Source organism: Mixophyes fleayi, chromosome 4 (assembly GCF_038048845.1).
Source record: "Mixophyes fleayi isolate aMixFle1 chromosome 4, aMixFle1.hap1, whole genome shotgun sequence".
NCBI lineage: Eukaryota > Metazoa > Chordata > Amphibia > Anura > Limnodynastidae > Mixophyes > Mixophyes fleayi.
The window spans coordinates 214,255,855-214,400,033 of NC_134405.1; the positions used below are offsets into that span (position 1 = coordinate 214,255,855).

General features: G+C 44.0%; 1 protein-coding gene and 1 long non-coding RNA gene across 2 annotated transcripts; one reads left to right on the top strand and one right to left on the bottom strand.

The window, feature by feature from the left end:
* Window positions 1-787: 787 nt before the first annotated feature.
* LTA4H (leukotriene A4 hydrolase) lies at window positions 788-40,138 on the bottom strand. The gene is made up of 19 exons (XM_075209323.1): window positions 39,904-40,138; window positions 33,831-33,961; window positions 31,504-31,624; window positions 30,033-30,101; window positions 28,334-28,438; window positions 27,720-27,772; window positions 25,742-25,814; window positions 25,080-25,220; window positions 24,412-24,435; window positions 22,172-22,242; window positions 21,459-21,570; window positions 19,880-20,024; window positions 13,386-13,489; window positions 13,145-13,215; window positions 4,446-4,500; window positions 4,254-4,349; window positions 3,033-3,115; window positions 1,752-1,856; window positions 788-1,100 (listed from the first exon to the last, which is right to left on the bottom strand). The coding sequence occupies exons 1-19, from the start codon at window positions 40,048-40,050 to the stop codon at window positions 980-982; spliced, it is 1,827 nt and encodes a 608-aa protein (XP_075065424.1). The 5' UTR covers window positions 40,051-40,138; the 3' UTR covers window positions 788-979.
* Window positions 40,139-61,345: 21,207 nt separating this feature from the next.
* On the top strand, window positions 61,346-73,333 carry LOC142150070 (uncharacterized). The gene is made up of 3 exons (XR_012690998.1): window positions 61,346-61,381; window positions 62,743-62,795; window positions 73,275-73,333. It is a non-coding gene; the product is annotated as an uncharacterized LOC142150070 (long non-coding RNA).
* Window positions 73,334-144,179: the final 70,846 nt, after the last annotated feature.

Genomic DNA, 144,179 nt, shown 5'->3' on the forward strand with positions numbered 1-144,179 from the left:
CACGTAAATCACTGCAATCATTATTTAATAATTGAAATGAATTCATCATTTCCAATTATTACCAATTATTCAACTTCAACATAAGTTGAGCCTGATTTTATCTACTCTTTGGTACCAGTCACCCCTACCTTTATACTTTCATATTATAATTACTACACTGTGTTGGGGCACCCCCTTTTTTTTGGGTGTGTGATTTCTAGTAAATATAGCTTGCTTATTTTATATCAAGGGTATATGTTCACATTAACTGAGCAAATATTTATCCACAATGCATGGTAAATAACTGACATAATAACTATAAATTTGGATACACTAACATCTTATCTCACTAGGGAATCCCATATGGAGCTGGTTGTCATTATGGCAGGTGGACCCCAAGCTGTAGGTTCCCCTGCTATAGACCCACCAGCCACAGCCTAGTGCTGGTTTTAGTAAAGTTGGAGGGACTTCATGATTTTTGTCCCCCTCCCCTGATTTTGCTAGTACCAGCCTAGGCTGTATGCACTAGGGTTAGTGTGTTTGTACCTGTCAACAGATATCAGCTCAGTCTCCATATCATACCCACCCTTCTCTACACCATATCAATAATCTTTCTTGGATTTAGTTATTCTAAATAGTAATGCTAAGCACAGGTCAAATAGCCTGAAGTACACATCCAGTCACTTCAAAAGTAAATACTATGGTAAGACATGTATGCCATACAAGCACATATTAAATCCAGATTTTTTTTTTTTTTTTTAAAAAGTACAAATTGGCAAAAAGTACAAAATAGACACATGGTCTTCAAAAGGTTTCAGCTTTGCCTTTTTATTGTGGCGTTCAGCATGGAAAGCATATCCTAAAGTTGTTTTGTTTAAGCAAACAAATCTTGGGTTTTACACAGTTAAAACTTTAGATGAAGGCAAGGTGTTCATGGAAGGTTTAACCTCCGTTTACATCCCTAAACTATATTGGATGTATTATATAAATGTATTCATCATTAGGCATCAACATGTAGGTCTTTCGCCACCAGCATTTCTGTCACTGGGTGCATGAAGGATCTGTTCTTTAGAAAAGTACTAACTGCTTGATCCCGAGCTTTGTCAAAGTTATACAGGTCCCTACAAAGTAAAACACATACATTGATAAGTAGTGCCGTGCTCAGATACAAAACACATGCTGCAATGTCATTTTTGTTTACTATAAAAAAAAAAAAAAAGCAACAATTCAGCCAACAGTTCAGTAATTACTTTTTTCATTGAAATATAAAAATGTTTAATAGACCTCACAATTCAACTGATAGCTCTACATAGCCATATATCTACAAGCAATAAGGAGAATACTTTCGTCTTTTCCAGCTACAATAGTAAAATCTGTGAGTCATATGACTAAATTGGGGATGAGTGGTGAATAGAATTACTTTACTAGCAAAACACTGTAATGTAGCAGCAGTGGGTGGTTGCCAGTAACGTAAGCAATCGGGTATTTTGTAGCACTTTCCAGCGAAATATAAATGAACAAAATCTTCACTGCAAGAACATAAAAGGGTTAGAAATAGAACATTGCATTTTTTTTTCCATATTCATCCAACCCTTAGATGTAAAAACATTGTAAAATAATGCATAAGTCTAATGGTTTTTAATGCAGAACAGTTTGACAAAATCAAGCAGTGAAACGTAATGGCTCCGAGTAGTATTTTGGCTATGAAATAAGATCTTCATGCAGAAACATCGTAAATTGTATCAAGTTAATGAACATCCAATAAGTCTTACCGATACAAAGGGCGAGTAAATTTCATCCGTCCCTGCTCTGTTGCCATTTTTAAAGCCAATGGGATCACTTTTTCCCATTTAGCACGAATACAGAGACGCAGCCACCTGCAAATTATAATACATTAAGGTAACTTTACACAACCCAATTATGTAAATAATCTAAAGTCATATTCCACAGGCTAGGGGAGCTAATACAGAAGACCAACATAGGAGATAAGTGATTAGAAGGAGCCGAAAACTACAGTAATATTTAATAAAAATTGTTTGAAGTTCAGAACAATGAATTTTATGATTCCCCTTTATTATACCCCTTTCACACTGCCTCCAAACCCCGGGTCAAGGCTTCAGTGTGAAAGGGTTCAGGTCTAATTCCCAGGTCGACTGACCCAAAAATTAGACAGGGGTCTTTTGGTGAGATTTTTCCCGAGTCCGACCCAGGTCACCTCCAGTCTGAATGGCGAGACCCACTGAAAAGTATTGACAGGGAGAAACTAAAAAACAAAAAAAACAAAACAATCAGAGCTCCTCTTGTGACCTAGGCAGAACAGTGTTCAGTGTAAACACGGTCTACCCGGGTATTTGTCAGGGACGGAGGCTCTGCCCCCCAGCAATATCCCGGGTTCATATACCCAGGATATTGCCGGAGTGGTAATCTGAGAGTGGTATAACTGGGAGATGATGCTACTGACGCTAAATGAATTCCAAAATATAGTACACTTTTCTATTGATTTAACAAAATACTTTCTAATCACCTGCAGATGACAAACCACGGTTCTAATTGGATGAAGTTTTACAAAATCTATATGTAAAATAGGTCATGTATGTAGGCTTACAGGCATACAGACATTAGTATTTCTATCTTTAAGCAGCTACTACCACCAGTTACTTAATCTCTCTCCACCGACTAGCATTGGTACGTGAAAAACTGAATCAGATGAAAGCCTCAAAAATATGAAGCAATCTTTTCAGACTGTCGTGATATTTCATAGGGACAAAAAGAAATTAGAAGAGGAAGTAATTTTAATTTTTTGGGGAGGGGGGGGGGTTAACTTGTGGAGGTCTAAAAGCAGCATTCATGGGAACGCAGCCTCATGAATATTAGGCTTTAAAGTACCTAAGGGATATTGCCAATTCCTAGTTCACTAATGATGTAATACACATTTTGCATTCATTTTCTATAGAAAGCCATTTTGGAGACTGTATCTGCAGTATAATGTTTATACTGAATGTGGACTTGTACTTCAACACAATTATCTTGTTAACTGTCCTTGTCTTACATACCTGAATAGAATTTCAGAGTTCTTTACTTCATTGAAGTTGTACGCCTCTTGCATACGGGTAACATGAGACACAGGTAATGGATCCTAAAACACAAATAAATCCATAATACCCATGTTCTGAGCAAACATTTAATACACCAATGCCAAAAGGTAAATATATAATCTCTATCTCTCTATATATCTATATTAGTTTTTCCTCCAAAACACACCTCTGGTTCCTGTATAGGAGCCTCTTCTGGAACTGCCCTAGCTAATTACTTCCTGTTTCTTTCTCTAAAGGGCTACGTTTAAAGAATGCGGACCAACTGCGGGACGTAAGGAAATCTTCCTAGCTTCCCGTTTAAAAGCTGTAGGTCTTAACTCAGATGGATAGCTAGGATAATTACTTTAGTGCCCATTACTAACCAATGCTAAGCCAATGGTGGATACACCAGTACAGCCTGCTGGGGATGGAATGTCTGGGCACCCCCACTTCCATCTCATTATTGTAGAGTATTTGGATAGCATCCATATTTAGCTTTACCTTGATGGTTAGAGTACGCCTTGTCATACAAATAGCTTCTCAGGTGTTCTTTTTTTGGGGACCTCTTTTATGAACATTTGTATAAATAAATTTATTTTAAATGTATAACATACATGTCAATGGACTTCACTATTGGTGTCACACCTGCATTTTGAAAGCAGCATTTTACACGTTAGTAAAAAGCAGATGTCTACCGTTCATTTGTAGCACTATAGTCTATGTTATCTGCTCTTTACTGGCACCCTAGCTGTTTCTGTAATGCTACATGTAGCCTAGCACCGGGTAGATTTATTAAAAAAAAAAAAAAAAAAAAAAGCATTAATTCGGTCCTATTGCAAAAAGAGAAAATTCTCCATCCTGTCACACACAGTCTGTAAAAAGGTATTGAAGTACAAAAACAGCATTTTCTCATGAAAAAGTCCCTACAATTTTAGGCTAATGGAAAGTTAAACTTTAACATACATTTGTGCACAATGTCAGTGGGCGTACCCTTCCTTTTTATTCAGCATGTATACTAGACTCCACAGAACAAGGAGGGAACACCTTTTATGGAAAGACTGGAAGACACGTTTGATCTTCAGTTAAATTCTGGATGCTTATTAATAGAAAATCAAAACCATACAACACATTTTCATAATAAAACATAACCGTTTATTGTAACCGCTAATCCTAACTTGTAGCAAACCGGGAGCATTTTACCTTGAGAAGCAAAAGTGTGAGGAACTCAATTTTCTGATGGGATGATAATTCTTTTACATCAGCTGCAGTGAAGGAGCTCAAGTCACTTTCCTTGGCCTAGAAAAACAAATATAATAGCATACTGTGAGTGATTATGCATTAGTTTCATTTCAAAATCCTTATAAAAGACAACTACATGCCAATATTACTTACCTGAAGCCATCTATTACTGAGTGCAATGCAGGCATTGGCCAGAGTCATGTCATACCTACAACATATATAAATAGGCTATTTTATACAAAACTAGTTTAAACAGTGGCGACATAGTAAAAAACAGTTTTAATAAGGTCAGTTGAAGTTTAAAATACTTGCTACTCACAAGAGAACGAAAATTACTGTGACATACTTCACATTCCGATATTAAACACTGCACTGTACCTCATTACTGACTCAAGGGAGAGATTGAAGAAAGTATTAGTTAATTTTGCTTCATTAATTGCAGTGCAACATCATCATCATCATGTGAGGGGGAAGAAAAAAAAATTAACAAATACGCTAACGGATAAAAAACGAAAATGCATATTCACAATCCAATCTAGTAGCACAAAGTTACACTTTTGATTGCTAGTGATAGTGAAAATTAAAAGGGGCCCATCTGTCGCAATTCTAGTATATGTTCCCTGGATAGCTAAATATCAATACAAAATTGATAAGGGTATTTAAAGAAGGGTACTTCATAGCATTATTAAATGCTCTATATAATAGATATTTGACTAAAACTGTTCTGCAGGTTTCTACAAGCATGTTAAAAAAAATGGTATTTTTATACTTACGTAAAATCCGTTTCTCTTAATCTGTTGGGGGACACCGGGACCCTGGGGTATAGAGTAGGACAGGCGAAACACTGGCACTTTAACTTTCAGTTAAAACAAAAGCTCTGGCTCCACCCCCTCTATACCCCACCTCCTGCTAGAGGCCAGTCTATGTTTAACCAAGCCCGCAGAAAGGGAGATAGAGAGAAACCAAAGAAAAGAGAATAAACTTAACACACAACATTCTCTTAACAATCAAACATGTCAAACAGAAGGAAAAACCAGAGCGTTTAAGGTGGGTACGTTGTGTCCCCCAACGGATTAAGAGAAACAGATTTTGCGTAAGTATAAAAATCACATTTTCTCTAACTTCCCTTGGGGAACACCGGGACTTTGAGGACATCCCAAAGCTGTCTCACGGGAGGGAACACTCAGAAGAAACGGCCCGAAGCACCTTTCTCCCAAAACTTGCATCCCTAGAGGCAAACACATTAAATCTGTAAAACTTTGTGAAAGTGTGTACAGAAGACCACGTGGCCGCTTTACACAATTGGTCACTGGAGGCACCATGACGTGCCGCCCAGGAAGCACTTACAGATCTTGTAGAATGCGCCCGTAGATTAATCAGGGACAGACTCCCCAGCCCCGTTGTAAGCCTGGCGGATAACAGCCGTAATCCACCTAGCAATGGTCACCTTAGAAGCTGGCCAGCCTCTTGTGAGCATCGTAAAGAATAAAAAGATCCTCAGTTTTACCAAACTTCTGAGATTTTTTAACGTAAATTCGCAAGGCACGATCAAGATAACGAATGGAGTCATCGTTATTGGAAGACGAGGAATCAGTTCGAGTCGGAATGACAATATCCTGATTCAAATGAAACTTAGATACAACTTTAGGAAGGAAGGAAGGCTTAGTTCGAAGAACTGCCCTATCCTCATGAAAAACCAGCAGAGGAGACTTGCAAGACAAAGCCTCAAGCTCTGAAACTCTGCGTGCCGTAGAAATGGCTAAAAGAAAAACCGTTTTCAAAGTAAGAAATTTGAAATCTACTGTATTTAAAGGCTGAAACAGCGGATGCTGTAAAGCCCTCAACACCAAATTCAAATCCTATGGCGGGAGTGGAGGAATATAAGGAGGTTGAACATGGAGAACACCCTGAATGAAAGTTTGCACATCAGGTATAACAGCAAGTTTTCTTTGAAAGAAAATTGAAAGAGCCGACACCTGACCCTTACAAGAACTGAGACGCAAACCTGCATCCAAGCCATCCTGCAAGAATTTAGGATAGATTTAGGATATCCCTTCTTTTCGCTCCAACCAATATATGTCCTCCAGACTCGATGATATATTTTGGCTGAAGCCGGCTTTCGAGCACAGAGCATGGTCTGAACCACCAGACTCGAAAAACCCTTAGCTCTTAAGATCCTGGCTTCAACAGCCACGCCGTAAAAGCCAGACGATGCAAACCTTGACGACAAAAGGGACCCTGGGTTAGTAGATCTGGGCGTATTGGCAACCGCCACGACCGACCTCCTGCCATGAAGAGTACGTCGGTGTACCAAGCCCTGCGAGGCCAATCCGGCGCTACTAGAAGCACTGGAACACCCTCTCTCTTCACCTTTTTCAGTACTCATGGAAGCATAGCTATCGGAGGAAAAAGGTACACTAAGCGGTACTTCCAAGGGACGGACATAGCGTCTACTGCGACTGCCCCCGGATCTCTTGCACGGGAACAGTAGCGGGGAACCTTGTGATTCAACCAAGATGCCATCATGTCGACATCTGGTTGACCCCATTTCACCACAAACTGTTGAAACACCACCGGATTGAGAGACCATTCCCCTGGATGCAGAGTCTGCCTGCTTAGGAAGTCTGCTTCCCAATTTTCTATTCCGGGAATGAAGACGGCAACGAGTGCCGAAACGTGAGCTTCAGCCCCCAGAAATATCCTGTGAGTCTCCCTCCTGGCCAAGGGACTCCTGATGCCGCCTTGATGGTTGAGATATGCCACTGCTGTGACATTGTCCGATTGGATCTTTACTGGCTTTCCCTGCAGCAAGTGTTGCGCACTTCTTAGAGTGTGAAACACTGCGCGCAGTTCCAAGACGTTTAATGGAAGCTTGGTGTCACGCGCCGTCCCTGTGTCGCGTCCTCCGCACAGGGACGGACCCTTATCTTTTCCCATAGACAGCCGGTTGCTAGGCAACCGGTCGTCACTTCCGGATCCCGGCAGCCGCGTGTTCCGTTGCTTTGCAACGGGACGCGATCCACAGTATCCGGCGGTGGTGTTCAGCGTCACCACCGCCGTAGGTAGTCCTGCCCCCTTTCCCTCCTTTAAAGCTCAGACTCTGGCACCTAATGAGTGCCAGAGTATTAGGTCTCACCCTAGCTCCAGCATTCCTGTGCAGTGACTCCTGTGTATTACCCGGCTTGTTTCTGACTCCCCCTATTCTGTGCTCCCTGTGAATTGACCTCTGCTTTGATTGACCATTCTCTCCTGCACTCCTGATACCTGCCCCGGCTAGCCCCTGACTACGGATTTGGATTCTCCCTGTGGCATCTCCTGATTTCTCGGTTCTGACCCGGCCTGTCTGACACCGCTTCCATCTATCGCTCACTGGTTGCTCTCTCTGAGGACTGCGTCCTGCGTGTCTCCCGCAGCTAAGACCATACTTCCTTGCGGGGGTTCCTGGCGAAGACCTGGGACACGTTAGACTCCGTGCCTCTTTGGTGAGTAGTGTCAAAACCAGTAAGCAAATACTCTGAGTTTGTGACACTTGGACTCTTTGCGAGTCCAAAGCCCCTGAAACTGAGCCTGAAGACATACAGCCCCCCAACCCCAAAGGCTGGCGTCTGTTATCAGAATCCAATTCCAAATTGAGAACAATCGGCCCCTGGTGAGATGCTGCCTGTGTAGCCACCAGATCAGCGACTGACGCGTCTGTGGAGACAGGCGAAAAACCTGACTCGCCAGATCGCGATGAGATTTGTTCCATTGCGACAGAAGTTCCAACTGAAACTGTCGTGCATGGAACTGAGCAAACTGTATCGCTTCGAATGACGATACCATCTTGCCCAGAAGCATCATTGCAAAATGAATGGAAGACAAGATGAAATCACATACAATAAAGCCCTTTCTTTGCACCTGATGATATTTTCACCACCGCTGACATGTAGTTCTATTGGGGTGCATATCTAAATATAAAACATAATGCTGACATAGTGTGATACAGTCTCAGAAATACATTAAGGGTTTCGTATGGGAAAGTTCGTGACTTTTTAGTAAGGGAACACCTTCCAGCACCATGTTGACAACGCCGTTGTCACCTCCCCCAAAGGGTTTCCGCTTACAAGATGTATGTGGAATAACTGCTCAATAGTGAATGCCCCGATGTATCTCCTCAGCATCGAATCACTTCAGCCTGTCATGTGTAACCACAATTCATCCAAATAATCCAATGAACTGTTTAGCATTTCGTACTCCCGAACCGTACATAAAATTGCATAAAAGAAAAAGGAAAGCAATCTAGTGCTTTAACTTTTATTTTGAAAACATATCCACAGTGTTTGGGTAACCGTACCAGAAACGAGGTGTAATCAAGCAGTGAATCTACAGGTAGTTAAGTCCCTCTCACGGACCGCCTCCTCCTTGCTTTCACTTCCTCCTCCGATTGGCTCCCAAGCATTAAAACGTATAAAACCAACGCGTTTCAACTTCTTCATGAAGTCTTTTTCAAGGTATAATTTCAAGTATCACATCAACGTCCTTTATAGTGTTCCTACTGATTGTTCCGCCTCCACCCCTTTTCCAAATGAATGGAAGGTCTCCTTGCCACCAACAGGGATTTCACCATCCTCTGTAAAGCTAGAATCTTGTCCTGAGGAAAGAATACCCGTCTCAGACGGGTATCGAATAGGAGACCCAGAAACACCATCCGCTGGGATGGGATCAACTTGGATTTTCTGAAATTGATAATCCAACCGTGCGACTCCAGGGTCTGGATTACTACCCGAATATGCAACAGAAGCTTCTGAGAAGAATCTGCCTTTAGAAGCAGATCGTCCAGGTAAGGGATGATTGTAATCCCCTTGGCCCTTAACAAAGCAGCCATAACTGGCATGATCTTGGTAAAGATTTCTGGAGCTGTGGCGAGACCGAACGGGAGAGCCTGAAATTGGAAGTGCTCTGACCGAACCGCAAACCTCAGCAGGGACTGATGACCCCTCCAAATAGGCACATTGAGATATGCATCCTTGATGTCTAGAGCCACCATAAATTCTCCCTGTTCCATGCCGAGAATGACCAAGCGTAAATATTCCATCTTGAAGCTGAGCACTCTGAACAGAGTGTTCAAAGCCTTTAGATTGAGAATCGGTCTGAACGAGCCATCTGGTTTTGTCACAAGAAAAAGATTGGAATAAAACCCCAAACCTTTTTGAGAATGAGGAACCGGAATAATCACTCCGGAAACAGAAGGGATTGAATCGCCTCTGTTAAAGTCAATCGCTTTCTCGGACATGACGGAAGCCCTGTGGTGAAGAACAGTCTGGGAGGAAGACCGAGCAGATCGATCTTGTAACCCTGGTTCACCACTCCCCGAATCCAGACATCGGTAGTGGACTGACACCACCGATCCCTGAACCACAGAAGACGGGCTCCCACCACTGACGACAGTGGAGGAGCAAAAACCCCATCATGCAGACTGTTGGTCTGCCGGCTTTGCAGCTGGACGTCGCGCAGACCAGGCTTGACGTCCCCGCTGCAATCCACCTCTAGGGGTGGATGGCTGACCTCTAGAGGATTGTCCTGAGGAATATTGTCCTCGAGACCTACCTGCGGAACGAAAGGCCCGAAATCTGGACATCCTCCGCTTGGGAACACTGACCGGGAGCAAAGTGCTCTTACCTCCTGTTGCTTGACTAATAAAGGAATCAAGCTGAGGTCCAAACAGAACACCTCCAGAAAAAGGAATGGACTCGAGAGCCTTTTTGGGCTCTACATCAGACTCCCAGGACTTTAGCCAAAGAGTCCGACGCGCTGCAGCTGCCAAAACAGAAATGCGCGCTCCAATCATCCCCGCTTCCATAGCAGCTTCTCCTAAATAATCCGTTGCCCTCTGAATCTGCTTCACTAAAGGAAGCAGTTCAGAGGATGGCCTGCCTGCCATTAAACCTTCTGACAATTGTTCCGACCAGCGATCAACAACATTGTTAACCCATGCTGATGCCAAAGCAGGCCTCAAAAAAAGCCCCCGCTTACACAAAAATGGACTTAAGAATGGTCTCAACCTTCCGGTTTGTACCATCTTTAAGAGTGCCCTGGTTAGGCAGAGGAATAGTAGTTACCTTTGCCAACCTCGCCACAGCTGCATCCACGTGAGGAAGCATCTCCCACTTAGAGAGAACTTCAGGGGGAAATGGATAAAACGACTGCAGTTGCTTAGTCACCTGAAACTTCCTGTCTGGGGAAGTCCAAGATTTCAACAGCAACTCCTCCAAATGGGGAGAGGCCGTAAAAACAATTTCCCTCTTTTTGCATCTTTCAAAAAGAGAGGATCCAGAAGCCTCAGGGACTTGTTCCTCAGGAATATCAAGTACCTGACGCACAGCCTGAATTGACTCCTCCACACTCTGATGATCTGGTGGAACCTCCTCCACCAGAGAAGCAGCATAGCATCTATGTCAGAGACCAGCGGTAACCCCCCCCTTTTCCTGGGAACCAAAATCAGCATCAGATTCATGTCCCAGAAGAGATGCCGCCACCTGCCTCCGCTTACGTGAGGAAGGCGGAGTGACCGACTGCATCATCCTCTCCAAGGAGGAAGAGATCGCTACCAGACCCTGTACTGAGGATGCAAGACCCTGCACCCAGGCTGGTTCTCCAGACTGCACTGGAGCAGCAACAGGCAAAGCCTGAACTAAGGAAGCAGAATCAGAAGATTGAGCAGCCTGAAACTGTACCTTCTGAGCAAGCAGTTCCACCGTATTAAATAGAGACCGAGCCCAAGCAGGCTCCTCCGTGTTTGAACAGACAGCAACTGTTTCATCCGGAGTAGTCTCCGTGGGCCTACAGGACACACACAGGGCCTGTGTTCCTGACTGCCCAGACGGTAACTTAACATGACATACAGCACAGGTGAAACTTAACATAGTAGCACCAGCCCTGCCACGTGTAGATTTTTCCCTCAGACATGTTCAAAGATGGGACAAAACAGTACAGTGAAATACACACAATACAGATAACAAGCAGCACACAAACTACAAGACAAAGTGAGCCTGCAATACAGCCAAAAGCTGTGTAAAAAATACAAAGGCTAGACACCACCCCCAACCCTTTACCTTACAGTATACAGGATAGAAAAGGGGAGAAGCAGGAGCTTTTGAAATGGCTGCCTATTCAGGTGTCTACACACGAGGAGTGAGAGACTACCATGGGGGAAGTGCAGAAGAGGAAAACACTCCCCCCCTCCCCCCTCCCCCAGCTCTGGACTGGCTATCGTCTGAGACTGACAAACACCTCAACCAATCCACAGCCTAGCAGGGCTCACTGAGACAGTGCCCATTTGCCTGACCCGGTTTCCTGATCTAAAAATAGAACCTTATCTCTACCCAATTAAAAAGACTGCTTTTAGTAAAAAACAGCCAGCTCAGGGAACACACTGAGAGAGTGTTTCACTTACCTGCTGCCAACCCTCCAGACGCAGTGTGTGCAGACAGCATGCTCTCTGTACATGGAGGACGGACCCCAGCCACCAACGACTGTGTCTGGCTCCATGGAGGGTTAATATTCGGCAGAGGGAGCAGGCAGACAAGGAGGACCTACACGGCACCTCCGCTCCCCCCTCCACCCGCAGACAGCGCACAGCCGTCCGTGCTGTACGCTCCACAGACCTCCCCCATCGCTGCCTTGCACTCTCTCCGCCGGCCGCAGCAGAGCAGAAACAAATTAACTGCAGCGGGGAAGCTGACTGACAGCCGACCACAGTCTTTGCTACACAGTAAAATAATAAAACTATAAAAAAACAAAACAAAAAAAAAAAAAAAAAAATTTAAAAACGCCGGGCACTTGAACTAGACTGGCCTCCAGCAGGAGGTGGGGTATAAAGGGGGTGGAGCCAGGTTTTTTTTTTTTTTAACTGAAAGTTAAAGTGCCAGCGTTTCGCCTGTCCTACTCTACACCCCAAGGTCCCGTTGTCCCCCAAGGGATGTTAGAGAAACACACAATGACAGTTTGTGTATTTAAAAAAAGAAAAGAAATTTCAAGGAAAAATCCATAAGCAATCTATAATAAAGTACCTGCCTACAATAAAAATTACAGAAATAGAGGAAATATTATTTCAGTACAACAGTGTATCCAAACCACCAGCAGGGGGAGTGGAGCTGGTCAACTTTGAGAAGATACGCCCTATAGCAGATATGGGGGAATGCTGCTTAATGTCAGAATACTCTTTAAAACCATGTGTGCAGTCCTCTATATTAGGGTGATGCTTTTTGCTTTTAATACCTTGCTAATGTTGTCTGAATATCACCACATGCAAGACACATTGGATATTTTTAGTTAGTTTTTAGACAAATTCTGCGTGCAGAATAGTGTCCTCTCCCAGTATGGTGCTGTACTGTTACATGTAGTTTGAACATTCGGTCTAAACAGAGCTCATTATATAGTTTCTTCTGCACACATGAAAACCTACAATGAGTTTCCAAGTGCATTATTTAGCAAAATATTTTTAATGTTTAGCATGCCCTCTTTCCCAGTCTTCTGTGATTGGGGCTCAGTGATCCCTTTCTAAAGTGGCTTTCCCTCCATCAGTGTAGATTTCTATATAGTGCATTGTCATGTTCTCACTTTTACTAAATCACATAGTCTCACTGCTTATTTACAGGCTTGATGCCTAGCTGCAACGCATCTTCCACAAATTAGGAGGAAGATGAACAGGGCAAGCAGAGCAGCCCTCTTTCTACCCAACGGGAACTCTTTCCAGGCTGATGTATTCCTTTAATATTGGTCATAGATATAGACATCCACTAGATGGCAGCAGAGTGTATTTTACCATGTCTGTTTACATGTACACAGAAGAGAACAAAACCCACACAACTTACTTTGGCTGCACTGGTGGCATACCAGGACTATGCATCCATCCGTTCCAATCAACTTGGTCAAGAATTGCCACCTACACAACAAGCATAAATACAAAAGATAAGACTAAAACATAGTACAGTGGCTACAATGTGAAACAAAACATTTTATTTATCTTTAAGTGCTAGATCACGACCTACAACTTTTAATATTCAAATGCTAAAAAAAAAATCTCAAGACAAAGAATTACATATATTTTCCGACCTTATCTTTGAAATATGAATACAAGAACTTCTTCCACTCATCTGTAGTTACACTCTTATAAGCAAACATCTGTATGTAAGTTTTCAAAAACCCCAAGAACACATCTGGAAGAAAAAATAAAAAGTATTTTGTAATTGAAATACATTTATAAAAACTGAAGCTGGCCTACATTATTTGTTTGACAGATAAATATTTTCTATCTCCCGTTATTACCAGAGATTCTGAAAATAATCAAGAAACCTAATCCAGCGCTTTTCTAACAGAATTTCCCAAGGAACTTGCTTGATAACTAAATTCTAGGTTCTACATCATAGTATTGTTTGCTCCTACAGGAAATGTTGATCTCCTCTTCATATCAGGATTAGTGGATCATCATCAAGATGTGGAAACTCATCACTGTATTGATAATGAGATTCCTGTGTTGTTGACACGTTAACAAATCTGGATTTATAATCACATAAGTGTGATGTGCGGTGTATGTGTTGTTCCACTGCAGGACAAATAAGGAGAACCTGCTGCTTACGCATAGATGAAGCAGCTATTTTGGGATTGAAACAATACCTACATGAGACTGCAGACACGTCATGACCAATATTCATGAAGCAGAGACTCTTTTAGCGCATTTGATAAATTGCATACTCATGGATAACTGCCAGCCTAAAAAATATCTATCTAGATATCTGTTGTAGAAAAGGATGAAGTGCTTCATGGTTTGCAAAAAAAAAAATAATAATTCCATCTGGGGGACAATGCTACCATGGGGTTGTAGCTGGGGAGTGTGGAGTTGGCACTCAACTAGTTAAACTGTGGCTGCTGACAGACTCCTCCCCTCTGCAAACCCCTATAGCTAGTCAGTGTAATTCTAAAGCCCTCAAGGAAAGGGAGTCGAACAACCAAGCAGCAAACAGCAGAAGAGCAGAAGAACAGAAGGGAGGGAACCCAGTGTCCCCCAGATGGAACCAGAGAAAGGAATTTATCGCAAGTATAAAAAGCCTTCTCTTTCTTCCTATCTGGGGAACACTGCTACCATGGGGACGTACCAAAGCAGCCCCCCTAAGGGAGGGACCATCCTGGATGCCCAGCTCGTAGCACGCTACGGCCGAAGCTAGCATCCGAGGACGCAAACTCTCTGAACTGAGGCCCCATTCCGCGAAGCCCAGGAAGCCCCCACAGACCTGGTGGAGTGTGCCGTAACGTGGCTAGGCACAGTCCGGTCAGCCCTAAGATACGCCTGTTTTATTGTAAACGTAAGCCTTCTAGCAATTATCTGCTTGGAAGCTGGCCAGCCTCTTTTCCAGGAATCGACTACGACAAAAGGAGTCCGTAAGCCGGATGTCCGAAGTTCTTTGGAAATAAATACGTAATGCCCTGATCGTGTCTAAATATTCTAAGGTGGAACCTGCGGAAGCATCTTGGAACACTGGCACCACTATTACCTGATTAATGTGAAATCCAGAAACTACTTTTGGTAGAAAGGATGGGACAGTCCAAAGCACCGCCCAGTGATCATGGAAGACCAGGAAAGGCTCCCTGCAGGAAAAAGCCACAAGCTCTGAGACTCATCTAGCCGACGATATGGCCAGCAGGAACACCACCTTCCATGTCAGAAACCTAAGGTCCGGTAACTGTAAGGGTTCAAAAGGAGGTTCTTGTAGTATAAAAAAGTACCAAATTCAAATCCCAGGGTGCCATGGGAGGAACAGAGGGAGGTTGAATGTGCAGGAAAAGTACGGACTTCCGGAAGGTCCGACAGACGCTTCTGGAAGAAGATGGAAAAAGTCGAGACCTGGACCTTTAAAGGATCCCAGGTGGAGCCCTACATCAAAACCATTTTGAAGAAAAACTAGCAGCCAGGGCAAATGAAATTTACTTGTATTGTGTGCCTGAACTTCACACCATTTAATGTATATGCACCAGATTCTATGTTAAATGCGGGCTGACACTGGTTTCCTAGCCCGTGACAGGGTATTCACCACCCTGGAGGAAAACCCTTTGGACCGCCAGAGGCTGGCTTCAACAGGCATGCTGTCAAAGCCAGCCGAGACAGGTCCTGATGCTGAAAAGGACCCTGTAGAAGGAGGTCGTTGTGAAGAGGCAGACGAAGACCTTGACCTACTGCCATTAAAAAGGATGTCTGCATACCATACCCTGCGGGCCAATGGGGAGCTACCAGTATAACTGGAAGTCCTCCCTGCTTTACCCGCTGGAGTACTCGGGAAAGCATTGGAATGGGAGGGAAAGATACCCCAGCCAAAAATTCCAGTGCATTGTCATCATGTCCACCGCCAGCGGGTCTTGCTCTTGCACAGAATCTGGGAACCTGCAGATTGTGTCTGGACATCATAAGATCCAGATCCGAAAGGCCCCACTTTCGGACTAATATCTGAAACACTTCTGGATGGAGCGACTATTCACCTGGCATTGCTATGTGACGGTTTAGGAAGTCGGCTTCCCAATTTAGAATTTCTGGAATGAATACGGCTGACAGATGGAACGAACTGCTCTGCCCAGGCAAATATCTGGGCTGATATGCCCATTACCCTTGGACTCCTTGTCCCCCCGTGGCATTGTATGATTGTAAAACATACTGAGAATCCCTGAATTAGGGACTGAGCCCCTTTGAGAGCCATTAACATGGCCTTCAACTCCAGGATATTTATTGGAAGGGAACTTTCTTGTTCTGACCAAAAACCCTGAAGATGCAAATGTAGTGTCACTGCACCCCAGCCCTTTAGACTGGCATCCGTTAAGATGATCCAGGAGTACGGGGCAAAGGACCTGCCCATGTTTAGTGGGTTTTTGACTCTTCCACCATCTGAGCGATAGATGAGCCTCTGAGGACAACAGTATCCTCTAGTGCTCCAAGTGGAGAGATGAATCTGACCACTTCTTTAAGAGACCCCCCTGGAAGCATCTTGAGTGAAATCTTCCATAGGGGATCATGTCGAAGGTCGAGACCATCTTGCCCAGTAACCTCATGCAAAGAAGCATGGAAGGTTTGTGACTGCCTAGGACCTTGGTCACTAGGTCTTGTAGTGAGCAAACCATGTCCTGTGGAAGGAAAATTTTCTGTCTTCTGGTGTCCATTATAAGACCTAAGAAAATCATCCTCTGGACTGGTATTAACTGCAACTTCTGGATGTTTATCAACCAACCGTGAAGCTGCAGGGTTTCAAAAAAAGTGAGGCGTAAATTCTGACGAAGATGATGATCTTGAGGGGGCTTTGATCAGCTAGTCGTTGAGATAGGGCACTAAGCTCACCCCCATAGACCAGAGGCGGGCAGCCATTACTGCCATGATTTTAGTAAATACTCTGGGCGCTGTGGCCAGGCCAAAAGGAAGCTCCCTGAATTGGTAATGGGCCACTCCTACCGTGAAGCGGAGCAATGGCTGGTGCCCTTTCTATATACGTACATGAAGATATGCGTCCCGAATATCTATGGAGGCTAAGAATTCTTCCCCCTCCAACCCATTTACCACTCAACGAAGAGACTCCATTCAAAACCTGTCTATTCTTAGGAGTAGATTTAGAGACTTTAAGTCCAAAATGGGACAGAAGGAACCGTCCAGTTTGGAGACCAAAAAGAGATTTGAATAGAATGCCTGGCATCCGATTCTCTTGGACCGGGCAGATTACTCCTGCTGAAAGCAGAAAATCAACAGAGTGCAACATCGCTTGCCTTCTGTTGTGGTCGATGGGCAAGGAAGTTGCAAATCGATTAGGGGCCTGACCTAAAAGATCTATGATATATCCCCTTGCTACGATCCCCTGAATGCAGGGATCTGGAGAGGATTTTATACACTGTTCAGTGAACAGTCGCAGACACCCCCCCAACTGCCGCGGCCGCGAGGAGAGGGGGGCAAGAGTCAGACTGACGGTATCCCCAGAAGTCTGGCCTGGCGCCTGCTACCAGCTGAGGACCTTCCTCTATGGGAGAGGCCTCTAACCCAGAAGGCCTACCTCTGCTTGTCTGACCTCTAAAGGTGGGCCCTTCTCGAAAAGGCTGGTGAAAGGAGCTAAACCTCGGAGTACGAGGCTTTATCACATTCACGGGAAGGAAAGTACTCTTCACCCGTCACCTGGGAGATAACTTTATCTTACTCTGGTCCAAAAAGCACCAAACCCGAATAAGAAAGGGCCTCCAAGGCCCTTTTGGATTCAGCGTCAGCTTCCCAGGACCAAAGCCAGAGAGTTTTTCTAGCCGCTACCGTGGTAGCTGACATAGAAGATGACAATGATGCTGCGTTCTGCGCTGTCTCATACAGATATTCTGCAGCTTCCTTCAGGTGTAAGGTCAGGGGAGAAAGGTCCGTATCCTACAATCCCTCTGCCAGACAGTGAGCCCACGTTTCCATCGCCCTATCAACCCATGCAAAAAAAGACAGCATGGGTCTCAAGGAGGCTCCCTCTATACCATAAATGGATTTTAAAAATCCTTCCACTTTACGATCAGCGACATCCTAAAGACTGGCGGTGCCCAGAACTGGCAGTGTAGTCTGGCGCACCAGTCGTGCCTCCGAACCTATTCCCAGCATGCTAGGTCATCTGGTTGCAACGGGTACAGGGACAGAAACCTACGTGGAACCACCATTTTGCGATCGGGCTGAGACGAGGCTGATTCAGCAATCTCCCTTAATTCCGAGGAAGGGGGGAAATAAATCACGTTTTGTTTTTTGTTTTTTTAACCTTTTTGAATAACCCGTGGTTAACTGGTCTAGGCTCGCCAATGTCTACATGATCTAAGGCCCACCGAACTGCCAGAACCAGATCCTCAACAGCTTGGTTTCTGTTAGCGTCATCCAGGTCTAAGACCTGTGTCTGGAAATCCAACTCATGCAGAAGTAAACCGTCCTCCTCTGATGACGCCTCAGAGTCAGAGACCGAGAAGAGAGGATGACTTACTTTGTGTCTTTTGTTTCTAGACCCCGATGGTCCTGGGTAGTCTAAAAACACGGTTTAATTTATCTATACCTCTAACCAAAAGCACTGGACCAGGCCGATTCCCCCTGGGAAAGGCCTAAAGGAGCCAATGAGGATGGAAGGCCACTTGGACCTACACCTGCATTCTCCTCTTGTTGGGACAACACTGCCGATCCTTTTGGGCGACTCAAAACCAGAGAGTCTAGACTGTTGTAAAGACATTGCCCACTTCAGTTCCTCTATGGCTATAGGAGCCAAAACCTAAGATTGCGCGGCCTGGGAACCCGCGTCACAGCCCACGCAGAGGGCCCCCGGGTCCTGTTGTCCCATAGGTAATTTTATTTTACATTTTGAACAATTATAAAACTTAGCTTTGGTAGATTTTCCTCTATTAGACAGGATTACTGAATAGGAACAGAAAGTATAGTATACAATCACACAGGTATAGATTGACCCCTAAGAATACTACTAATCCCTGACAAAGTCACCAGTAGTATCTAAAATATAAAAAAATAAAAAATAAAAAAATAACCCAAATTATATATGTATACATTTTTTGTCAGTAGAGAACAATATATTCAACATTGTAAGTACAACACTATATCTCTTGTAAGACACAGCATACCACCTCCTATATAGCAAGTATAGTGCAATATAAGGATTAAATAATACTAGCAGGTAGGAGGGAGTCCAGCAGCAGCCAAGTCTGTCCGAGTTTGATTGCAAAAGTTTCCTTTTCCAGCCGATGCTTTGGCCCTGTGGAAGAAACCAATCTGCCTATTAAGACAGGAGGAGCTCTATAATAACTCCTCCTTGTCTGCAGCCTCCTGGCTGCCTGTAAGAGTTTGTCTGCAGCGCTTCTCCTATTAAGCCCGCAAACTGCCTCTTCTTAATGCCTTAAAAGAAATGTGTACTGTAGCTCAACCCCCCCCCCCTCACTGAGGAAGGGACTAGGTAGCTTCCAAGATGGCGGCGGCCATCGCTTCTGGATTCCGGCGCTCTATGCTCCTCAAAGCAGCGCCGGTCCCCAGGAAATTATGTGGCCGTGTCTTCTACTGCTCTGTGTGCCAGCATCATGCAAAGAGGATAGGCGGTTTCTGTGAGACCCACCGCTTTCACTACCTGACAGCGCTGCAGTCCTGTAAGTAAAGCAGCCTTGCTGTCCCCTTCTATCTTCTTTCTACACTATCCTAGTGGGAAAAAAACGGCCTATAAAATAAACAAGAGCAAAATAAAAGGTCAGCCCAACTCCTTGGGCACTTAGACTACACTGATTAACTACAAGGGGTTGCAGAGGGGAGAAGTCTGTCAGCAGTCACAGTTTAACTAGCTAAGTGCCAACTCCACACTCCCCAGCTACAACCCCCATGGTAGCAGTGTCCCCCAGATAGGAAGAGAAAATAAGTTTCAGAAAACATCCATAAACTTGTTTTTTTCCTGTACAACATGGCAGTATTCAATCAGCAAAGGCTAAGACTGAAAGACTCATTTAAGCTGGAGTAATATGTACTGTAAACAATGTACAGAACAGAAACATGATAACTGCACAGTAAGACAATTAGAACTACAGACCTGGTCCTCCAAGAAGCTGTTCAAGGTAGAACAAAAAGGCGAATCCTTTCTCGTAAGGAACAGAGGAAAATGCTGCATCCACATCAACCTCATGTAGATTGGGGACCAGGTTTGTGAGTACATTGCTAGGACCAAAGGTGTTAACCTGCAACCAATCAAGCAAGAGAAAATTCACAGAATGTCACATCTACTTACAATTGCTCAGTTACCAAGTGCATAAAATGGAATGTATACACCTTTTTCTGAAGAATTTGAGGAGCCCAATCTGCTATGAAAATAGTGCAAGTATTGTGATAATTAATCCCTGTGGTGAAACAAGGTATTAACATCACCCTAACCAGCCTGTCCCTTGTGAATAAGGGGACATCGTAGCTCATTGCAAATATGCATACTGTATCGTATATTGGTGATGTGGCAGTGAGGTTATTATACATTGTCCTTAAAGTGAAGCCAGAGGGGTTATGGGTAGAGATCAGGTTGCAAGATACTGGTGAGGGGAAGGCTAATTAATATCCATTGTTCTCACAAAACAACTCCAGACGTTTGGTCTACAATCTGGGAGGGGAGTTTCTGTGAAAATTAGACCCTAGAGATAAGGAGCCACTCCCGTGGGGGGAAGGGGGGGGGGGGTTCATTCTGTGTTTTGATTCCTGGAATGTGCAAGATCTAGTTAGGAGTCGTCGTTCTCTACGAGAGTCTAGATATGCAGCTGAGAGAGATCCATGGGTCATCAAGTCTGGACAGCCAGGTAACTGTAACTCCTTAAGCTAGTGGGGTAAGGGACAGATGACGTGCCTGGCATTTATTCATTGTGTGTACATAATTATCTAGTGATTATTTTTATTATAATTAATGTATTGCTTTACTTTAACTGCATTTGCCTGAGTGACTATGAGAATCCTAGAAGGTACTGGGGTAGACTTTCCTGGCATGGTGAGGCACCCATGGGTGGCCAGCCAGTGTGAATTGAGTAGCATTAGGCCAGATAAACCGGGTATCTTCACAATCCCCAATAGCTGCATACCTGTAGGGGTTATACGGATACTCATCTGAACAGCAAACTACTAATGAATAACCGTTTAGAATGTTGCTTTGACCACTGCTGCTAGAAATGCGACATGAGTAAATTCACTGAAAGTGTTTTCCTGAACAGGCCATTAAAAGTAAAATAGAGCTTTATATAACTGGCACTTAGACACTTGGGGTCAGATTCAATTCAGCTATATTAGTGTAGGAATAACTCAGCACTAATTTTATTAGCGTTAATACAGTAATTTTAACCCAGATGTTTGCTTGCGGCCCCGAGCAAAAATCAGTGTTAAAATTACCGCACTAGCGGCAATACTGCACACTTTTACCGTAGTAACGGTAGTGTGCAGGCCGCGTTATACCTAGAATAATGCGGCCCCTTGGTATGATTATTGTCATTATGCTGGCTAGTAACTACTAGTCTCCTTATGACACCTATACCATGTCTATGTGGTGGATTTTCATAGTATAAGCTCATATCCATATCCAGCTGAAAGCTATTAAAAAAAGATTTTTTTTTTAACAAGCTAAAAATTAGTTTCCAACATACCGAATTTTGAAGTTCTTTCCACCCCCCTAAAGCCTTGAACTGCCGAAACTGTTCCCCATAGAGGAGTCCATCAATTCTCCGCTCCAGATAGACTGTGTGACCCTCATTTAACCTGAAAAACAAAAAACTTCTACTAAAATAATATTCACCACAAATCTTTACAGAAAAAAAAAGACCCCATCTAAAATATCCAAATCTAGTATATCCATGTCTTACTGTAAAAGCTCTGACTAAGAGTAATAAAGAACCTTGTATATAGAATCCCTAGACATAAAAAACTTTGGTGTATATTTCCTAAACTACGGGTTTGAAAAGTAAAGATGTTGCCTATAGCAAACAATCACATTCTAGCTGTCATTTTATAGATGTACTAAACAAATAACTAGAATCTGGTTGGTTGCTATAGGCAACATCTCTACTTTTTCAAACCCGCAGTTTAGTAAATATACCCTTTGGACTATTTCATATTTTGTTGCAGGTGTGACCAACCAAAGCACCTCTACATGGAATGCTAAGCATGCTGGTTATTTTGTTTGTTTTTCGAACACACACAGATACAGGTTATTTGTGAATGATACAAAACAGCCCAATATCTAATGTTACTACCTATAGAAAGCTCAACTGATTTATAAAGTGAAATGATTTGCTACACATTACTCTTCTGAAATATATTTGTGTATGAGACAGCCATGTATAGAGAGAAGCGAACATACCAGAAGTGTTCCCAGGTTCTGTTTGTAACCAAGTTTCCTGTCCAGCTATGTGAAATTTCATGTGCAATGACCTAAAAATTAGACGGGCAAAAGTTAAGATTTCTGAATTTACTGAGGAAAAAAAAAAAAAAAAAATCAAATAATATTCTCTGGAATATAGACTAACTAAACATTAATAGCTTACTTCTCCAATGAAATATTTATCACCTTATCTTCTGTTTTGCTATTAGATTGTAAGCTCTTCAGGACAAGAATCTTATTCCAATTATATTGTAATATTTGAACTTGCTGTTATTCTCAATATCTTTGTCACCTTTGTTTTGTGCACATCAGAAACCATACATATGCCTAAGTTTAGATATTAAACTTTGCAAAACTCATAAATGAGGGCTGCAACATTACTAAATGTAAAAGTATTACTGAACAATTCATAAGCAAGTCTCAGGTCCCTAGTTGAATATAGCTCCAGAAGAATAACAGCCAGACCTCAGAGCAGTAGTCCTCCTGCTGCGGCAGTCAAAGCTTGATCTCGGCTGTGTTTCTTTACTTTCTTAATTTAACTCTTAAAGCACCATATCACCAGACATTAAACGACAACATCTCCTGCAGCACATGTGGGGGAAGTGAGGGACCCAGACACACCTCCTTACATCCAGAGATTCAAATAGTCTTTATTGATGCCAGATCCAAGCAGGAAGCTCTGAGACTCCCCTCACTGCCAGCCAATCATAAGCAGCCACTGTGGTAGATCAATTGTGTTTGCGGGACTTCTCTTCTGTATCCATTTAGGGGGGCATCTGTCCCCCAGGATGGTCCCATATTCCCATATCTTGGGCTGGATCACCTGCAATTATTTCCCTCTGTAAAATATTCCTAATAGGCTGCTGAACAGAGTTTCGCTCCCCGGGCTAAAATTTGCCAATCAAGCCCTGCGTTTAGTGGCAGGCAGCAATATTGTTCAGACTGTTCTATATTCTGGATTTTTTTCTATTTTCACTGCCCAGTTGGGTAACAAAGGATCAAGTATGAAGAAAGATTTTTTTCTTCTATTTTTATTACCCACTGGGCAACTGCAGATCAAACATGAATATTTACTTTAGATTTAATTTAATAGTAAACAATGAAATGGGAATTGTTATGTAAATTCAACCTGTGTCAATATTATTTATTTTATTTTATTTTTTTAACTGCAGTATTTTAGTATAATGGCCAGGGGATCTTATAGACTCCTAATCATTATACTGGGACCATCGAGGTGGCAAAGTCCCATATTACGCCTCACACCTTGGTGGAGGGAAGGCCCAGTGTTTTCAGTGCAGTTCGGTACTCTGTGGGAGACTTTTCAAATCAATGTGTTTGTTACAAGAGCTTTTCAATTCTTTTCAATAGGATTTCTACATGAAGCGCTCAGTACAGGTTACGTTCCACTACATAGAAACCCCATATCTAAAAATAGACATCTCATCACCCTCATTGGACAAGTGAGAATAACCAATGGGACTACTTGCCCTGCATAATGGGCCAAATGTACAAAGGGGGAATTTTGTGTAAATTATATTTAGTTTTTTTCTCATAATATCTTGCAGCACACATTACCAAAATCAGCCAGAAGAACCATAAAATGAAATAGTCACAAAAAAAAATAAATCTTAATTTTGAAGCGCTATAAAAATAAATGAAATGGTGAAATTGACCATTGTTACATATATTAATGAAGGGGCATGAAGGTGGATAATCAAATGAACCTTTAGGTTACATGTTGAATACCATGCCTTCTGCATTACATCTTTTTCCTCAACAGAGACAAATTAAAAAAAGTTGCACTGTAAATAGAATGACAGGAATAGAATGATACAGGTTTGTAATGCACATTATAAGGGGGTTCGATATTAAATTCCGACAGTAGAAATGTCGTCAGTGAACCTGTTCACATGAAGATGTCGGCAGGGTAAATGCCGACACTTCCATTATAGAAACATCTTTAAAATGTCAACATTGACCATGTCGACAGTGGGATTGTCGACATCATGAATGTCGACTATTTCCAGATGTCTCTACAATGGAATTGTCGGCATTTAGCCTGCCGACATTTTCATGTTAACAGGTTCACGGACAACATTTTCACAGTCTGAATTCTGACCGCATTAAAGTATAAGTACATATGTAGTTGTTTTATTATACATTGGTATATTGTAGTCTTCACCAGAGCATGTTTTGTTGAGAGAAGAGTAAATACTTACACTTGCTAGAGATCGATCACCAGCCTAGAACACAGAAAAGGGAGAAACAGGATTACACAAAAACCTGTGACTGTCTTCATCAGTGTTAGGTGTAAATGTTCATCTTTTCAATGTACTTTGTAAGACTCCCCAATGATGAACAGAGCTTGCTTTAAAATGTATAATATACATATATATGCCTTAAGAATTTAGACAGTCAAAATTGTCATTATTGTTCTATACTCAAGGAATTTGAATGGAAGACCAAAAGATAAAACATAAAAGAACTGTAAAGAATGTCACCTTTTATTGCTCTGTGTTTCTACTTTCTGTTTAGAACAAAGCAATTGTGTGCCATGTACCCATTGCAGACAAGGCATAAGAATTGGGATAAAAAGTAGATGAATCAGTTTTAGATAGAGCAACCAAAAACCACATTTCAAGCAGCTATTCCCTGGTGAGGCTAAGCATGTATGGATGACAGATTTGAGACATACACTACCAAATATAACAATACTGTTTCAGGCAACTGACTCATACCACAGTTTTCAGTTGACTATCTATTTTGCTACATCATGTACCTGCACTTTATCAATTTACTACTCGAAAAAAGCATGTAGGTTTATTCAAGACTTATTTACAAAAACTGCCCTGTGCAGCAGTTGTCAGGGGACCACCATCACACTCACCAGCACAGTTGGAGTTACAAAGGTGAGGCAGGGGTTCTCCATTCCCCCATATGGGAACGACGGAGGCAAAATAAGCAGATCATATTTCTCCCAGACATAAGGACCAACCAGATCTTCTGCATATTTCAGCATTTTCTCTGTCTACAAAGTAAAAGAAAGAAAGAAAAAAAAAAAAAGTTATTTCACAACAAAACTGAAATCAGAGATATTTTAAATCTAATAATACAGGGTAACAAAAATATAAAATTTTGTGGTTACCTTTGAAAACAATTACAATAATGGAACCCAGAAAATACAAGGATATTTGCAGCTAATAAAGTTCTCTTAAAATGATGACTAAACCATTATGTAAAATGTTTAGGAAATATTTCACACCAACACCTCCACACCGTGGCTATAATCACGTGGCTGCCTAATGAAGCATACTGCTACCATACTCAGGAAACCCATAAACAGTATAATACTTGCCAATAGCCAAATTAATGTATGTAATGCTATATGTATCCTTAATGGACAGTCTTACCATCCACTAACTACATCTATTATGTACTTCACTTACTACATTTCGGTTATTCGCTCAACATTCTATAAAACTCCAAAAAAGCGTATTTGACTGACATCAGCAAAGCCCAAATATCTAATGCTAAATGTGTAGGACCAACCTCTGCAAATTCATAGACCGAAGCCTCCAGAAGCTCTTTCTCTGTCCACACTGTTGTCCTAGGGCCGATCTTCCTATGAAGAAAGAACATTGTATCAATAAAACACATCACCGTGGGAGGAAATCAATGATGGGATGTGGTAGTAAAGGAGCCACACATTACTGGTCATTTCTCATCTCCTTGTAGGACAACATAACTAGCATAAATATGGCAAATTGACAACCAAGCTGTAGTGCAGAAAAGTATAAATTTATAGAGGGCAGTTTATTTAACTAGCCCCTTGGTACACACATTAAATGAAAAAAGCCTGAAACACAGTATTTAAGACACGGAGCTAGAGTTTGCTTCCTTTTTGCTGTTATAACACAGCTATTATTCATGCAAAGTCCCAGCAGGGTCATATACAAAGATGCTGGACTGGCCTGGGTGCCTATAATTGTGACTAGCGTGGCTGCAAGAGGAAACCTCAGTCACTTTGAAGAGGGGTGATTGGCGAGACGCCTTTGGCAGAAGCATCAGTGACCAAGACAGACATTATCTGCAAGTAGCACTAAGATAATGACAGTATGGAACTGTGGGTGGAAATAACAGTAACAGTGAGTGGAAATGCATACTTCAGACAGTGATAGCTGTGCGTTAATTCAAAGAGCAAAGTAAAATAGGTAAACTGCAAATCTCAACCTGCGGCAGAAACAGCCAGTTTAATCAAAAGTCGTCCCAATAAGAACTCCCCGAGCAGGATATTCTAATCATCACAGTTACTATAGGCATTACACAGGCAATAGATTACTAAACAGTGGAGGATGCTCATATGAATAATCCTTCCTCATGTTCTTAACAAATGGACAAGTAGACATGTGGCTCCAACCTAAAGCACTTGTCTCCTAGAGTGAAGGGTTCTGGTGCTTCCATAATGTTGTATGTCACATTTACATGGTATGGAATGGGTCCAGTTTTCCCTTAGAAGGTAAGATCAATACTAATCGCATTTAAGTGATCATCTTCACCCCAGGTTGCAGCATTTCTTTCCTGACAAGACAGGTGTTTCAAAGGGGACATTGCCACCATCCACATAGCACATTTGAGGACCATGACACAGATGTAATCAATAGGTCATGGCCATCTCAACACAAAAGTGAATTTATGGGATAACAACAAGCGAGACAATTTTCCGCCACTATCAGGCATCAGTAGAGCGAGTTTGATGTGGAAGAATGGTTCTCCATCCCTCCTGCAAAGTTTCAGACATTGCTAGACTATATGCCAAGGTGCAAACAGACCTTATGGTGGTACAATGCCCATTTAACTTTAAATTGGAGTCACCATTTTAATTACTATACAGGAAATATGGTTGTAGTCCATAACCCTCCTAATTGCACTCTCAACTGATGGTTTAATGTAAATAGCAGTAAACTGGCATAAATATGTATATTCAAATTGCAGTTGTGTTCATTTTATCACCCATCTCACTATCTAACAAAAAAGATGTTTCATTAATAGATCAGTTCTAACAAATAGGCACAGTTCTATAGTGAAGCAAGGTAATAATGCACATATGTAAATCAATAGCACTGTCTCCTTACAGTGTTTTCTTAATCTTACTTTTATCTAAACACAGATTGGCTTAGAGAGTATATATGTATGTAAATCTCCTATCAATACTGTCATAGGGCAGGTATTAATATATCAAGTATATTAATATAAAGTTGGTGACTAAGTTCGTAAATTTGCAAGTGCATATTAATTATATCAGTATCTTGAAATGCTTATTCTAGAACTCTGTAAATGTGCTATAGATTGGAGGAAAATTTGGAAAGGTTTAATGTGGAAATAATGTCACTAGGTTTGCCAGCCACAAGTGAATCACCATTGTAGTGCTCCAATAGTCATTACCCAGTAACCTGCAATACACAACATACCCTGTGTTATACAGACTATTGAAATTACTGTAGCTCATCCAAATATTTGGGCTACTAACCTCCCCTCCAAAGCTCCAACAACCAGGGCAAGTAAGTAGCTTGGTATGGGCACCTAAAATAAAATTATGCATTAGATTACACAATGTTATGAAAATAGAGGTATTTATTTAGGTTGGTCATTTAGCAATGAGAGAGCGAGACAGAGAGATATTTTTACACACTACATGTTCTTCTGTTTCTGTCAAAATGTTTTGTACACAACTGTGTGGCGTTTGTGTTTTCTTCCCGTTTCCCAAAAAACATACTGGTAGATTCATTGGCTGCTAACAAGAGTAAGTGAATGTTTTTACAGTGTAAGCGCCAATAGAACAGGGACCAATGTGGACAATTAAACATTCTCTATATAAACGATAATATATACATTATGAGAGGTAACGTGCCCATGTTTTCTATACACTTCTGCCGAAGAACAGTGTCAACACCAAATTACAAGAAGCTTGATATTTTACATTCAATCAGTTTAGCATAGTATATATAAGTAAAACTAAATATAGCTCAATTTATCAAACACAAAGATAAGTAAAATAAAGCTTTATGTAGAACACATTCTTATATAGCTCTCCATTTTTATTTCTAAGGTTGAATACATAAATGATGGAAGAGAAAGACATACATTTTGCTTGAAGCGATAAATCTTCCTTTTGCAGTCCTGTGGATCAGGAAAGTCCCCATCATGAAGAGCACTCATTAGTGCCACCAATTCTTTTGGAATGGAAACCTAAATGGAGACATACAAAATACAGTCTACTGGAATGTATAACAATACATTACGAAACAGAACTAACATTCAATGCTCAGGCTCCTCTCAAATTCATGTTTAGAGCAAGTCTACAAAATATCTCTAAACAGCACTATGAATATCGATATAAATATGTCCTATACAATACAGTATACATTGATACAAAATTTAGGGATGTAAACTAGTTAGCATCTTCTAACCTTATCCTTACATTTTCTAACCTAATCTTCAAAGCAACTAGAAAAAAATACGATGGGTCTGCAGGGGTCGCCGGATCTTCCCAGGTCCCTCTATATCGGTCCTGTCCCAGCCCCAGGTCTCATACAGTTGTGTTTAAGGCACTGGTGAGAGCGATCTGACAGTCTGGCACCAAATCAGAATTAGTCAGCTGCACTCTGATTCAATGCCAGACTGACATTCATACTATGCTGTAGATCTTAGTCTCAACTGTCTAATCTCATGAGAGCAAGCTTTACTCATGCAATGTAGCCTATTCTGTTGCAGGCAGCCTTCTTTGCTGCCACAACCTAAAACTGCTGTCACTTAATTTTTGACCCTAGCACCTAACTCTGTGTGCAGCTTGCCAAACTTTGCACTAAACAATGAAATATCATTAATATATGTCTATCAGTGATACAATAGGTTCTCGCCAACATTTGCTACTGTCAAGTTGCTCCATGTAGTCCTTATATTCGTTAGTTTTATGGGCATTCTGTAGCATATCACTTGGTTAAAGGTCATCAATAGAAGTTAATGAAGTCCTCAGGAAAAATATCTTTTCTGTATAGTTTCATTGCATAAAACTTTGGGCCCAGGGACTTAAATTAATAATCCTTTGCTATGATATCACCCTATTGTATTTAGACTGTACTTTTGGGCTCTCCATTCCTCAAGAGGTTCCTCCACACACCCCTCCTTTCCACCTGCTTCTCCTCCCCTCCTCCTGACCCCCCCACCCCCTATTTACCTTGTTTACAATAAAAAAAAGTACACATCTGATACTTATTTTTGCCAGTTTCCTGTATATATAGAATTCTATATTTGGTTAGCTGTCTTATACAATACTTTGTATTTTTCTTTTCTTGTCTTCTACTCTGTTTATTATATCCTCTGTGTAGGCTGTGCCATTGTTGGCTATTCACTATGTTTAATACATGTTTGCAATAAAATGTTATTTAAAAAACAAACAAACAAGTTAAAGAAGAGAGAGTGTTAGACAGTTTGAGAGCATTATGGCTTTATAATAAATAGTGGAGATTTTACAATAAACAGAACAGTAGTTACAAGTCTGTATCATATAGCACAAGTTTTATATACTAGACACAACTTTAGCGACATGTACAGCAGCATCTTAAAGTTGTCACATACAGTCTAAAACATGTTGTGGACCTGCGCCATCACTAAAGTGCCCTTTACAGGCTCTGTCAGTAGCAGCTATGAGTGCTTATGAGAGCTCAGATATTGGGGTCTTACCAAAAATATAGCTATATAGTAATATCAGGCAGTTTCATTATTTAATGTCATTTTTAATACAGGTAAATATTCTACACCTTTACATTTTTAGGTAACAAACCTGGCAGTAGTAGGTGACTTTCACAGATGGAGTATCTTGACAGGGAATAATAGTTCTGCAATGTGTGGCCTGTAAGAAACAAAAGTAAACAATATAGATCAGTGACGAGTCATCTCTCCCAACACCATGCAGAGGTGGAACGAGCGAGCTGTGGGCCCCTGTGCAGGGAAGCGGGGAGGATGGAACCAGGCTCACAGCTCACTAGTTCCAACCCTCTGTATTTGCCGTCCGTGGGCCCTGGTGCACCGCACCTGCAGCACCAACGGTTGTCCCGCCACTGATACCATTTATGACAAAGATGACTACTAGGAATATCCACTGACAGCCACCACTTTGTTTCATGTTCTGCAATACTTGTTTGAGAGGCAGCTAGGACTGCAAAAAATGTATTATGGTATTATACAAACTACAGGAATGCATTAATTCTGGGGGCTATAAACAAAGGCCTATGACATTTCTTTTTAAATCACCATCATAGTACATTGAATATTTGAAAAGAGAAAGACAGTATAACTATAGCAAATAGTCAATTTAAATGCAACATGGAGGAACATCAAAAGGCTGCAGATAAAAATCAGGTGACAAAATTTTAAAAAAATAAATAAATTCTAAAGGTTTATGAATATTAGCGAGTGGTAAATCATTTTTCATGAGTCATCATGAACATGTTTTATTATGTTCTGTACAATAATTTGATAAAGTTAAATACACACTTATTTTAAGATACATTTAAAATGCGAGATATTCCTATTTTACAGTACAATAATGAGTCTGCAGGCAACAGTGAAGCAAAATTAATGGTGTCTTCAATGCTGAGAAATACAGGCAGGTATAAATCCATCATGCAATACCATCAGGGAGGTGTCAGACTGGTTCCAAATTGATTCTGCAGCAGGACAATGACCCCAAACATTCAGCCAATGTCATTAAGAGCTATCTTCAGCGTAAAGAAGAACAAGGAGCCCTGGAAGTGATGATATGGCCCCACAAGCCCTGATCTCAACATCATCAAGTCTGTCTGGGATTACATGAAGAGACAGAAGGATTTGAGCAAGCCTCCATCCACAGATGATCTCTGGTTAGTTCTCAAACATGTTTTGAACAACCTCTCTGCCAAGCTCCTTCAAAAAGTGTGTGCAAGTGTACCTAGAAGAATTGATGCACTGATACTGTTTGGAAGGCAAAGGGTGGTCACACCAAATCTTGATTTGATTTAGATTTCTCTTCTGTTCATTCACTTTGCATTTTTGTTAATTGATAAAAAAAAAAAATCTATTAACACTTCTATTTTTGAAAGCATTCTTACCTTGCAAAAGTTTTAGGCAGGTGTGGAAACAATGCTGCAAAGTATTGTATATGTATACATGTAGCTTCTGAAACGTATGCATTTCTACTTATCGTAATCTCCATTATTTCCTCATAGCCAAACAGTGCTATATCTTAAGAAAGAGAGAAAAAAAAAGCCAATCACCTGGCACTGACTGAAGAGATAAGGATGAGTCTTTCCTGCAGTCTGTTCTGGGTTAAGCCATTGAAGAGCTGATGATTTGGGGGAAGTTTCAGAACAGATTTCCACAATGGCCTCCTGTCCCCTGTGTAACATAATAAGAAAGAAAGAAACAAAACAAACCATGGTCATATCACATGGCACAGACAAAAATGCATGCAGCATTATATTTACATAATGCATATACACGATATGAATCGGGTGGTCAACAATAACCAGATTATGAAATCTAGGAGTCATGCAAGATCTCAGCCTTATAAGAAATAATTCCGAGAAGCTAAGCACCACATTAATTTTGTTTAGGTGCATTGGCTCCCAGGGAGTTGTCGAACCCTGAATATAATTGGCTCAAACACCCGCCACAAAGTGTGTCCGAAGTCCCCGGTCATAGCAATCAGCAAAGAACAAACACCACAGCTATTGTCAGGGGGTGGAGGAGTTCACCAAGATTAATGTAAAAATAGTAAGTGACGTTCAGACTTTCCATTGTGGATCACTTTACCTGGTGCAACTTTATCAAAATATTGCATTTTGTGCCTCTACTTTAGTTTATGTTAGATTTGGAAAGTGTGACTACAGGATAGTGCGGCAGACCATAGTCCAACAGTAAGAGGCATGGGGAGCTTATTACATAGAGGACCTTAACGCAAAGATTATCAGACAGACTTTTCTTCTTGTAGTTCTTGCACTTTACAACTGTTGTATTATCCGATGAACCTTTAAGATTTATTACCATGCTGCTCCTTACATGGGAAGACAGACAATGTTTCTGTTGCTTTGGTTTTACAATAAATACTATAGTTTTGCACAGCAGGAGTGTGAACAGCATTCATTTATAATTTTAAAAAGTACTACATGTTCATTATTTAATTACCTGCACCCATTATTCCACTACTACAATAGTGAAAGCTCCTTTTAGGAGTAAGCGTTTTGGCTACTGTTTAACACACCATTTTAAATTAGAAAAGGGGGGGGGTATTCAATTTAATAACATAATTTTATTAAATAAGCTCCAAATCTAAAAACCTAACTGACAAGCTAAAAACAAATACAATTTATTAATACATATGAAAGTGTGGAGACTAGCATGAGATTTCACCTGGGTCACTGGTTCCCATCTACAGACCTCAGCGACTCCATACAATAAATATTTTAAGTCCCTTCTTTTGCCCAAGTGGATCAGTCATAATTAAAGAGGCAGTGATTAACACAACTGAAAAAAAGCTTTGCTATGATTTGCTTATTACAAAGAAAAGAAGCAACTAGAACAGCAAAATTAAAAAAGGTAAAAACACACATTTGTTGCAGCTCAGTATTGCTGCCAACAGGACAGTCTATTCATTCAAGACAGTACCAAACATTCTCCTGTTTCAATGTACATTCCAAGTTACTAACATTGGAACACTTTTCTGAGAAAACAGCTGTTCTGAAATGTAAGGAAAATAAATACAATACAGTACACACACACAACCAAATAAATATCAGATTCCACTTTAACAAAAGTTGGAAATATTTGAAGCCAGATTAGTTGAAGTTCATGGTAGACACTAAGGGTAAACATTAGGCAGCGTAGCCAGAAACGCAAGAGGAGAAACTGCCAAGCAAGCAGCTCATGGCAGTAATCAGTGCAAGACGAAGACTTTGTACCAGATCAATAGGATGTGTTACACACAGTTATCATATGGAGGCAATTAATGCAAGCAATAAAAGGTTGAAATGTTATTAAAATGCACAGGGCTGCAAAACCTAATCGTAGTATCAGGTGTCCAAATTACAAAAGAGATTATGAAAGATCTATTACATACAGGAACAGCTTTAATTACAGCCAAGTTTGTGTCTGCAGCCACCATAGGCAAACCTAGGGGGGGGGGGTTTCCTAGTGCCTGGAAACCCCCTCCAAGCCTGGGGTGCTATGTATAATTGAGGTGGCTGGACCCTGCCCTGGCTTCACATGGCTGTGCCTGAAAAGGGAGAGCTTTGTGCACCTAGCAGGAGTGCACACAACATTGCCCAAGTATATTATGGGGATAGGTAGAGTGGAAAGCAGCCGAGCACTGTCTAAAATTATAGCCACACCCCCATGCATGCTTGTCACCCCCACTGGCGGCGTGGTGTGGAAACCCCCCTCTACAAATCCTGCGTTTGCCCCAGGCCACTAATTCTATACAACTTATTTTATCCATAAGGAAAGTAACATGTTACAATACAAACAGCACACTGTGATTTAAGCTAGAGAATGTCTTGATGTATGGAACAACTTCCTGTCCATAGTATATTAGAGAACACTGTACCTTGTCAGAGGCAAAGGAAAGGTGATCTCTAGAGGAGTGCCTTTAAAACTGTGAGTCGCACCAAGGGAAAACTTTGCTTCTTGTCCATTCACAGAAACTCTCTTTATAGTGAGGTCCTTGGTGTCCAAAATCTAAGGACAAAAAAAACAAACCACCAACAAATAAGTTAAAATCCACACAATGGTCCCAGCTGAACTACAGTGTGCTAGTGTAAATGTGAGCACGGATGTCATTACAGGATAGGTTATTTGGTTTATAGTGTGATCTTGCGGTAACAATGCGTATAATCTGAAATCTGCCACAAAGACCACAGAAGTATATATTTATCACAAACTGTCTGGGCTTCCCAATATATATTAGGGGTTAGAATATAGGACTAGCTAATAAAGCTTATGTGATGGGTACCTTAACACTATATACCAAATATACTTATGTTTTTAATGTTTGATCTACGAGCCTAAAATTTAATTTATATTAATAGAATTAGTCTTATACACGACATTTACCACTGAAAGTTCAGTTACCACATAAACTAAAAATAATTAGTCCTTAATCTCACTTCCTTGTTTCCTTTATTTATTATTTTAAATGAATGATAATTGTAATGGTGTTTAATGGAACTCCCCATCATTTTGTTGCAACTGGTATGCTTGCATACAGCTTCTAAAGTGACGTTTGGTATTTGAGCCTCTGGGACTCCCTGGTTTGATGTAGTACATTAATGAAGCAAATTTGTATGGCAGTAGTTACTGTATTATGGATGTATGACAAATAATCACTGATGAAATACAGTTAGTAGACCTGGTGACTGAGAAGGCCATGACATATGGATAACACCAGTGTCATGCACATCACACCACTGGGTAACTATACATGCTCTATGTATGGGGACATTGTCTCTATGGAAGCTAAAAATGCTTCAACTTGTAGTCAAATTATCATTCCAAACCATTAAGTAGTGATTGGTATTGAACCTTCCTTCTAAGGGAATGGCTACACACCAAACCATGCTAGGAAAACGTGCACCGCAGCAGTGCGGAAACCACCAGAGGCCTTCACAATTGGGGCTGTAGAGGTTGCAGGGTATTGGGACATGTCAGTTTGTCAAGAACTTCTGGACACATCACCTTCCTCCAATGATCAGTAGTGCATGGCCTTTGCACCAATGAATTTGCAAACATGCACTATGATAGTCTGCAGTCGACTGATCTGCAGGTGCTTCACCCATATCACAACCCTGAAGTAGGTGCTTCCGCCTAGTGTTGCCAAATGCTGATGTTTTGTCCCAGTTCCATGCGGACATCCCCAGAGACTAACTCATGAAACATTAGCAACTCAAGCTTATACATAACAACCGAGCATAATGTAATGTTATTTATTTAATTAATTAACATATGAGCCACAACTGTCGAGGGGCACTCGCTTTCCATATACTTGGTGTCCCTCATTTACCCAGGAGTTTCCTTCTTTTTTTTTGTCCAATCCCTGTAATAAAACATGTTCAGTGCATAGAGACAAACTGCAGTTAAAACCACCTATGGTACCAAGATTGGGGCTGTCCACAAAACATCACAGCAAAGCAAAAACACATTGTTCTACTGGACTTAGACACATGGAAAATTACAAAGAACTGGGCAAAGTGGAAGCAACAGTTGCATCCGCTATTTGAAGGTCCTAATGCAGATAAATGGGCTGAATGTCAACATATGCGAATATGCATAGAGCAAAAAAGGGGTGATATATACAGGTCATGATGTGCTAGTGGAGAGCTGTCCGGAACAAGAAAAGAGAAACTTGTTGCAATTCCTGCAAGTTGTTTTATGAAATACATCAGTCAGATGAGTCAATAATGGAGACATTAAGCTGGAAGGGATTGCACAATTGACTCATCTGACTGATGCAATTTCAATACACATCATAAAGTTAGAGATTGCATATTAATGAGACGAAACATGATGAGATGCAGTAAAATATATGAAACAAGCAGAGGTAAGATAAACATACAGGAACAAGGTACACAGAACACAATACATACAGCAAGACCACAGAAGTCCTGACAGACAGTACAATGCAAGCTACCCAGCACAGAAACATGTAGCAAACAAGGACGCTTTGCTAGGATGTCCAGAAGGGAGTCTAAAATACAGACAAAACAATCCCATCTAGAGGAGACCAACAGTGTGATGCAGAACAATATGAGTAATTTCACATATAGGTGCAGCTGAAAATTAGATAACAGCCAGGATTTCAGTAAACAGCGTCTTGTCCGAGCCATTTACTATTACCAGTTGCAGCAAAACAGGGTGCCCTTTGTCACTCTTTATATTCACTTTGGTTATCGAGCCCATGCCCACAAGTATTCAATTATCCCCAAACAATAGAGGACTCAATCGGGAGGGAGGAATATAAAGTGTGTATGTTTGCCAATGACATACTCATTACATTGACCTCTCCTTCTTACATATCCCTCCCAAATCTGTTTAACACTCAGCCTACAGGACTTTTCCATTTCCATTCCCTCACCCTTGAACTCCTGAAGAGCAATTACAATTTATTTTGGAAAAGCACTAAAATTAAATACTTTGGTATTTATATCACCTCTCAGTATGATACTTTATACACCGAACATTTTCCTCTGATTATTAAATCAACAAAGTTGGATATGTTTAAGTGGCAGAAATGAATAATTTCCTACTTGGGCGGATAGTAGTGCTTAAGATGCCTCTTCCACAGCCTCCCAGTCAAGATTCACACTAACACAAATACGTAGGCGGTTTATTCAATTTGTGTGGAAGGACAAACCGCCACAACACAATCCTCTCTAATCTACGCAGGACTAACACCTACGGGGACTGGGACTTCCCAGATGTTCATCTTTATTGTTTAGTGGCCCACTTGAGCCAAGCAGTGGTTTGGTTTGAAAATGATCACACCCTGAGATGGGTAGATTTGAAGACCTCTTCCTGCAAGGTCCTAACTCTGTTGTCAACTGTAGAACTTCCAATTTATCTCAGAGCATCCATGATGTGGTCACACCCAGTTATAGCTTTTACATGTTAAATTTAGGACTACTGTAAACTACATTTTGGCACTACAGCTCTAACCTCCCCTCTGGAACAACCTTAACGTCTCTCCAGGCCAATGTACAGCCTGCTCCCTGGCCTGGTTTGAGGCGCACATCAGAATGGTCTTGGATATCTTGGAAAGTGGCCAGTGTGCTCCCCTGGCTACCTACAGGTGAAGCACTTCCCTCCCTAAGCCCGCCAAAATGTGGTTACTCTCAAAAGGTATTATTTCTTATTTCTATAACTTTATTATTAACCGTTAAATAGTTCACAGCTCTGAAGCATGAGACCAATTGGGAAGCAGACTTGGGGAGGACCACACCTGGTCCACTGTGAGGCAATGAGTGTCCAAGTCCTCAATCTCCTCTTTGGTTAAGTTAAATGCCTATAATGTATATTATACGTGGTATCTGGTTCCCATCAAACTAAAAAGGATTCATGACACAGCCTCATATCAAAGAATTCAGCGAGACTGCATCCTTTCTCCACATCTGGTGGTCTTGCCCCGAGATTTCCCTGTTCTGTGATGACGTCGCCAGACTAAGTGGCAACATTACAAGTTCCAATCTCTAAATGCCCCTGGTCTTTTCTTCTTGGCCTCCATCTAGAGGTGTTTGATAAGAACTCTAATAAACTTTATTTGCAAATCCTCAATGCTGCCAGATGTCTGGTTACAACCAGAGGCACCGTCACATCAGCTCCTCAATAAAATTTGGCAGCTAGCAGCTTTGGAGAAGATCTCTGAATATTTATTTAATAAAACCCTCAAATTTGGTGTGAGTGGTTTATTTATTTATAACAGCTTTCTCGCCCAAAGAGATCCCTCATTGGGCCTTTCAGACCTACATTTGTAACAAAAACAAAACTTCAAAATCTATACCCGATTCTTAGCCTGTACTAGCATCTGGTTAATATGGGCCCTGGCTTCAGTCCCCCCCCCCCTTCCCTCCCATCCCTGTGACTTCCCATCTTCCTTTCATTTTTCTTATTAATGCCAGTTACAAACATACACCCTTGTGATTTACCAATCACAACATCTGGTTTCTACCCATTGCCTGTGTATTCTATTTAACTGCTTATGTAATGGTTATCATCTTGATTACAGTTTTATGTTTTATCACTTCCTAAAGTTCGGAAAAAAGAAAAAAAAACATGGAGATAATCATGTACTAAAAATGAGTAAAGCGCAAGCACAAAATGTGAAGATGCAAAAGTATATTGAATACCCCTGCACACTTATAAATATGTTTAAAAAAAAGAAAATGCTCTCGATACAAAAAGAACCACCTATTAAGTATTAGGATATCGCAACAAGAAACCAAGTAATATGCAGCTGTACTGTATAATGAAATGCATTAAAGTGTTACCAAGTGTCATGTAACACACTACTACAAAGAAAATGAATTCCTACCTAAGGTTACTTGCAAACTATTAGGTTAAATAACATAATATTTTTACACTACTTTGTTTTCCCCAACCTATAGTCCTACTCAAGATCATAAGTGGTGTTGTGAGCACCATACACCAATTCTCTCATCTATGCACCCAAGAAATGTTAGTGTGTAAACATTATGTAATTTTCACATGAAAGTAGACAGTGCTGGACCATATTAGGGACAAGGGAAAAGTAGAATGCACTGATCACTTCTTGTAACAAAACCAGCAAAATGTATCACTATAGAGAAATAAAGACATACTACTCATATGTCTACTCAAGTGTCACTATTTTTTGCACATCAATTTTTTCTGTTCCCCTTTTTCATTTGATTAAGTCTAGATAGAACAAAATAATTGACATAAAAAACAACTTTAATAATTTGCAAATGTAAAATATAGTAACAAAGGGAGCAGAATATTGCACCCTTAGTGAAATTGGTTTATCCAGAATAAATACTGCACTATTGTTACTCTTTTTTATTTTTAAACACAAACCCCTTTAAGTGTCTATCAGAGGCAAAATGTAAAACAGTTGTTCAATCACAACGTTCTCAATGTTTACTTTTGAAACATGTCATAAATGTGCCATTAGTGAGAATATTTTGCATGGATAACAGCTAGGGCTCCCATCATTTTAAAATGAAGAAAAAAAAAACAACAACTTAATTTTGCTCCGGTCATGCTTCCATTTATGTCTCAAATAAGGTAAGCAAATTATGGAAACCTATTCCCATTAAAGTTGGTGCATCAGGAGTCGGAACAATATTAAAATAAGCACTGTGAGCTAAACAAAACACTAAGCAAAACTGGTAAAACCAGGACAAATGACATGGGAGCCCTAACCATGGCACAGTGCGCGTGGGTGCAGAGATTGTGCCAGGTTACAAGAAACTGGTAAGATGTCTGCGTGCAGGGATGGGAAAGAGATTGTTAGGGCGCAGCAATCGGGAGCGGGCACAGGTGTGTGGGTGCAGGGACATGGACCGAGCACAGGGTCAGCGGGCGGGCACAGGTGTGTGGGTGCAGGGACAGGGAGCGGGCACAGGTGTGTGGGTGCAGGGACAGGGAGCGGGCACAGGTGTGTGGGTGCAGGGACATGGACCGAGCACAGGGTCAGCGGGCAGGCACAGGTGTGTGGGTGCAGGGACAGGGAGCGGACACAGGTGTGTGAGTGCAGGGACAGGGAGCGGGCACAGGTGTGTGGGTGCAGGGACAGGGAGCGGGCACAGGTGTGTGGGTGCAGGGACAGGGAGCGGGCACAGGTGTGTGGGTACAGGTGGGTGCAGAGACAGGGAGCAGGGACAGGGAGCGGGCACAGGTGTGTGGGTGCAGGGACAGGGAGCGGGCACAGGTGTGTGGGTGCAGGGACAGGGAGCGGGCACAGGTGTGTGGGTGCAGGGACAGGGAGCGGGCACAGGTGTGTGGGTGCAGGGACAGGGAGCGGGCACAGGTGTGTGGGTGCAGGGACTGGGTGGGTATAGTAGACTTGGGAGGGTACATGGGTCGGGGCACAATACAGGTGTAAAGGGTCACGGATCGGGCAGTGTATATGAGGGTTGGTGCAGAGGTACCAGGCTGGTGAGTGAGTCCTGCAGAGATCGAACGGTCAGAGAAGTTGAGGCGGAGATCACACGGTTGGAGAAGTCAATACTCAGGTGGAGGTTGAGGTGCCGAGTGATGAGCTGCTCCGGAGCGGAGAACGAGCTGGGGTCTGACATGTCTGCGGTGAGATACAGCTGCGATAACTAAGACTCTGGATACCAGGACTGAAGTCTGACGACACTGACACACACTTTACAAAAAAAAAAAAAAAAAATCCCTGCATGCAACGGGGCAACGTGATGCCGCTAAGCCTTATGGGAGATGTAGTTTGGCATTTAGACAGTTTCTCAATTGTAGATAGTGGCCGTCACTAACTCGGTCACGATGAGGTCTTGCAGAATTGAATAATTAAATATGGATGCAGAACTTATTCATTTATGCATTTAATTTTACTTACTAAGGGAGTCGTTTTGAACGTTGGTTTAGAAACGAAATTAAATATCGTATTTTAAAATGTGTAATGATTAACATTGGATTAGGTTCACATTTAGAAACATATTGAGGGGTTTATTTCTTAAACGTGGAAATCAGCACTAAATATACAGCAACCGAGAAGAACATTTCTTTCACTAAGGCTCATTTACAACTGTACAAAAGTGCAAGAGGTCTATTTAACAGGTGGCGAAGAGCCAAAATGCTGGGAATAGGCCCACTGCTTTTTGCTATTAAACAAAGGGCTGATGAGAGATTTATCCAGCCTTAACCTAATTACTGAAGCTTACCAATGTCCACATGGACCCTTAATCAATTTATTAAGCTGTGAAGAATAGCGTTACTTGTCTTTTACAATTGGATCCAACGGAAGCCTCTCCAGTTTCCCTAGATCCCCCATGGATGAAAGCATACCTAGCAACAATTAGATTTCCGCAAACGGGACAAAATAACCCATTTCCCCTTTCAGCCCAATCTCCACCCACAAATGAGCAATTAAAAAATGCCACCCTGCATTCCAGTACAGGTTCTCTGGACCCTCGGATTAGCGCTGATCTAGAACCCGATTTCACCTCAGAGGACTCAACTTAATAGTACCTATCTGTGATACTGTTTCTTATTTTTATTAAGATATGTTTGCTGTTCCTTGTCACTCCCAGACAGTGGTTATCTTGCTACTTAATAGTCCTACAGGGTGGTGTACTTTGTGACTGACCCATGCATTTCAGCTGGGCCCCTCCCAACTTACACTACTTTGAAAAGGTCATGACTCTGTTAGTTAACATACCCTGATGTTGCTGTTTCCAATAACTCATGTTTGATGTTTCACATAATGTTTTCTCTGTTGTAAAATGTCGGCTTACTGGCCCATCACTATGGTGTTATTTGGAGATTACGTTTACATAGTGTGTCCTTCCTAATTTACACTATTTTGACAAGGGTATCCTAGATACGTTATTGTTACTCAATATCTACCATTAGATATGTTCACTATTCTAGAGGCGTTGTTAGTCGTTTTAGACGCTGTTGATTTAACCCATGTTACTGTCGCTGTGTCCACTCGGTTCTCAGATTTCCCCCTATACAAACCCTGAACCTCTAAAGCACACACACATCATTTCTTCCTGACCTGACGAAAGAGCCTCCCCAGTTGTATATAGTCGTTAATCCTCTTTTGTGATGTTGACCGCTTCTCTGGATGTCCCCCCCCCCCCCATACTTTACTTTATTACTTTATCATATCAGATATGCTCTTATGCTAGTTCAAACGATATGCAATTGTCCGGTTGGAGCTTCGGGATTTAGGCCTTGGGCCTCCTCCTGGACATGGCACCATCCTCAAATGCTCCCTCTAATCACGATTCCTTCCCCAAGGTTCACCATGCTCTCCCTCCCTCTAACGTAACAATTTTATTAGCTTGTACTTGTCCTTGACTGTCACTTGGTCTGCCAGTCACGACCCCCACGAACCCCTTTGACACACAGGATGTGTCTTCCACATTGTTTTCAACCGGAGTCTGGCACCCACAACTCTGATCCCTTCCCTTCTCCTCCCTCCCCCCTCACACTAACATCTCTTCTGCTTCTCCCTCTTTGCCTAGCTTCCAGACTTGCCTCATTAAGCTTTCCCTTTCCACATCCACGATGACTACCAAGATAGTATCCCTAAATGTTAATAGTCTCAATGCCCCCCAGAATCGCACCATGGCGCTCCAAGAATTAAAACGCCTTAAGGCTCACATAGTCCTCCTGCAGGAAACACATTTCACAGACTCGCACCCAAGCCTTACAAATAGAACCTTCCCGCACGCATTCTATTCCACCTCTCCTCGCAAAACTAGCGGCACTGCTATCTTAGTCCATCAGTCAGTTCCATTAACTGTACATTCCACAATAACAGATGACCAAGGCAGATATACAATACTGATTGGCTCTATTTCCCAAACACCCATAACCATAGTCACTCTCTATGCTCCTAATGTGGGACAGGGATCCTTCTTTTCAGATTTCTTTGCTAAACTTTTTCAATCAGCAAAGGGACACGTCATTCTGGGTGGGAACTTTAATGTCTCGTTGGATGCCAAGCTAGACCGCTCTCCGCCATCACCCTCCTCTTTGCGGACCTCTAGAGACTGTTGTCATCTTTGCTCCCTAATCAAGCTGTATGATCTCTATGACTCTTGGCGAGTCTTGAACTCTTCTGCCCGTGCATACACACACTTTTCCGTTCCTCACAACGTCCATACACACATTGACATGATTTTCACAGATAAATCTTCCACTTCTTTCCTGCACTCTGCGGATATAATCCCAGTTACCTGGTCAGATCACGCGGCGGTTTCTCTTAATGTGCATATCCTTCCCGCAGTCCGCCCTCATCGGTTCTGGCGCATGCACGACTCCCTTGTCTCTAAACCGGAAAACTTACAGAAAGTGTCACAGGCAATTGAGGAATTCAAGAACTTCAACTCCTCCCCAGATATTTCGCATTCTGTTTTATGGGAGGCTCATAAAGCCACTATCCGAGGCCTTTTAATTAGCATGTCGCCGGCCCAGAAAAAAATCCATTTAGCTCGGATTCAAGATTTCGAATCGGAGCTAGTTTCCCTCACCAAGAAGCATCAGCGCTACCCAAACCGCAAAACCTATCTCAGAATCCTGGCTGTAAAAGCTCAGTTACAGCAACTTTTGTCTGATAAAGCGACCAGCACGCTGAAATGGCTCTGCCAAAGATTCTACGAGAAAGGAAACAAAGCTGACGCCCTCTTGGCTCGTAGTTTACGTACCAAACGGACCCACAACAGAATTATTCATGTCCAAGATTCCTCCTCCTGTAAGCAATTGGACCCACAGAAAATAGCTAACCGGTTCCAGGAATTTTACGCCAAATTGTACGATCTACAATCTGACACCCCCCCCCCCCCCAGAGACCTCAGACTTCGAATTAAAACATTCTTAAATACTTGTCATCTACCCGCGCTTAGCGAGTCGCAATCTTCCCTACTTAGTCAGGATATATCCGCTGACGAATTGAAACATACAATTAAATCTTTGAGAAATACCTCCGTCCCGGGCCCGGACGGCCTCACGGGCCATATATTACAAAAAATTGCTTCCTGTCCTCTCACCTATGCTACTAGATCTTTTCAACTCTGTCCTCAAGGGTCGAAAGTTTGACAGCGCCACCACCAGAGCTAACATAGTGATGATTCCGAAGGAGGGAAAGGATCCGAGTCTTTGTGCAAGTTATCGCCCAGTATCGTTACTAAACACAGACCTAAAACTCTTCGCTAACATTTTAGCAAATCGCTTGGCCGGTGTGATTCCCTCCTTGGTCCATCCCGACCAGGGGGTAAATGTATGAACCTCCGGATACTTCAACTCTGGCGAGTTCAGCGTCTTCAGCGCTTAAATTTAAAGCGGCGCTGCCTTGTAAAGGGAAGTCTCCCTTTACAAGGCAGCGCCGCTTTAAATTTAAGCGCTGAAGACGCTGAACTCGCCAGAGTTGAAGAATCTGGAGGTTCATACATTTACCCCCAGGTGGGGTTCATTCCCAATCGACAAGCTGCAGACAATACAAGGAAAGTCATCAACTTGATCCATGCCTCAAATAAGCTTAAAACTCCGGCTCTGGTGCTCACGCTGGACACTGAAAAAGCCTTTGACAGGGTTTCATGGCCCTTCATGCGCGAGGTTCTCAAAGCATCAAACATGCAGGGTCCCTTTCTCAATGGAATCGCCTTTCTCTATTTCAACCCCTCAGCAACGGTCTTGGCTAATGGATGTGCTTCAGTGGCTTTCTTAATTCAGAATGGCTCCAGACAGGGTTGCCCCCTCTCTCCCCTCCTCTTTGCCCTAATGATGGAACCTTTGGCCTCCAGAATTCGCCTCAACCCCAATATCTCTGGTATATCCACAGGTTTAAGATCGGCTAAACTAGCCTTAAACGCAGACAACGTCCTTCTCACCTTTACAAACCCCCATGTCTCTGTCCCATCTGTTTTTGCTGAAATTAACGAGTATGGTCTCCTTTCAAATTTTAAAATCAACTCCGATAAGACTGAGGCCCTCGCCCTTAATCTCACTTCGAACACCCAAACTCACTTGCAGGACACCTTCAAATTTCACTGGCAGCCACATCACATTAAATACTTAGGTGTCAATCTTATCAAAACATATGATCGTCTATTCTCAGCCAACTTTCCTCTATTAGTAACCGCCCTGAAACGTGATCTCAAATCCTGGTCCCCAAAGTATATTTCTTGGATTGGTAGAGTGGCCTCAGTTAAGATGAATATTCTACCAAGGATTCTTTACCTCTTCCAGACCTTTCCCGTACGAGTCCCTTCACTTTTTCTTAAAGATCTTCAGGCAAGCATCTCACAATTTATATGGTCCGGCGGACGTCCTAGAGTTCGCCTCAAAGTTCTCTTTCGTCATGCCCGTAATGGTGGATTGGGGTTACCGTGCCTCCATAAATACTACCTGGCTTCTCACCTCACCCAAGCCGTTCTCTCTCATTCTCTCCCCAAACTAGGCTTTGGGTCGACACTGAGGCGGACCTCCTCCAGATGCTATCCCCCAGTATTTTGTTCTGGCTAGATCCTAAGGACCTTCCCCTTCTGCACACCCTCCCCCCAACAGTTCGTTTTTCTATAGAAATATGGAAATATTGCACCCGCACTTTTAAACTTTTGTCTAATCCCAAGCTGATGTTCCCTCTCTGGCATAACCCCTCTTTCCCTCCAGGGGTCAATCCTAAATCTTTCCCCCAATGGACAAAATGGAATATCTTGTTTCTCTCCGATATTGTCCCAATGGGTTTCTTTCCGACCTTTGCTGATCTCCGTGAGCGTCTCCATCTCTTGTCCTCTGTGTTATATCAATATCTACAAATTCGTCACATTTTCTCCACCTTAATAGACCCTCGTGCTCTTTTACAATCGCTCCCCCTTAGAATCCTTCTGTAAAAACATAATGTCTTCTAAGGGTTTAATATCCACTTTCTATTCTCTACTAATGAGTCACAATCTGCCTGACAAGGAGGCTCATGAGCTCCGCTGGGAGGAGGAGATGGCTGAATCTTTGGATCCTGAGGAATGGACGGAAATTCGCGAGGCAGTCGCCAAATCCTCTATCTGTACACAGATAAAAGAAAACTCCTACAAACTCTTATTCCGTTGGTATTTAGTCCCATCCAGACTGAAAACAATCTATCCGGCAACCCCTGACCTCTGCTGGCGCAACTGTGGCCAACGTGGCTCCCTGTCCCACATCTGGTGGAGCTGCCCAAAAATCATCCCCTTCTGGAAGGAGGTAGCTGACCTTATTTATAAAGTAACTAATCTAAGATCTCCATTTCATCTATCTTACTTTCTCCTCCCCCGGCTACCGCCTGACACCCACAAAATTATGTGGCTACTCCCGGGCCATATCCTGACCGCAGCCAGATGCTTAATAGCCAAGAAATGGAAGCAATCAGAGAGCCCTTCTGTTTCGGAACTAATTCAAAGTGTTTGGCAAATACACAACCTAGAGCACATGACTAGTGTAGTTAATGATCGCCCTTACAAATTTCTCTCCACATGGCACAGGTGGCAAGATTACTTCTCTGCTACACATTTCTCTTCTTGAAAAATGAAAATAACGTTACTTCAGTAATTGTTTGCGCCGAGTCTCGCTAGGTCCTGTTTCCCCTTCCTTCTTCCTTGCTCTTCCCCCTACTAACACACCTTCCTCTGCCCCCCCCCCCTACAATCCTTCTCCTCTCTGTTTTCCACTTCTCTTTTTTTCTCTTCCTCTCCCCCTCTCCATTTTCCCTTCATGGTACTCCGGATATCTCATAACCGTAACTCTTGATTTTCGTTTACCTGTATGTTACCAATCTTAAGGACCACTCCGTTTGTGGTGGTTCTGAGTTCTCTACTTCACCTGTATTACAACCTCTCGATGTTAATACTGTTATGTGCTGTATGATCATAATATATACTGTACTGTTTGTTATTGACAAAAATCTGAATAAAAATATATTTAAAAAAAAAAAAATGCCACCCACTTTCCTGTTAATCCCCTTTTGTGGCACGCAAATGAGTTATGTATCTATCTGCTCACAATCTCCCATATAGTTTACTACTTGTATTAATTCAATAATCTTATAACCAGAGTCGAACTGGCCGGCCATGGTATTCCCCAGTGGGCTCCGATGTATGTCAGCTGTGCACTAGTCAAATTTTTTAAAAAAATTTTTTTTTTGGAATACCCAGTGGTGCAGGGGGGGATTAATGATAAAAAAAACATTTGTGGTCAGTGGACAGCAGGGCCGGACTGGGACTAAAAATCAGCCCTGGCATTTAAAGCTCACAGGCCCACCTGCTGCGGGCTCCATGCACTATATTGTTGCACACTGATGCTGGCGCAGTGTGCATTGCTGGTGCAGTACAATATGATGTAGTATGAGTGTGTGGGGGTGGGGGTATTAATTTCTCCTAATGACCCTCAACATTACATTGTTTGCATCCCAATTACATCAATAAATACCATGACAGTACATCATTAGTACCCAAATAACAGCAATAAATAACCCGCCACACACACTCATACTACATCAATACCCACCTACATTACAGCAACCAGCATCACCCCCACATTACAGCAACCAGCATCACCCCCACATTACAGCATCCAGCATCACCCCCACATTACAGCATCCAGCATCACCCCCACATTACAGCAACCAGCATTACCCCCCCCCCACACACACACACACATTACAGCAACCGGCATCACCCCCTCCCCACATTACAGCAATCGCGCCCCCCCCCCCCACACACACACACATTACAGCAATCGGCATCACTCCCCACATTACAGCAACACCCTCTCCTACTTATTAGCAACACTAAGCCCCTAACACACTACAACATTGCCACCACCATGCCACCCCATACTACAGCAATACCACCAATTATACAGGTGCCACTGTAGGAAACCAATGTTTTGCTTTTTTCAAATCTCCCACAAAATAGCAACAACAGAGTACTTACACACATATTGTTAACAGGTACCCTTTTCCCTCAATTAAATAGTAATGGCAGAATTTTCATGAATCATTCCACATGAAATAAAACTCTATCAAATATATTAGAAAAAACATAACTATTAAATGATTATTTGAACCCACACGCAGGGCCGCCGAGAGGGGGAGAGAGCGGGTACTAATTATCCCGGGCATGCCAGGGTTTTTTTTGTTTTGTTTTTTTTTGCGGCAGGGGGGGGGGGGGGGTTCGATCGTTGGTGGGGGGAGCAGGGTAGTAAAAAAATAAATATTCATATTCACGTGATCGCGGCGCCGCCATCCCTCCTCTCTGCTGCTCTGTGCTCCATTCAGACTGTCTGAATGCCGGGTGTGACGTCATCATGTCACGCCCAGCATTCAGTCAGTTAGCAATGGAGCGCAGAGCAGCAGAGAAGACCAAGAAAAGGAAAAGGTAAGTAAAGGGAGGAAAACATGGAGGGGTTAAAAAATGAGGGGGGGTCCTTTCATAGAGGGGTTAAAAATGAGGTGGGGGGCCTGTCATAGAGGGGTTAAACAATGAGGGGGGGGCCTGTCATAGAGGTGTTAAAAAATGAGGGGGGGCCTGTCATAGAGGAGTCAAAAAATGATGGGGGGGGCTGTCATAGAGGGGTTAAAAAACTATCGGGGGGGGGCTGTCATAGAGGGGTTAAAAAAACGAGGGGGGCCTGTCATAGAGGGGTTAAAAAACGAGGGGGGGGCCTGTCATAGAGGGGTTAAAAAGCGAGGGGGGGGCCTGGCACAGAGGGGTTAAAAAACGAAGGGGGTCTGTCATAGAGGGGTTAAAAAAGAGCCTATTGATTTTGATGTGTTAGCCACGCCCCAATGGCACATTTTCCACGCCCCCAAAATGCACATCCGAAAAGTTTTGCGACTATAAGGGGGGCCCCATTCATTTTTTGTACCGTGGCCCTGAATTCCTCTTGGCAGCACTGCCCACACGGCCGCATTAAAAGTATTTCCATCTACAACAAATGTCAGAGAAAAATATTTTTTTTACTACAGTAACTGGATATGTGTCTTGTCTATTAATTTTAAATAACACAGTATATAAATTAAGGGGGATAGAGGAGACGGGTGAGAGATAATTGGATGTGATCCATCAGTTTGATTAGATAGGAAACATTTAGATTATTTACCTGGAGACGTCTACCCCCTTGACTCACAGGCAGGGCCAATAAGAGGAATTTTGGGCGCCGGTACAGCAACTTCTTTAGGTCCCCGTCATATTCAGCAATGAGAGACTTGCCTTTGGCAGAAGTTCCTATTATGCCACACTCTTTAATTAAAAATCTCTGTACAGATAAATATGCAAGAAACATTACAGCGCAATAATGAACAATACATAGTGTTTTAAACGTCATTGGATACACAGTAGTGCCCCCAGTTCAAGAAAGGATGGTTAAAAACACATTGCACATGAGAAAATATATGAACTTACCTGATTATGGCATCCTGTGTTCTGTTCTCCTACTGGGCGAGGAGGGATCCGCAGCTGTCAGCTCACACAGGCAGTCGGGAGCAGGGACAGATGGCAGTGGCCCCCCTAGCTCTCTCACACCTCTTCCTGCTCCCCCTTCCCCCTGGCTCTCTCACCCCTCTTCCTGCACCCCTTCCCCCCGGCACTCTCACCCCTCTTCCTGCACCTCTTCCCCCCTGGCTCTCTCACCCCTCTTCCTGCACCCCCTTCCTCCCTGGCTCTCATCCCTCTTTCTGCACCCCCTTCCCCCTGGCTCTCTAACCCCTCTTCCTGCACCCCTTACCTGTGGCTCTCTCACACTTGTGACACCCCCCCTGCGCAGAACTCACGGCAACCGCCCCAACCCCCCCTTCCCCCGTGACCCCCCGTCTGAAAATCCTTTCTAGGGAGGAGCCAGCCACCAGGAAGCCAAGAAGTGTCGGGCCAGCCCATCTAGCCATCGGCCCTTCTGTCGGCCCTGAGTGGTGCCCAGAACTGTACTCCCTATTCAAAACAAGGTCTTATCAAAGATTTATACAGTGGCAAAATTACACTGTCTTCCCTTGCATCTATGCCCCTTTTTATGTATGCCAATACTTTATTGGCCCTTGCAGCTGCTGCTTGACATTGATTGCTAAGTCTACTGTCTGTGAGCACCCCCTAATCATTTTCCATTATAGATTCCCCTAAATTTATCCCATTTAATTTACAGATTTTGTGCTTCCTTGACCCCTAAATGCATAGCATTACATTTATCTATGTTAAATTTCATCTTTCGTTTGGCCGCCCAATCCTTAAATTTATTCAAGTCCATCTGCAGAGAAACTACATCTTGCTCTAATTTTATTACCTTACAAAGCTTAGTGTCATCTACAAAAATGGAGACTTTGCTTTCTAAACCATCACAAAGGTCATTAATAAATGTATTAAAAAGGGGTGGCCCCTGCACGGAATCTAGAGGTACACCACTTAAAACTTTTAACCAATTAGAAAATGTTCCATTTATCACCAATCTCTGTTCCCTATCTCAAATGGTGCTAGATCGCCGTGTAGGGTAGTATTTATTGATTCCAAAACTCCTGAGATCCGATGATGTCACAATGACATTTTGCCTCGTTTTGGAATCCGAAAAAGCGTGAAAGTACCGAGCTGATCGTCGGATCTTGCGAGTTTTGGAATCTATAAATACCGGCCTCCACGGTGATCTAGCGCCATTTGAGAGAGGGATACAGAAGGGGTAGGATAGAGTTTAGAGCAGTTGGGCAGGAAAAAGTACAGAAGTGAAAGAGGAGGGTGGTAGCAGTGTTCAACAAAGCTCCGTTGCTAATTGTCATTGGTGAAATCCAAATATACAAGTCCTTGCAGGCTTTTTTTCTGAATTTGCACCAATTAGTTTAGGGTGTTATATACACCCAAAGAGAAGTGCTCCATTGCTAAGAGTCATTGCTGAAATATAAATAGGAGGGCAAGAAGGCTTGTCTTCTGAATTTGCAGGCAAATTCTACTATGTTATATAAGTAACAGACAAAGAGGAGTGCTCCATTGCTAAGAGTCATTGCTGAAAAATAAATAGGAGGGCTAGCAGGCTTGTCTTCTGAATTTGCAGCAAATTCTACTGTGTTATATAGGTTACACACAAAGAGGAGAGCTCCATTGCAAAATTGCTAATTGTCATTGCTGAAATAGAAATTATAGGACTGGCTGTCTTTGTCTAAATCTGCAGTTACATTTTATTGTACCATAGCTCACTCAGAAACAGGAGAGGTGGCAGGGTTCAGTGCTGAAACAGAATTTGTAATAATAGGGCTGTCAGTGTTCTTAAAAGTCTCCAGTGACATTGTACTGTGTCATAGTTCATACAGAAACAGGAGGGGTGACATTGTTGTTGTCACTCTCCAGTCTCACACATGATGATATTATTCCCTCTACCTCATGTGCTAAAGTCTATGTTCAAGTGCATAGTGGTTTTAAGTCAGGGAAACAAAAATGTAAACAAAAGCTTGTACCTTTTTAAAGGAAAAAAACCTCTCTAAAAAAGGTGAATGTTTACTGTAGAAAAACATAAAATTGCCAAGATGCCATTCTATCCAAAATATTACCAGGCATACCAGCATCAGGTAGTTCCCTTCTCTTAGCTAGATTTCAGCACCTGCAATCTACACTGTCGTCATATTCACCCTCATCATTATGTACATCTTCCTCAAACAATACTAATTCATCCCCGCTGGAATCCATCATCACAGCTGTCACGATTTTTGGGCATTTTTTTAGAGCAGAGCAAATGTCAAAATGTGCTGACTTATCTGCATCACCACTGGGTGTCTAGGGAAAGCTAAGTTTTTTCTGTGAAGCAGTTGTCAGAGAAACTGAAGGAGGAGACGTCATTACAAGATGTTGATAGCTCTTTGATCCTGACGAAGCAAATTAAGTCCTAGATGTACAATTCCAATATAGTTAGCGGATTTGCTTAGTTTAATTTCATCCTTCAATTTCTCTAGCTGCTTCTCAAAAAGTATAATTAAGGCAATCACTTCACTCATGCTAACCGTGTCTGCACTCTCTTCACTGGTGACTACGTCGCTGGACTAAAGTACATTCCCCCTCAAATTCTAGTCTTCTTGCAGCTGCTGTATTCTCCTACATGCTGTTGCAGAATCCCGAAAATGACCCTAAATTTTTCAGGACACAGACAGCATCTCCTACATGTCATTGTCATTTTTAAAAAAGTTCTGTAACACCAAGTTGATTGTGTGAGCAAAACAGGAAATTTGATGGAATTCCCCCTGCTGTAATGCTCTAGCAATATTGGTGGTGTTATCAGAAATCACATATACTCAGGAGAGTCCCAGCAGGAATTAGCCATGTTTCAATGACATCCCTCAGTTTTGTAACAGATTGTCAGCTGTATGCCTCTTAGTGAAGCTGCTGATACACAGAGTAGCCTGCCTCTGAAAAATGTGACGTACTTGGGTACATGCTGCTGCTGTCCCTGCTGGTGAAGGCGAATGACCAACCCAGTGGGCTGTCACAGTCATATAATCTTTAGTTTGCCAAGTTCCGCATGTCTCCATATCTGTGCTTAAGTGTACAGTGGGTGGAATGGCATTTTGTAGCGCAATAATTACATTTTTAAGAACCTTGTCGCCTCTCTTCCCCCCTTATAACCTCCTCCCACGCGCGTATTCAAAACTTCGCCCGCGCTGCCCCCCTCCACTGGAACAAGCTCCCTCCCTCCATCAGAACTTCCCCTAATCTGTCCAGCTTCAAACGGGCCCTAAAAACCCACCTTTTTCTTAAAGCCTTTCTGTCTCCCACTTAACTTCCTACCTTATCTTCTGCCTCTGTCCCCCTACTCTCCCTCTCTCCCCTGCGTCTCTCTGTCTGTCCACCCCTCCCCTTAGATTGTACGCTCCTCTGAGCAGGGCCATCTCTCCTCCTGTTTCCACCACTTCTAACTCTGCTCTCCAGCTACTTAGCCCTCCTCCTCGAGGGTCCTCCACCCCACGTCCACTCTCGCTCCCTCCTCCCCCCTGGGGGTCTCCCTGTCTTCCGCGCCCTCCTTCTTGGGCCCCGTCGTTTGCGGATCCTCCCTCCCCCTTCCCCGCCCTCTCTAGCTGTGCATTGAGCGTACTGAGTTGCTGTGTTTACTGTACTGTGCTGTCTCCCATTGTATTGTGATTTTGTTTGTCTCTATACGGCGCTGCGGATGCCTTGTGGCGCCTTATAAATAAATATTAATAATAATAATAATAATAAAACCTTCTGGTAGATGTGAGGAATAGCTTTTCTAGTAAAATGGTGTTGTGATAGAATTTAGTAACGAGGACACAAGACCTCAAGTAATTGTCTAACACCAGCTGCATTAATAGTCGATATTGGATGCTGATCTAATACTAACATAGTCCCCATGGCGTCTTTGATCCGCTTTGCGACTGGGTGACAGATTTCTTACTTTCTTGCTCTAGCAATGGATTATTTAACAGTCAATTGTCGTAAACTACTAGTAGTCTTCTTCTGGGTTGCAGATCCACCCCCAGGAGCAGCAGCAACAGTGGGACTAATGCTCAATAATTCTTCAGAGGTATCATGGTTAGTGGAGGAGTCATCTAGCCTTAGCAACTTGGATGCAGGACTAACTCTGATCACTAGTGAGGATATTGATGATGAAGGTGTTGGGGGTGTAGATTGCAGGTGCTGGGATATTGATGAGAGAAGGGAGGTAGCTGATGCTGGACTGCTTCTTGTTATTTTTTTTAACCTATTTTTCTGATTTTCCCAACAGCTTTCCATGAACTCGCTTCAAATGCCGAAACACGGATGAAGATCCCAGATGGTTAAGGTCCCTACCTCTACTGACTGTGGCTTTAAAAACGCTACAGATGCCTAGACAACTGTTGTCAGGATTAGTGTAAAAATAATTGCACACATAAGAGGTGGATTTTTGGTCTTATGCCCAGGCATGACAATGGCCTTCTTCTTATCACTGGCAATAACTTCTGCAGTCTTAGTTTGAAAGTGTATGAAAACAATATTGGGACCTGTGAGGTGGTCAAAATTGACTGCAAATGACTTGAAATTAGTGTTATTGAGGTTAATAATAATGTAGGAACAAAAAAAGAGCAAAATTATGTGATTTTAGCATATTTTTGCAATTTCTCTAAAAAATACAGATCCAAACCAAAACCAAAACAAACAAGGGTGGTTTTGCCAAAACCAAAAGCTGCATTAGTGCATATTGGACGCAGATCTAATGCTAGCATAGTCGCCATGGCATCTGTGATCCGCTTTGCGACTGGGTGACTCCTGTCATACTTGCTTCCTCTAGCAAAAGATTGTTTCACAGTTAATTGTTGTAAAGTACTAGTGGTCTTTTTCTTGGGCTGCTTATGGGAGGAAGATTCACCCCCAGCATCAGCAACAGCAGCAGCAGTGGGACTAACGCATAAGAATTCTTCTGAGGAATCCAGGATAGTGGAGGAGTCATCTAGCCTTACCAAGTTGGATACAGGGCTAACTCCGATCGCTACTGAGGATATTAATGAGGACGGTGTTGTGGGTGTAGATTGCAGTTGTTGTGATGTAGGTGAGAGAAGGGTCCTAGCTGATGATGGACCGCTTGTTATTTTTTTACCATATCTTTCTAATTTTCCCAACACCTTGTAATGAACTCTCATCAAATGGCGTAACATGGATGAGGTTCCTAGATGGTTAAGGTCCCTCCATCGACTGACTGTGGCTTTACATACACTACAAATCGCTAGACAACTGTTGTCAGGATTTGGGTAGAAATAATTCCACATTTAAGAAGTGGCTTTTTTGGTCTTATGTCCAGGCATGACAATGGCCTTCTTCTTATCCCATGCCAGAACTGCTTCCACTGGTGCAGGACTTACACAAACAACATGTCACGGGCACTAGGAGTTTTACCCAGAATTCACCAGGTGGAATTTCACTTTACCAGAGGCGCAGAGTCTAACACAGTGGCTGGTCTTCTCCATGAACTCCCGCAAGGGAGTATGGTTTTAGCGGCTGCCACTGTGCAGGTCGCGGCCCTCTGGGTAGTGTGGTGAATATACGGAACTGTACAACTGAACAGGAAAGGGAATGTCAATGATAGAAATGCAGAGTCTCTGAACAATGGAAACAATGGTAACACGGTAGACTGATGAGCAGTAATTACAGGAAGAGAAAGTTCCAAAGTGCATTAGCACACAGGTAGCATACAGTAGACCAATATATGACAACTGGATAAAGTCTATGGAAGGACCAATCAATAATGCAGCAGGAGAGTCAGCGACTCGCAGCTATACTTCAGAGGCACCATAAGCTTTAGTCCTAATAACAGGTACCATGCAAAATAGTAGAGTAAGCTGCTCCTGACGTATGTTCCCGCTGGTAAATGTAAAGACTTGTGCAGATGCTGGTATAATACTAGATAACGTGGAGCGGTCTGTGACCGGTAAGTCTCACCACTGATGTGGAGAGAAGACTTGTCCAAGTGCAGGTATATTACCAGGTAGCGTAGAGTGGTCTGTGGCTAACAAGTTGTATCACTGATATGGAGAGAAGACTTGTCCGGGTGCAGGTATGTTACAAGGTAGCGTGAAGAGGTCTGCGGCTAGCAAGTTGTACCACTAATATGGAGAGACGACTTGTCCAGGTGCAGGTATGTTACCAGGTAGCGTAGAGTGGTCTGCGACTAGCAAGTTGTACCACTGATATGGAGAGACGACTTGTCCAGGTGCAGGTATGTTACCAGGTAGCGTAGAGTGGTCTGCGACTAGCAAGTTGTACCACTGATATGGAGAGACGACTTGTCCAGGCGCAGGTATGTTACCAGGTAGCGTGAAGTGGTCTGCGACTAGCAAGTTGTACCACTGATATGGAGAGACGACTTGTCCAGGTGCAGGTATGTTACCAGGTAGCGTAGAGTGGTCTGCGACTAGCAAGTTGTACCACTGATATGGAGAGACGACTAGTCCAGGTGCAGGTATGTTACCAGGTAGCGTAGAGTGGTCTTTAACTAGCAAGTTGTACCACTGATATGGAGAGACGACTTGTCCAGGTGCAGGTATGTTACCAGGTAGCGTAGAGTGGTCTGTGGCTAACAAGTTGTATCACTGATATGGAGAGAAGACTTGTCCGGGTGCAGGTATGTTACAAGGTAGCGTGAAGAGGTCTGCGGCTAGCAAGTTGTACCACTGATATGGAGAGACGACTTGTCCAGGTGCAGGTATGTTACCAGGTAGCGTAGAGTGGTCTGCGACTAGCAAGTTGTACCACTGATATGGAGAGACGACTAGTCCAGGTGCAGGTATGTTACCAGGTAGCGTAGAGGGGTCTGCGACTAGCAAGTTGTACCACTGATATAGAGAGACGACTTGTCCAGGTGCAGGTATGTTACCAGGTAGCGTAGAGTGGTCTGCGACTAGCAAGTTGTACCACTGATATGGAGAGACGACTTGTCCAGGTGCAGGTATGTTACCAGGTAGCGTAGAGTGGTCTGCGACTAGCAAGTTGCACTACTGATATGGAGAGACGACTTGTCCAGCTGCAGGTATGTTACCAGGTAGCGTAGAGTGGTCTTTAACTAGCAAGTTGTACCACTGATATGGAGAGACGACTTGTCCAGGTGCAGGTATGTTACCAGGTAGCGTAGAGTGGTCTGCCGCTGTCAAGTTGTACCACGATATGGAGAGAAGGCTTGTCCAGGTGCAGGTATGTAACAAGGTAGCGTGGAGTGGTCTGCGGCTGGCAAGTTGTACCACGATATGGAGAGAAGGCTTGTCCAGGCGCAGGTATGTTCCACAGCAAACAGAGAGCACGAGTAGAAACCGGAAACACCTCGCAGTCACAAGGGAATGAGAACCGAGAACAGGCAACGGTAATAGAGTAACAGCTGCCTTAAGTAGTGAGAGGTGATTGATTGACCAATGAGACTATGCGCAAGGTTTTAACAGTCCGTGGTTTCTGCACATGCGCAATCCTTGGTCAAGATGGCGGACGGCCGCGGCGCAGAACAGGTGCCGGCAAGAGAGAGAGACCCATGTCCCAAACCAGAGGCACTAACCGTCCGGTGAGTGACACAACATCATCCTCATCAACATCCTCATTAGCGCCCTCGTCGGCTACACAAATATCCCCCTCATCCTGTTCCAATTCCAAAGTGGCATCCTCAATTGGTGTATCACCGGCTACACTCGGGCTGTTCAGGCACACATCAGCAGAACTGCTGAAAGGGCCCTTCTTTATCGGTACACAAACAGAATGCTCACGATTAGACATACCACTGGTGGATGGACTCTCCTCAGGGATTGGTGTCATTTCTGAATCTGAGCATACATTATCCTCTAATGCCTTACTGTTTTCTTGCAGCTCGGCTTTCACACGTAACAGTAGTTGTGCACCACTTTAGGACTCCAAATTACTTGGTCTTGCCTGGTCACGAGTGACCTTACAAGAAGAAGGCTCAGTAACAATTTTAGATCTCGCACTCATAGAGAAAGACCAAGGCCTCATTCTTTCTTTGCCACTGTGTGTGTAAAATGGCATGCTGGCAAATTATTTTTTTTCGGCAGATAACTTTTCATGGATTACAGCTCTTTTTTTCTTCACCACGGTAAAAGGTGTTTTTTTGGATGTTTTTTTTCCTGACTTACAAAGACTATGTACTTTTACATAGGCTTTACTAAATGACGTACAGAGATTACTATTATTAGGACTGGTGGCAGCAGCTTTGAAAAAGTTGGCTCATATGCTAACAAAACACATTAGATAAATGTAGTTTTTCAGGTACCTGGAAAAATTTCTGGAGATAATAAGGACATTGGACTGTCTACCTATTACCGTATTTCCCCATGTATAAGACGCACCTTTTTCCCCAAAATGTTGGGTCTAAAAACTGGGTGTGTCTTATACAGTGGTAGTAGCGCTTACCCTGTCAGATGCTTCCTCTGTCTGGTAAAGTCTTCTTTCTTCTGTCCGTTCTGATCCTGATGTGGAAAGTCGCTTACCGTCCTCTTCACGTTGATCGGATGTGGTGCGTGAACCACAGTTGGAACGCACACTTCCGTTTTCTGCATTTTGCGTTTTGTCCAATCAGGACTTTGTCAAAGTCCTGATTGGGCAGAATTAGCAATAGGGTTAGAACTCCATCTCTCCTCTCTGTACCCGCTGCACAATTACTCTGTGAAAAAATTGAGGATAATGTTTTTTGGAGTCACCAATTATTCTGCAAAAGACTATAAACATTATCCTCAATTTTTTCACATGATTTATACAGGTGCGTCTTATACAGTAGAGCATCATATACATGGGGAAATACGGTACATCGTTCTCAATAAGCTATCATTATCTGGAAATTTGACATCCAGAAGATAAAATAAAACACTTTCTCATAGTGCTGATGAGTGTGTATACACTGGATAATTAAATATTCCTTTCTGCAGTGGTACCCGGACTTCTAATGTTCCACTTTTATATCTGGCAAGTGGACGTTTTCATCACAATATATATCTGATGCTATCTAAGAGTGTTTCCTCTGCAAGCTCAGTGAATTAATTGATGGATGATATTTAATCCCTTGGATCCCTTTTGACAATAGGAATTTATTTCATATACACATTTTGGTAAATATCTCCTTTTTTGGCTATCGTGGATCATGGAACATATAGTGCCCTAAGTACACATAGAGAAATCCTAGAAGAGGTTGTTTTTGAAATATCCCATATTGTGAATATTGCGAAGAAAGTGATATATAGCGTCTTCATCCTAACAATAGAACACTGGAAAAAATCTTTCATGAGAGAATACATCTTCACTGTTCAGAAGACTACATCTAGTGGGCGAGATTGCTCCTTTATACAATACTCCAGTTTGTTCAACAGCGGATAATAGTTTTTTATTTACAACACATGTGTTTTATTAGGTTTTTAAATTGTTATTTTTTAAGTGTACTGGCCAGGCACTTTATACAATCTATAAAGAGAAATATCATAAAGAACATTTATAAATTTATGATATGTCATGTTTTGATGAAGTTGTTGTGTAACATATACAATTTGATTTTAATGTTTTAATAAATATATGATACTAACAAGATCTGCCATCCTATCAACTTTTTATTTTTTTGCCTCGTTTTGGAATCCGAAAAAGCGTGAAAGTACTGAGCCAACTCGGCTCGGTACTCGAATCCCCTAAGTTCGGGTGGGTTTGGTTTTCTGGAAACAGAGCCCGCCCATCTCTAGTTGAAACTGAATTTATGCAAATTAAGAATAGCGGTCTAGCTAATTCTGACTTTAGCTCCCTAAGAACCCTTGGGTGTATGCCATCTGGACCTGGAGCTTTATTTATCTTAATATTTTTCAGTCGTCTTTGGACTTCTTTCTTTATCAGCCAAGTATTAATTAATGGTACAGCTGCATTTCCATTTTTATGTATTATTCCTACCATTTGTTTCTTTCTAATAAATACTGAAGAAAAGAAAGTTTTTAATACCTCTGCTTTTTACATATTATCATTAATCAATCCACTCATCTCACTTCTTAGGGGTCCTATATTGTCTCTTTTAATCCATTTGCCATTTATATACTTAAAAACGTTTTAGGGTTTGTCTTACGTTCTTTTGCAACTTGTTTTCAATTTTCTAGTGTAGCCAATCTCATTTCCTTTTTTGCATGTTTTATTACATTCCTTGTAGATACAGGACTCCTCAGTCCCAATTCCACCTCTTCCTTTCCATTTCTTCCCTTACCTTTTTATTTAGCTACATTGGTATAGACTTGATTCTTTTACATTTGTTTCTCATAGGAATTAACTATTATCCTGTTGACTGCAGCAGGTTTCCCTTCAAAATTTCTCAATATCCCTCGATATTAACAAGTTTTCCCGTCCTTGATGCAGAGGAAGAATAACATTATACCACCACCATGATTCAATGTAGGGATCGTGCTTTTGGAATCACGTGCTGTGTTAGATTTGTACCTAGCATTGAGGCCAAACGTTCAATCTTGGTCTCATCAGGACAGATAATCTTTCTCCACTTGGTATAAAGATCTTCCTCATGCTTTCAGACACATTTTAGGCAAGATTTCATGTCACCAGGCTACTCTTGTCCTATGGATAGTTTCTATCAACTCTGCAATGGAAGGCTAAACTGCCAGAGCTGCCAGGCTCCTCTTGATGGGTACAAGTGCCTTTCTCGGAGGGATATACAGTTTTCGTTCTAGACAAATTCACAGTTGTGCCACATTCTCTCAATTTCCTTATGATGGATGTGATAGTGCTCTGGGGGATGGTAAACAGTTTTGAAATCTCTTTATAACCTTCTTCTGGCCAGTGCTTCTCATTAACATGTTCTACTTGAATTGTCTTTGATCTTCACAATGAAGCTTTAACCAACTGTAGGACCTCTCACAGACAGGTGTGTTTATTTTCAGATTACTTGAAACACTAATTGTACACAGGTGGGATCCACTTACTTATGTGACCTATGAAGACAACTGATTACAGCAGGATTTACTTGGGCAAAATGTTCAAGCAATCGTCAGTTTTATATTTGTAATTACTTAAGAAACAGGTTTAGTTATTTTGTTTCGGCATTGTGGACTACTATGTTTTGATCAGTGGGAGGGATTCTGGGATAAATACATTATGATTTTATGATGTAAGAAAGTAAAATGTGTAAAATTCCCAAAGTGGTAAATACTTTTCATAGCCAAAAAGAGATGGCCAAATAGGGAACCATTTACATTTCAAATCCGCCCTCCAAATGCTGCACTTGCCCCTCCACTTCATGCATACTGCAGATACCCCAGACTGTTTGTGACAATTACACTGTTTCAATGTGAGCATATGTCTGCGACTCTCTAAAGTTAGTCTAGTCTGTTGATTACGGCAGATTTCAGGGGACTTGGGTTGTGGAAGTGAAGCTTGGGAAGGAAGACTGTTTTCAGTACAGAGGAATGCAGTTGTCCAGGGTATTCCATCTCCTATGGTCAGTAATGTGGATAAAAATTAAGCACCTAAATTGATAGCTGTGATTCAGGTCTAGTCAGGTGCCTCATTCAATGTACACCTTGGGTCATTAAGGAATGTATCCCGTGAATGGGTGCCTATCGTCAGCACAAAATACACTGCATTTGCCCAGACCCAGGTGGTACGCAATAGAACGCAGCCATATCCAAGTCACCTCTGAGTGCAAAGACACTTACTACAGCCACTGATTTAGGGGAGTGAACAGGGTGGGGAATGGGCGAACTCACGTAGGCAATATACAGTAAAGGTGTTCTCGTACAGTCATGTCCAAGACAAACTCAGAAGTGCGCTGGTTTTCTGCTATATCTCTTGCTCCAACTAGGGGGCTAGTTTAAGTTCCGAATGCTTGTGCGGACGGCTGAGTACTCCCAGTTCTGAGCTGGTGTAAAATTAAAATTATTTTGCAGAGTGGGAAAGGCCGCACATGTCAAGGGACACACCTCATTACAATCAGAACTCCAGTTATAATAATAGTTGTACAGTAAAATTCTACAGTAAAACAGTGTTACAGTAAAATTGGTCAAATTCTGTCATTTGTTTAATAAAATAGCGGACATCCAGGTGGCTTTACGTTTACTCGGTCCAAAAAATCCCCTACGTAGTCTTCTGTTTGCCAAATAATGTAATACAGTGACAGGGAACGATCCGCACTTATGATGTTCATTTATAGTCTGATTTATGGTAAGATAAGATCTACAAATTAAAGCCTCCTAGAAACTTGGACACAGCGGCGCAGCAACATAACCGTACCCTGCAAATAAGCCCCTTTGTGTGAGGAGATGGCACTACACAATGTGTTACACAAATATACAATATGGTGAGGGCTACATATTCATATACTCAGATCTAAATGTAATTCTCTCTATTGCAGCTCAGCAGCTATATGCAGGTGAACTGCCTCCTCAAGGATAGGGTCACCAGGCTGCGGCTGCTGGCCACAGAGCAGGAGGTACAGTATAACAGTTACTATAAAGAAGTGGCGCTCAGGTGGTGGCTTTGCTTACATTGGCATTACCGTGGCAGGGGCAAACGCAGGATTTGTAGAGGGGGGTTTCTGCACCACGCCGCCAGTGGGCGTGAAAAGCATGCATGTGGGCGTGGCTATAATTGTAGACAGTGATTGGCTGCTCTCCAACTCTTCCTATCCCCATAATATACATGGGCAATATTGCGTGCACTACTGTTAGGTGCATGCAGCTCTCCCTTTTCAAGCAGAGCCGTGTGAAGCAGGGGCAGGGTCCAGCCACCTCAATTATACAGTGCCCCAGGTTTGGAGGGGGTTTCCAGGCACTAGGAAACCCCCACCCCCCTCTGTTTGCCTATGCGTGGTGACGTCACTTCAGAGCTGAGGGTACATTTTACACGGCACTCAGTTCATAGGTGCAGAGAGAATATGGAACAGCTTCATGTGTGACCAGTAAATAACATGGACTCATGTATGTAGTAATAGCCGGGCGGGATGGAAGAGCAGGTGCTTTGCCGGAAATATTTTATTGTGTTTATTACATGTGTGCCCAGTGTAAAGTGTACAGACATGTAAATGTGTAATGTATTTATGTATAAACAGTAGAAGTGGCGATATGGCATACCACCATATACACCCCCACATCCACCACTGTGTTTAAAAGTTATGGATTCCACTCACCCAGTGGTCTAGTAGAGATCTGGGGGGGCCCAGTGCAGATGGTGCTAGACATCAGGGACAAAATAATGTCAGTCTGGTTGAGAGATATCCTGCTCCATCTATAAGATCCAACTGTGTCCTGGGATCAACAACTTACCATTTATTACATCTCCTGTCTACCTGCATTCATTTACCCGGCAGTACCAATCCAAAGTAAATGGTCAGAAGATTTTAGCAACCAGCAAAGAGGTGCTGCAGCAGCTACACCCCACAGAGAAGTGTAAGCGGCTCCTGGTAGGCTGGTGATGGCGCTTGATGGTGACAGTGATTACCCACCTAAAACAGGGGATACGTTTAGTTTAGTTTGGCCAATGGGGAAACTAGGATTAGTCAGTGACAAGTTGCTGAAAACCAGCATAAATTATAAAGCGTAAAGGAGGATATAAGTTGTTGCTAAATGAACTCTTCAAGACAAATTTCTAGACCAAATCAAAATATTTTTTTTATATTAAGACCAATTTGTTAATTTTTCCATTAAATTATTTTCTCTCATTCTGCTGTAAAATGTATAGTAACCTGGTAATAACCTGTGGAGACAGACTGTGGCCGGCTTATCCGAGTCCCATGGAACTTGTCCTAAAGATTTGTTGTGTATAATTTATTTCACTCTGTGTCTCTTTCCCTAGATTATCAACAGAAACCTGCGGGAGTGGCAGCCGCAGCCAGAAGCACCTTCTCTGTTAGTATCTATATGGTTTATTCCATGTACACATACATTCTATATGGTTCTAAAGAGGAACATTTGTGTATATAATCAGTGCTGTCCATACTGCAATAGAAATATCAGGAAGACTTTAAGTCCTGTACTGGTGACTCCAGAAAGGTTCTGTCTATACAGTTCTAGTATCTCTAGAAAGGTTCTATCTATACTGTTCTAGCAGCTCCAGAAAGGCTCTGTCTATACTGTTCTAGTAGATCCAGAAAGGCTCTATCTATAATGTTCTAGTAGTTCCAGAAAGGCTCTGTCTATACTGTTCTAGTAGCTCCAGACAGGCTCTGTCTATACTGTTCTAGTAGCTCCAGAAAGGCTCTGTCTATACTGTTCTAGTAGCTCCAGAAAGGCTCCATCTATACTGTTCTAGTAGATCCAGAAAGGCTCTATCTATACTGTTCTAGTAGCTCCAGAAAGGCTCTGTCTATACTGTTCTAGTAGCTCCAGACAGGCTCTGTCTATACTGTTCTAGTAGCTCTAGAAAGGCTCTGTCTATACTGTTCTAGTAGCTCTAGAAAGGCTCTGTCTATACTGTTCTAGTAGCTCCAGAAATGTTCTGTCTATACTGTTCTAGTAGCTCCAGAAAGGCTCTGTCTATACTGTTCTGGTAGCTCCAGAAAGGCTCTGTCTATACTGTTCTGGTAGCTCCAGAAAGGCTCTGTCTATACTGTTCTAGTAGCTCCAAAAAGGCTCTGTCTATACTGTTCTAGTAGCTCCAGAAAGGCTCTATCTATACTGTTCTAGTAGCTCCAGAAAGGCTCTGTCTATACTGTTCTAGTAGCTCCAGAAAGGCTCTGTCTATACTGTTCTAGTAGCTCCAGAAAGGCTCTGTCTATACTGTTCTAGTAGCTCCAGAAAGGCTCTGTCTATACTAAGGATGAGTTAATCCGAGCCCACCCGAACAGTGCGGAACCGACGGGATCCGAGCACTGTTTGGGTACTTCCAGCCGCCAAAGGAATCCGAAACTAGGCTATGACATCCAAGTCTCGCGTCGGATCTCGCGATACTCGGATGTCATAACTACTCACCTTGCGGCCGCCATCTTCATTTCGCCTGACATCAGGGAAGAGGGATGGTGTGTAGGGTAGTGGTGCTCCTGCGTGATCAGTGCTCTGTCCTTGCTGAGTCCAGTGGTGCTTTATGCCTGTGTCCAGTGCCCTGTCCTTGCTGAGTCCAGTGGTGCTTTATGCTTGTGTCCAGTGCTCTGTCCTTGCTGAGTCCAGTGGTGCTTTTATCCTGTGCTCTGTCCTGCTGAGTCCAGTGGTGCTTTGGCCAGTGTCTGTCCTGCTGAGTCCAGTGTTGCTTTAGTCCTGTGCTTTGTTGTGCTAAGTCCATACAAATTTTATAATTATTAAAATCTCTTAAAAACTACTGAAAAAAAATTATTTTAAAAATTATACAAAATTAATAAAAAAAATTATATTTAAGCAGTTCTAAAGAATAGGTACTGCAATCTATATTACATTTACTACGTTCATTGTTTAAGCAGTTCCAGAGAATAGGTACTGCAATCTATATTACATTTACTACGTTCATTGTTTAAGCAGTTCAGAGAATAGGTACTGCAATCTATATTACATTTAATACGTTCAATTTTTAAACAGTTTCAGATAATAGGTACTGCAATCTATATTACATTTAATACGTTCAATTTTTAAGCAGTTCCAGAGAATAGGTACTGCAATCTATATTACATTTACTACGTTCATTGTTTAAGCAGTTCAGAGAATAGGTACTGCAATCTATATTACATTTAATACGTTCAATTTTTAAACAGTTTCAGATAATAGGTACTGCAATCTATATTACATTTAATACGTTCAATTTTTAAGCAGTTCCAGAGAATAGGTACTGCAATCTATATTACATTTACTACGTTGATTTTTTAAGCAGTTCCAGAGAATAGGTACTGCAATCTATATTACATTTACTACGTTCAATTTTTAAGCAGTTCCAGAGAATAGGTACTGCAATCTATATTACATTTAATACGTTAAATTTTTAAGCAGTGCAAGAGAATAGGTACTGCAATCTATATTACAAGAGAAAGTGAGGGAGGAGCTGGTGAACCATTGCGATTCCACCAAGCATGTAGCTCTTTTGGATGAAGCCATTTGTGTGCTTTGCCAGGATCTGAGGGTGGTCACTCTTTTAAAGTCAGAGGAATACATTCTGGCCACCGTGCTCGATCCTCTGTTTAAAGCGTATGTTGTGTCTCTGTTTCCGGCGGACACAAGTCTACAGAGGTGCAAAGAGCTGCTGGTCAGGAAATTGTCCTCTGAAGAGGACCGTGACATGCAAACAGCTCCACCTTCATTTTCTTCCAGATCTAAGGCTGCGAGGAAAAAGCTCAGTTTTCCTAAAAGACCCACTAGCGGGGATGCAGACAACATCTGTTCCGGACTGAAGCACCTGCCAACCATTGCAGACATGTCTACTCTCGCTGCATAGGATGCTGTCACAATAGAAAAAATGGTGGAGGATTATTTTTCTGACACCATCCAAATAGACATGTCAGACAGTCCATATTGTTACTGGCAGGAAAAAAAGGCAGTTTGGAAGCCCCTGTACAAACTGGCTCTATTTTACCTGAGTTGTCCCCCCCTCCAGTGTGTACTCAGAAAGACTTTTTAGTGCAGCGGGGAACCTGGTCAGTGAGCGGCGAAGGAGGTTGCTTCCACAGAACGTTGAAAAAATGATGTTCATAAAAATGAATTATCAATTCCTCAATCAAATACAGAACTGGCCTCCAGATCCTACAGAGGGATGTGTTTGTGGAGTCCAGCGGGGACTAATTGATAATATGTGAGGATGAGGAAGTACTCACTGAAGGGGGAGAGGAATCAGAGGATGAGGATGAGGACGACATCTTGCATCAGTAGAGCCTGTTTAGTTTGTACAGGGAGAGATGAATAGCTTTTTTAGTGTTGGGGCCCAAACAAACCAATAATTTCATCCACAGTTGTTTGGTAGGCCCTGTCACTGAAATGATTGGTTTGTTAAAGTGCGCATGTCCTATTTCAACAACATAAGGATGGGTTCGAGGGCCCAAGGACAATTCCATCTTGCAAATCTTTTTGGCATTATGTGACCGTCCAACAGTTGTTTGCCATGAGTGTGGAGATGGTGCCCGAGAAGTGGGCGAAGGTGCCCGCCATCGCTATGCCCCTGGAGGGGCTGAAGATATACCTGGTGCCCGGGAAGGGGATGAAGAGTCCCCCGGCAGCTGAGCCCTGCAAGTGGGTGAAGAAAGAAGAGGAGAAGTACTCACCCGTCCAGCGATCCAGCGGCGGTGAGTATAACTTTCTTTCTGCAGGTCCCGTCCGCGGAGGAAGGATGAGCCAATCAGGGCTCATCTTTCCCCGCTGGCCAATCAGCGGCCGGATACGCGAGCCAATCGCGGCTCGCGCCCGGCCATTCAAAAGATTGGCGCCGACGCGAGCCAATCAGCGCTCGCGCCGGCTGATGACGTCACGCCGGCGACTATATAAGTCGCCGGGTGGCGCCATTTTGCCAGAAGTCCGTCGGCGGGGAAGAGAGAGGACGTCTCTCCACGACGTCGAGCCAGAAGACCAGCGGCAGCGGCGGCAGGGGGCCCTTGTAAGGGCCGTGAGCTACCCTGCCGCCAGAAGACTTCTATCAAGGCACCGGAGCGGAGATCGTCGGCGGGGAGCCCTTGTCAGGGCTGAGAGCGCCCCCGCCCCAGCTGCAAGTGGAGACCCAGCGCCGAAGCGGAGAAGAGGCGCCGCCGGCTGGAGGGTCTGGAAGACCCGCAGAAGGAAACAGAAGACGGCGTGTCAAGTTGAGTATCCTGCGCAGAGCAGGTAAGTATACTCAACGTAAATTCGGGCACTAGGCCCGTGGGCACAGTCGGGCACAAGGCCCGTGGCACTGTATAGTAGGGGCACAAGGCCCAGGGACCTGGGCACTAGGCCCCAACGTGGTAGTGGGCCAGTAGGCCATTAGTATCTATATAAAGGGGACAAGCCCCTGTTAGTTAGAGAGGGGGACTCTGAGCCCCAGGTACAAGGGCACAAGGCCCTAGGTAGTTAGTGGCCTAGAGGCCATAGGAAGGCCATAGGGCCTGGTTAGGGGCTGGTAGCCCATCTGCTATTAAGGGCACAAGGCCCCCAGTCAGTTAGGAAGGCCACAGGCCTCAGGTAGGGGCTAGGACCCCCTAGGTAGTAGGGCATAAGGCCCTAGTGAGTGGGCTCAGAGCCCTGGGTTAGAGAGGGGGCTGAGGCCCATTAGTCAGAGCAGAAGGCTCTGTGTGTAGCTGGGCAGAGACCCATGGTGTGTAGGGCCTAAGGCCCTGGTGGTGTGAGGTAGAGGCGTGGGAGCCTCGTGAGAGTAGACGCGGTCCTGTGTGAGGTGAGCACACGTGGTTAGGAGGTACGGTCGAGCGTAGGCTCCCGTGGTGCTGTAGCAACCTGCTGGTTGGCTAGCAGCGGTGTGTTCGGGTAAGTAGCGGCAAAGTACTGTAGACTGTATCTATTTATTCTGTCTGTGTGGCGAGTGTAGTTTACATTACAGTATTTTGGTGTGCTTTCTAACTGTGTCCAGGGGCAAGACGTCAGGCCCCCATTAAAGGTAGGCTCTTGTTTCCTGTGGTTTTCCTGTGCTAACCCGTGCTGTGTGGGGACAAGTGTAAGTAACAGCATACACATAGTCAGGGGAGAACACACGTAGTGTCCCTGTCCCTTAGGTCCCCGGGGTCACACTGGTACCCAAGGGGGGTGGCTGAGTGAGTTGGTGGCAGTGCAGCACACCTTGAGGCAGTTCCAGGGGCGGCCGTGGTTCTGATCAAGGGTCCTCAAGGCCGGTTCCGTGCAGGTGGACCTGTGGTTCCGGACGAAGGGACACGTGTGAGATACCCGAGTACAGGCAGTCGGGCGGTTCAGTTCGATCGGCTGTTCCGTGCGGCAGTCGGCCCGCGGGTTAGTGTGCTGTTTTACTGAGCCTCAGCCGGGCTTAAAGAACCCGTACTTAGGGCCTGTGTGTGACTCCATAGCAAGAAGGCAGCTTCTTGGTAAGACCTGGGTGAGGGGGTTAGGAACCGCCCTCCGGTTTAGGCTGTGAACACCGGCTGGTGTTCCCCGTAGCGTGTAACTAGTAGTTCCGTTAGAGCACCACATTCAGTTAGTCCTAGTGTTTGACGTAGTTGCGTTGCCGACCATTAGAACGTTGTTAGGGTCGGGTCGCCGTTGTAGTTAGTCCAGTTTGTGGGTGCCATCTTAGTTCACGGAGAGCGTAGAGGGAGGCTGTGTGTCTTGTCATCCGCAGGAGTCGGGAAGGTGCAGGAGAACCGGATCAGAAGTGGGAGTGTCCCGGTGAGTATCACGCTCGATTCCTCCTTTCGGTTAGGCCCTCACCGGCAGGTGTGTGAGGCACTTGAGGCGGGATTAGTCCTCGGATTAGTCTTGGCCTTCAGTGCCTGTAGTCCCCCGCGTCTTGGCAAGAATAAACTGAGGAGGCGGCAAGGAGTTTGGACTGACCGTGTCCTTGTGCTTTGCCGTAGTCTCGGACAGCCCTTACCTGGTAGGCACGGCCGTAATCTCTGTCTCTATCTCAGAGGGACGTGATTGGAGGTGACTGCGGCTGCGGATCTGCTGGGATAGGATCGCAGCTGGGAAAGTGGAAGCGGACTGGAGGTGACCATCGTTTACAAGGTAAATTCTTTTGTGTGCGTCTGTCCCTGTCTTTTCCCCGCAGGGGGCGTTACATTTTGGCGTAGTCGGCAGGATCAACGATGGCTCATCGGGGGATCATTCCGCTGTACGAGGGATACAGCTGTGTCATCTCTCGTGACGAAGTGGCAGCGTTCACGAAGCAAATCCTGGAACGTTGTGAGACAAGGAAGAAGAAGAGCAAAGGTACTAAACGGCAACCGGTGGAAGAAATGCTGTGCTGGAAGTGTGGGTTGCCTGGACACTTCGCATACCAGTGCCCAGTTGCCGAGGAGCTCTTTGATGAATGGGAGGACGAAGAAGTCTCCGATGAATGGGAAGACGTAGAAGTCTTCGAGTGGAAGGACGAGGAAGCCTTCCATCCATGGTCTCAAGAGAAGTCGGAATCTGGAGGGAAGGATCGGCAGAGCCTGCTGACTGTCGGATCGCAGGTGATCGTCCCGTCCAAGCAAGATTCGCGACAGGAATACCCGCGTCAGCCGGATGCTGGAGCCGGGGTATTGGAGACGTCGGATACGTCAGACGACTTGTCCGTGGCTGTGGAAGAGTTGGTCCCTGAAGACGAAGGGAGAACTGAGCAGACCCTCCACGGGGCAACGTTGTGTCCGGAGACATGTGAAGATGTCTGCCCGGTGGTACCTGAGAGGATGGAAGCCATCAGTACCCCGGAAGAGAGAGCTGCTGAAGAAGTACTGCCTGACGAAGACTGTACTTTAGAGAGCGCAGCTGGAGAGTGGTGGATGTTGCCACCTTCTGAAGAAGCTTCCCGCACAACCGAGGAGGTATCGGACGGATGGGAGGTTCCGGCAGGTGCTGAGGAAGAGACTCCCTGGATACCGACTTCGGGCGAGGAAGTTGCCAGGATGGTGTGGATCCTGCGTGAGAAGGCCTTACCGCGAAGGATCCGGTGGACGCAAGTCAGGGATGCCGGTAAGCGACCCTTGGAGGTGGACGTAGAGGAGAAGACGTCGATTGTGGGGACCACAATGGAAAAAGGCGGCGGAAATGTGGAGATGGTGCCCGAGAAGTGGGCGAAGGTGCCCGCCATCGCTATGCCCCTGGAGGGGCTGAAGATATACCTGGTGCCCGGGAAGGGGATGAAGAGTCCCCCGGCAGCTGAGCCCTGCAAGTGGGTGAAGAAAGAAGAGGAGAAGTACTCACCCGTCCAGCGATCCAGCGGCGGTGAGTATAACTTTCTTTCTGCAGGTCCCGTCCGCGGAGGAAGGATGAGCCAATCAGGGCTCATCTTTCCCCGCTGGCCAATCAGCGGCCGGATACGCGAGCCAATCGCGGCTCGCGCCCGGCCATTCAAAAGATTGGCGCCGACGCGAGCCAATCAGCGCTCGCGCCGGCTGATGACGTCACGCCGGCGACTATATAAGTCGCCGGGTGGCGCCATTTTGCCAGAAGTCCGTCGGCGGGGAAGAGAGAGGACGTCTCTCCACGACGTCGAGCCAGAAGACCAGCGGCAGCGGCGGCAGGGGGCCCTTGTAAGGGCCGTGAGCTACCCTGCCGCCAGAAGACTTCTATCAAGGCACCGGAGCGGAGATCGTCGGCGGGGAGCCCTTGTCAGGGCTGAGAGCGCCCCCGCCCCAGCTGCAAGTGGAGACCCAGCGCCGAAGCGGAGAAGAGGCGCCGCCGGCTGGAGGGTCTGGAAGACCCGCAGAAGGAAACAGAAGACGGCGTGTCAAGTTGAGTATCCTGCGCAGAGCAGGTAAGTATACTCAACGTAAATTCGGGCACTAGGCCCGTGGGCACAGTCGGGCACAAGGCCCGTGGCACTGTATAGTAGGGGCACAAGGCCCAGGGACCTGGGCACTAGGCCCCAACGTGGTAGTGGGCCAGTAGGCCATTAGTATCTATATAAAGGGGACAAGCCCCTGTTAGTTAGAGAGGGGGACTCTGAGCCCCAGGTACAAGGGCACAAGGCCCTAGGTAGTTAGTGGCCTAGAGGCCATAGGAAGGCCATAGGGCCTGGTTAGGGGCTGGTAGCCCATCTGCTATTAAGGGCACAAGGCCCCCAGTCAGTTAGGAAGGCCACAGGCCTCAGGTAGGGGCTAGGACCCCCTAGGTAGTAGGGCATAAGGCCCTAGTGAGTGGGCTCAGAGCCCTGGGTTAGAGAGGGGGCTGAGGCCCATTAGTCAGAGCAGAAGGCTCTGTGTGTAGCTGGGCAGAGACCCATGGTGTGTAGGGCCTAAGGCCCTGGTGGTGTGAGGTAGAGGCGTGGGAGCCTCGTGAGAGTAGACGCGGTCCTGTGTGAGGTGAGCACACGTGGTTAGGAGGTACGGTCGAGCGTAGGCTCCCGTGGTGCTGTAGCAACCTGCTGGTTGGCTAGCAGCGGTGTGTTCGGGTAAGTAGCGGCAAAGTACTGTAGACTGTATCTATTTATTCTGTCTGTGTGGCGAGTGTAGTTTACATTACAGTATTTTGGTGTGCTTTCTAACTGTGTCCAGGGGCAAGACGTCAGGCCCCCATTAAAGGTAGGCTCTTGTTTCCTGTGGTTTTCCTGTGCTAACCCGTGCTGTGTGGGGACAAGTGTAAGTAACAGCATACACATAGTCAGGGGAGAACACACGTAGTGTCCCTGTCCCTTAGGTCCCCGGGGTCACACTGGTACCCAAGGGGGGTGGCTGAGTGAGTTGGTGGCAGTGCAGCACACCTTGAGGCAGTTCCAGGGGCGGCCGTGGTTCTGATCAAGGGTCCTCAAGGCCGGTTCCGTGCAGGTGGACCTGTGGTTCCGGACGAAGGGACACGTGTGAGATACCCGAGTACAGGCAGTCGGGCGGTTCAGTTCGATCGGCTGTTCCGTGCGGCAGTCGGCCCGCGGGTTAGTGTGCTGTTTTACTGAGCCTCAGCCGGGCTTAAAGAACCCGTACTTAGGGCCTGTGTGTGACTCCATAGCAAGAAGGCAGCTTCTTGGTAAGACCTGGGTGAGGGGGTTAGGAACCGCCCTCCGGTTTAGGCTGTGAACACCGGCTGGTGTTCCCCGTAGCGTGTAACTAGTAGTTCCGTTAGAGCACCACATTCAGTTAGTCCTAGTGTTTGACGTAGTTGCGTTGCCGACCATTAGAACGTTGTTAGGGTCGGGTCGCCGTTGTAGTTAGTCCAGTTTGTGGGTGCCATCTTAGTTCACGGAGAGCGTAGAGGGAGGCTGTGTGTCTTGTCATCCGCAGGAGTCGGGAAGGTGCAGGAGAACCGGATCGGAAGTGGGAGTGTCCCGGTGAGTATCACGCTCGATTCCTCCTTTCGGTTAGGCCCTCACCGGCAGGTGTGTGAGGCACTTGAGGCGGGATTAGTCCTCGGATTAGTCTTGGCCTTCAGTGCCTGTAGTCCCCCGCGTCTTGGCAAGAATAAACTGAGGAGGCGGCAAGGAGTTTGGACTGACCGTGTCCTTGTGCTTTGCCGTAGTCTCGGACAGCCCTTACCTGGTAGGCACGGCCGTAATCTCTGTCTCTATCTCAGAGGGACGTGATTGGAGGTGACTGCGGCTGCGGATCTGCTGGGATAGGATCGCAGCTGGGAAAGTGGAAGCGGACTGGAGGTGACCATCGTTTACAAGGTAAATTCTTTTGTGTGCGTCTGTCCCTGTCTTTTCCCCGCAGGGGGCGTTACATGAGCACAAAGTACGACAGTAGTCATCCTATGGCAAAGCGGATAACTGCGGCCTTAACAGCTATGTTGGTGTTAGACGTGCGTCCGGTGTCCGCCATCAGTGGAGTGGGATTTAGACGGTTGATGGCTTACCCCACTTAGACTCTCCTGGGGATTTGTGGTGTCAGACAACGCCAGTAACATTGTGCGGGCATTACATATGGGCAATTTCCTTTGTGGCTGCATTATCCCAATTAAAAGGATTTTTACCTGTTGGTGTAATGATGTTATAAACACTACACTTGAAAGCTTGAGCCTTTAAATGAAAAAGTCACTCTTCATTGCACGAAGATTTGCAACAGGGACAGTTTTTTTGTTCTCAAAGTCAACAAATAACACTTCGACGCTGTCTGTCTTTGACATACTTGATGGGATCTCAATGATGAATGCTCTGTACCATGGTCGTCGAAAACAAGAGGTAGTGACGCGCTCGAACTACACCCTCAGTCTATATGCTGCAGAGGATGTAGGAGCAGCCATATGTGCAGTGGAATTTAGACCAGTTGGAGGATGTATTGTGGCCCCGATATCAAATTGGGTACCGGGGCCACTCCACTACGCAGTCCAGAAAGCTACCTCGGTGCAACGTTTTGGACTAAAAACAATATTGTGAGGTGTGAGGTGTTCAGAATAGACTGGAAATTAGTGGACATTATTGTTATTGAATGTTATTGAGGTTAATAATAGCGTTGGAGGGGAAAAAAAACAAAAACTGTATTTTAGTGCTTTTTATGCTTTTTTAAATATAAATCAGAACCCAAAACCCGAAATCAGAACCAAAACCTTTCGTCAGGTGTTTTGGCAAAACAAATCAGAACCCAAAACCTCAAGCTAATCAGAACCCAAAACCCAAAACCCAAAACACTAAAAGTGCCCGGTGCACACCCTTAGTCTATACTGTTCTATTAATTGCATTCAGGCTCTGTCTGTAATTTTCTAAAAACTCCAGAAATATCTTTTATATACTGTTAAATTGTTGCTCATCCAACCTTAAAAAAAAATTGTATAAGAGAAACCTCCAGATAGGAACTATGACCATGGTCTGTGTCAGTAACTCTTGTGAATAGATGACATAAGTTTAAATAATAATATTTTCTGGTCCTTCAGGATGAAACCTGTGGAGGAGTCTGCCGCATATCCTGCAGAGATGGTGAAGGCTGAAGTGGTGAGTCCATGTCATCAGCCCCTTCCTCTATGTTATATAAAGTGAGACCTCTGTCACAGGTCATCTTTTGTTACTACTAAACATCTTCTATCAGAAAGAAAGGTTCCCATCCCAGGAGAGGGACAGATAGCTCAGATGCTCAGTGTGCTAACAACACAGGTGCTCTGACCCTACCTCACCAGGTCTCCTGCACCCCACCAGAGCTCTCACTAGTATAGTGCATTGACGTAGACCAGGAGGCCAGCAATGGCAGTGATTAGCATGATACCTGGGGTCGGTTACAGTCATTACCATGAGGAAGAACTTCTCTTTTTTTTCCCTACAGGCTGTAAGCTTTCTAAGCTGGGCGTACATTGCAGCAAGACCACCATCGACAAGATTGTGGCCAAGATCCAGGCACTCTGGCCAAGCAGCCAGTTTACCTCTGGCTTACACTAGGGTCTGTTAGTACAGTTGGGTGATGACCAGACACAACTAACCATGCAGGATAATGAACTAGTTGATTTCAATTGGATTATTAGCAGATAATGTGCTGTTCATTTTGGGGCAACTTGCTGCAATATGGGACCAAATGGTCAATATTGTAGCATGGACGGGAAACCCTATAGCAGTGTTTTATTAATGTGTCCTTGATGGTCTGTATACCTTCTCTGCTCTCACATCTCAAATCATCTCCATGAAACCTACAGAACATATTTATTACTCATGTTACACAAACCTTCCATCCCAAACATCTAATGACTTCCCTAACTTCAGTGGCTGATCTTGTGTCGTACATGTCATAATCCCACCACTTCTTTGATTTTCCTTCAGGAGCGGCAGCTGCAGCTGACAAATGCAGCAAAACTTAAAGTGCAGAAAAGGGGCAGCATTGCAGGACTAAGGTAAATTATGCTCCTATTATTATTTCAAAATGATTGCAACTGTTCATCGCTATAACATAGTTTCTCTTTCAAATTGCTCTTTAACATCATTTGCAATCTGATGCGCTGGTCCTGCAAACTGCTGCTCCTGTCTGGGATTCTGCTCCTGCTGTTCTATGTGCTCCTGCAAACATACGCGGCCTTTACCACCAACTGCAGAAGCTGCACAAGAGGGATAATGGGAATTATTGAGCTAATCCTGAGGCCCTACCTTGTTCTCAAGGTTGAGGGCCTAATTCCTATATAATAGCTGTCCCATCAGCAGAAAAGGTGCAGGCTCCTCTACCTGGTTGGTCTACTCCTTGTCCCCCAGTCCATACGGTGTAGATGTCCTGCTGCAAGGAGGGAGTGACTAATAGGAGATGTTGTCACTCTCTGTAGAGACCCATTTGTTTTAGCTCGAGCTGGGATGTATGGATCTCTACAGAGAGTGATGACCTCTTCTGTTGGTCACTGCCTCCTTGCAGCAGGACATCTACACCGTATCAGATGACTACAGTAAGAACTGGACCTGTGAGTCAGACCAACCAGGTAAAAGACCCAGCACCCTATTCCTTCTGCACCTGCCCTCTAAAGCATCTGCACCAGTCCAGGAATTCCATACTATCTGCAGGAGTTCTTATTAAACCTATTGAACCAGAGTCTAGTACTGTTTCTTTCATACAGTCATTTATTGTTACAATGTCTAATTAAATATATAGATATACATTTCTTTAAAAAAGTTCCTCTCCCCAATCATTAACCAGCACCAGCACTACAGCTAGAAGCAGGCTCCCACTAGAGCAGGGGGGAGCAATGAGCATGGAGACCTCCTCTCATAATGTGAACCAATGCCCTACTCTTTTTTTCATTATTATTATTATTTATTATTTCCGAGGTACATGACTCGGAATCACCCGGTGCAGTGCAAACTGTGCTGGGGAGTTGGGACTTTGGACCCTTCCCAAAAGGGAAAGGGACCGGTGCCTCCCCATCCCGTAGAAGCCAGAGAGGGGAAAAAAGGAAGATCTTCAGTCCCTCCTTTGCTGAAGCTAGGGAGGGCCCCTTTATATCACCGACATAAAAGGCTCCCTCCCTCCCTCCAAAAGGAGGGAGCCTCAGATGACTTGGGGAGAGAGGGTCACCCATAAGATTCTATACCCAAATATACCAAATGTGACAAACACAAAGACACATAATCAAAAAAGTGCTTGGTACCAAGTGTAATAAATAAATAAATAAATAAATAAATAAATAAGTGCCATAAGGCCCCAGCCTTTCGGATGGAAATATAAAAATTATCCTTGCACTCGGCCAACAGGCTAGGGCAAAAGAAATGGTGCTGCCTGAAAATTAAAGGTGCAGAGGGCCTTACTCTGTGCACAGGTGCCTGTCTCCCCACAATGCATTTTCGGGCATGTAGCAACTCAGGCTCCAGGCAACCGGCCTCTTGGCCAGAGGACCATGTGACGGCCCATCGCCTACAGAAGGGTGCCTTTAAGCCCCACTGCATCCATGGGCATGTACACCTAATCTTAGCCAAAAGGCCAAGAAGCACCTGTGCACCTGCTCGTTAATGCAAATATTTAATCAGCCAATCACGTGGCAGCAACACAATCATAAAAGCATGCAGACAGGCTGAAAAGGTTAAGTTGTTGTTCAGACCAAACACCAAAATAGGGAAGAAAAGTGATCCAAGTGAATTTGACCGTGGAATGATTGTTGATGCCAGACCGGGTGGTTTGATCATCTCAGAAAGTGCTGATCCCCTCTGGAGTTTACAGAGAACGGTGCGCAATGGTTCAAGCTGACAGGGAGGCGTCAGTAACTCAAATAACCAATGTGTTATAGCGGTGGTAGGCAGAGGGGCATGTCTGACTGCACAGCGCGTAGATGGAGAAAGAAAAGGGGAGTAGTCCGCACAGAGTTATGGATATGCCTCATATATCTATCTAGATCATTATCATGATGAGGGGGTGCTCTTCCCATTAGATGAAACATAAAACAAAAAAAGGGAGAAGGAACAGAAATGGGGTTTTAGAGCACTCCTAATCCAAAATTAATACAATTGAAAATATCTCATATTACAGCCGCTAGCATGTGCTGATGATAGTTGGGAAACACTCAGATGAAAACCAATAGTTATAATACTAGGGTAATAATTTTGTTGTACAGGGCAAATGCCTTTATTCGATTTGGTAATAATATCTAAAAAACATATCTCAGTTGAGATTTAACAAGACCTCTTAATGAACAAGTGAAATAAAAGAGAAAAACATTGTGAAAATAGTGCAAAAAATGTTAAAAACACTACCACAGAAGGAGGAGCCAGAAAATTAGCTAGGGTATGTGTTCATCTATTATTAATTATCATGGTTCAAAAGATCGTCAACCCCTAATATGAATATGAAAGGGGGATATTGACGGACCAAAAGACTTTCAAAAATGATATAGATATGAGACCAGTTAATCCCTCAGTGGATATGATAAATAACTGGTAATGGAACAAATACCCTGCTAAAATAGTTCTCCAAATACTTTTTTGCTGAGTGTCTATTTTCGGTTTCTAGTATCCAGCACAAGTTTCATTAGTTAATGGTATTATACCTTGGAATACACCAAATGAAATACCAAGAGTATTTGTACACATCTAAATAACTTTACAATAGGGGACAACCACAATCATATTCTCTTTTGTAGTATTGTTCTTTGAACATCATGGCTAATTTCAGGCTGATTTAAGTAGCAGATGTGAGAAATGGAATGAAAACATCAATATGATTTTCCCAGATAAAAATAAAGATTTTGGGGAATCAGTAGATGGCTCTTGGAAAAATGATTTGGATAATTTAAAAGTTTTATTATTCAAACAAAGTAGAGTGTGGTGGAACCTCACCACCACACAAAATTATCTTAAACAATTTCTGACCCCACGGGGTCTTAGACCAAGGGTATATCCTGCATATCAGCTGGCTACCGCTGACCTTAAAGCTGAGTGGGAAAATATTTTACTTAAGTGTTCCAAGGAACTAATGCAAGTTACTTTGAAACATGACACACTCATACCCCATTCATACTGCACCAAAATCCCGGGTTTTTGCCGGGGCGAGCTCAAACGACCCGGGTCTTGGTGCAGTATGAATGGTACAAGTCCAAAATCTTGGGTCTAAAAACCCGGGTCTTCAACCCGGGATTTATCGAGGGGTAATTCCCGGGTCGGACCCGGGTCGCCTGCACTATGAATGGTGCAACCCGGGTTTTTCAACCCGGGTTGCACAGAAAACATGCTGATTGGCTGTCTGCCTGTCTCTGGAGGATGATGTCATCGTTGGAAGCCCGTGGAACATTGTAGAAGCTTTTTAGGAGAGATGGTGGATGGTGGTCTCAAGCTTAAGCTGAAGCAGAAGCGTTTTTTTAGTGAGAAAATTGCTTTTAATAGTTTACAAAAACAGTGTTTATTTACAGCAATTATGACACACTGGATGGAGGAAGAGGTGCGTGAGCTGCTGAATGTCAGAGGGGAGGAAGAAATTAGAAGGCAAGTGACTGGGACTGTGAACAACAGTAAGTTTCTTTAATAATCTCACATAATAACCACCCATATATACATACATTTATATCTACATAATTGGTAAAAAAAAGAACTGTATAAACAAAAGTCCCAAAAACAGAGAACTATATCAACCGAAATGCAAGCCAAATACCAAAAAATATATCTACATAACTTTAAAAAAATAAAAAAATGTTTGAACATAACTGTAAAAAAAATAGAAGTATATCAACATAAATGAAAACCAAACACCAATGTTTCTACATAACTTTAAAAAGAGAACTATATCAACAAAAAGCCCAAAAGACAAATATAATACACTCCAAAGTATTAAAACATTAACACGCATATGTTGCAGTGCAAAACTACTGGGCAAGAGGGAGGAGGCCTCAAGCACATATCAGCTTACAACACTGCTTTTTTGTTCTGCCACATTATATATTCTAATGTATGTTTTACTGTGTTTTTTTCTAGTACAGTTTACAACGTTCTTAAAAAACGCAAAAGGCCCAACAAAATGGACCAAGCAACTAAAACAATGACAACTGTCATGATGGATCAACTGCGGGAGATGGACAGCACCATGAGGGAACACGAGAATACACAACTGCAGCGTTTCATGGACAATGAGCGGGAACTGCAGGACTCTTTCCTCATGCAAATCATGAACATGCAGGAACGCGTGTCACGCGAAAATCGTGAGTGTATTATGGGATTCATGGACAGACTCCTCTCACGGGTGCAGGCACCTCCTCCAAGTCCTTACTATTATGACGGACATTATCATATGTACCAGCGGGGGCAACCCATGTTAGGCAACAATAACCCTCCAAACCCGGTACAGAATACACAACATGCTCAACCTATGGGTAACCCCAACATAGAATACCCACCGGGTTTTCCACTCCAAACCACTCCACCACCAGAAATGCCACAATATAGGCAATTGTAATAATCATGTTTTATGGTCAAATGTTTCACAGTTAATTGTTATCATGTATGTTACGTGTGATCTGGAATCACACCGTTAGCTTCTCATATATATATATAAAGTGAAAATCAAATTTGCACTTACTGTTTGGGCACATTTGTGTCTTCGGTTTACTACTTATGTATATATTTTATTTTTTTCTACATGCAAGTAAGCACTTTTATATTGTGTCATTTTATATTTTTTTGTGAAGAGACATATGAGGAAATATGTACAAAACAAAATACAATATGTGAAATAAACATATATTTTTAATTTTTAAATTTGTGTGGTACATTCAAACAAGTGAGGTCAAATTGGCAGTGAGGGTGGTCCTAATAAGTTCAGCAGAGGTATTGGTGCGCTCTCCTTCAAAATTACTGGAGTCCACTGACAGCACTGGCATTTCAGATTCCTGCACATTCCACTCAGGTAGAAATTGCTTTTTTTGAATTTCACCATTGTTATGTAAAATACAGCAAGCAGCAACCACGTGGGGCACAAGCTTGGTGTCAATGTCAATGCGCTTCAATAGACAGCGTTTCTTTAAATAAAAACATGCACGTCATGTTAAAAATATTGGTCAAATAACGCAGTACACTTGGTACTATATGGCGAAAATGCATTTTGCAAGTGTTACATCTGTATATAAAAAGGGGCAGTAAATACATACAATATTGATAGCAAACAATAGTTTTTATGCTTCAATTACAAAAACATCATACAACATTAAACCTATATTTACCTCTCTAGGGAACAGCCAGCCATCTTGTCTTTCCTCAGCAATTTGGTAAAGGTCCGAATTTGCTAGAACTCTGGCGTCATGGGAACGTCCAGGCCACCCGATGAAAACATCTGTGAAACTAACATAAAAAAAACCATATAAAAATGTTTTACAATACGTATTACACATGGCACAGTCACATAAAAAAAACCTTAAAAAATGCTTACCAATAGTTGTGGTCAACCACAGCCTGCAGAATGATGGAATGCCAGCCTTTGCGGTTGTAGTAATCCGCATGGTTGTCTGTGGGGGCAATGATGGGGATGTGTGTCCCGTCTATGGCTCCAGCACACTGTGGAAACCCACGCTTCAGGAATCCTGCAATTGTATCATCCAGGCGCTGACCTTGCGGTAAGGAGATGAAGCGATGATACAGGGCTTCCAGCAATGCCGTGGTGACTTCATGCACTAGAGTGCACACCGTGGATATCCCCACTCCAAACAAGCAGGAGATTGTCCGGTATTCTCCAGGGGTAGCATACCACCACAACACAATAGAAAGGCGCCTACATGGTGGAATAGGTTTCCCAAAGTTAGTGGCCTTCCTGGAAAGTGCTGGGGTAATAAGGTCCAGCACATAGTTAAATGTCCCACGTGACATTCTGAAGTGTTGCATCCACTGCTGTTCCTCAAACGCTTCCACAGTAGACCAGAAAGCTTCTCCGTGGCTACGCTCTCTGGCACGCATGGTTCGGTTACTGGCAGCACTGAATCTCAAAATTGAGGCAATGCTGGCCCTGAGAAACGCTCTCCTCCTGCGCATATACAGACACCGAGTTTTCTTCTGTTGTGCCATAAACTTCGCCTTCCTCCTCCTGAACTGGGACTGTGCAAGAGTGCACAGTGTCAGCAGCTGCAGCAAACTCTCATTTGCTGCATAAAACAGCAAAAAAACACTAGTAAACATGAACTCTGGGCTACACAAAAGTGAGTCGTTGGCCATGATGAAAAGTAATGTGGTAAACAATCCCCACCCACTTTTGCATCATCTTTATGCGTCAACAAACCAGTCACCTTTCAATGACATCACCATTTTTCAGCCAATGAAAACTGCTCTGGTGATGACTCCCACAAATTGCCAGGGCACAGACTTGTGCAGTATGAATGGGGTCAACCCGGGAAATTCCCGGGTCCGAGGTGCAGTATGAATGGTGTTTCTGAGCTGGGACGCTCCGAGACCCTGCAAAAACCCGGCTTCAAAAACCCGGGATATTGCAGGGGCGGCAGTATGAAAGTGGTATTATCCTAGATATGTATTCTAAGGAGATAGAACAAATTAGTTCCAAACTCAAAGAATTTAAGAATGATACCAACTTTCAAACAACCTATGCTAGATACAAAGGAGATCTAGAACAATCAGAGAAACAAATTATGGAAAAGAAAAAACAAACATTTGCTTGTGATTGTAGAGACTATTCAGAGGGAACAATCTTTAGATGGAATAAAAAGACATTTCATAGGAGCAATAAAAATCCCACTGATAGCTATAATTCATCTGAATTTGAGACTTCTGATAGAGAAATGAATATCGGTGGATCAGACAAACGGGGGAGAGAGTTTTTTCCCAATAGGGGTCATTTTTTAGAGAACCGTCATCGAATGGGAGACGAGGGAGGATCTCCTCCAAAGCCACCAGGAGAGGTAGCAAGAAACCTAAGGGACAGAAGTCGTTGGGGTTGGAAAGACAACCGCAAATACAACCAACGACAATGGAGGGGGAAGTAAATGAACATTTTTACCTCCAGACCCAAGGAACAGCTATGGGGTCAGCGTGTGCACCAACTTTCGCAAACCTCTATTTGGGTCAGTGGGAAAAAGAGATTGTTTTCAGTGATGATTTAAGAGAATTTACTGACCACATAATTATGTGGATTCGTTACATTGACGATATTCTCATTTTATGGAAGGGTAGTCCATCTGTCTTTGAGCAATTCATCACAGTCTTGAATACCAATGAAAACAATCTAAGACTGACCCATGAGATGAGTCTGGAGAAAATTTATTTCTTAGATATTACGATCAAAAGAGGTATAGGAGGTGTGATCGAAACGGATCTTTACCGTAAGGATACTGCCACAAACAGTATTTTACATAATACAAGCTTCCACTATCCCTCAGTTATACAAAATATTCCCAAAGGTGAATTTTTACGCATTAGACGTAATTGCACAAATATGAAAGATTTTATAACAAGATCTGAAGACTACTTTCTGTCATGAGTGGAAGAACATACGACAAATACTACAGAAACATTGGCCAATTTTATTGAACAATGAAACGTTAAAAACAGTCTTGGATGATAATGTAAGTCTGTCATGGCGACGAACTACAAACTTGAAGGACAGACTTGTCCGGAGTCTTTTCTGTAAAACCAAGAGAAACACTCTTAGTATCACTGGATCTTTTAAGTGTGGAGGGTGTAAGGCATGTGAATATATGATCAAAATGAATCAATTCAGGGATAAATTTGGAGATAAACATAATATCAAACAATTCCTCAACTGCAACTCTAGTGGCGTAATTTACGCCCTTAGGTGCCAATGTAATAAATACTACGTGGGCATGACTAGCAGAGCCATGAAAATACGTATCCTTGAGCACATTGGTACTATCAGGAACGCAAAGACAGATAAGGAAAGATTCAAACAATTAACCACAGTAGCCAAGCATTTTTTAAATGAACATGAAGGTTCAGCTCGTGGCTTAGAAGTTTTTGCCATAGAACAGATACTTTTGGGCATAAGAGGGGGCAACATGAATAAGCAACTCCTTCAAAGGGAGAGCAGATGGATATTTCTGCTTGACTCCCTCATGCCCAATGGTTTAAATGAAAATACCAACTATGCTTGTTTTCTTGGCTGACTGCATATATACCTTTATTGTAAACTAGCAGAATACCCGGCGTTGCCCGGGATTTAAAGAATGTTTCTTTACAAAAATCAATCTAAATATTGAACATACATGAAAATATCATGTTAAAATTGGACCAGTAGAAGGTGAAAAGTGAAAATGTCAAACTGTATTTGAACTGTATATGATGGAACGAACCGATAAACAATTACTTCAAAACAGCTTGATAAACTATATTTCTCGTTTCTTCATTTGGGGCAAATACATACAAATTTCTTGGTGATCCAACTCTTGAGCACACAACGTAAAATTGTCCATGAGAAAAGTTGACTCCAAGTTGACATGTAAAGATTGTCCTTGGGCCTTATTGATAGACATGGCAAAAGCTAAACGAACTGGAAATTGTAGACGCTTAAATTGAAATGGCATACCAGATGGAATGAGGTGTGCGTGGAATGAAAGCATTGTCACCTTTTGCACAGCCTGTCAAAATAGTTGCTTCAATGACATGAGAATGGAGCTTTTGGACTACTAATCTTGTACCGTTACAAAGTCTTGGAGGATTTAAATTTCTGAGAAGCATAATGGGTAATCCAAACTTCAGTACCAGGTTATGCGGTGGCATTCCGGGAGGTTCTAAAGAGTTTAAAAATTCAGTAGGATAGTGCACAGCCTCATTTTCTTCAACAAAGGTATCTATTGATTTGTATAATATGGCTTCTCCAGGCAACTCTTCTTGAATCTTTAAGTTGATGTTGTTTACACAATTATTTTTTGGTGCAAGAATCGCACGTTCGCAAAGCCACTTATGCTCTGTAAAATGTTGTTGAATATTTGGAAATACTTTTGCCTTGAGTTCTTCAACAGACACAACTGTGTTACAAAGTGTTTCTCTGAGTTTGAAGAGACCAGTTACTGGATGAAGCGGCATTAAACCATTTCCAATATTTAACAAATGATCAGCAAACTGACCGTCCATTGTGTTGCCATGCAGAGAAACTCTCATATTTGTGGCTAGTCGCAAAGTGCGAACATGCCTCCAAAGATGTGATGATTTAAGGCATGCATTAATTTCATCCGCCATTGTTCCTTTTGGAATGACCGGCAATGTTTGTCGAAAATCTCCAGCCAATACAACAGTGACTTCACCCATTAGTAAATCATTGCCTCTTAAAAATTGAAGTGTTTGATTGAGGGCCTGTAAAGCATTTTTGTGTGACATGGTGCATTCATCCCATACAATGACCTGACATTCCTGCAGAATCTGAGCTTTTTCTGTTCGTTTAGTGATATTGCAGACGGGAGTTTCACTTCGGGCCAGATTAAGCGGTAACTTGAAAGCTGAATGTGCTGTTCTTCCACAGGGAGCAAAGTTGCAGCAATTCCAGAAGAGGCCACAGCAATAGCTATCTTCGAATGTACTTGAATTTTAGCAAGTAACAACTTGATGAGAAACGTCTTACCTGTTCCTCCGGGTGCATCCAGAAAAAATATATTTCCCCTTTTTTTTGGAACTTCTTCCAAGACATTGTTCCAGACATTCCAGAGTTATGGTCGTTTTCGATGATTTTTAGGTGTTACCTCCCTCGCCACCCCCACCCTTAGGAGTGCTAGGGGTGTCTTGCCCCCACAATATTTGTTGTCAGACTGTAAGTCATATGTGTACCAGGTTTGGTGTAAATTGTTCCAGACATTCTAGAGTTATGGTCGTTTTCGATGATTTTTAGGTGTTACCCCCCTCGCCACCCCCACCCTTAGGAGTGCTAGGGGTGTCTTGCCCCCACAATATTTGTTGTCAGACTGTAAGTCATATGTGTACCAGGTTTGGTGTAAATTGTTCCAGACATTCCAGAGTTATGGTCGTTTTCGATGATTTTTAGGTGTTACCCCCCTCCCCACCCCCACCCTTAGGAGTGCTAGGGGTGTCTTGCCCCCACAATATTTGTTGTCAGACTGTAATTCATATGTGTACCAGGTTTGGTGTAAATTGTTCCAGACATTCCAGAGTTATGGTCGTTTTCGATGATTTTTAGGTGTTACCCCCCTCGCCACCCCCACCCTTAGGAGTGCTAGGGGTGTCTTGCCCCCACAATATTTGTTGTCAGACTGTAAGTCATATGTGTACCAGGTTTGGTGTAAATTGTTCCAGACATTCCAGAGTTATGGTCGTTTTCGATGATTTTTAGGTGTTACCACCCTCGCCACCCCCACCCTTAGGAGTGCTAGGGGTGTCTTGCCCCCACAATATTTGTTGTCAGACTGTAAGTCATATGTGTACCAGGTTTGGTGTAAATTGTTCCAGACATTCCAGAGTTATGGTCGTTTTCGATGATTTTTAGGTGTTACCCCCCTCGCCACCCCCACCCCGTAATGAATTTCAATTTCAAATTTTTTTAGTTGCCTCCGTCATGTTTTAATACACTCGTATGCAAAATTTCATGATCTTCGCTTGAAAAATGTGGATTTGTAAAGAAAGACAGACAGAAGGACAGAAGGACAAATTTTCTCTTTTATATATTAGATATAGATCATTCTCTTCAAAATCCACTATATCTCACTTGCTATCTGATCATATCTAGGGTTTTCACCATGTTTTGATATATGTATCTCTTTAATACATCCCTTCTTATTATCTATGGATAAGAATTACTCAACAATCAACATATTGCTGCATATTTCTCATATATCTCTGGTGTTATTTAATGTTTCCATCTATACTACATAAACCAATCTGATGTTTTAATATCATATCATCTGATTGTTAGCCATGTTCATTATACTATAAATATATTCCTTCTATATGTAACTAATATCTTAAATGATAGTATATGCACTTACCTTTTTTATAACACATTCATATTTTAATTTTTATAATTTTTTATTTTTCATTTCATTCTATTTTCATTTTATTTTCCGCTTATATCTACATACATATAGTATGGAATATCAGTAACCATTGTATTTGGCAAAAATCTCCTATTGGTTGCTTTTCCCTGTCCATCACCATTCTTACATTCGATTGGTTGTTTTCCCTATAAAGACACTGATTGTGTCTACAATCTGTTCCTCTTGATAAAGCTCTATGTAGTGAAACATACGTTGGGGGGTTATGGGTAGCTGACATCACGCTTGACTTCATACCCGGAAGTAGGAGTCAGTGAGCTGCGATTTCTCCGGAGCTCTCTGGTTGCCAGTTTCATTATGGTCAGTAATCATCCAAACTAAATCATCTTTAGCAGTGTGGCAGTATCATTACAATCAGGATGCTACTATTAACTACCATTAGCGCTTCTGTGAGACTATTATAGAAGCGGCATCATTTGCTCTCAATATGTTGCACTAACGCCTGTGACATTACTAAGTGCAATATGGCATTGAATATGTGGCCAGATATATTTTTTTCAAACTAACTGAAGGGCACAATACCCTTTATATTTTTGAGTCTCCATATGTACAAGTCCTAATGGGCAGTTGCTACACTATTAGTTTGCAAGTGACTACCCATTACCATTAGTATTCTTATGAACTAACATAAGAATAACTGAAGGGCATAATTCTCATATATAGAGGTCCTAAAGGGGCAGCTGCTACACTTTTAGTTTGCAAGTAATTACTCACTACTATTAGTATTCTTATGAACCAACATAGGAATAACTGAAGGGCACAATACCCTTTATATTTTTGAGTCTCTATATATACAAGTCCTAATGGGCAGTTGCTACACTATTAGTTTACAAGTGATTACCCACTACTATCAGTATTCTTATGAACCAACAATAAATATACAATAATAAAGGGATAGTATAAATATGGGGCAAATTATCAAAGGGCCTAATATTCTTTATACCTCAGAATTTTTATAAACAGGTCACTTTTTGATATTTGCTGTTTGCAAGCAACCATTTGTCATCATTAGCGCTCTAGTGAACTAATGATATATTACAGATATGTAAACCACCATTTGTTATCATTAGCGCTCTGGTGAATTAAAGATACAATTATTAATATCTAATGGTAGCAATAGTCCATTTGTCAAGGCTATATTGGATAACTGCTATACTGATGTTTGAGGGAGATATTTATAGCAAGTAATATTACTTGCATATACATATTGCACTAGTATATCTAACCATAATTTATTTAGCAGGGTATTTGTTCCATGACCAGTTATTTATCATATCCACTGAGGGATTAACTGGTCTCATATCTATATCATTTTTGAAAGTCTTTTGGTCCATCAATATCCCCCTTTCATATTCATATTAGGGGTTGACGATCTTTTGAACCATGATAATTAATAATAGATGAACACATACCCTAGCTAATTTTCTGGCTCCTCCTTCTGTGGTAGTGTTTTTAACATTTTTTGCACTATTTTCACAATGTTTTTCTCTTTTATTTCACTTGTTCATTAAGAGGTCTTGCTAAATCTCAACTGAGATATGTTTTTTAGATATTATTACCAAATCGAACAAAGGCATTTGCCCTGTACAACAAAATTATTACCCTAGTATTATAACTATTGGTTTTCATCTGAGTGTTTCCCAACTATCATCAGCACATGCTAGCGGCTGTAATATGAGATATTTTCAATTTTATTAATTTTGGATTAGGAGTGCTCTAAAACCCCATTTCTGTTCCTTCTCCCTTTTTTTGTTTTATGCACAGCGCGTAGAACCTGGAAATGCATGGGCTGCAGCAGCAGAAAACCGTTCAACTCCTGCCAGCTAAAAACCCTTTGATGAACAAGCCTGGTTATAATTATAATAACAAAATAACATATTGCATAATGGCTAACAGTACAGAGAGAACAGTTTTATATGTAAATTATATGCACAAAAGGGCAATCATGTGAAATCAAACTTCATCAAGACCTCATAGTGTATGTTTAGCCAGTGCTTTCATTGTAATGTAGATCGCTGTATAACGATGGACTGTACTTAATAACATGGTTGACCAGACAAAAGGTGTTTTCTTTCATCCATGCTGTGACACATGAAAGTTGAACTGCTGGCTGTGTCCGGTCAATAACTGCAGAAAAGAATAGTAATTTTTGCGATAGATCACAGCAGGGCCGGACTGGGACTAAAAATCAGCCCTGGCATTTAAAGTACACAGGGCCACCTCAGTTCCAGCAGGAAAGAAACCATGTGCCGCCGCGCAGCAGCGCCGACAAGTGAGTGGCCACACTGTGTTGTGCGTGTGGCCAACATGGGTCATTATTATATACATTATAATAAAACATTACATTTATCACACCCTCCCAGCCACATCACGCCATCCCCCCAGACACATTATGACATCCATCAGGGTGGAAACATCCTGTAGAGTGAGCAGGGAAGCTCTTTGTCTCACGAGATTACCAAATCTTATGAGACTTAGAGCTCCTCTTCTTGCTCTGCAGGCTGTGTCCTATCCAGGGACTGGGAGCAGCTATCCGCTCCCTCTTGCTAACTAGAGCTGGATTAATGCTTGGGGGGCCCAGGGTATTTAAGACAGGGAGCCCCTATTATGTAATATGGTTATCATTTTAGACAAACACACAGGCAATACTGTGTGCAATACTGTTAGTTACACGCAGCTCTGTCTTCACAAGTAGTACAGTGTGAACCAGGACATACCTCCCAACTGTCCTTGTAGTCAGACCAAATCTCACTAAACGAGACAGTCACCAGAATTCGGGACTTCCCCACCAGATTCAGGACAGTTGGCAGACTGTCCTGCTCTCTCCCACCTGTTCTTGTCACTATCACCACCTGTGGCTGTTGGTGTCTTTAGTTGCTGCTTGTCTGGATCCTGGAATGTTGGAGGCCGTATTTTGAAAAAAATGGGTACATGTAATTTAGAACACCCCAACCAGCCCTGGGGGTAAATGTATGAAGCTCCGGGTTCTTCAACACCCGCGAGTTCGGCGTCTTCAGCGCTTAAACTTCCCTTGACAAGGCAGCGCCGCTTTAAATTTAAGCGCTGAAGGTGCCGAACTTGCGGGTGTTGAAGAACCCAGAGCTTCATACATTTACCCCCTGGTCTTTAATCAATACAATGCATGTTTTATAATTAGGCCTTCCTGCAGCCTCAACATTAAAATACTAGTATTCACATTTAATAAATAAACCTATTTCCCTCCCTCCAAACAACCCCAGCAATAAATTAAATAGTATTTACATTTAAGAAATATACCTATTTCCGCAACCATCACTGCCATTAAATAATTCATATTCACATTTAATAAATAGACATTATTTTTTTCCCCAAAGAACCCCACTTTCAATTAATAGCCCCTAAACCACCACAACATTAAATTAAAGGTCCAATCACCCCTTCTTTAATTGCTAGGCCCCAATATTAAATTAAAGTGACCCACATCACCCCACAAATAAAATAGCACCAATTAAATAATTAGCCCCCACCTAAACTCCACCATTAATTTAATAGCCTACCTCCCACATTATATGAACACTCTCCTTCTTCCCTCATGCTTGAGTATGTGCCCCCAATTGATATTATGTGCCCCCAAATCATATTATACCATACAGTAGTGCCCCAAATCATATTATGCCACAGAGTGAACATATTAACACCACTAAAATATATTTGTATACACTGTGAGTTTATATATTCATTAGCAATAATTATGAACTATACAGCATCCTTCCTCTCTCCCCTCCCATCCATTTTCCCCCCTCTGAGTGGCAGCCTGTCTCTTATTCCCCCCACCCCCGAGTGGCATCTTGTCTCTTCTCCCCCCCTCCCCCCCTGAGTGGCATCCTGTCTCTTATCTCCCCCCTCCCCCCTAGTGGCATCCTGTCTCTTATCTCTTCCCCTCCCCCCTAGTTGCATCCTGTCTCTTATCTCCCCCCTCCCCCCCTGAGTGGCATCCTGTCTCTTATCTTTCCCCTCCCTCCTGTGTGGCATCCTTTCACCTCTTTCCCCCCTGTGTGGCATCCGTTCACTTCTTCCCCCCTGTGTGGCATCCTTTCACTTCTTCCCCCCCTGTGTGGCATCCTTTCACTTCTTCCCCCCCTGTGTGGCATCCTTTCACTTATTCTACCCCCGTGTGGCATCCTTTCACTTCTCAACCTCCTGTGTGGCATCCTTTCACTTCTCCTCCCCCATTGTGTGGCATCCTTCCACTTCTTCCCCCTCCTGTATGGCATCCTTTCACTTCTTCCCCCCGTCCTGTGTGGCATCCTTTCATTTCCCTCTTCCTGTGTGGCATCCCTTCACTACTTCCCCCCCCTCCCTGTGTGGCATCCTTTCATTTATTCCCCCCCCCTGTGTGGCATCCTTTCACTTCCCCCCTCTGAGTGGCATCCTGTCTCTTATCCCCCCCCCCGAGTGGCATCCTGTCTGTTCTCACCCCTCCCTCCTCCTGTGTGGAATCCTGTCTCTTCTCCCCCCTCCCCCCCTGAGTGGCATCCTGTCTCTTATCTCCCCCCCTCCCCCCCTGAGTGGCATCCTGTCTCTTATCTCCCCCCTCCCCCCTAGTGGCATTCTGTCTCTTATCTTTCCCCTCCCTCCTGTGTGGCATCCTTTCACCTCTTCCCCCCCTGTGTGGCATCCGTTCACTTCTTCCCCCCTGTGTGGCATCCTTTCACTTCTTCCCCCCCTGTGTGGCATCCTTTCACTTATTCTTCCCCCCCTGTGTGGCATCCTTTCAATTCTCAACCTCCTGTGTGGCATCCTTCCACTTCTCCCCCCCATTGTGTGGCATCCTTTCACTTCTTCCCCCTCCTGTGTGGCATCCTTTCACGTCTTCCCCCCCCCCTCTGTGTGGCATCCTTTCACTTCCCTCTCCCTGTGTGGCATCCCTTCACTTCTTCCCCCTCCCCCTGTGTGGCGTCCTTTCATTTATTCCCCCCCCTGTGTGGCATCCTTTCACTTCCCCCTCTGAGTGGCATCCTGTCTCTTATTCCCTCCCCCCCCCGAGTGGCATCCTGTCTGTTCTCACCCCTCCCCCCTCCTATGTGGCATTCTTTCACTTCTTCCCCCCCCCCCCTGTGTGGCATCCTTTCACTTCCCTCTCCCTGTGTGCCATCCCTTCACTCCCCCCCCTGTGTGGCATCCCTTTACTCCCCCCCTGTGTGGCATCCTTCCACTCCCCATTCCCCTGTGTGGCATCCTTTCACTTCTACCCAGAAGTGCCAGATGGCCAGTCCGGCCCTGGTGGACAGCAACAGACAGCTAATCACTAGGCTGCCTGTTACTGTATGGGGTCCCTTGCTGCAGACAGGAAGCTTCCTATCTGCTGAGCTGAGGAGCAAGGAGCCACGCCAGCCAACACTAATAAAGGTGAGGAAGGATACTTATTAAATAGGAATATTAATTATTTAATGCCAGGGTGGTTGTGGGAAATGGTTATATTAAATGCAAATGCTATTAATTTATTGCTGGGTCAGTTTGGAGGATGGAAAATAGGATTATTTATAAAATAGGAATACTATTACTTTAATGTTGGGGTTGGTTGAAGGGAAAAAAGTCTATTTATTAAATATCAGTACTATTACTTTAATGTTGGGACTGGAGGGAGGCCTAATTATTAAATGTGGGTGCTATTGATTTAATGCCAGGGCTGGTTGGACTTCTCTAAAGTTAATGTACCCATTTTTTTTCCAAATAGGGCCTCCAACATTCCAGGATCCAGACAAGCAGCAACTGATCTAAAGACACCAGCAGCCAATAGTGGTGAAAGTGACAAGAACAGGTAGGAAAGAGCAGCACAGTCTGCCAACTGTCCTGAATCTGGTTGTGCAGTCCTGAATTTGGGTGACTGTCTCGCTTAGTCAGGATTTGGTCCGACTGCAAGGACAGTTGGTAGGTATGTCCTGCTTCACACTGTACTACTCATGAAAGGCAGAGCTGCGTGCACCTAACAGTAGTACACACAGTTTTGCCTGTGTATTTGTCTAAAATGTATCTAAAATGATAACCCCCTGTCTTAAGTGCCCTGGGTCCCCCCAGAGCCTTATTACAGCTCTGGTGATACTTTAGTGGTACTTGCATTGATTCTATTGTCTGCCTTATACCTTGCACTGGTACAATTCTCAGACCACATTGTGAATATATGGCCAACCCTCACTACATTGATAATATCATGAATCCTTCCTCCTTTGCACTTATTATATCACCAGCAAACCCTTGGTCTCCCCTTCTCTTATGCCATTGTCTGCCAACCCACCCTGAACTGTTATTAATTCAAACACCACCAATCACAGGGCACGTTTAGAGCTCATACACAATTGTTACTAAAGTGTTTTCTTGCAGATGCTTGCAGCATTTTACCATTGTGGTCAGTGTCAGACTGGGGCATGAAGGGCCCACCAGGGGAATGCAGTGATAGGGGCCCACTACATTGGGGTGTGGCCAACTGTAATAGTGGGTGTGGCCAGTCAAGGGGGTGTGGTCAACCCATGGAGGACAACTTATAGCACTATAGTGTGGTCCTCAAAGATGAAAGTGGACATTGCAAATTAGACGAGTTTCACATATATCATGTACACAAAACTATAGACAAAATATGTATCAATCAATAAATAACCTTTATTTATAGTAATAAACACATGTATGAATAAAAAAATATAAATTAGAACTAGAAAAACAAACAACTATTTAGTGTAAAACTGAGAACATCTGACAACAATGCAAAAAAATATAAATAACATTCCTTAATATTCCAATACCACACAGTAGTGATTTTCAAATCACTTTACATAAACATGTTTATAATCTGCTTATCACAGACAGTGCAAAATACCCCCATATATTAGCTCCATCATTTTTTGGATTGGTATTGATGAAGCATTATCGGTAACAGCAATTAAGCTGGTACAGAAGCAATCTTTGTAGAAGAGAAGATGAATGTGCAAATGTATCAATTATGTCATCAAATATGAAATTTCCAACAATATCCCTTTCTATATTAAGAAGCATAAGTGATTCTAACAATTCTTGGCCAATCATTGATCTCAATCTATTTTTTATAATTTTAAGCTTTGAAAAAACTCTTTCGCAAGATACCTGAGAACAAGCTAATGTAAGAAGAGTTTTGTACACAGCAAACAGATTGGTATATGCAGCAGAGTGTAAATTGTGATCATATAGGAGCCGGTAGCAACAGGTCAGGCAGTTTTCACAGGCTTTCATTTTTATATGACTGGACATTGTTTCTTCAACGTTTGTTTCTTCTACACTAACACTTGTGCTGGGAAGAGAATATGGCTTTTTAAGCACAGAATAATTCTGCACAAAATTTAAAAGCTCTGCTTTAAGCTGGACAATGTCTACCTCTGCCAAATCTGCAACAGTTCTCAGAGCCTCTGTTGGTATCTCACACTGATCCTTCATCATTTGGTTAAACTGCCTTCGGTCAAAGTAGGTTAAATTCTGAATGAGGCTTTCATTTTTTGAAAACCTATCAATACTCTCTACTGCTTGATCAAGTACAACATAGTATGTCTGTATTTTGAAAGCTTTTAGAGAGTCTTCAATTGGCTCATCCTGAGATAACTCATCAGGCATCTTTTTTTTCCTTGTTGTGCCTTTTTTCTGGTAGACTTTTTTGGACTTCAGCAGTTACAGGATGCTCTTCAAGCGAACTCTCAACTTTGTCAATAAATAAATTCACTAATTCAATTACTTTTGAAAATGAAGGTCTAAGCTTCTGAAGCAGACCCTTGGCAATGTCAACCATTCGCCATGTCTGTAATATGTCCAAGCCAGCAGTCTGCAGATAATCAGAAACTGGAGTTGCAATTTCAAAGATCTGCATGAACATAAATGATACAAGTAGTGTTTCGTATCTTGTCCAGCCATGGAGTAAGTACTTTGCCTCACTAATGATTTTACTGTCAAACTGTGGTGACACTGAAATATACTCCAGGCAAGAAAGCAAGGTGCTGTACAATTCATTGGATTGTTCAGAAGATGATCCAAAAATTGTACTTAATGCCCTTGGTTTGCTCCATCAGCGTGTGTCACCAATTTTCTTTAGTCGTGACAGTTTTTCCTGCCCTTGACGCTGTTTGGAGACATGTTCTGCCCACACAGATGATCTCTTGTAAGACTCAGAAAAAAACCATGCTGTTTTTCTCTAAAACCCCAAATAAAGACTTTACTGGAGTAACACACTGTGTTGTAAGGTCCGAAGAGGAGATTTGCCTCACAGGGCGACCAGCTCCTAGTACCTAAGAAAACCTACCACGATTCGCGTGGATGACTGGATCCTACCTCGGTTCCGAATCGGGGAGCTCTCCGTACATCCACTGGTATCGCCTAAGAAGAGAAACGGAGAGTTAACCCGAGCCTACCAAGAAAGAGCTGTCCGAGAACACGGCAAAGAACGAGGACACTCTCAGTCCAAGCTCATTTGCCGCCTCCTCGCTTTGCTCTTGCCAAGGCGCGGGGGACTACAGGCACTTGAGACCAGGAACAGCCCCGCCTCAAGTACCTGGCACACCTCCCGGTGAGGGCCTAACCGAAAGGGGAATCGAGCGTGATACTCACTGGGACACTCCCGCTTCCGATCCTGCTCTCCTGCACCTTCCCGACACCTGCATATAACAAGGAACACACAGCCTCCCTCTACGCTAACGATGAGACTAAAGGTGTGCACCCACAAACGCTAAACTGACTACAACAGCGACCCGACCCGAAAAACACTCTAATGGTCGGCAACGCAACTAAGTCAAACAACTATGACTAACTAGGTATGGTGCACTAACGGAGCTGCTCGCTACACAATACGGGGAACACCAGTCGGTGTTCACGGACTAAACCGGAGGGCGGTTCCTAACCCCCTCACCCAGGTCGTACCAAGAAGCTGCCTTCTTGCTATGGGGTCACCCACGGATCCTAAGGACCGGCTGCACGAGGCCTGACTGAGGCTCACTGGAACAGCCCACTAACCTGCGTACAGACTGCCACCTGGAACAGCCGTTTGAAACTGAACCGCCCGACTGCCTGCACCTGGGTATCGAACACGTGTCCCACTCCGGAACCGCCAGGTAACCTGCACGGAACTGAGGACTGGGACTCTCAACCTGATCCACGGGACGCCCCCTGGAACTGCGTTGAGCTGTGCTGCACTGCCACTGACTCACTCAGTCACCCCCTCTGGAAACCAGTGCGACCCCTAAGGAACGGGAAAACTATGTGTGTTCTTCCCTAACTATTGTAATGTGCGTAATGTCGCTAACCAATAACGATTGTCGAACCTCGATTTGTGTTTCCAACGCACAAAGATTTATTCGTAATAAGTGGAAAAAATATGCTCAAGCGATGTAATAGTAAATACAGCCGTTACTTAACGCAGGCGCTCTGGATCCAGTGCAGTCATTCAATCCTGAAGTCTGGGGACAAGAAGTCTGCACTCTGGATCACAAGCTGCTGCTTATATACACAATCAAGTACAGTAATACAATGAAGATGGTATGGCTTGCATCTATTGGTCCGGGTCTCAGGAATGTCCAAGGGGTCGTCAATCATTGGCTGGTTCATCCTAAGGAATCCAAAGGAGGGGGTCATCTCTGCAGGGGGTATGCTCTGCTCTTCCCGCCAGAATTCCTTGGTCTTAAGTAGTTCATAATTCCCTATCATTCATAACTTGCGTATGCACTCTGCGATTCCCTCGCAGAGCGCACCAAACAGTAGGATATGTAACAAGGTTCATTATGATACCACTCATGATGTTATTCCTTTAACCCGTTCTGTGTATTTCACTAATATGCATGTAACTCTGATATAACATATAAATACTACTATATTTTGACATAACTGACTATGTGTTGCAACTACCAATAATGTGTACTATTTTATAAGTATGCGTGTTTGTGCGAATGTATGGTAAAAGACCAATTACTGTTGCTGCCACGTGTAGTGGATGAGTACGCCCTTTCACGCCGTAGCGTGCCCTTGTACGTCATAGCGTACCGTACGCATCTTTTCAGACAAAGACAACCAAGTTTGCTAGACTTTAATTGAAATGACTTTATCCAATTTGCTGACTTCGACAGTTCCACCCTTTGATAGTGTAATAAACTATCACCCAATCACCGTTTCAAGTTCAGGATTATACAATACTTCTTCACAGACCATGATCTCGGTATCTGGTACCACCCTTTCAGTCTCTTTCTCAGTGTTACTCTTATGAGACCGTTTTCCACACTTCAACACAGTAGGAACACATTTGACAACTAAACCAATTGCTAAGATGACACCCAGTATAAGGAGAAGGAGCTTACCTACACTCGCAATCATTTCCTGTACCCACTTCCCCAGACCGGAGAACCATTTTGCTGGGTTCAACCATGAGAACCAACCCGCCACCTTTTCCCCGACCTCATATAACGAAGAATTATGGCTCTTTCGAAATTCCCATTTCAGCTGCAAAATTTCATCCATCTTCCGGTCTATAACCTCTTTAGGGTCTTCCGTATTATTAGTAATGTACGTGCAACATTTGACACCGAACTGGGTGGCCAGTGTCACACAGTACCCACCAGTAATAGAGGTGAGATAATTTAGTACCAGTCTATGTTGCACCAACTCCTTCTTGTACGCTTGTAGCTCCCTTCCAGTATACCTGAAAGTGTCATCATACATCTCGGTGATATTATCTATTAATTTAGCTAGGTCTTGGATATATTTAAAGTTTAATGTTCCCCGAGCGGTCCTGGTGAGATCTAGAGCAACCATAACTTGGAAACCAGCAGTTTCACTAATCAATTTTGTAGCTATGGGTTCCTCACCAGGAATCATATTTCTCTTGCCACGGTGTTCATACTGTGTGTGTATGTATGGTGGTGATGTAGTCTTGTGAATATCTACCATTTCTTCATGAGTAATAGTCATGATTTCAGGAACCAGTTTAGCTAAGAAACACAAGCCCTTGGAACTCGGAGTCACCCAGGAATAAGCTTTCCTCCCACAAACAAAATACACATCATCAGGGAGAACATAAGGAACAGTATGCCCATGAATTATATCACACAGAGTTTTGATAAAACTACCCATGCCTAGTGTCTCCATCTGCTCTAGACACGTGTCGGCATTAATGATATTTTCACATTTATCTGTAGAGACTTTTCCAATAGATACCTTCTTATGTTTGGTTATGCGCCCTAACTTGTGACTTCCATCAGCATTCCTGCCTAGTAGTGACCTTGTGAGTCTCTCTCTAAAATGAGTGTGGCGAGCCATTGTCTGATCTGATAGGTCAGCCTCCCAATTCTCCAGGCGCTTTGCATGAGATATGTTTAGGCACAGCAAAGATCTGCCTATGGAGTATTGTCGAAGCGTCAGACTAGGGGACCTAGTGTTATTGTACCTCCCTTCTATGGGCCTCCCACCCCTTAATTCGAGTACTTCGGATATGTTTAGAGGGAATGGCACTAGTCCTATGTTATGCTGCCCTTGAGGCACGTGAGAGCACACCCAACACTCAGTTTGGTTTAGCACCTTACCCACCAGGGAGTGATAATCCTCCAAAGGATGCCCGCCTATATTCAGAGTACTGGGGGACTGGCATCGTTGGATGCATCTCTCGTCAACTAGGGAGTTGCAGAACTTGCAGATACAATACTCATCAGACAATAGCCCCTCACACTGCCTCCGAGTTCCTGAGCTAGCAGACCTTTTCATAACCCCTGGACCAAGTTTGATAATGGGCTGCTCAGGATATCCTATTAACTTTTCTTCGGCCTCCATTTCATCCGTATCACTCCCAGAACTCTCCTCCATCCTCCATTCTCCTTCACAAAAATAGAATGTCCTAGAAAAAGTAAAAACAAGGAAAATCCTGGAACAAAAGAAAAACAAAAACCGCCACTCCATCGCTGGAAAGATAGTTCTGAGGCAACGTCTCTGGTTCAGGTGTCTTAACTGCAGGCTTTAGGTCTCCCGGAACAGGCTCACAAGTGACAGCTCTATGTCGTCGGTCTGAGTCTTGTCTTGCACTTTCTCCGGATTATGGACTCTCCTGCAGTGGGTGGAATGGACCCAAGTGTCTCTCTCTGCAACCTTCAGTGATGTAGTACTGGTCAGCAGCACTTGGTACGGGCCTTCCCAACGGTCTGTTAAACAACCTGAATGTAAGAAATTGCGGATCATAACATAGTCTCCAGGTTCAACATCATGACAGTTCGTTTCTGGCATACCAGGTGACAGCATTTTTAGTTTTTGTTGTTGTTGTTTCAGCTGTCTACTCATTCTTATAAGATATTGTACAGTCACTTCATTATTACACTTTAAGTCGTCTTGTGGACTCACGATCAAATGAGGTTGTCGTCCGAACAGTATCTCAAAGGGGGACAGATTAAGAGGAGGTCTAGGAGTGGTTCGAATGCTGTGGAGGACCAACGGCAAAGCCTCAGGCCATGCCAACCCAGTTTCAGCCATTATCTTACCTAGTTTGTTCTTGATAGTACCGTTTACTCTCTCCACCTTACCACTGGCTTGTGGTCGGTAAGGGGTGTGAAGTCTGCTACTGATTCCCATGAGTTTACACATATTTTGGAAGACATCACCAGTAAAATGGGTACCCCTATCACTTTCAATGATTCTAGGGATACCGAACCTACACACAAAGTCTTGTACAATTTTCTTTGCAGTGAACACAGCAGTATTAGTGGCTGCCGGATATGCTTCTACCCAACCAGAAAACACATCAATACACACTAACACATACTTTAGATTCCTGCACGGTGGTAGTTGGATATAGTCAATTTGTATTACCTGAAAAGGTCCGTCTGTAGGAGGGATGTGGGATGGCTCAGTTGGAATAGTTTTCCCAACATTTTTCCTCAAACAAGTAAGACATGACATTGCTTTCTTACCAGCTTGAGAGGAAAATCCGGGAGCACACCAGTATGCTCTCACCAGTTTGCACATACCTTCTTTACCCAGGTGAGTCAGGCCGTGTGCTGCTTCAGCCAGGCTTGGATAGTATGTTCGGGGAGCTACAGGCTTACCTTGTCCATCCCTCCAGAGTCCTGAGGACTCTTGGCCACATCCCTTCGCCTTCCAGACCGCCTTCTCCTGCAGGGAACACAAATCTTGCATTTCAATTAATTTCTGCGTGTCTAATGTCTGAAAAACCATCATAGTCTCGGTCGATACAGTCATAGGTTGCCCAGCTGCCCATTTAGCAGCTTCGTCTGCCCTGTTGTTGCCCAATGACACTGGGTCTTCTTCAAAGGTATGGGCTTTGCACTTTATGACGGCTACTGTTCTGGGTAACTGTATCGCTGTCAGAAGTCCTTTTATGTGTTGTGAGTGTGCCACTGGTGTACCTGCTGCTGTCGTAAAGTTTCTAAGACGCCAAAGGGCCCCAAAATCATGCACTACCCCGAAGGCGTACCTAGAGTCAGTATATATGTTGGCTGATTTACCCTCTGCCAATTCACACGCTCTCCTTAGTGCTACTAGTTCCGCCACCTGGGCTGAGTGAGGTGGACCAAGGGGTTCAGCTTCTACCACATCCTGATCGTCTACAACAGCGTAACCAGTACATAGCTCTCCTGTCTCTGTCTGTCTATGGCAACTTCCGTCTGTATAAAACGTAAAATCTACATTTTCTAAGGGGGTGTCACGTATGTCGGGCCTTGCAGTAAAGGTCTGATTCAGGTGTTCCATACAGTCATGCGTGTCAGTATTCTTGCCTAACTCATCATCAACCAGGGTCTCCTCACCTCCCACCCTTTGTGTCTCTTGAGACACATACGGAAGGTATGTAGCTGGATTTAGGGTGCTACATCGTTTGATGGTGATGTTTGAGGGGGCCATCAGGGCTAGTTCCCACTTTGTGAATCTAGCTGAAGAAACATGTCTGGTTTGGGCTGAATTTAACAGAGCTGATACAGCATGGGGTGTATAGATGGTTGAATTATGTCCTAATACTACATCCTCACTCTTACTTACTAGAAGGGCCGTTGCTGCTACACTTCTAAGACATGTTGGGAGTGACCTTGCCACATTGTCTAATTGTGCACTGTAGTATGCTACCGGTCTGCTAGCGTCACCATGTTTCTGTGTGAGGACACCTGCTGCACAGCCATCAGCTTCTGTACAAAATAGCTCAAAAGGCTTTTCATAATCAGGTATTCCCAATGCAGGTGCTCTTGTCAGACTATCTTTAAGATTAAAGAACGCTTGCTCTGACTCTTCTGTGTGTACGACACGTTCTGGTTTTGAGGAAGAGACTAGCTCCTGCAATGGTAATGCTAGAATAGAAAAACCTGGGATCCAGGACCTACAGTATCCACACATCCCCAAGAAAGTACGAATCTGCTTCTGGCTCTGCGGCAGGGTCATGTGTTGTATGGCCTCAATTCTGTCGGTTGTCAGGTGTCTTAGCCCCTTAGTGAGGCAGTGTCCTAAGTATTTGACCTTAGTCTGACATGGCTGTAATTTATCCTTTGCCACCTTGTGCCCTGTTTGTGAAAGATGAAGCAACAACAATTTAGTATCATGTAAACATGACATAAAAGAATCAGAGCACAACAACAAATCGTCCACATATTGAATTAGAACAGACCCATTGTGGGGTTGAAAGGATTGCAAACAGTCATGTAAGGCTTGGGAGAAAATACTGGGGCTGTCAATGAACCCCTGGGGTAGTCTGGTCCATGTGTATTGCACTCCCCTGTAGGAGAATGCAAAAAGGTATTGGCAGTCAGGGTGAAGAGGGACTGAAAAGAAAGCAGAACATAGATCAATGACAGTAAAATGACTGGCAGATGGCGGAATCTGCATGAGGATGACAGCTGGATTCGGCACTACGGGGAATTGGCTCTCAACAACTTTGTTAATTCCCCTTAAGTCCTGGACTAATCTATAGCCCCTCCCCCCACTCTTCTTCACAGGGAAAATGGGACTATTTGCTGTACTGGCTGTACGAATTAAAATCCCTTGTTGTAACAGCCTCTCAATAACAGGATATACCCCTAGTTCCACCTCTGGTCTTAATGGATACTGTGGGATTTTTGGAGCTATCCTACCACTTTTTAGATTGACCATGACAGGGGCTACGTTTGCCATCAGTCCAGTGTCCTGTCCATCTCTGGTCCATAGGGAACCTGGTATTTCCAGCAACATCCCCTTTACTTGAGATGGACTTTGTTCTATAACAGGAGAGTGTAACATTAACCTTGGAGGGGTGTCCAATATGTCCTGTACCTCATGTACAACCTTCTCGGGTATATCTAGGAACACACCATCTGAAGTACAGTATATGACACATCCCATTTTACATAACAAGTCTCTCCCTAGCAAGTTAGTAGGAGCCGCTGCAGCCAAGAGAAACGAATGCTTAGTATGCAGAGGCCCGATAGTAACTTCGGCGGGTTTAGTTAGAGGATAATGTAACACTTTTCCCGTCACCCCCATAGCTGGAATAGTTTTGCTGGTCACCTGTAGATTGAAAGGAGAGGTTATCACAGATCGGGCCGCCCCTGTATCTACAAGAAAAGTTTGTTTCCTGCCAGCTATGTCAACTATCATTGTTGGTTCTTCACTCTGACTCTCAGTTAACCTCACTGGCTGTAGACTACAGGTATGACCTGACCCCTAGCGCTGACTATTGATTTCCCGCGCAGCATTTGCTGCCGTAATATGTGCGGGTAGATGTGAGTCTTCTAGTCTATGTGAATCCTTTCTTGGAGGATATCTATGTGACCCACCCTTATGTGTATTGGGTCTTTCTTTATTACAATCTCTAACGTAATGTCCTTCCTCGTTACAGTTGAAACACCTGATCACTTTAGGTTTCCTGTTATATGGGTTGTATGCTGGTGGTCGTGTATGCACCCCTTCTAGAGCCTGTATACTTACCGTCATTAACCTATCACTTTTCTCTTCCCTTTTTCTAAAAAGGTTCTTGTCATGCTCCACAGCAGACTCCCTAAGGAAGTCTACCGTGACGCCTCTCCAATTAGGTAATGTGGTTTGTACTCTCGTCTTTAAATTTTCCCTAAGGCCATCCATCAGTACCCCTACAGCTACCTCTCTGTGATGTGGGTCCTCACTTATGTTGGATATCCCAGTAAATCGTGCAATCGCTGTTATAGCTCTAGCAAAGTAATCTGAGGCAGTTTCACTATCTTTTTGTTTAATGGTGAAAATCTTACTCCAATTTACTACTACTGGAAAACAGATGGCTAAGTGTTTGACAATTTGTTCTATATTCCGTTGGTTAATCTCATCAGTCAGGGTGTCATCTTCCTCCAACAAACAATCTCCAATAAATTTTTGTATGTTAGTATTGGGAGGAAGACACGCCCTCAACACTACCCGCCAATCCTTACTGGTTGGTTCATGAGCATTCCCTAAGTCTTTAACAAATTTCTGACATTTAGCTAACTCTTTTCTAGGATCTGGGAATTCAGTCATAATGGAACGTAATTCTGATCTAGTCCAGGGACAATGCATTGTAACATTTCTTAAAGGAACTATACCATCCTTATCTGGTTTCCCATTGGGAACTGATATTGTGCGGACCGGGAACACACCCTCTGGTACACTAACTTCAGGGGACGCTACAGGATTTACAGGCCCTAGATTTAGAACACTTTCACTCCTAGTGATCACGCTACTCTCACCTATCTCAGCCATTTTCTCATACTTGCGCTGAGCCTCTAGTACATTAACAGCATGGGCAATGGCCGAAATCACAGTGGGTTCATCTTCGTTTTCAGATACACTTGATTGAAACTGATTTAAAACAGGGTACAACTTAGTAATTTTTCTATTTTCAGTTTTAACAACGGCTGTACTTACCCCTCCCGCCACATAAGGTGGCGGGGGCGCGCTTGCGCTGAGTTCGCCACGCTTCTCAATGGTTACATCCGCCTTGCGCGCGCTTTTCGCCACGCCTATTTCCGGTTTGCATTCGCTGCTCTGCCACGTGTTACCTTCCATTTGCCACAATTTTAAACAATCATTATGTCTATTTCTCTTTTTCGTTGACTTGATCAACCATATTTTATCTTTTACAGTATTCAGTACCTCTGCATTAAAACTCCCTATTGTTGGGAAAGGCCTATCACAAGCTTTGGTCATCCCGACCCACGTGTCACAATACACAGTTGCATATGCACCATACTTCTTACACATGAGAAACCTCGCTGAACCAATAGGGCCTTCCTTAGGCAGTACACTGACCATCTCTAGCGTATGCTTAGCACCCATGTTGAACAATATACCTTCTACCCGGAACACAGACACACCGCAATGCTCTGTTCCTTCCGGCCAAATGTGAAATACAGACACACCGCAATGCTCTGTTCTTTCCACCTAATAATTTCAACTCTGTTGCTATACTCACCGCTAGAGATCTATAATCCTCGGTGAACGTATTTCCTTTAGCCGCGTTCACTCGCTTTTCTCGCCCCTGGCGAGGATCCCTAATACAGAAATATCACTGTGGGCCCCAAGGGCTATCAGCTCCTCGATACCCTGGCTAAACCACAAAATCTGCTGAGTTTATTATCGCTGGGAGCACAAAGTCGATACAATCAACCTGCCTTTCCAGTATAATTCCTCCTAGCTGCTTCACCAATTCGCACTAACGGTGCGACCGGATCGCACTGCCTACCAATACTAATTATTAGCAAACCTTGCGATCTATTGGTAGCGCTTTGCGAAAACCCAGTTTTCGCATTCGGTATACCTGCCCTGTATACCGTCCTTCAGTTGGGCAATCCGCCTCGTCAGACAGCAACTGAGCACCTCAACAATAAAACAGTGTATCTACGTTACAACATCACACACTATACACCTTTTCTGCGCAGAAAATCAAAAGTTCCCAACAATAGTAATAATGTCTCAGAGGCTTTCACAAGTAATTATACTATGCATGTATAATAACTATCAAAACGATTGTTTAACCACGTGGCAAGTTTACCGGAAGTTCGCGTACGCACAGCAGGAAGTACACATACGCTAAACAATGCAATACAGTTAAAACGCACAATGACAGAAAAAAGAAACAGTTTTCTCTTTTGTCCCTAGGTTCTAGTTAGCGTGCCCTAGATAATGCAAAACGGACATTCGGTTTCACAACACAGAGTAAAATTCAGGTTTTGAACACAATGCGTTCTTACCCGTTTATGACGCGTCTCCACCCTTTGTTGAGGAACCGAAATCCGTTGGTCTTGCGTATCATCGGCAACGAAACCTCCAAAGCTCACGAGCCCCCAAATTGTAATGTGCGTAATGTCGCTAACCAATAACGATTGTCGAACCTCGATTTGTGTTTCCAACGCACAAAGATTTATTCGTAATAAGTGGAAAAAATATGCTCAAGCGATGTAATAGTAAATACAGCCGTTACTTAACGCAGGCGCTCTGGATCCAGTGCAGTCATTCAATCCTGAAGTCTGGGGACAAGAAGTCTGCACTCTGGATCACAAGCTGCTGCTTATATACACAATCAAGTACAGTAATACAATGAAGATGGTATGGCTTGCATCTATTGGTCCGGGTCTCAGGAATGTCCAAGGGGTCGTCAATCATTGGCTGGTTCATCCTAAGGAATCCAAAGGAGGGGGTCATCTCTGCAGGGGGTATGCTCTGCTCTTCCCGCCAGAATTCCTTGGTCTTAAGTAGTTCATAATTCCCTATCATTCATAACTTGCGTATGCACTCTGCGATTCCCTCGCAGAGCGCACCAAACAGTAGGATATGTAACAAGGTTCATTATGATACCACTCATGATGTTATTCCTTTAACCCGTTCTGTGTATTTCACTAATATGCATGTAACTCTGATATAACATATAAATACTACTATATTTTGACATAACTGACTGTGTTGCAACTACCAATAATGTGTACTATTTTATAAGTATGCGTGTTTGTGCGAATGTATGGTAAAAGACCAATTACTGTTGCTGCCACGTGTAGTGGATGAGTACGCCCTTTCACGCCGTAGCGTGCCCTTGTACGTCATAGCGTACCGTACGCATCTTTTCAGACAAAGACAACCAAGTTTGCTAGACTTTAATTGAAATGACTTTATCCAATTTGCTGACTTCGACACTATGTGTACGCTGGTAACTACACTTGTCCCCCACAGCACGGGTTAGTACAGAAAAACACAGGAACAAGAGCCTACCTTTAATGGGGGCCTGACGTCTTGCCCCTTGGACACAATTATGTAGCACACCCAAAAATACAGTAATACAAACAATACTCGCCGCACAGACAAAAAAAATGCAGCATACAGTACTTTGTACGCTACTCACCAGAGCACACCGCTGTTAGCCAACCAGCCGGTTGCTACAGCACCACAGGAGCCTCTGCTCTACTGTACCTCCTAACTCCGTGTGCTCACCTCACACAGGACCGCACCTACACTCACGAGGCTCTCACGCCTCTATCACACACCAGCAGGGACTTATGCCCTACACACCATGGGCCTCAGCCCTCTCTCTACCTCAGGGCTCTGAGCCCACTACTAGGGCCTTGTGCCCTTTGAAGACTATGGGCTATCAGCCCTCTACTAAGGCCCTGTGGCCTTCCTATGGCCTCTAGGCCACTGCCTACCTAAGGGCCTTGTGCCCTTGTATACCTGGGGGCTCTGAGCCTCTCCCTCCCTAACTACTAACAGGGGCTTGTCCCCTTTATCACTAATATGGCCTACTGGCCCACTAGTTGATCGGGGCCTAGTGCCCAAGTCCCTGGGCCTTGTGCCCCTAATTTCAGTCCCCCACGGGCCTTGTGCCCGACCGTGGCCACGGGCTTAGTGCCCGACTCTAGCAGGTGTGCTGCGGGCGTGGGCCCGGAGAGAGGTTGCCCGACAAAGGCCTTACCTGTTGCTGTCTTCGGGGAGCTTCTCCTGGACTCCTTCCCCTTCTGCCGCTGCTTCCACGCTCTGCCGCCGGCTTCTGGTCTTGATCACGTCGGTCTTCAGGCAGCAGAGGCGCTCTTAGCCCTAACAAGGGCTCTCTGCCGCCACTGCTGGTCTCCGCTGGCTTCTTCTCTTCTAATCTTGATCCCGCAGCTCTCCGCGACACGTCCTGCTGCTTCTCTCTCCGCCGACGAACTAAAGACGGCGGTGCGCGCGCCGACTTAAATAGTCGGCGGCACGCCAACGTTGTCACGTAGCGTCGCCGAGACGCAACACGATGACGTGGCGGGACCGGATTGGCCCGCCGCCGTTCTGTTTTTTCAAATGCCCGGGAGGTGAGCCCTGATTGGCTCACCGCCCTGGCCGAACCGAGGGGACCGCTGCCCGAGGAACGACGACGGCCCCGGACAGGTAAGCCCTCCACAGTGTGATATCTACAATGACCAAATTGAGAATATGAGCATAACACCACGTGTACACTGAATTACAGGGCTCTTTTCTTATGTAGGCCTGTACTCCATTGTAGTGCCCACTCATGTTTACAGCACCATCAAAAGAGCAACCAATAATGTTATTTATGCTCAGACAGAACATTTCAAATCGCTTCTTCAGAATGGAAAACAGAGATTCCCCAGTAGTGCTTCTGACATCAACAAGACTGAAGAGTTTTTCAAAAACCATGCTGTCTTTGGTATACCTTAAAATTATGCTACATTGTTCCACAACATCAATATCCTGTGTACTGTCCATATCTGCACTAAATTTCACAGCATCTTTCACCTCCTGGCTTATTTTCTGGTTTACCATATTTCCCATTATTATTAGCTTGTTAACAGTTGTTTTGCTTAAAAATGTTACCACTCCACCCCTTCCTTTACTCTTCTGATGGCATCTTTTCCTGGCCTTACTTTTTGCTACTGCTTGCTCTATGTGTTTTTGCAGTACACCATCAAATTTACTCAGAAGCAGAACTAACCCCAGAAAGTTACCGTGGTTGAGGTCACTATTGAGTAAAGTATGAGCAGCCTCATCCTGCCCTCTGTAAGCAAGCGCTTGCTTTGCAATGTAGAGTATGATAGCAATAAGACGACTAATTACCATGCGATTGTGCTGCACTTCTTCTCTATGTTTGTTTGCTAAATTTACATTGATTAAAGTTTCTATATCACTATTCCTTTCTGCATGCAAATATGCACTGACAGCTACTTGATGTTGGCTAGATTCTTCATGTTCCCTTACTCTGTCATACACATGGTGTTTATTAACTTGCCATCCAAAAATAAAATTACTTTTACGATTGCTACAAAATGCCATACAAGTTGAACAAAATATTTTTTGACTTTCAACACAGTAAGACAGCCATTTCCTCTGAATGGCACTTCCACCAGGTACCGGTCGAATTTAGACTTTATGAGCTTGAAAAGGCAAAGCATGAGTAGCATCTGAAGGTGGCTGTATAGGGTGAGCTTTCATAAAATGTAATTTTGCTGAAAGACTGCATAATGCTTCTGATGCAACAAAAACATTACATTTTTCAGATACAGATGGAAGAGGTGAAAACAAGATCTCACTTTCTGCAGAATTGTCCGTATCTTGACCATGGGTCTCGGTGATGCAGAGCCCACAAATGTTTTCTCTTGAGCCTTCCGGATCACTTAATACAACGGACGGACCTTCGTCTGCACTAGACACTGATGCTGCAGCATCCTTCTGTACTGTGCTTTCAGAAACATGTTGAAGGTTTAAGTCCTTTGGTTCTACAGTAACATCCTTAGACTTCCATAGCTTTTGTTGGCCTGGTGCATTTCCTGCTTCTTTCAGACTCTCTTGTGACGCTTGCAATCTCTTTACTGAGCCACTACTATATTTCTTCTTTTTAGGCACTTCCGTTTGGCTTTTGTCTTCTGAAACTGAACTTCTTTTTGAAGACATTTTGTAGTGCCTAGCAATAGCACAAACAATATTTTTGACATCAGTGATGCCCAATAAAGATTGCTTGATGTCCTGACTGCAGATAGTTCCAACTCTGTTTCCCTCATTCATGCATAACAATTTCTTGAATCTCATCCTTTATCATGCTGTCCTACAATCTCTTCATTATAAACAACCTCATATATAATGATGCCAACATGGTAACATAGCACAATTACCAAGATCTCAATATAATTATGCCATCATATATAACTATGATTAACACATACACAGTATTATAAAGACACGCCTATCTTACTTCAATATTATCATGCCACTCTAGCAAGACAAAATACACATTATTAAGGGCATGCCATCGCAATATAATCATGCCATCCTACTTCATTATAATCATGCAAGCCTATGTCAACCATATACATGGCATCCTACTTCGTTATAATCATGCCATGGCCTCCAACATACCATTCCCTCAAAATATACTAATTATATGCAATGATCACATAATTAGTTACATTATATAATCTCATAATCATGATATTCCATGAACAAAGCCTTTTTTATCATGTCATGCAAACTTAGTATACATTTTCAGAGTGGCTTGCTAAAATGAAATCTTTAGAAACATTCAAAAGATTAGTATAGAAAAATATTTTCCTACCTGTAAATAATGAGTATCTTTAGTTTTGATTGATCCTGGATTCTCAATCTGGGTGCAGCTCAATTCAGGATTGGTCAGGTTTTTCTGATTATCTTCCAGTTTTCAAATGGGGTGTGTGTTTTCTGTATTGTTATATACAAGAACATTTGATCACAAATGCTTTTGCCTCAGAACTCTCCCCATTTGTCCCTTTCATCCCTTAGGGCTCTCCCCATTTCCCACTTTAATCCCTCAGGGCTCTCCCCATTTCCCCCTTTTATCCCTCAGGACTCTCCCCATTTCATCCCTCAGGGCTCTCCCCATTTCCCCCTTTCATCCCTCAGGGACACTGGGGGTATATTCCAGACCCAGACTAGACAAGATGTTGGACACTCTCATTTCACTTTCTTTGTTTTATGACAAACTTTTTTCTCTTCTGGTGCCAAATTTTCAACACATTAATTAATTGCTGTAGCCAATTAACTGTACTTGTGCAAATGAGTTTAGCACTAATTACTATGCAGTGCTTGCAATCACATGAAAAAAATTTTTTGTTGAGAAAGAAAGTGAATAACGAAGGAAGGCTGATAGAAAAGATAATATAAAGGGGTAAAGACGGCAAGAGAGACTGTGTGATACAGGAGTCTGACAGACGGGTGAGAGAAACTAATGTACAGGAGGGAGGGGGAAAGATTAATCACATATACCACAGTGTGAAGGAAAGGAGAGAAAATCTATTATATACTAGGGATGAGCAGGCTTGGGTATCTGAAATCCGAGCCCACCCGAACCTTGCCGATCTGAGCCATATCCGAGACAGATCCGGGTATTCCTGCCAATTGCAAAACTGAAACCGAGACTCTGAGTCATAATCCCGCTGTCGGATCTCGCGATGCTCGGATTCTATAAATTCCCTGCTGGTCGCCGCCATCTTCACTCAGGCATTGATCAGGGTAGAGGGAGGTTGTGTTAGGTGGTCCTCTGCCCTGCTATATCCTGTGCTGTGCTGTGCTGTGCTCAGTCCAGTGGTGCTGTGTCCTGTGCTCTGTCCTTCTGAGTTCAGTGGTGCTGCTGGGTCCTGTGCTGCGTCCTGTTCAATCCAGTGGTGCTGTGTCCTGTGCTCTGTCCTTCTGAGTTCAGTGGTGCTGCTGGGTCCTGTGCTGTGTCCTGTTCAGTCCAGTGGTGCTGTGTCCTGTGCTCTGTGCTTCTAAGGGCATTGTTATTTCCCCATTATTCCCAAGTTATAAAAAAATTGTAAAAAAAAGTTATAAAAAAAAATAAAAATAATTATAAAAAAAAGAAATTTAAAAAAAATATCCAAAAACAATCCTGCAGTTTAAGTCCATTGGTACTGCAATATTACAAAGTTCACTGATTCTGCAGTATAAGTCCACCAGTGGTACTGCAATATTACAAAGTTCACTGGTTCTGCAGTATAAGTCCAGTGGTACTGCAATATTACAAAGTTCACTGATTCTGCAGTATAAGTCCAGTGGTACTGCAATATTACAAAGTTCACTGATTCTGCAGTATAAGTCCAGTGGTACTGCAATATTACAAAGTTCACTGATTCAGCAGTATAAGTCCAGTGGTACTCTCCTGTGCCGCATATAATTTTTAAAGGCTTTGCCGAGTGTGTGTGGCTTAGGGGTACGCTCTCTTGTGCTACATATAATGGAAAACAAAAATTTGGAGGATAAAGCTGCGAGGAAAAAGCTCAGTTTTCCTAAAAGACCCGCTGGCGGGGATGCTGATAACATCTGGTCCGGACTGAAGGACCTGCCAATCATTGCAGACATGTCTACTGTTGCTGCATTGGATGCTGTCACAATAGAAAAAATGGTGGAGGATTATTTTGCTGACACCATCCAAATAGACATGTCAGACAGTCCATATTGTTACTGGCAGGAAAAAAAGGCAGTTTGGAAGCCCCTGTACAAACTGGCTCTATTTTACCTGAGTTGTCCCCCCTCCAGTGTGTACTCGGAAAGAGTTTTTAGTGCAGCGGGGAACCTGGTCAGTGAGTGGCGAAGGAGGTTGCTTCCTCAGAATGTTGAAAAAATGATGTTCATAAAAATGAATTATCAATTCCTCAATCAAGTACAGCACTGGCCTCCAGATAGTACAGAGGGACCTGTTGTTGTGGAGTCCAGCGGGGACGAATTGATAATGTGTGAGGAGGAGGAAGTACACACTGTAGGGGGAGAGGAATCACAGGTTGAGGATGAGGACGACATCTTGCCTCAGTAGAGCCTGTTTTGGACTAAAAACAATATTGTGAGGTGTGAGGTGTTCAGAATAGACTGGGAATTAGTGGAAATGATTATTATTGAATGTTATTGAGGTTAATAATAGCGTAGGAGTGAAAATAAACCAAAAAAACTTGATTTTAACACTTTTTATGTTTTTTTCAAAATAAATCCGAACCAAAACCTTTCGTCAGGTGTTTTGCGAAACAAATCCAAACCCAAAACCTCAAGGAAATCCGAATCCAAAACACAAAACACGAGACACTAAAAGTGGCCGGTGCACATCCCTATTATATACCAGTGTTACAATGCACATAACATAGAGGGAGGTAGAGGCTTTAGTTAAAAGTATCAGGTCAGGTAAGAGAAATGTTTTATTTATCTATATAGATTTTAATAGCTCCCAAGTGCAATGTGTCACTTACCTGTGACTCTGAAATGCTCCGGCATGCTGCTCCTCTGGGCGGCCGCGACAGGAAGACAACTCCTCCTCCCCTGCTGAAGTTAAAAACACATTACCGCACAGGTGCAGAGAGCCCAGACACGGCTCTGTGCACCTGCGCGGTAGTGTGTTTGTTACCGACACTGCCGCCGAGGCCCGCAGATGCCGGGCAGTCAAGTGATCCCTGCAAGCTCCGCCCTAACATCAGAGGGGGCTGAGCTTAATTGCGGCGGGGCCAACTGGTGATTAGCCCGGCAGGCCAGTCCGAGGCTGTTTGTGGTGTTCGCACTGGATAGCCATTTATTATAAGGATTATTTTTATTGCCTCTTTTGAAACACACAGTACACATTTTTATATATTACAGAGATTTTGACTGGTAGTTTGCATCTCAGGACTTCAGAGAAAGATGCAACAGTGCGGTGAGGTGCTCGTATGCTTCTCTGGCGACTGAGCAAATACAATTGTGCCAGCATGTTTCGTAATAGTTAAACTTATTAAACAAAGTCAAATATGTTTCTATGAACGGAGTATTGTATGGATATGTTAGTAGGCAACTAAACAAGTTTCAGCACAGAGGCATAAAAAAGTTGCATAAAAAAGCCGCAGATCACATCCAGGTTTTCCAAAATGTTACTACAGCCAAATTCCAGTAGTTCTAAATACCGCCTACTTTTGTGTTGGACCTACCCACAAGAGGCAATTTTTTCCAGGGCGGCTTTAAGTTCCCAATCCGCCCCTGATTACATGTATTAGCTGACATAATATGGATGGATGACATAAATTTATAATTTGCTGGTCTTGAGCATGTAGCTTAATTATTACTCTTGAAAGTTATGGTGTTTTCAGAAAGTACAATATTATGAAATCACTGTGCTTCTGTCTCTTCAACTGACTATGGACAACACCGACCTCTAAGAACACAACAGTTACCCTAATATCCTCCAGGGCTGTCATAAGACAAACCCTGCAGCCATATCCACAAGCAGGGCCAGACTGGGACTAAAAATCAGCCCTGGCATTTAAAGTACACAGGCCCACCTTAGTTTCAGCAGGAAAGAAACTGTGTGCTGCCACACAGCATTGGTGCTGAAAAGGGTGTGACCACATTGTGTTGTGGGTGTGGCCAACATGGGGCATTGATACATACATTATAATAAAACATTACATTTATCACGCCCTCCTTGCCACATCACGCCATCCCCCCAGGCACATTATGACACCCCCAGCCCACTCTACTTATCTATGCTTCTGGTGCTGCTGACATCCATAAGGGTGGGAACTTCCTGTAGAGTGAGCAGCGAAGCTCTTAGTCTCACGAGATTACGAAATTTTGTGAGACTTAGAGCTCCTCGGCTTGCTCTGCAGGCTGTGTCCTATTCAGGGACTGGGAGTAGCTATCCGCTCCCTCCTGCTAACCAGAGCTGGATTAATGCCAGGGGGACCCAGGTTATTTAAGTCAGGGGGCCCCTATTATGTAACATGGTTATCATTTTAGACAAATGTTAGACAAATACACAGGCAATACTGTGTGCAATACTGTTGCACGCAGCTCTGCCTTCACAAGCAGTAGAGTGCAAAGTGGGACATACCCCCCAACTGTCCTTGTAATTGGACCAAATCTCACTAAATGAGACAGTCACCAAAATTCAGGACAGTTGGCAGACAGTCCTGCTCTCTCTTACCTGTTCTTGTCACTGTCACCACCTGTGGCTGCTTGTGTCTTTAGTTGCTGCTTGTCTGGATACTGGAATGTTGGAGGCCCTATTTGGAAAAAAAATGGGTACATGTAATTTAAAAAACTCCTACCAGCCCTGGTGTTTAATCAATGCAACCCATGTTTTATAATAAGGCCTCCCTCCAGCCTCAACATTAAAATACTAGTATTCACATTTAATAAATAAACCTATTTCCCTGCCTCCAAACAACCCTAGCAAAAAAATTAAATAGCATTTACGTTTAAGAAATATACCTATTTCTCGCAACCATCATTGCCATTAAATAATTCATATTCACATTTAATAAATAGACCTTATTTTTTTCCAAAACAGCCCCACTTTCAATTAATAGCCCCCAAACCACCACAGCATTAAATCAAAGATCCAATCACCCCTTCTTAAATTGCTAGGCTACTGTAGTGTCCCAAATTATATTATTCCATACAGTAGTGCCCCCAAATCATATTATTCCACAATAGTGCCCCAGTTCATATAATGCCACAGAGTGAAGATATTAACACCACTAAATTATATTTGTATAAACTGTGAGTTTATATAAAAATTCATTAGGAATAATTGTGGACTATACAGCATCCCCCCCTATAATGCAATAATTATGTAGTGCCTCAAATCATATTATTCCATACAGTAGTGCCCCCAAATCATATTATGCCATACAGCAGTGCCCAAAACTCATAGTATGTCACAATAGTGCCCCCAACTCATATTATGCCACAGAGTGAAGATATTAACACCACTAAATTATAATTGTGTAAACTGTGAGTTTATATAAAAAGTCATTAGGAATAATTATGGACTATACAGCATCCCCCCCTATTTTTCTGTGTACCATCCTTTCTCCCCCCCCCCCCAATTTTTTTCTGTGTGGCATCCCTTCTCCCCTCCACTGTTTTTCTGGGGGGCATCCTTTCCCTCTCCCCTCCCCATTTTTCCGTGTGACACCCTTTCTCTCCCCCTCCCCCCGTTTTTCTGTGTGGCATCCTATCCCCCCTTCCTGTGTTTCTGTGTGGCATCCTTTCTCTCGACCCCCTGCCTGTTTTTCTGTGTGCCATCCTCTCTCGTCCCCCCTTTATTCTATGTGGCACCATTCCCCCCCCCCCTTTTTCTGTGTGGCATCCTTTCTTTCTCCACCCCCATTTTTCTGTGTGACATCCTTCCCCCCCCTTTTTCTGTGTGACATCCCTTCCCCCTCCCCCATTTTAGTGTTCTTACCTTCTCAACTTCTTTTCTCCTCTTATTTCTGTCTTCTTTTCTGTCTTCTCCTCTGACAGTTGCCTTTCGGCCAGATTTAAATGTGCACAAATGATCTGGTGACTGGTTCCTGGGGCGGAGCCAGTCACCAGGGAGCCTGTTAATAACAGGCTGTCAGTGTCAGCGCACGCACCGTGCACTGACTGCCACTGCCCGGGACCCGGCCCATCTGACCATCGGCCCTTCTGACATTTGCCAGAAGTGCCAGATGGCCAGTCCGACCCTGTTCACAAGGCATTATTTCCTGTAATATCTATTTAGTAGGACCAGGCTTTTCCCAGTAGACACATTCCCTTGTCATTGCTGTGCATAATAAGTGTGGCATGTATCATATCTGTGTTATTTCACTCTGTGCATGCAACTTGTGGCTTTGTCAATGACATGTGACACAGGCTTATGCATCACAAGCACAATTTTGGAAGAAGCAATAGAACAGAAAACATGAAAGAATTCTTACACTACTGCAAGTTCAGCTTAGTTTCAGCAAAGAACAATCACACTCCACCCTAAGAGATTGCAAAACATTCTGTTCCAATTGGAACAGAAACAGCTGCAGAATTTCGAGGAAGATAACAAGATCATCAGTAAAACATATAGCAGACAAATCAGCCATTCCATCTGGGACCTAGCAATCCTTAAGAGAAAGATGCAAATAATTTATGAAAAGTTGAATTCAATCAACTGCAGGACAGGAGAGGACAGGGGAGAGGGGTTTGGTTTGGTTTCTGACTCAATAAAAAAGCACTACCAGTAGCCCATAAAGCATACTTGCCAACTCTCCCGGAATGTCCGGGAGACTCCTGCATTTTGCGAGAGTCTCCCAGACTCCCAGGCGAGTGTGGCAATCTCCCGAATTCTGCCCACTTCACTAGGAAGTGCCCCACTAGTGAAGTGGGCAGAATTAGATTCCAAACGCCGCGATTACCGGTGAATCGTGGCATTTGGCTCCGCCCCCGCTGTCAAATGATGAGTTTGCGTCATGCCGTCACAGGGGGCGTGGCCAAAATGACGCGATTTTGGCCGTCCCGCCCCCCTCCACTGGCTGGCTCCCGGAAGGGAGCTGAAGAAAGTCGGCAAGTATGCCATAAAGTAATATACTGTTTATTGGGGGGGGGGGGGGGAATTCTGTCACATTTAAAGAGTACTACCAGCAACTAAAAATATATATATATACGGATAATGGGGGGGAGGGTCTGACATATAGAAGCACTGTAAGTAAACATAACACACTAAACACTGTTCGTGGGGGGAAGGGGGGTTCTGACACAATAAAAAAGCTAACACAGCCAGTGCACAAATAATAATAATAAAAAAAACCTACTAGAAACATTATATACACTGTCATTGGGGTAGGGATTTTAACATAAGCCAGCAAATGAACACAAAAAGCGCTGCACTAGAAAATATTATATATACTAGTATTGGGGTGGGAGTTGTCTGCCATAAGCCAGATCACAAATCTAAAAGAAATGAAAGTCCTATTCGTAAATACTATGTACCGTATTTGCCGGCGTATAAGATGACTTTTTTGACCTGAAAAACATGCCTCCAAGTGGGGGGGTCGTCTTATACGCCGGGTGCCAAACTCAGGGGTCTCAGGGGTGCCGCGGGCCAGCCATAAAAAAAACCAAACAGAATATATCAGTGACAGGCTGCGGGAGAGAGGAGGATGCTGGGTCCCGGCGCCGCGCGGATTGGTAAGTGTTTCTGTTTTTTTTTTTATGGCTGGGGCGCGGCAGAGGGGGCAAAGTGAGAGAGGGAGAGAGGGACATATGAGAGTGACAGGAGGGGGACAGAGGAGAGTGACAGCAGAAGAAGGTAAGTGGTATTAGTATGTGTTATGTTATGTTTGTTTTATGTTATGTCATGTCAATGCAGAGTGTGTGATCAGCATATATGAGTGTGTGTGTGATCAGCATATATGAGTGTGTGTGTGTGTGTGTGTGGGGGTCAGTGACTTCATGCAGTGTGTGTGTGGGGGCCAGTGACTTAATGCAGTGTGTGTGGGGGCCAGTGACTTTATGCAGTGTGTGTGGGGGCCAGTGACTTCATGCAGTGTGTGTGTGGGGGCCAGTGACTTCATGCAGTGAGTGTGTGTGTGGGGGCCAGTGACTTAATGCAGTGTGTGTGGGGGCCAGTGACTTCATGCAGTGTGTGTGTGGGGGCCAGTGACTTCATGCAGTGTGTGTGTGGGGGCCAGTGACTTATTGCAGTGTGTGTGTGGGGGCCAGTGACTTCATGCAGTGTGTGTGTGGGGGCCAGTGACTTAATGCAGTGTGTGTGTGGGGGCCAGTGACTTAATGCAGTGTGTGTGGGGGCCAGTGACTTCATGCAGTGTGAGTGGGGGGGCCAGTGACTTCATGCAGTGTGTGTGTGGGGGTCAGTGACTTAATGCAGTGTGTGTGGGGGCCAGTGACTTCATGCAGTGTGTGTGTGTGTGTGGGGGCCAGTGACTTAATGCAGTGTGTGTGGGGGCCAGTGACTTCATGCAGTGTGTGTGTGGGGGCCAGTGACTTAATGCAGTGTGTGTGGGGGCCAGTGACTTCATGCAGTGTGTGTGTGGGGGCCAGTGACTTAATGCAGTGTGTGTGGGGGCCAGTGATTTAATACAGCGTGTGTGGGGGCCAGTGATTTAATACAGTGTGTGTGGGGGCCAGTGATTTAATACAGTGTGTGGGGGGGCCAGTGATTTAATACAGTGTGTGTGGGGGCCAGTGAATTAATACAGTGTGTGTGTGGAAGGTGTGTGGAAGAGGGGGTAGTCTTATACGGCGAGTATATAACAAACTCTATAATTTTGAGTGGAAATGTTGGGGGTCGTCTTATACGCCCAGTCGTCTTATACGCCGGCAAATACGGTATATTATTATTAAGGATGGGGGGTTCTTGCAGTGCCTGATTATCCAATAGGTTGACTAGGATGTAGCCTAGGGTGCAAAATTGTGACAGAGAGTTATACACTGAAATTCACTTTAAAATATATGGGAATATTTGTTCTCCAAAGTAAAAAGAAAACATGAAAGAAAAATGAAGAAGGTTTTAATTTTAACGTATTGCTATGGTAAAGGCTGGAGACAGTGAGTAGACACTTGAGAATTAGCAAGTAGGAGAGACAGGGTCCGCGACAGAAGAAGTGACAGCCCCCTCCCATCTTCACTCTCAGTAGCCCTTGTTCATGCCTCCATTCTGCCATACAGTTCTGATTTTACAATGACAATGAAATTAGTGACAAACATTGCTGTGACCCAATTAAAAAAGCCAAGTGCAATGGAGTTTCATCTCTAGTTCTTTTACATGAACTTAACTCTTTTACATTTAACTTATGTGCAAAACAGAAAACTAATTTGCACCCCTTGCAATGTAACATAGTTTTGTCCAGACTTAAATAAGAAACTTCTTAGTTTAAGATCCTTAATGCAGAGCCGGATTTACACCTCATGGGGCCCTAGGCAAGATATCGGTTTGGGCCCCCCTCCTTCACACACACAGTGGCCCCTCACACACACACACACACACACACACACACACACACACATAGTACACACACATAGTACACGCACACAGTGGCCCCTCACACACACACATAATACACACAGACAGTGGCCACACACACACACACACACAATACACACAGACAGTGGCCACACACACACACACACACACACACACACACACACACACATAGTACACACACATAGTACACGCACACAGTGGCCCCTCACACACACACATAATACACACAGACAGTGGCCACACACACACACACACACAATACACACAGACAGTGGCCACACACACACACACACACACACACACACACACACACACACACACACACACATGGGGCCTGATTAAGGGTTCTGGCCGCCCTAGGCTAATACGGCCACAGCCCCCCCCCCCCCCCCGAATATATAAATGTATAGGAACACTCCTGAATATGAATGTTCAGGTGTATTCTCCAGCATTCAGATTTAGACAGATTGTGCCATTGTCTCTTACCTGTTCTTGATCTTCTCTCTTGCAATTTTGTTATCCTCTCGCTGGCTTCTGGAAAGTTGGTGTCCTGTTTTAAAAATGCAAAAACTTATTATAATGCAAAATGTTAACAAACCCTGAATGATTAGGCCCTTTAGTTAAAACAAAACACTCCATTATAAGCAATATCTAATATCTGTGGTCAATCAAATACAAACCTCTACCAGCCCCATCTCACTAATATTTAGTATTCTAGTGATTGCTGAGACCACAGAGAGCATCCATGTGACCACCACACAATCATGAGATTATGCCCTCCAAAGCTGCTCTATTTTTTAAATAACCCCTGCAGCCATTTTCCTTAACCACCCCCCCCCCCCCCGCAGCCATTTTCCTTAACCCCTGCTGCAGCCATTTTCTTTAACCCCCCCCCTACAGCCATTTTCCTTACCTCCCACCCTGCATCCATCCCCCCTGCAGCTATTTTCCTTACCTCCACTCTGTAGCTATCCCCCCGTCACATCAAAACTCCCCCAGTCACATATATCAGCCCCCCTCCTCTGCCCTCCTTCACACATATCAACCTTTCTCCCTCCCTATAGATTTTCATGGCAGCCCCCCCCTCCCTCCCTATAGATATGCAGGGCAGTTTCCCCCCCCTCCCTATAGATATGCAGGGCAGTTCCCCCCACCCTCCCTATAGATATGCAGGGCAGTTCCCCCCCCCCCCTCCCTATAGATATGCAGGGCAGTTTTCCCTATAGATATGCAGGGCAGTTTTCCCCCCCTCCCTATAGATAGGCAGGGCAGTTTCCCCCCCTCCCTATAGATATGCAGGGCAGTTTCCCCCCCTCCCTATAGATATGCAGGGCAGTTTCCCCCCCTCCCTATAGATATGCAGGGCAGTTTTTCCCCCCCTCCCTATAGATATGCAGGGCAGTTTCCCCCCCCTCCCTATAGATATGCACGGCAGTTTCCCCCCCCTCCTTATAGATATGCAGGGCAGTTTTCCCCCCTCCCTATAGATATGCAGGGCAGTTTCCCCCCCTCCCTATAGATATGCAGGGCAGTTTCCCCCCCCTCCCTATAGATATGCAGGGCAGTTTTCCCCCCTCCCTATAGATATCCAGGGCAGTTTCCCCCCCTCCCTATAGATATGCAGGGCAGTTCCCCCCCCCTCCCTATCGATATGCAGGGCAGTTTCCCCCCCTCCCTATAGATATCCAGGGCAGTTTCCCCCCTCCCTATAGCTATGCAGGGCAGTTTCCCCCCTTCACTTACCTGTAGTTGTGCCAGCGTCGCTCCTCACTCCTCAGATCAGCAGACAGGAAGTGAAGACGTCCTGCTTCCTGTCTGCGGCACAGCAACAGGCAGCCTAGCGATTGGCTGCCTGTGGCTAACCACTGACCACTAATGCTTTTGATCGTGGAGCACCAGACCCCCCTCCCCCGACTCGTGGCACCCGCTGATTTTATTTATTTTTTTTATTAAATTGCTCCTGTCCCCCCAGCTGGGCCCCCCGAGAGCCGCTAGGCCCTAGGCAGGTGCCTAGGTTGCATAGCTGTAAATCCGGCGCTGCCTTAATGAATCAGGCCCAAAGAGATCATGGATATAGAGCAATTTGTTACAGACTGACCTGACATTCCAGAGATAACAGGATAGAGGAAGAGAGGGAAGGAGAGAGATGTAGATGAGATTCTTGGGGTTGCTGAACTGCAAGGGTATGTGTGATATTGAGCAAGGGGCACGGCAGGGAGAGAGAGTTGCAATTGGATGAGCAACAGCACTAGGAGGGGACCCGTCAGCGGGCAGGGGAAGGAGGGAGCAAGAGGTGGGGGAGGAGTGAAGATGGAGCTGATTTGGGGGAGGGAATAGATTTCCAGGGGGAAGAAGAGGGAGGGGGTAGGTAGGAACAGAATGATGCGGAGAGTAGAGCAGCAAAGGAGCCAAGAGGGAAAGGGGGTAAAGGAGGGAATAGGAGGAGAGAGGGAAATACGAGGGACAAGGCAGTGAGTCAGAGCAGGGACACAGAAACAGGAGAGAAGAAAGGAGAGGGATAGGAGGGGGACGGGAATGGAGAGGTGTTAGGGAGGAGGGGGGGGAAGGGGGGAGAATATAGGAAGGTTGGACAAGGGAATTAGAGGGAGAGGACAGACGTGTGAGAGGAGGAAAGCATAACAATGCTAGAGATAGGCATGAAATAGACAATTGAAGAGATAACAGAAAGAAAGGATGGTGAGTTGTTAGAAGTGAGGTGAGGAAATGGTGAGAATGGGAACGGTGAAGTGAGAGACTGCAGAGGTAGAGAGAAGGGAACATGTAAACGGACCAGCACGGGAATGGGAAGTAGTTAGGACATTAGAGATAAGGGATGGGTGAGTACAAAAAAAAACAAAAACAGTTTTGACAGTGATATTAGGCAGGAGTGGAGAGGGATTATATAACATTAGGCATAGTGGAAGGTGCACTGAGCTGGCTGTGTATGATCACTGGGCAAAGGGGAGCTGGGGAGCCAGTTAAATATTCAAGGTAAGTGGAGAAACAAGTGTGGCTTGGAGGGAATACAAGGGGCAGAGCTTTCACTATAGTTAACACCCAAAGCCGCATAAAAAGAGAAGGCAACACTGTCTTTTCATTCATTCCTATAAAATAGAAGTCTATTACCATTCATAAAATTTAGAAAAAACATTTAACTTGTAAAGTGCAATGCAATAATTATTCCCTAATAATAAAATCCCTTCGTATGTAATGGAATGCTCCATTCTCTGCAGGCATCATCGCTGATTGGTCCACAGCAGAAACAAACACCCATGTCTGAGTGTATAAAATGACAGGAACCTGTTTGGCGCCGAGGAGCGTGAGAAGATGGCGAGTGAGGAGAAGGTGTCAGTGGTGGTTGCGGGGGTGAGGAGAAGGTGTCAGTAGGGGTTGTAGCTATGGAGACGGAGACAAAGTCAGAGATGCTGGAAGGGCCAAAATTTTTTGAAAAAGTTAAAGTGGGGGATGGAGATGCTCTAGAAGAGCAAAGCCAATGAGCCCAAGAGAGGTGAAGATGATGGTAAAAGTACTGGACCAGTACGACTACGACATTAAAAAAGGTGAGTAGCACGTGTAGTGTACCTGTTTGAAGGACTTTATTTAATTCTAGTTTCACACGAAGCAATGTAAACACCTAATTTGTAACATAGATTTTTTTTTCTTGTCAGAACAAATAATTAACGGTGAGAAAGATAGTTTAGATACCACTGATATCACTAATGTAACACCTGTTATCAAACAAGAAAAAATTGATGTTGAATACCAAGATATCAAAGAAGTTATACACAAAGGTATTTCAGTGAACATGTATAGACAACTAAATGCTTTGGGCACATACCTGTACTGTTATAATTAACCAAAATGGCGGCTGTTTTGCAGAATATATGAAGGCTAAGCCCGCTATTATTTAGAGATGAGCGCACTCGGATTTCTGAAATCCGAGCCCACCCGAACGTTGCCGATCCGAGACAGATCCGGGTATTGGCGCCAAATTCAAATCTGAAACTAAGGCTCTGACTCATAATCCCGTTGTCGGATCTCGCGATACTCGGATCCTATAAATTCCCCGCTAGTCGCCGCCATCTTCACTCGGGCATTGATCAGGGTAGAGGGAGGGTGTGTTAGGTGGTCCTTTGTCTTGCTATATCTCGTGCTGTTCAGTTCTGTTCAGTTCTGTGCTGTGCTGTGCTGTGCTGTGCTCAGTCCAGTGGTGCTGTGTCCTGTGCTCTGTCCTTCTGAGGTCAGTGGTGCTGCTGGGTCCTGTGCTGTGTCCTGTTCAGTCCAGTGGTGCTGTGTCCTGTGCTCTGTCCTTCTGAGTTCAGTGGTGCTGCTGGGTCCTGTGCTGTGTCCTGTTCAGTCCAGTGGTGCTGTGTCCTGTGCTCTGTCCTTCTGAGTTCAGTGGTGCTGCTGGGTCCTGTGCTGTGTCCTGTTCAGTCCAGTGGTGCTGTGTCCTGTGCTCTGTGCTTCTAAGGGCATAGTTATTTCCCCAATATTCCCAAGTGTTTAAAAAAATAAAAAAAAGTTATTTTAAAAAATACAAAAAACTAATTTAATTTTTTTTTAATTACAACAAAATTTGCACAACCAATCCTGCAGTATAAGCCCATTGGTACTGCAATATTACCAAGTTCACACATTCAGCAGTAAAAGTCCAGTGGTACTGCAATATTACAAAGTTCACACATTCTGCAGTATCAGTCCAGTGGTGCTGTGTCCTGTGCAGGGCTGCCAAGAGGAATTCAGGGCCCGGGTACAACAAATTCATGGGGCCCCCCTCATAGTCGACTAAGCGCAAAAAAATTCGGGGGTGTGGTCATACATTTAGGGGCGTGTCAATGTGCTGTTGGGGCGTGGCTAGCCTACCGACGGCGCAAAATTTTTCGGAGGTGTGTTCATGCATTTGGGGGCGTGGTAAATGCGCCATTGGGGCGTTGCTAGCATCAAAATCACTAGGCTCTCAATTCGCTGGAGCGTCACATATGTCCAAGCACTCCTGACTTTCAGGACATCTAGCACCACAGTGTAGTATACAAAGAATGCAGTGTGTACACAAACAGTTCAGTCTTGGCCTGCACCTTACATTGGGCACAACACTCACCAAAAATTGGTATTGTCCCTACTAGAATCACAACATTTCACACACTGTGCTGCTCTCTCCTACCTGTTCTTCTCACTTTCTCCACCTGTGGCTGCTGCTTTCTTTTGTTGCGGCTTGTCCGGATCCTGCAATGTTGAAGGGCCTATTTGGAAAAAATGGCTACATTTAGAAAATTACAGCCAGCCCCGGCGTTAAATCAATAGCACCCACAATTGATAATTAGGTCTTCCTCCAGCCCCAACATTAAAATAATAGTATTCACATTTAATAAATAAACCTATTTCCCTTCCTGCAAACAGCCCCAGCAATACCTATTTCCCGCAACCATCACTGCCATTAAATAATTCATAGTCACATTTAATAAATAGACCTCATTCTCCCTAAACTCACCCCAACATTCAATAGCCCCCAAACCTCCCCATCTTAAATTAATAGTCCCCACTATTAAATTGCCTCACCATCACCCTACAAACAAAATAGCACCTATTAATTAGCCACCACCTACCTCACACACTACATTGCAACAAGCCCCCTGTGCCATCACACACATTACTGTGCCCCTTCATTACAACTACACTGTGCCCCCTTATGCTCACACTGTGCCCTCCATGCTGCTCTCCCCCCTTCTTTTTCCCTCTGTGCCTTTCTCCCCCTTTTTTTCACTCTGCGCCTCTCTCCCCCTATTTTTTTTCTTTGTGCCTCTCTTCCCATTTTATTTTCCTCTGTGCCTCTCTTTCCCTTTTATTTTCCTTTGTGCCTCTCTTTCCATTTTATTTTCCTCTGTGCCTCACTTCCCCTTTTATTTTCCTCTGTGCCTCTCTTCCCATTTTATTTTCCTTTGTGCTTCTCTTCCCCTTTTATTTTCCTTTGTGCCTCTCTTCCCATTTTATTTTCCTCTGTGCCTCTCTTCCCATTTTATTTTCCTCTGTGCCTCTCTTCCCATTTTATTTTCCTCTGTGCCTCTCTTCCCATTTTATTTTCCTTTGTGCCTCTCTTCCCCTTTTATTTTCCTTTGTGCCTCTCTTCCCCTTTTATTTTCCTTTGTGCCTCTCTTCCCCTTTTATTTTCCTTTGTGCCTCTCTTCCCCTTTTATTTTCCTTCGTGGCTCTCTTCCCATTTTATTTTCCTTTGTGCCTCTCTTCCCATTTTATTTTCCTCTGTGCCTCTCTTCCCCTTCTTTATAGTACTGTCCCTTTCTGTTCTTTCCTCCTCTTGCCTCTCCATTTCTTTGCTTACCTTTGTCAGCTTCTTTCTTTTCTTCTCTTCTCTTCTGTCTTCATGCTGCTTTCTTCATGCTGGCTGCGGCGCTCCTCACTGACTGACGGGCGTGACTTGATGACATCACGCCCGACAGTCAGTGTGAATGGTGCAGAGAAGAACGAGGAGGGACGCGGCGCCGATCACGTGAGTATTCATTTTTTTTGGTTTGTTTTTTTTGTCCCAGCTCCCCCCACCAACGATCTTGCCGGACCGACCCCCGCCCCCCCCCCTCCCCCTCCCCCTCCCGCGGAAAAAAAAAAATTAAAATGAAAAGACGGAAGATGAAAAAAAAAAACAACAAAAAAAAACAAACAAATTTGCAGCGAAGGCCCGGTCCGGGCCCCCTGGCAAGCCCGGGCCCGGGTAAAATGTACCCGCTCCCCCCCCCTCTCGGCGGCCCTGGTCCTGTGCTCTGTCCTGCTGAGTTCAGTAGTGCTGCTGGCTCCTGTGCTGTGTCCTGTTCAGTCCAGTGGTGCTGTGTCCTTGCTCTGTGCTTCTAAGGACATAGTTATTTCCCCATTATTCCCAAGTTTTTAAAAAATAAAAAAAAAGTAATAAAAAAAATTAAAATAAAAAATAAAAAATAAAAAAAAATTATAACCAAATTTGCAAAACCAATCCAGCAGTATAAGTCCATTGGTACTGCAATATTACCAAGTTCACACATTCTGCAGTATCTTGTGCTACATATAATGGAGACCATAAATTTGGAGGATAAAGTAGGGAAAGATCAAGACCCACTTCCTCCTAATTCTGAAGCTGCTGCCACTAGTCATGACATAGACAATGAAATGCCATCAACATCGTCTTCCAAGCCCGATGCCCAATCTCGTAGTACCGGGCATGTAAAATCCAAAAAGCCCAAGTTAAGAAAAAGTAGCAAAAAGAGAAACTTAAAATCATCTGCGGAGAAACGTAAAGTTGCCAATATGCCATTTACGACACGGAGTGGCAAGGAACGGCTTAGGCCCTGGCCCGTGTTCATGACTAGTGGTTCAGCTTCACCCACGGATCTTAGCCCTCCTCCTCCTCCCCCCCTACAAAAAATTGAAGAGAGTTATGCTGTCAGCAACAAAACAGCATACAACTCTGCCTTCTAAAGAGAAATTATCACAAATCCCCAAGGCGAGTCCAAGGGTGTTGGTGGTTGTCAAGCCTGACTTTCCCATCACTGTACGGGAAGAGGTGGCTCGGGAGGAGCCTATTGATGATGTGGCTGGCGCTGTGGAGGAACTTGATGATGAGGATGGTGATGTGGTTATTGTAAATGAGGCACCAGGGGGGGAAACAGCTGATGTCCATGGGATGAAAAAGCCCATCGTCATGCCTGGTCAGAAGACCGAAAAATGCACCTCTTCGGTCTGGAGTTATTTTTATCCAAATCCAGACAACCAATGTATGGCCATATGTAGCTTATGTAAAGCTCAAATAAGCAGGGGTAAGGATCTTACCCACCTAGGAACATCCTCCCTTATACGTCACCTGAATAACCTTCATAGTTCAGTGGTTAGTTCAGGAACTGGGGCTAGGACCCTCATCGGTACAGGGACACCTAAATCCCGTGGTCCAGTTGGATACACACCAGCAACACCCTCCTCGTCAACTTCCTCCACGATCTCCATCAGATTCAGTCCTGCAGTCCAAGTCAGCAGCCAGACTGAGTCCTCCTCAATACGGGATTCATCCGAGGAATCCTGCAGCGGTACGCCTACTACTGCCACTGCTGCTGTTGCTGCTGTTAGTCGGTCATCTTCCCAGAGGGGAAGTCGTAAGACCGCTAAGTCTTTCACAAAACAATTGACCGTCCAACAGTCGTTTGCCATGACCACAAAATACGATAGTAGTCACCCTATTGCAAAGCGTATAACTGCGGCTGTAAATGCAATGTTGGTGTTAGACGTGCGCCCGGTGTCCGCCATCAGTGGAGTGGGATTTAGAGGGTTGATGGAGGTATTGTGTCCCCGGTACCAAATCCCGTCGAGATTCCACTTCACTAGGCAGGCGATACCAAAAATGTACAGAGACGTACGATCAAGTGTCCTCAGTGCTCTAAAAAATGCGGTTGTACCCACTGTCCACTTAACCACGGACATGTGGACAAGTGGTTCTGGGAAAACGAAGGACTATATGACTGTGACAGCCCACTGGGTAGATGCATCCCCTTCCGCAGCAACAGCAACAGCTGCATCAGTAGCAGCATCTACAAAATAGCTGCTCGTGCAAAGGCATGCAACATTGTGTATTACAGGCTTTAATAAGAGGCACAACCCTGACAACATATTAGAGAAAATGAGGGAAATTATCTCCCAGTGGCTTACCCCACTTAGACTCTCATGGGGATTTGTGGTGTCAGACAATGCCAGTAACATTGTGCGGGCATTAAATATGGGCAATTTCCAGCACGTCCCATGTTTTGCCCACACTATTAGTTTGGTGGTGCAGCATTACCTCAAGAGTGACAGGGGTGTGCAGGAGATGCTTGCGGTGGCGCGCAAAATTGCTGGACACTTTCGGCATTCAGCCAGTGCCTACCGCAGACTAGAGGCACATCAAAAAAGCATTAACCTGCCCTGCCATCACCTCAAACAAGAGGTTGTGACGCGCTGGAACTCCACCCTCTATATGCTGCAGAGGATGGAGGAGCAGCAAAAGGCCATTCAGGCCTACACAGCCACCTACGACTTAGGCAAAGGAGTGGGGATGCGCCTGAGTCAAGCGCAGTGGAGACTGATTTCCGTGTTGTGCAAGGTTCTGCAGCCATTTGAACTTGCCACACAAGAAGTCAGTTCCGACACTGCCAGCTTGAGTCAGGTGATTCCCCTGATCAGGCTGTTGCAGAAGCAGCTGGAGAAAGTGAGGGAGGAGCTGGTAAGCCATTGCGATTACACCAAGCATGTAGCTCTTGTGGATGTAGACCTTCGTACGCTTTGCCAGGATCCGAGGGTGGTCACTCTTTTAAAGTCAGAGGAATACATTCTGGCCACCGTGCTTGATCCTCGGTTTAAAGCGTATGTTGTGTCTCTGTTTCCGGCGGACACAAGTCTACAGCGGTGCAAAGACCTGCTGGTCAGGAGATTGTCCTCTGAAGAGGACCGTGACATGCCAACAGCTCCACCCTCATTTTCTTCCACATCTATGGCTGCGAGGAAAAAGCTCAGTTTTCCCAAAAGAGGCACTGGCGGGGATGCTGATAACATCTGGTCCGGACTGAAGGACCTGCCAACCATTGCAGACATGTCTACTGTCGCTGCATTGGATGCTGTCACAATAGAAAAAATTGTGGATGATTACTTTGCTGACACCATCCAAGTAGACATGTCAGACAGTCCATATTGTTACTGGCAGGAAAAAAAGGCAGTTTGGAAGCCCCTGTACAAACTGGCTCTATTTTACCTGAGTTGTCCCCCCTCCAGTGTGTACTCGGAAAGAGTTTTTAGTGCAGCGGGGAACCTGGTCAGTGAGCGGCGAAGGAGGTTGCTTCCTCATAACGTTGAAAAAATTATGTTTATAAAAATGAATAATCAATTCCTCAATGAAGTACAGCACTGCCCTCCAGATACTACAGAGGGACCTGTGGTTGTGGAGTCCAGCGGGGACGAATTGATAATGTGTGATGAGGAGGAAGTACACACTGTAGGGGGAGAGGAATCAGAGGTTGAGGATGAGGACGACATCTTGCCTCAGTAGAGCCTGTTTAGTCTGTACAGGGAGAGATGAATAGCTTTTTTGGTGTGGGGACCCAAACAAACCAATCATTTCAGCCAAAGTTGTTTGGTAGGCCCTGTCGCTGAAATGATTGGTTTGTTAAAGTGTACATGTCCTATTTCAACAACATAAGGGTGGGTGTGAGGGCCCAAGGACAATTCCATCTTGGAACTTTTTTTTTTTGCATTATATGACCAATCAACAGTCGTTTGCCATGTTCAAAAAGTAAAACCAAATTTAAACAAATTCAAGAAATTAAACCAAAAGTAAAATGCCCTGTCATAATTTAAAACAAGAGGTATTGACGTGCTCTAAAACTACTGTATTGTTGTTTATATTTTATAAACACTACACTTGAAAGCTTGAGTCTTTCAATAAAAAAGTAACTGTCCATTGCACGAATATTTGCAACAGGGACAATTTTAGGGTTAAGAAAGTCAACTAATAACACTTCGACGCTGTCTGTCTTTATAAACACTACACTTGGAAGTTGGAGGAGGTATTGTGGCCCCGGCACCAAATTTACTACCGGGGCCACTCCACTGTGCAGTCCATATTTAGGTGTATCAGATATTAAACAACGGTGACAGTTGATGCCCAATTTTTTAATTATATTGTTGGCGCTGTAAAAAATTGTGTTCCGGGCACACCACACTATGCAGTCCATACCCTTTTTTGGTGGAATTCTGACCCGTGGAGGGTTTTTTAATTATATTGTGGCCTCGGTACCAAATTGTGTACCGGGGCCACCACACTACGCAGTCAAGAAAGATAGATGCGTATCATAGATAAAGTACATTCAGTGTTGTGGGGCAAATTGAAAAATATTCAAAATGCACTGACATTATCAAAAACAAGAGGTTTTCACACGCTGAAACTCCAACATGTATATGATGGAGAGGATGGAGGAGCAGCCGTATGTGCAGTGTAATGCCGACCTGTTGAAGGTTTTTTATATATTTTATTGTGGTGGCCAGTGCCCACTACTCTACGCAGTCCAGATACTATTTTTGGGTGTAATGCAGACCTGTTGAAGGTTTTCTATATATTATATTGTGGTGGCCAGTGGCCAGTCCTCTACGCAGTCCAGATACTATTTTTGGGTGTAATTCAGACCTGTTGAAGGTTTGCTATATATTTTTTATTGTGGTGCCCAGTGCCCACTACTCTACGCAGTCCAGATACTATTTTTGGGTGTAATTCATTCCTGTTGAAGGTTTTCTATATATTTTTTATTGTGGTGCCCAGTGCCCACTACTCTACGCAGTCCAGATACTATTTTTGGGTGTAATGCAGACCTGTTGAAGGTTTTCTATATATTATATTGTGGTGGCCAGTGGCCAGTCCTCTACGCAGTCCAGATACTATTTTTGGGTGTAATTCAGACCTGTTGAAGGTTTTCTATATATTTTTTATTGTGGTGCCCAGTGCCCACTACTCTACGCAGTCCAGATACTATTTTTGGGTGTAATTCATTCCTGTTGAAGGTTTTCTATATATTTTTTATTGTGGTGCCCAGTGCCCACTACTCTACGCAGTCCAGATACTATTTTTGGGTGTAATTCATTCCTGTTGAAGGTTTTCTATATATTATATTGTGGTGGCCAGTGGCCAGTCCTCTACGCAGTCCAGATACTATTTTTGGGTGTAATGCAGACCTGTTGAAGGTTTTCTATATATTATATTGTGGTGGCCAGTGGCCAGTCCTCTACGCAGTCCAGATACTATTTTTGGGTTTAATGCAGACCTGTTGAAGGTTTTCTATATATTTTATTCTGGTGCCCAGTGCCTACTACTCTACGCAGTCCAGGTACTACTTTTGGGTGTAATTCAGACCTGTTGAAGGTTTTCTATATATTTTATTGTGGTGGCCAGTGCCCACTACTCTACGCAGTCCAGATACTACTTTTGGGTGTAATTCAGACCTGTTGAAGGTTTTCTATATATTTTATTGTGGTGCCCAGTGCCCACTACTCTACGCAGTCCAGATACTATTTTTGGGTGTAATTGAGACCAGTTGATGGGTTTTTAATTATATTGTGGGGAACACTCCTCTACGCAGTCCAGAAAGATACCTCGTTGCAACGTTTTGTATTAAAAAAAAAAAATATTGTGAGGTGTTAGGTGTTCAGAATAGCCTTTTCAATTAGTGGAAATTATTGTTATTGAATGTTATTGAGGTTAATAATAGCGTAGGAGTGAAAATAAGCCCAAAAACTTGATTTTTACACTTTTTAGTTTTTTTTCAAAAAAAATCCGAATCCAAAACCTTAAATCCGAACCAAAACCTTTCGGCAGGTGTTTTGCGAAACAAATCCGAACCCAAAACATCGCGAAAATCCAGATCCAAAACACAAAACACGAGACCTCAAAAGTCGCCGGTGCACATCCCTACTATTATTGCGATTGCACCACAGGGACCACAACATAAACTGACTTCGAGCAGTGTGCAAGGTGAGCAAAATGTGAGTATTTCTGGTGTTGGATATAGATTACAGACATAGAGGTTTAATGGTAAACAATTTTTAGTTCCTTGTTTCGTTGGTAAAGAAATCAAAGGGAATAGAAACCCAAGCGACATCAAGAAAAAAATGAAAAACCTTGAGAAAAATTTTGTTGAAATGTGTATGCTGTTTGGAACTGTTCTGCCACAAACCAGTAGCACCTTTAAAGTGTAATACTAGTTTTTTCACTTGTCATATTCTGCAATAAAAAATGTTGTACTTTTTTTCCTGCAATAAAACTGTTGCATGAACACTGTGTGGTTTATTCTGGGTATTTTACAAATATTAGTTAATAAAGCTTAATATGACTTTATAAGTTTAATAGTTTATAAAGGTATAAGTTTATAAAGGGTAATAAATGAAAAGGTTTCCCAACATAGATGCAAAGGGGAATAACACACGTGTTTTACACAAGTGTAATGGTCTGCAACCAGACAGGTGCAAGACACGTATACAAAACAAAAGTCTGTGATGTGCGGATACTGCACCATGTGGGACTGGTACAAGCATCACAAATTTACATATACAGGCCCCCCAGGTCGAGGAAGTATCGGAGGATTGTCGTGGATTGGTCGGAAATTTATACACACTACACAGCGGAAAAGAGATTGGAACGAAAATATTGAATGGTACGACCAACCAAATGAGGCGACAATCATCCATTTGGGCAGACTTTCGACCATCGTGTCACTATACACACTGACCCGACTTTCGAATGAGCGGTCGTATGTCGGCTGGTTGAACCGATTATTGGGCAAAAACCCTGTAGTGTGTACCTAGCTTTAGTCAGAGGCACAATTGCTTAGTTCAAGGACGCAATTTGGGCTTTGTTTTTTGTTTTTAATAATACAATGTTTACTTTGATCTACTTTGTGCATAAACCAACATGCTGATGGTACTAACAATTAGTCACCCCCTTTCCCAGCATTCTTTTGTTTGACATGATTAGTTTAGGAGATGGAGTGAAGTTGTATGTTGATCGGGCTGATTATCAGGAGGGGACAAGGTTATATCCAGGGCCGGATAAAGGGAAGGGAGGCCCCCGGGCTAAGGGTACTGTGAGGGCCCCCCCCCCCTCCCATGAGCTTACCTCTTTCCTTTGTTCCACTCCCTGTAGTGCTTAAGTATTACAGTGACAGCAGGCAGGTAACAGCATAACATTTGCTGTTAGCTGCCTGTCATTCTCCTTGAACAGGTGACAGTCGGAGCCAGGGGCGGGGATGCCCCGATCCGATGAATGCTGGCGGGCCCCCCTGGCTGCCTGAGGCCCCTGGGCTGTAGCCCATTTAGCCCTATTGTTAATCCGGCTCTGGTTATATCCAGGCTGTGGTTACAATTACAATAAGGAATCATCATATATGTTATTATAACATTTATTTCTTAGTAGTAAGATTTGTAGTCACTCAGAATATATACATGATGTGGTTTATTTTCATTTATCTATTCCTTCCACCACCTGGTCACATGTCTGTTCTGTGCTGATGTAGTCTTATAGATACACTACCTTAAATTACTTGGCGTAGATATATATGTAGATATAGAATACTACCATACCAATAAGTATTATGATACAGACATTAGGTATAGGATTGCATAAATATATTAGTTATTATTACACTATAAGGCTATTAAATGAATTCAACGTTTCTCAACCAAATGCATTTTCATTACAGGCGAACGCAAAATATATTTATGCTGCACATGTTAATTTATTACGTGGTTAGACTCTTTAAAATATATCATTAGCAGCATTGATGTTATCACTTATAAGCTGAACTCATTATCAGCATTAATAATAATGCATATGTAAATATGTTATGGCGGTGTGCTAAGTATAGCAGACATATATATATATATATATGTGTAATTTGTAATTCAGTAAAATACTGATGTAGGACAGTAACTAAATATTAGGTATGTCAGTGAAAACTGTAGATTCTTTAATGTGGTGATATACCGTAGTAGTGTAATAACGCAGTTAACATGCCTTATTGCTCTGATTTTTACTATTGATTCAACCAAATTAATCCTATGTGGGCAAGAGTCTGTAAGATATCATAAATATTGAATAGCATGGGTTTGAATATGTTGGCTAGTACAGACTTAATAGGGGGTTGTCACATCACACCTATAAGCACGATATACAAGTTAAACCCCTTCTTGCTATATGTTTGTTTATTCACCTGGGAGGGTTAGAGTCATACAAGCACATAGGGACAAAGACATAGTACTGGGAAGTGTCTTATTACATTTAATTGCAAGTGCTATTATTCCTGAATATACACATTCTCTGCTAAAAGATTGCATAGCACTAAAAAGTTATTATTACACAAGCACTCTGTGGTCTTTAAATTTACCATTAAAGTTGTCTGATAGCTGAAAAAAGTACAGTATCTTTTTCAGAAATCCTGCTAATTGGAGAGTTTAGCACAACTTGTGGCAAAAAGTACACAAGTCTGCACCATACAGCTAAAATCTCATCTCTAAACCACCCGACAAACTCGTACCAAGATCTGACCTTCAAGGTGTTAAGTAATAGCAGCAGAAGCTGTTGATTAACATTACAGAGTTCACTCCTGGTCCAGTGGGACTCCAACTCAAGCACACTGAAAAGCTGATGCCATGTCCAGCGTGGTGGGCGGTGTATCATCTAGGGCAGACCCCATTGCCAGCGCAGCCAAAAGGTCATTCATTGGATTACAGGATAAGGTCCACCAAAAAGCAGACGCCACGTCCAGCGCAGCCAGCGGTGCATCTTCTACGGCTGACGCCATTTCCAGTGTGGCCAAAAGGACATTCATTGCATCATTGGGGAATGTCCACCGAAAAGCTGACGCCATGTCCAGCACAGTAAATGGTGTATCATCTACGGCTGACGCCATTTCCAGCGCGGCCAAAAAGGCATTCATTACATCGCAAGCGAATGGCGAGATTAATAATAACGTTGTGTAAAATTGTAATGTACAATTGATGATAAAGATGTAAGTAATGCAAATGTTAAGGTTAGGGATGTTTATAAGGTTCGAAAGGGCGTGGGTGACAGTTCAGGTGACAATAGTTCATCCGAGTCGGAGAGCAAGTAGATGTATAAGTTGTTGAAGGAGCAGCGGCGCATAGTATGAAATAATAGGAGGAAGAAGAACGTAGTGGGCCCCGTGGTGGATGTGGTAATGAAGAGGCTTGTGCAGATGGAGTCGCAGAAAGAAAGTTTGTTCGCACAGGGAAGAGTATCTGTCGGTTGTGAGTTGAGCGCAGTGATGGGACATTTGCCAAAACACACCAGGAAATAAATTGAGAAGGGAAATGTTGTTGATCTATTTACATTAACCGAGGTGGGACTCAAGGAAAAGAGAGAGAGCAGATACGTACAAAACTATAGATAATTGACTGAGCGGGATGTTTGTGCCCTCTAGTTGTTACATGGAGGCATTCCCAGCAGTGCAATGTGTATGCTAAAGTACACACACTTTATTCATTAAATTTACAGAGAATACGGGGGTTCAGTATGGTGGAGATATGCTTAGGCTTTTAGATTGAAATCACAAGGGCAAAGGCACATAGTTTTCAGAGTCCGAGATAGATATTTGGCTAAGATGCATTGGTGGAAAGGAATGGTGCAGCAATAAAGTTTGGAGCACGGAGGCCTGGCATGGTCAGGCAGGAAAAATCTATGTGTTGAGTTTTTAACTAATCTCATTGCGCAAGGGCGCACTGTAGATTTAGACATGCGTGTGAAATCATTCTGCCAAAGATTGCACGAGAAGGAAAGGTATTCAAGCACAAAGCTACCCGGAGCGATTGTGCCTGGCTAGGGCAAATAGTCCAGTAAAGGTGAGCAGGATGTTAGAGTGGCTGGCTAGGTATGCAAAATAGGGAAGAAGCTGAGTTGTTGCAGGCAGGTTTTTATGGAAGGTTTTAGGATAACTGTTACAAGAATCATCCCCCCGGGGAAGGGGGTTCACAGGAAATTGAAGTCAATTAACATGTAATTTTCAATAGGGATACGATTGTAAAAGAGCTGATGTTGGACCGAATGGCTGGCCCATTCCAGGAGCCTCCCACTTAGAATTTAGTCACTTTGCCTCTGGGGCTGGTTCCTAAGAAGGCAGCAAAACATTGTAGGCTGATCCAGCACTTATTTTACCCAATAGGGGCATCGTTTAGTGATGATCTGGACAGGGAAAAGTGTTCGCTCCCACATCAATCCTTTGACAGAGCTGTAAAAATGGTCAAAAAGCATGGAAAAGGGGCCCTTATTGCAAAATTAGACATAGAGTCTGCCTTTCAAATGTTGCCGCTGCACCCTGACAGCTTTAGGTTGATGGGTTTTTCAGTCTGATGGGTATTATTTCATAGACAAGTATTTGCCTATGGGCTTTATCTTCTCTTTGCAGTGGTGTTTTTAATCAAGCAAGCACAGGATGCAAATCAGTGGTGCATTTCCTGGATGATCTTTTGGTGGCAGGACAAACAGAGTCAGATCAGTGTAAGTATTGGCTGTGAGAGTTGGAGAATCTGCTTAAGGATTTTGAGTATTGGATCTGTAGGGTTAGACGTGTCAGGGGCAGGCATTAATAGGGTATGAAATAAAATGAAACCTGCTATTGCCAAGTTTATTACCTTCATTGGCAGCAGCAGAAGCAAAAATCGGGGGTTCAATTGTGCAGGTTTTTAGAGGAGCGATGGGGTGCACCTTTAAGTGGTTGCACTTGATATGTTTCCCATTGGGCACAATGGGCAGGGGCCCAGGGGCCCTGCAGCCCAGGGGGGCCCGTCGGAGGCAGCACCAAAAAAAAACCTGAAAAAAAAGAAGAAGAAAATACTTACCTTGCGGTCAGCTGGCGATCCAGCTCCCTCCCTGGTCTCCTCCACCGTGCGGCGCTTCGCAATGGATGTCGGGCGGGCGTGATGACATCACGCCCGACATGCACTGCGAGCGCAGCACGGAGGAGGAGACCAGGGAGGGAGCCGGATTGCCAGTTGACCGCAAGGTAAGTATTTTCTTCTTCTTTTTTTTCAGGTTTTTTTTTGGTGCTGCCTCCGATGGGCCCCCCTAGGCTGCAGGGCCCATATATATAGTCACTTTTTTTCTTTCAGATATATATATGTATATATAGGGGCCCCGGTGCACTGCTTTGCCCGGGGGCCCATAATGTAGTTAAGGTGGCCCTGCCCTGGGAAGACGGCTGGGTTCCATCTTCAACGGTTGGGCCAATACAGGCGGCGTTCCAGGTTTCAGCAATTGGAGGGTGATTCATGCCAAGGGGCTGGTCTCCGGAGGACGTTGTTGTGGTGCCTACTTGGTGGGCAGAACACGCCCTATTTTTCTAGAGAGACGCCAGACAGTATCACCCTGGGTAGACAGCCGCATGCTTGGTTCCAGCTTCAACGGTTGGGCCAATAGGGGCGGCGTGCCAGGTTTCAGCAAGAGGCTGGTCTCAGGAGGACGTTGTTGCGGTGCCTACAGGGTAGGCAGAACACTCCCTATTTTTCCAGATGGAACTGGAAAATTGTGGAAAATGTTATTAGTCTTGCACGCCACTTGTCTGTCAAATACAAGTTTCGAAGTGTTTACTATATCAATTTGTCAATACACTTGTAACAAAGCCACACTTAGAACAAATAGACACTGGCTAAATACATGTACACTGACTAATACAGCCTCGAACAAAGTGTTGGTCCTAAATTTGTAATGGTTTACACTTTGAATACAAACATTCTTTCCACTACGTGCATTTTCAGGTATATCTGCAAATCCACAACAGTTCTAAGGATTAGGAAGTGGGTTTTCTCTTTGAAGAAAAAGCATTCTTAGGTGTAAAACAGGAGATAATGTAATGTTACATTGATTCAAAATGAGACATATCAAGAGTAAAGGTCTTAAACAGGACATGCTCTACCATTAGGTGAACCTATATGTTTGTCTAGTGTGCCAGTGGTAAGGGGGCACCTAAAATACTGAATGACTGACATGTCACTCATCCAGTGTTGATAAGGCCCCCAGGGCACCCCCACATGAAGCGCCAGCTGCACACATGAAGGAGAACCAGCCAGCAGCTTCTTATACCTCCTTGAAGATTTTGAAGCAACCTTTTATTGCTGCTACCTGAAAAAACACTTTTTCAGCCTTAAGGCTGATTTGCAATTGTTGCATTTTTTGCATGAATTTGACATCAGAATTTAAAGACCCATCCCAGGGGAGGATCAGGGAATATAAAATGTTGAGGGACAGTTGGTAACTGGTGGAAAAGACAAAAGTAACTTTCACTTCCTGTTAAGATAAGCAGCAAAGTGGAGGCATGCATGAGGGGTGCCAGTTTTAACTGGTGGGAGAGCACTGCTCCATCTAATATAGAGGCAACCGCTCTGTTGTTATGACCCTCATTTAATGGTCAGAGATAACCCATGCAATTAGTGGGTCCCATAGCAAAATGCAAGAGAGGAGAGGGCCAATAGATGCCCTTGCACTCCTTACATGTCCTTACACTCCAGAAGCCCCGGCTCTGCTCTTCTGAGTGACGTGCATGCACAGTTATCTGGTAATCACATAGTATATCCCTACTTAGAATTTAAGGGCAAATCCCTGTGCCTGCTTTACACCTAAACTGGTCATGGCAATTTTATTGATACATTTCTTGCGAAAAGGCACTAATTTCAATAAATAAATTTATTATTAGATATGATTGTTCGCATCAAGACAAGGTGGTCCTGAAAAGATAGTATGTTCTTTATGATATAGGATTGATGCTTTCCATCTGAGGTTTGATAAATACATTAGTGACTGGTTTTACATGGCCTTATCTGTGAGGAGTTTGTGTGTTCTCCGTGGGTTTCCTCCGGGTGCTCTGGTTTCCTCCCACACTCCAAAACATACTGGTAGGTTAATTGGCTGCTAAAAAATTGACCATAGTGTCACGAGCCGCGGCGGTACTCACAGCCGCCGCGGCTCGCTTCTCATGCGCCCCAGCGTCCCGGCCGTCACCTTGACGACCGGGACGTCATTTCCTCTTCCTGTCCGGCCGTTACCAGGGCAACGGCCAGACACTAGTACACTAGCGCTGCGTCCCGGCGGTGCTGGTAGCCGGGCGCATGCGCATAGCAGGCAGCCTGTGGGCTGATAGGCTTATTAACAGGCATTAGCCTGCAACTGTGTAGGTCAGGGGCAAGCCCTGATTGGCCCTGCTGGATACTAGTAAATTAGCCTGCAGGAGTGTGTTCAACTGCTGATTGGTCTGTGTCTGTATTTAAGGCAATGAGGTCTGCTGCCTCATTGCCGGTTATAGCTTCTGTGCTCCAGTCTGCTGACCTGCTTGTTCCAGTTCCTGTATCCTGTTACCTACGTTTTGACTACCCGTGTTTGACCCTTGGCTTGTATTGGACTTCGCTTGTGTTTCCTGTGACCCTGATCCTTGGCTCGTTTACCCGTTCCGCTTCTCTGCCTGTGACCTCTGACCTCAGCTTGTTCATCGATACTGATACCTGCTGCCGGCCTTTTGACCTCTGCGTGGACCTGAATCTTCTTGCCTGGGTTCTCCCCAGCCGGTACACACTTCACGACCCTCTGTCAGTCTGCAGCCCAGTCTGTCCCCACCATCAGGGGCTCCAGTGAACACCTGACTGACAGAGTAGACTCCGGGTTGTGTTGTGCCGGCTGGAAGAGTTCCTAACATTATAACCGGCCCACTCACGGAGACAAGATTAGGATGGATGCAAGTGGATCCACACCGTCTCCGGCACAAACCATAGCAGGCCATGTTGAGTCTTTGTATCAGATGATGCAGGGATTGGCTGAGTGTATGTCTGTTCAAGAAGAAGCCACAAAAGCTTCACAACCTCCTCCAGATCCCATCTGTGAGCCCAAAATGAATTTACCAGATCGGTTCTCCGGAGATAGAACCTTGTTTCGGAACTTCAGGGAGAGCTGCAAGCTCTATTTTCGGATGAGACCCTGCTCCTCCGGTTCAGAGCAGCAACGAGTTGGGATTATTATTTCCCTTCTACAGGGTGACCCCCAGTCCTGGGCGTTTTCTTTGCCACAGACCAGTCCGGCCATGCAGTCCGTAGACTCCTTCTTTGAGGCATTGGGTTTACTGTATGATGACCCGGATCGAGTGGCCTCCGCAGAAGCCCACCTACGGTCCTTGAAACAAGGCCGACGGTCAGCAGAAGAATACTGCGCGGAATTCCGTAGATGGTCACCTGACAGTGGATGGAACGACCCTGCCTTACGTAGTCAGTTCTGTGTCGGCCTATCTGAACAGATTAAAGATTCGCTGGTGCAATACCCGTCTCCTAGCTCTCTGGAGGATCTGATGCACCTCTCCATTAAAATTGACAGGAGATATAAAGAGCGGAAAACTGAAAAGGAAACGTCATCACCTCCATCCGCCTTCGTTCCTATCTCCCAGGATGGTGAGGAACCAATGCAATTGGGAGAATACCGTCTTTCCTCTGAGGAAAGAGATAGGAGACGGTCACAAGGCTTATGTTTATATTGTGGCGCAAGAGGCCACTTCTCCCGTTCTTGCCCAAACAAGTCGGGAAACGAGCATGCCTAGGGAACGAGGGGAGAGTTCACTTAGGTCTACAAATTGTCTCCCAAAAAAATGCGGTATTGGTTCCTGCACAGCTCACGTTCAGTGCTTGTTCTGTGGGTCTGGCGGCCTTCATTGATAGTGGAGCTGCAGGTAACTTCCTGGACTTCGAGTTTGCCCGCTCTGCTGGAATTCCACGGGTTAAACTCAAATCCGCCATCACGGTATGTGGCTTAGATGGTGCTCCATTGCCAGGCGGTAAGGTTACCTGGGAGACCCCGCTACTACAATTGAGGATTGGGGCTCTCCACTCCGAATCTATAGTCTTTCGTCTCATTGAATGCCCGTCAGTGCCTTTGATTCTAGGTCATCCTTGGCTATCCTGTCATAACCCTGTCATAGATTGGGCAAAAGGAGAGATTGTCCAGTGGAGCTCTCATTGTTCACAGTCCTGTTTGACAGTACCTCTACGTGTGGTTCGGTCCATTCCGGAGCAGCTTCCCTCCCAGTATCATGACTTCTGGGATGTCTTCTCTAAAAAAGCTGCTGATATTCTACCACCGCACCGGGAGTTCGACTGTGCCATCGAGTTAATTCCAGGTACTAAACTACCCAAGGGACGTTTGTATTCTCTCTCCGGTCCAGAGACCAAATCCATGCAGGAGTACATTGATGAAAATCTGGAGAAAGGCTTCATCAGGCCATCTAAGTCTCCAGTAGGGGCTGGGTGCTTCTTTGTGTCCAAGAAGGACGGTGGACTCAGACCATGTATCGATTATCGGGGACTGAATATGATTACGGTTAAAAACACCTATCCGCTTCCTCTCATCTCTGTACTCTTTGATCAATTAAGAGGAGCAACGGTCTTCACAAAAATCAACCTTCGTGGTGCTTATAACCTCATACGCATTAGAGCAGGTGATGAGTGGAAGACGGCGTTCAACACACTCTCGGGCCACTACGAATACTTGGTCATGCCATTTGGCCTTAGTAACGCTCCTGCTGTGTTCCAGGATTTGATTAATGAGGTGTTACGTGAGTTCCTGGGACACTTTGTTGTTGTCTACTTAGATGACATTCTCATATATTCCAATTCATTGCCGGCACATCGGAGTCATGTCAGACAAGTCCTACAGAAACTACGGGAACATCATCTCTACGCGAAACTCGAAAAATGTGAGTTTAAGGTTAAGAAGGTATCCTTTCTTGGCTATATAATCTCTTCAGAGGGTTTCTCCATGGACCCCACCAAGGTCCAGGCAATCCTGGATTGGGTACAACCCAATAACCTCAAGGCGGTCCAGAGATTCCTAGGATTCGCCAATTATTACAGGAGATTTATTGGCGGTTTTGCTGACATCGTGGCTCCTATCGTTTCCTTGACTCGCAAAGGGGGTGATCCGGCTGTTTGGTCACGGCAAGCAATAAATGCATTTAAAACCTTAAAGGAAGCTTTTGTGTCCGCTCAGGTCCTTAGACACCCGGACCCAAAGGTACCATTTATTCTCGAGGTAGATGCTTCTGACGTCGGTGCTGGAGCTATCTTGTCACAAAAGGATCCTCAGACTCACCGCTTGCATCCATGTGCCTTTTTTTCCCGCCAATTCTCCTCAGCAGAGACCAATTATGACGTGGGAAATCGAGAATTGCTAGCAATTAAATGGGCCTTTGAGGAATGGCGACACTGGTTGGAAGGCGCTGCACACCAGATCTCCGTTATAACGGATCATAAGAATCTGCAGTATATTCAGTCAGCTAAACGCCTAAACCCCCGTCAGGCTCGGTGGTCACTGTTCTTCACCCGATTTAACTTTATTATCACTTATCGTCCTGGTTCTAAAAATATTCAAGCAGACGCTCTGTCTAGAAGTTTTCTGGCACATCATGCCCCAGTCACTAACCCAGAGCCTATTGTTCCTGTATCCATGGTCCATGCCGGATTAACTCAAGATCTGAGCTGTACCTTACAAAGGTTTCAGAAGTTGGCTCCTGACAACACTCCGGTAGGACGGTTGTTTGTCCCAGTTCATTTAAGGAAGACAGTTCTTGCTGAAGCACACAACAGTCGGACTGCTGGACATCCTGGCATCTACAAAACACTAGAGATACTTTCCCGTACCGTATGGTGGCCGTCTCTGTCTGCCGACGTCAAAAGTCACGTCCTGTCCTGTGAAGTTTGTGCCAGGAACAAGGTTCCCAGGACTCGCCCGGTAGGGCAGTTAGTTCCGTTAGCCGCTCCTGCTAAACCTTGGACACATCTATCCATGGACTTTATAGTTGATCTACCACCCTCTGCAGGACACAATACCATTTGGGTTGTGGTAGACCGGTTTAGCAAGATGGCGCATTTCATTCCACTAGCCAGGCTTCCTTCTGCTCGAGATTTGGCCGTCCTGTTCATTCAACACATTTTTCGCCTCCATGGACTCCCTACAGACATCGTCTCCGATCGGGGTTCTCAGTTCATTGCGCAGTTCTGGAGATCATTCTGTACCCTCCTGGGAATCAAGATTAGTTTGTCATCAGCGTACCACCCTCAGTCAAATGGGCAGACGGAGAGGGTTAACCAGTCTTTGGAGAAGTTCTTGCGATGCTACACGTCAGAGTTCCATGACAACTGGTCCTCCTTGTTGCCCTGGGCGGAATTTGCCTGTAACAACTCCTGTCACTCCTCCACCAAAACCTCTCTGTTTTTTTGCAATTATGGTTTTCACCCCAGATCGAACTCTTTGTATTCTCTCCAGTCCGTTGGTATCCAGGAGATCCGTTCCACTGCCAGGGATCTCAGAGTTATCTGGAAGAAAGTGCACTCATCTTTAAGACAAGCCGCACTTGTTGCAAAAAAAAATTCGGACCGACACCGTACCATCTGCTCTCTTAAGGTTGGCCAGAAAGTCTGGCTGTCTCCAAAAAATATCAGGCTGAAGCAACCTTGCAAGAAGTTGGGCCCTAAATTCATCGGGCCGTTTCCCATCATCAAGCAGGTGAACTCTGTTGCATTTAGGTTAAAAATTCCGGGCTCGTTAAGAATTCCAAACACATTTCATTGTTCTCTGTTAAAACCAGTTCTTTATCCAGCTCAAGCCCAGTCTTCAGGCAAGCCACAGAGGTACAGTGTTCAGAAAATCTTGGATTCCAAAAAAGTGCAAGGACAGGTGCACTTTTTGGTACAGTGGAGGAACCGCGGGTTAGAAGAACGCTCTTGGGTTCCGCGGAGACAACTCCATGCTCCCAAACAATTGAAGGAATTCTTCAGGAAATTTTCAAGAAAACCTGGGTGTCGGGGTCCCTTGACCCCTCCTCAAGGGGGGGGGTACTGTCACGAGCCGCGGCGGTACTCACAGCCGCCGCGGCTCGCTTCTCATGCGCCCCAGCGTCCCGGCCGTCACCTTGACGACGGGGCGTCATTTCCTCTTCCTGTCCGGCCGTTACCAGGGCAACGGCCAGACGCTAGTACACTAGCGCTGCGTCCCGGCGGTGCTGGTAGCCGGGCGCATGCGCATAGCAGGCAGCCTGTGGGCTGATAGGCTTATTAACAGGCATTAGCCTGCAACTGTGTAGGTCAGGGGCAAGCCCTGATTGGCCCTGCTGGATACTAGTAAATTAGCCTGCAGAAGTGTGTTCAACTGCTGATTGGTCTGTGTCTGTATTTAAGGCAATGAGGTCTGCTGCCTCATTGCCGGTTATAGCTTCTGTGCTCCAATCTGCTGACCTGCTTGTTCCAGTTCCTGTATCCTGTTACCTACGTTTTGACTACCCGTGTTTGACCCTTGGCTTGTATTGGACTTCGCTTGTGTTTCCTGTGACCCTGATCCTTGGCTCGTTTACCCGTTCCGCTTCTCTGCCTGTGACCTCTGACCTCAGCTTGTTCATCGATACTGATACCTGCTGCCGGCCTTTTGACCTCTGCGTGGACCTGACTCTTCTTGCCTGGGTTCTCCCCAGCCGGTACACACTTCACGACCCTCTGTCAGTCTGCAGCCCAGTCTGTCCCCACCATCAGGGGCTCCAGTGAACACCTGACTGACAGAGTAGACTCCGGGTTGTGTTGTGCCGGCTGGAAGAGTTCCTAACACATAGTCTGTGTTTTGTGTGTGTGTTAGGGAATTTAGACTGTAAGCCCCAATGAGGCAGGGACTGTTGTGAGTGAGTTCTCTGTAGAGTGTTCTCTGTGATGTGAGTGAGTTCTCTGTGAGTTCTACACTAGATGTGTCTGCCCTAGCTTCCCTGTAAAATGATTCTCAATGTCACAAACAGCTGACCTATCTGTACTTCTGTCAAACTCTCACTACGCTGGGTGTTCTCTAATGATCTCCCACTCTTGGCAGAGGCCACTAAGTCTAACAAGGGGTCTGGCTCCTGGTCTTCCTCAGGTTAAATACAGATAGCTAATTGTGATGAAATTAGTTTGATAACCCTGTGAGCATGTCTCATTTCTCACATAATGTGGATTATAGTACTTTTTATAGCCCATGCTGTTTGTTCCCCAGCTCACCAGACTACAACTGCATTGTCCAATAACATGTGGCTAAGGGGACATTGTAGTTCAGTGTACATATGTATATTGTTTATTGTATATTGATAACTTGAAGTAAGGTTGCTATTCATTGTCTTTAAAGTGAAGCCAGGGAGATTATGGGTAGGGATCAGGTTGCCATGTGCCTGAGTAGGAAAACTAATTAGTGTCCATTGTTCTCACCAGGCTAGTCCAGACAGGCCATCTAACAGGGGAGGTTCTCTGAAAGGACAGCTCATCTTCACTCCCCTGTCCAACCCCCCCCCCCCCTAGTCCAGCACTGACCAATGGTTAAGTAGAATAGACGCAGGGGTTTGCCCAGGGAGGGGAAAGACTGTGGAAATTAGACCTGTGGTATATAAGGAACAACTCCAGGGGGGAGGGGTGTTCATGCTTGGATTTGATTCAGGAAGGTGCAAGATGGAGTTTTGAATTGTCGTTTTCTAACTCGAGTCTATATATGCAGCTGAGAGGGATCCATAGGTCATGAAGTCCGGACAGCAGGTGACTATATCTCCTTAAGTTATTGGGCTAAGGGACAGATGATGTGGTAAATCTGCCTGGCATTTATTTACTGTGTGTACATAATATTCTAGTGTTGTTTGTATGACAATAAATATACTGTTGTATTTTTATAACTGCATTTTGCCTGAGTGACCATACGAATCCTAGAAGGTATTGGGTAGCACTGGGCCAGATAAACCCGGTATCTTCACATTTTTAGTGGCAGCAGTGGGATCACTCAGTCCCAGGTCTTCTCTGGGTAGAGCTGCAGGGGAACTGTATCGTGATACATTCCAGGGCTCTGCAAAGCAGTTAGCACTAGAAACCAGTTACCACATTATCCTTAACATACTCCTAAAGGCTTTAAGGTAGAAAGTGTCACGAAAAGCGTTGTGGGCTTTAGGCGAGGGAAGATGCCGCCTAAGTGCCGATTTGATAAGGGGAAGCGCACCCCGCCAGAGGAGAGCGGAAGATGGAACCGTGTCTCAAGGAGAGGAAATCACAGTGAGGTGATCCCTGGAAGTAAAATGGGTGTGAGCTCTAGGAACAAGAGAGCAGATAAAAGCCCAGTGCTGAAAAAGTTCCCAAAGGAAGGGATGAAGCAGTCCAGTACAACCAGGAGAAAAGTGTACTGGGATGAAGGACTGTGGCTGTGTCTGCAGGATGGGGATATCAATGTGTTGCACCACCCCACCACAATGCAGCACATTTTGGATTATTGGGATGAGAAGTGCCCAAAGATTATTATGTGGGAAGGAGCCAGTCTACAGGAGAAATTGGAGAATCTGTTGGATGTGTTCCTAATGTTGAAAGAGGAAGCAAGTGCCTGTAATTTTCGGGATGAACCAGAATGGGATGATTTTACACATGAAGTTATTTGTACTATGCATAATCTGGCCAAGGGAAAATCCAGTTACAACAATATTCAGCAGTACAAATCAGATGGAAATGGACTATTACAGCACAGGGTCATGCCTGATGAATCCCCTGCAAATGTACTAATAGAATCTGCCCCATTAGCAGATTCTACAGATCCACTAGAGACAATGAGTATGGAGGAGCTGATA

Bases quoted from the DNA above. Each gene is read 5' to 3' on its own strand.
- LTA4H (XM_075209323.1), bottom strand. From the start codon at position 40,050: ATGTCAGACCCCAGCTCGTTCTCCGCTCCGGAGCAGCTCATCACTCGG. The intron at 24,436-25,079 runs GTGAGTGTGATG...TCTGTGTTCTAG, and splicing joins TTGTAACTCCAACTGTGCTG to GCTGGTGATCGATCTCTAGC. The intron at 21,571-22,171 runs GTATGTTCGCTT...TTTGTTTTTCAG, and splicing joins AGAACCTGGGAACACTTCTG to GTTAAATGAGGGTCACACAG.